Raw genomic sequence first — 144,179 nt, 5'->3', positions numbered from 1 at the left:
TCTTGCATTATATTGTACGTGGAATTATCAACATCCAGATAAATTTCTGGAATGATGTAACTGTGTACTTGATCAGTGGGTACACTATATTTGGGTGAAGGCACATAATGGGATACTCTCCTATCCCCACACTTTTACATACGTATGTGAATATCCCATGAGAAAGTAAATGTGGATAAAATCATCTCACAGCTTAACCTGGGGACTTGCAGGCCCCTCAGTGGTACAGTCCCTGAGGAATTCCATGCAGGCCTGCTAAAATATTGGAATCCTCAGAGCTGGCCTAAGAACCCCACAGCAAAGACTATGACCATGGACCTTTCCTCATTTAGGGGAACCAGAAACATAAAGGAGAGTCTTAGATTTCATTTTATGACATATTTCTGCCCTTTTATGAAGATAGCCTTGGAAATATAAACTGATGTAACCCAACATGCACAATTGTCAGGTTGAAAGGAACTTCTGGGTCTGGCTTCTGCAGCTGGAAGCCGGGGAGAGCCACAGAACACCTTCCCTCTTGTCTACCCCCTCCCTCAACTTTTTAAGTTTGCGTGTATATGGCATAATTTTGCATATCCTCCCCAAAATCATGACCTGGTACATTGTAATGTAATTCATGGTGAACAGGAGTCAGTTGTGTTTGGGGAAATGGGCAACAAAGTTCGACAGGTCTGTCTAAAAATGTTGATGCTTACTCTGTGACTCCACCTTGTTAATATCCTGTGATCTGGTATTTCAAGTCGACTTGGGTACTCTGTAGTAACCCTCTTGTACATTCTCAAAGTGAAAGATACAACTCTGATAGTTAAGCAGCCTTCTAATTTATTGCTTACCTCTCCTGAATATTTAAATTGCCTAGTTATTACATTTCTGTTTTCACAAAATATCCTTTATTAAAAATGCAGAATTTTGCAGGTAATTTGTAGTTCTGGGCTGCTCTGCATAAATGTGTGACCATGATTTAAAGTTAACTCAACAAAGATTTAAACTAGGTGTTTGTTTGGAAAGCGTCCCTCTTCATCCTCCAAGGAGCTGTTAAAATATGGAATTATTGGTCACACGTCCTAATGAAAAAATCCTGCAATTTAATATTCTTTCTATATGATTGTTAAAGCAACAACTAGCTTTTAAAGCAGGGATAACATTCTCTATTAAATTTTATGGGTTTTTATAGTAATTTGTTTGGAATTCTAATATAGAAAAATCCTTTATAACTGATTAGGAATGAAATCTATACACAAGAGTAATAATAATGCTTAGCACTTATATTTCACTCATCTTCCAAAACCTATTGCACACATTAACTAATTAATTCTAAAGACATCCCTGGGAGGTAGGTATTTTAATCTAGATTCCACAGAAAGGGAAGCTGAAGCACAGAGCTTTGACTAGCTTGTGGCTGCAGAAGAGACCTTGATGAGAGCGTTGGTTAAAATGGAGAGGTTTGAGGCTCCTGGTCCCATGCTTAGAACATTAGACTCAAAGGGTCAGAACCTCTTTGATAAAATGGGGGGGGGGGAATCTATTCAATACATGATAAATACAAAAATAAAATGAAACTGCCAGCACAACACAACCAAATCAATTCACTGTCAATGGCAGCCCACAGCATGCCCTGAAGGTCAAAAGCCCCAGGCTCTTCTGCACTGTAGGGGAAATCTGTTCTGAGGGCCTCTCACAGAGAATTTCCTACCACCTTCCCCTCCTCTCTGAAATGAAGAAAGATCCAGCTCAAGTGCCTCCTCTGCTTGCAATGTGGCATGAGAGGAAAGGTGGTCCCTTAGGGGCCCAAGCTCTTCACTGCTATTCAGCACAAAACCAATGCCTTACATTCAATCTAGAAACCAATACACTGTTGGTGCAAATCATAAGGTACAGGTGTCCTGTGTAGCCATCAAGAAGCATCACCTAATAAGTGTGCTGCCACATTCGGCATCAGCTTAGGTTGGCCTAAAGAATGGACACGTGTAGAGCTTATTGCAGCCATCCAGTCTTGATATGACAAGAGCCTGGACAACAGAGGCAAGGTCCAAATCTGTGAGAAATAGTTGCAATCTCCGAAGCTAGGCACAGATGGTAAAAAGTGTTCCTGGACAGTAGTGCTATATGAGCATCCAACAGCAACTGAGCAAAAGATACTGTATACGAGGATAGGAAAATATACTCAGGCACTATATTTGTTGGCAGCATTATAAGGTGGGGGCATGGAGCAGTCAGATCACTGGCTCTCTCTGTCCATAAATTCTGTACATTTTGTTTGTCTCCTGTTCCTATAGTCTGATTATTTTTTTAATAAAACGCCCACATCCTCACTGCACGGTCAGCAGTAAAACCATTATAAAACACAAAAATACTAATGGAATCTTAAAAACCACCCTGTAAATTTGTTACTCTCTAAGGTGCCACAAGTCCTCCTTTTCTTTTTGCGGATACAGACTAACACAGCTGCTACTCTGAAACCCGTAAACTGAATCCCCTTCCCATGACAGACAGAGCATGGCCCTGTGTTTAGGCTTGCAACTAGGGTTATGCATGTGAGTATTCCTGTTGAAGTTAATAGAGCTACTCACAGGCTTACTTAGACATGTGCTTAAATACCCTGCCAAGTCAGGGCCTAGGACAGGGTAAAGGGAAGGTTGTGTGCATGAGGTCTGACAAGGGTCACAAATAAATTAGCAGAAGAAAATGTTTCGGGTGTTGCTGAGAAGCAAGGATGGGTGGATATAATGGATGTTGAGAGACAGCGTGTTTTACTCTGCAGGGGCTACTGCACTAATGGTGTGATCACCTGCTGTCCTCAGGGGTAATGGCGGGTCTCTAAAATGCAGGTGGTTTCAGAGGACAGATACTCACCAGGAGGGAGCTCGAGTAGGGGGTCCGTAATATAGCCAGGCCCTACTGTATTGGGGGCTTTACAAACAAACTGTCCTAACTCATAATCAGTCTGCCCCAGTGAGCAAACATTCTGCTGCCTGAACAGAGAAGAACGGCTCGAAGCCCTACTGAGTAGGAGTTAAAATAACCAAGCCCCATGATCCTAAGAGTGTCTGTTCTTGGTACAAGGTCATTGCAGGATAAACAAAAAGGCAGGTGGAACATATTGTGTCAGTGCGGGGGGAGGCCAAAAAATCCTCTGTATCTTATCCAGCTCATGACTTGCCATAGAAAGGACACAGCTCACAGTGTTAGATTCCTAGCCTGGCTCGTTCACTCCAGCTAAGCCCCTTCAATAAACAGAGACACTACCTCTTATCAATAGCCCACTTTCTATTAACTAAAAAATATGTTGGAGATAAGCTTAGATTAGTCCTCATAGGATTTGTGGAATTGCCTCTCTCTTAGGCTATCTGCAATTAGTGCCTGATGCTGGCAGGTGCTGAGGACTTCCTGTGTACTGCTCAGCGCTTTCAATGCCTGTTAGTGTCAGAGGGTGTTAAAGGCAATCAGTATGCATGTAGGATCAAGCCCTTATTGATCTAGGGTGACCAGACAGCAAATGTGAAAAATCGGGACAGGGGGTAATAGGAGCCTATATAAGAAAAAGACTCAAAAATCAGGAATGTCCCTATAAAATCGGGACATCTGATCACCCTATATTGATCTGGCCACCTTGGTGAGATTTGGAGATACTGCAGTATCCAGGGTCAGCCTCTGGATTTGTCCAACCCCCCCCCCCCGCCAAACAAATCTATAATCCATGATGTTTGCATCTTCACATGATATTTCATTAGTGCACCATGAGGCTATGGGGAATCGATGCAACATTAAAACACTGTTGTACTGCTGGGAATAAATTCAGACTTTTCAATTCTTCTGTAAACTAGGCTTGTGGAACATGGTAGGGCAGATTAAGATAGGGACAATCCTGTCATGGTTATCAAAGGACACATACAACCTTACACTGCTGAAGCCAGTCCTAGCAAACGTAGCATTAGGATTTCATGAAACTAAAAAACAAACAAACAAACAAACAACAATTTTGTCAAAATTTATTTCCCCAAGCTGAGCCTGATTCTTCTGTGCCATGTACCGAATGCCATCATTTACACTTGAGCAGAGTGGATGCCATGTGCTGCCAAGTCAGAATGCTGGAAATGACAACTCAAGGTGCAAGGCAGTGAAGAATCAAGCCATGAGCATTTATGCCTCAGATCATTTTTAAATCACAGAAGCGCACAGGAGTTTAAAAATCTGTGATTAGCCATTAATATGGTACAATACTTAAACTGGTCTCTTTACAGCATCGTCTTTCATAGTTTGGATGGATCCTGTAGAGGCTCTGCATTTTTAATCATGTCTCCTTTATGATTTCTCCCCTCTGGGCAGTTACAAGAAAATTTGAACTATAAGAAATAAACATTAAGATTCAGTGACTGCAAATATCAGGAAAACAGCATGGCCTAAGCTCGGGAAAAGATTTACAGAAAGGGGATAACATAGTTAGAATGCAAAATATGGTATAATTTCAATTCACAGCATAACTGTTGAGTGTTATCAAAGTAAACTGACTGCTCTGTGAAAGGCAACAAAGTTCACTTTGCTGCCAGAGTTTTAATTGAAGAAATGCAGACTCAGAAGAAAAACTTCAGACCAAATGATGGTGCAATCCCCCCCGGAATCCTTATAGGGAATATACTAAAAGGAATTAAACATTTGGACTGGAATCTAAAGAAACTTTACATGTTTCATTTCACTTGTTTCTTTTTGCATCTGAAAAAACACACTTGCCCCTTATTAATGGAAATCAATTAGAAACAGTCTGGGAATCAAATAGAAGGCAAGTGAAATGCAGAGTTGACTAGAGGCTCTGAAGGAAATGTGCTTTGTGTTAACTAGGCTATTAGAGAAAACAAAATATAAAAGCACTGAGAGCTTCAAAGACATGTCATGGCCCCAGTCCAAATTCCCAGCAACACACTGGGCTAGAATAGATTCACTGGGCTGTCTGATTTATTTAACCCTTTCATTTCCTAAAGGAGGTCATGAGAACCAAATATCATGCATACAGTAAATATAAATAAATCATGTTACATTTCTTTGAAAGCAGTAAATTGGGGCTAGATCAAAGTTTTCATTTTTCACTTAAAAGCTACTTAGTATAACTGGGAGCTAAATTGGCTAGAAGATTAAGAAAAGAATGTAAACGAGCAATCTTAGGGACTGGAAAATGAAGAGAAAGTGATAGACAATTGGAGAGAATTGACTGGTATGACTGGGTTTTTAATTTCTCTGCAGAATCCTTTGTTGTTTACCACTCCACAATATTGCCCCAATGTTAGGAGTTTGATGCAGAAGGCAGGAGCACTCACTACTTGATCATTCTGAGTAGCGATCCCTAAAGGAAGAGCTGTGACCCTGCCCCCCACTCCATGGAGAACTGGTCACAAGAGACAGACAGAGCTTCACAAAGCTACTTCTGTGATCTTTTTCTGTAGCATGTGGGAGGAGGTGTCATTGTCCCCCATCCTTTCAGCCGGTTAGGTCCTGGTTTTTTGAGGCCCGATGGCCAACAGGGCCATATTCTCTTCCAATGTAAATTGGTTCTGTTCCATCGATTTCAAATGGCAGAGAGTTTGGCCAGAAGTCTATTTTGTTAGCCTGTCTGTGTTCCCAAAGTCTCCTGATAAGATGGAGTGGGGAACAGGGCAGCTCCTGTTGGGAATGAAAGACATTTCCAACATGGGGCGGGGGAAGGATTGTGAGGGTTGGAAGCAGCAGTACAGCACAGACTGAAAGAAAGAGCGAGGGGTGGAGGCCAAGAAGAGAACCCAAGCCTGTCCTTTGTCATGAGACAATGTTCCCAGGTACAGGGGTGGCAGGTTTGTAGAAATTTTGGTGATGCCCAGAACACCCAGAACCCCACCCCCCAAACTCCTCCCACACACCTGCCTAAGGCTCTGGGAGGGAGTTTGGGTGGGGGAGGGGGTCTGGGGTTCAGGCGATTGGCGTGCACGAGGGGGTGGGGATGCAGGCTCTGAGAGGGAGTTTGGGTGCAGAAGGGTTGAGGGGTCGGGCTCTGGGAGGGAGTTTGGTGCGGGACGGGGTCTGGAATGCAGGCTCTGGGATGGAGTTTGGATACAGGCTCTGGGCTGGGGCAGGAGATTGGGGTACAGGAGGGGTGCAGGCTCTGGAAGGGAATTTGGGTGCAGAAGGAGTGAGGTTTGGGTGGGGATGGGGGAGGGGGTCTGGAGTGCAGGCTCTGGGCAGGGGGCGGGGGTGCAGGAGGGGGCGGGTGTGTAGGCTCTAGGAGGGAGTTTGGGGACAAGTAGGTGCAGAGGAGAGGTGGGAGTGCAAGAGGGAGTTAGGGGGGTGCAGGGTTCAGGAGGGGGTGGGGTGCAGCTTCTCGAAATGGATGCTGGGGGGGTTCGATGCTCACCTGGGGCACCCCCTCCGGCAGTGGCTCCTAGGCGGGGCAGGCCGGGGGGGTCTCCTCATGCTGCTGTCTCCAGGCGCTGCCCCTGAAGCTTCCCATTGGCCGCAGGGGCGTTTGGGGTGGGGGCAGCGTGCAGCGGCACAACCCCCTCACACGGGTTGCAAGGACCTGCCAGCAGCCACGTGGAACGAGCACGCAGGAAGCCGCTCAGCCCTGCTGCACTGCTGGGTGGCGGCAGGAGCCCCCGGGCTGTTTTAAATTGTCTGGGGGGCGGCAGATGGGGCCGGGGGAAGCAGGAAACTTTGCTGGAGCTGGGCCCCTGGGACAGGAATATTCCTGGTACCCGGGCACCACGGGCCCATAGAACTCGCCACCCATGCCCAGGTACTCTCTTTAACAGAGAGCAGCAGGAAAGGAGAATGAGACTTAACAAGTATCTACAAAGTGATCAGTTAGTAAGTAGGAAGCACACTCTGAAGGGAAGTGCTGGGGAAGGGAAGGCTTAGAATGCACAGGGTCTTGAAAAAAGAGGCGAGAGAGTTTAGAGTACGTAAAATTACATTTTAAAATATTCTGAGAGATACAAACGCGTGTGAATAGATGCACAAGGGATGAAATCCTGGTTCCATTGAAGTCAATGGTAAATTGGTGTCAATGGGAGTTTTCCCATTGACTATATTGGGGCCAGGATTTCACCCCCCTCCCCCTGCCATATAGATATAGATATATATGGGGGGGGGTGAAATCCTGTATCTATCTTCAACCACTAATAGACTAATGTATCTATCTTCGACCACTCTTTTGTAGCCATCTGGCCTGACCCTGTCACTATATATATATAGTGACAGGGTCAGGCCAGATGGCTACAAAAGAGTGGTCGAAGATAGATACATTAGTTCCAGGTTAAGCAGGTCCCTTTTCCCTGGATAAAATAACAGATACTATTCCAGAACACTCAGGAACTTTCCAGAACTAATTAAGGCAGGTCGGCTAATTAGGACACCTGTAGCCAATTGGGAAGCTACTAGAATTAATTAAGGCTAATCAGGACACCTGGTTTAAAAAGGCTATCACTCCAGTAAGTGAGGTGTGCTCAAGGAGCTGGGAGTGAGAGGGTGTGCTGCTGGAGGACTGAGGAGTACAAACGCTATCTGGCATCAGGAGGAAGGTCCTGTGGTGAGGATACAGAAGGTGTTGGGAGGAGGCCATGGGGAAGTAGCCCAGGGAGTTGTAGCTGTCACACAGGTGTTACACAAAACACTATAGACAGCTGTGATCCACAGGGCCCTCGGCTGGAACCCGGAGTAGAGGGCCTTCCCGGGTTCCCCCCAACTCCCTACTGGATACAGGAGGAGTTGACTTGGACTGTGGGTCCCACCAGAGGGGAAGGTCCCTGGCCTGTCCCCTGACCCACCAGCAGAGACTGCGAGGATTGTTCTCTTTCCTTTTCCCCATGCTGTCCAGTGATGAGGTTATCTGAGTGAATGGCAGATTTGAGCCACGAAAGTGGCCAAACTGAGGGCTACTGTGAATCTCTGAGGCAAGCAAAATCCGCCAATAAGCGCAGGACCCACCAAGGTAGAGGAGGAACTTTGTCACAATATGCACACTGCTTACGTTTGTGTTCTAGAAATGGTAGTGTCTCTGCATGAGGCACTGGCATACGCTACGTGGGGGATTAAGTGCCTTCCATTACCCATGAGAAAACAAAACCTTGGTATCAATTAGGGCTGTCAAGCGATTAAAAAAATTAATTAATCGTGTGATTAAAAAAATGTATTGTGATTAATCATGTGATTAATCACACTGTTAATAATGGAATACCATTTATTTAAACATTTTTTGATGTTTTCTACATTTTCAAATATATTTATTTCAGTTACAACACAGAATACGAAGTATACAGTGCTCACTTTATATTATTATTTTTATTACAAATATTTGCACTGTAAAAGTGATAAACAAAAGAAATAGCATTTTTCAATTCACCTCATACAAGTACTGAAGTGCAATCTCTTTATCATGAAGGTTGAACTTACAAATGTAGAATTACGTACAAAAAATAACTGCATTCAGAAATAAAACAATATAAAACTTTAGAGCCTGCAAGTTCACTCAATCCTATTTCTTGTTCAGCCAATCGCTGAGACAAACAAGTTTGTTTACATTTAAAGGTGATAATGCTGCCTGCTTCTTGTTCACAATGTCACCTGAAAGTGAGAACAGGTATTCGCATGGCACTGTTGTAGCCGGCGTTGCAAGATATTTAGATGCCAGATGTACTAAAGATTCATGTGTCTCTTGATGCTTCAACCACCATTCCAGAAGACGTGTTCATGCTGATGACTGGTTCTGCTTGATAATCATCCAAAGCAGTGAGGACTGATGCATGTTCATTTTCATCATCTGAGTCAGATGCCACCAGCAGAAGGTTGATTTTCTTTTTTGGTGGTTTGGGATCTGTAGTTTCCACATCAGAATGTTGCTCTCTTAAGGTTTCTGAAAGCATCCTCCACATATCATCACTCTTAGATTTTGGACGGCACTTCAGATTGTTAAACCTTTCCGTGCAGTTATGTAACAAAAAAATCTACATTTGTAAGGTGCGCTTTCACGATACAGAGATTGCACTACAGAACTTGTATGAGGTGAATTGAAAAATACTATTTCTTTTATCACTTTTACAGTGCAAATATTTGTAATCAAAAATAATAATATAAAGTGAGCAGTGCACACTTTGTATTCTGTGTTGTAACTGAAATAAATACATTTGAAAATGTAGAAAAAATCCAAAAATATTTAATAAATTTAAATTGGTATTCTACTGTTTAACAGTGCAGTTAAAAGTGTGATTAATTGTGATTCATTTTTTAATTGTCATTAATTTTTTGAATTAATCGCGTGAGTTAACTGCTATTTATCAACAGCCCTAATATCAATGCCTCTAACTTAACTAACCAACCATCCCCCTAGGTGCATTCATTATGGAAATCTACTTTGGGGCCTGCACATCTGACTTCACACAGGGATCCAGAAACCTAGTACAAGCCCCTACTTTGAGGATTGGGTGGTGGAGCAAGAAGGTGAAATCTTACACGGCTGTTGCTCGTACAGTACCTTGTCTATAGATGAACAGAAGACTTCATTCTCCATTGCTCTCTCTTCGTCCCCTTTCATGAGCATCCAGTCAATATTAGAAAGGTTTAAAAGGAAACAAGCTCTTTGTTATATGTGTGTGTACAGTGCCTAGCACAATGCAGCCCCAACCCCTGACTGGGTTCTCTAGGCATGACCCACAATATAACAAATTCATAACAATAAAAGTATTACAAGCAAAATACAAGTATGTTTTTAGATAAGGATTTTTGTCTCACTCTGGAACTTGCCAAGTTGGAATTGAAGATAAGGGCCTCTTTGTTACTTCTAAGGAACTGAAAAAGAAAAGATTGGGTTTCTTGTTGGAGGAGACTCCAATGAAAGAAGGAAAGGATGTGTATACTCCCATGGGCCTTGGTGTAGCTGTGAGAATTTCTGAGGCAGGACAATGTCATGAAGTATATGTGCTAACAATGATTATGTAAAATCCTGGCTCTGTATTGGCATCTATGCTGTGCACAGAAGGGAGGCATTAATCAGGTGTGTGTGTGTGTGTGTGTGTGTGTGTAAGGGAGGGCAAGTGCAGTAGTAGATGCACAGGCTGGATTGCTGCAGCCCAGGGCCTCAGGCTAAGGGGCGTCCCGCTGGCCCGATGTGGTCCGCTGCTTCTTTTCATCCGGCCCACAGCAAGTCTCAACGCTGCGGGCCAGACACCGGTCCCTAAGCCTTGGCGCCCCCCATGGGGCTGGAGCCATGAGTGCCGGCTTGCCTATGTGCCCCTCTGGCCCCTAGGTGAGGGGTGTTCAGGGAATCTCTGTACGTTGCCCCCCACCCCCAGCGCTGGCTCCACAGCTCCCATTGGCCAGTACTGTGGCCAATGGGAGCTGCGCCTGTGGGCACATGCAGCGTGCACCACTCAGAGCGGCCTGGCCCCTCTGCCTAGGGGCTGGACATGCCGACCACCTTGGGGAGCAAAGCAGCACGGAGCCAGTGCAGGCAGGGATCCTTCCTTATCCCTGTTGCGCCACCGCCCAGGAGCCGCCCGAGGTAAGCACCTCCTGACTGGAGCCTGCACCCCAACCCCCTGTCTCAACACTGAGCCCCCTCCTGCACCCAAACTCCCACCCACAGCCCACACCCCAAACCTCATGCTGCACTCCAACCCCCTGTCCCATCCCCAGCCCCACCCCAGAGCCCACCCCAGAGCCCACCCCTCAGCTGGAGCTGCACCCCAGTCCCCTGCCCCAGCCCTGAGTCAAACCCCCAAGAGCCCCACAAAATCTAATAGCCCCAGGCCCACAGGAGAGTTAATCCAGCCCTGAGTAGATGTTTTTCTTTGAAAAGTTGGGTTTTTTTTGAAAATAAAAAAGTTTGCATTTTTCAGTATTTTCCATTTTTTTAGACAAAACCTGAAACCAAAAAAAAGTTTGGTATTCCAATTTTCCTTCCTTCCCCGCTTCTCCCTCACAGCTCTTTATAGTGACAAAGTGGGGAAAGGAAAAAGAGGAGGAGGAAAAAAATGGGGAAGAACAAAGAGAAAGTAATGGAGGGAAAAATAACTCCCCACCCTCCCTCACCCCAAACAATAGACCTGAACAGTTTTAAAATTGAACATTTTTGATTGAAAAACAATTTCAGGGACTATGCTGAATAAATGAAAACTCCTTCCTTTTCAGAACCTAGGGAACAAAAATTATGATTATTTTTTGCACAATAGCATGACCATTTTCCAATCACCTCTAGTTGTTGTTGTTATTATGTATTATGTTTATTACAGTAGCACCCAGAGGTCTTGATCAGGGTCCTGTTGTGCTGGGCATGTACAAATATATATATATATATATATATATATATATATATATATAAAAGAGGGTCCCTGACCCACAGAGCTTACAGTCTAACTAAGGATAAGATCTGACAAGTGGATGAAGAACAGAAGGAGAGAGGGTGGGGAGAAGGGAATGACCAGGGGGACAGTAATAAGAACACCAGGAACACAGGGCTGCATAGATTAACTGTGTTCATAATTTACAGCCTTCTGTTTTTTTAAATTTACAAATAAGTGAACAGGAGATTTTAATGGATCTGTCAGAGGCCACCTGCTTCGCCATGATCATTAGGCAGTCAACCATGGGTATATCAAGGTCGATTTTGAGATGCAGTTTTGAAGGACAGAGTAGTGGCCTTGAAGATGGATTCTGGCAGTGTGCATACAGAACACTACAGGAGAAGGTACAAAGTCATTATGAGCAGACACGCCAGCATGGAGGCTGCCACAGAAAAGAAAAGCAGGAAGATGGCTGCCACAAAAATAAAAGCAGAGCTATTGTATATCGTCCCCTTTTGCGCCCCCCCCATCTAAAGGTTTTAATTTTTCTAACGAATCAAAGGAAAATAGTAGGCTGCAGATCTAATAACTTAATCATTGTGTTTTACCTTCTGGGGCGCTGTACAAACACAGAACAAAAAGATGGTCCCTGTCCCAGGGAGCTTACTATTTAAGTAATAAAACAAGACACAAAGATGGATTCAGACAGACAGAGGAGTACAAGGGAACAGTGAGACAATATGGGTCAGTATGTATGATGACCATGGTCCACCAGAAATTACTGTTCACTTATCTCTCTTTTAACATGGGGGACACTAGCAGCTGGTCTGCAAGTGTTCAGCGCAATTACTGATTTCTCTCATTGCCAGTGGAAAAAACCCCCAAAACCTTGCTGTTCCACGTTGCAGCTTTGCTTAGTCTAAGATAGTTTAGGTTCCCTTTCATAGAACAGGTATCTTTAATTACTCTGGGGCTAACCTCAAAAGCATATTTTCAGAGAGTATCACAATCTGGCCCAAACCTCTTTTCTATGGCAGTAATGGGCAACTTATGCACCCTTTTGCACACTTTTGAGGCTTTTATGAGTAGGGCGCTACCAAATTCGCGGCCAGGAAAAATGCATTGCAGATCGTGAAATGTGGCCTCCCCCTGTGAAATCTGGTCTTGTGTGCTTTTACCCTATACTGTACAGATTTCATGGGGGAGACCAGCATTTCTCAAATTGGGGGTCCTGGCCCAAAAGGGAGTTGCAGGGGGGTTGCAAGGTTATTTTGGGGGGTCATGGTATTGCCACCCGTACTTCTGTGCTGCCTTCAAAGCTGGGCAGCCAGAGAGCAGCAGCTATTGGCAGGGCACCCAGGTCTACAGGCAGCAGCACAGAAGTAAGGGTGGCAATACCATACTGTGCCATCCTTCCTTCTGCGCCGCTGCTGGCAGTGGCTCTGCCTTCAGAGCTGGGCTTCTGGCCAGCAGCCGCTGCTCTCCAGCTGCCCAGCTCTGAAGGCAGAGCAGAAGTAAGGGTAGCAGTACTGCAACATCCCCTACAATAACCTTGTGACCTCCCCCATTCCTTTTTGGGTCAGGACCCCTACAATTACAACACTGTGAATTTGATAGGGCCCTATTTATGAGTATTACTAATGACATGAAAGGGAGACTGGTGAATGTAGAAATAAGCAAAAGAAGCGCTAGAGATGTAAATTCTTTCTAAGTAATGGTCCAGAATCAGTGTGAAACTTGAGTTTTAGTCCAGTGTGAGTTCATGGGTTCAGTTGCACTCACAGAAATCATGAAACTGCAGGTGCAAAACAGGCAAACATACGCTTCTCCCAGCCTGGTGTGGAGGGGAGGACCTGGGGGAAAGGGTGGGGCTAGAGAGGGAGCCTTCCCTGCACTCATCCTGCAGTGGAGGCTCCTGTCCCGTGGCGCTGGGCCCAGCTTCCCACTGGATGTTGTGTCATGACAGAGGGTGGCCACGCCAAACCTGAGTGATGCCGTGACCCTGTGCACCGGTTACAATGCCCAGAGTGAGGAGCTGGGCCCAGCACCATGGGACAGGAGCCATCATTGTGGGATGAGTGCAGGGTGGGCTCACTCTCCAACTCCTGCTCTCTCCAGCGCCTCCTCTCCACACCAGGCTAGGATTAGGGTTGCCAGGGTGGAGGGTGCTGCTGAAGGTGGTCGCTGCCCCCACAGCAGTTTAGTATAGTGCACCCATTGAATTGGGAGGCTCTGGTTTTATGGCATTTATTTAAGACCTAGATTTCATATGGTCAGTGAAACGCTCTCAGTAGCAATTGCTTATGGTCTTATTGTTGAAGAGCGTCAACAAGCAGCAGATTTATGACCTTTCTATTACCTGCAGCAATAAACTTGCCTTAAGAATACCCATGCTCCCTGACTACAAATCACATTTCAATAAATGTGTGTTATATAGCCACAGGAGCCTGTAATTCTCATTCGCTCTGAATTTTTGCTTGGATGCATTCAGACTACCCCAGCGTATCTATTACCCCCTATTCTAGACAATTAACTCAAACACCAGAACAAAGCCAAGACTTTTTATTATGCTCAGAAGAAAGGTCTGGAACCAAAGAAAAGGAAGGGGGATCAGGGAGCTAGTTACAGCTTTCTGATTCTCTGACCAATTGTAAGAGCCCCAGCATAGATTAGAACAACCCTCAAGATGCTCTAATGTATGGCTTCTAGAAAAGGTCTTCAAAACAAGTCTACTATTCTGGGATTGCTGGAGCACAGCATGGTCTGGCCATGCTCCCCTTCCCAACTTCTTCCAGCTTGTATTGTGACTCTATGCCCACTAGGGCATGCTGGGAAATCCCCAGGAGAGGAGATCTAGCTGCTTTCACTCCATTTGCACCTCCAGAGTGGTGTAAAGGGAGCAAAGTAGCCCAGAGAATCAGGCCTAGTGTGTTTTTAATCCACAGACAGTACTTAGATACGACAACAATAAACCCAGTAGATGAGACAGAACTTAGTTGTGTCCATCATCACCAATGTGTGTAGCCTTAACTTTGGCATTTCCTCACTCTTGAATGCTTATTGTTATCATTATTATTTGTACTGTGGTAATGGCTAGAGGCCTCATTGTGCTAAATGCTGTATAAACATATAACCAAAAGGTTGTCCCTGCCCCAAAAGGCTAACCAACCATGTCATTTGAATGTTCTCTGAGTATAGTTTTTTGTGTGGAATAATATAGAAGGTTAGCCATTAAAATTCCTGTACATTGTCAGTGAATAAAGCCAATGGGCCAAATTTTGCCCTCACTGTTATGAAGCAACCAACTGATGTCAATGAGTCAGTGCTGGTTAAGTAAAGAAGAATTTGGCTCAGTGAGTCCATACCTCTCAATAAATGGGTGCAGTACTTAGGGTGCCAGGCTGGAACTTGGGAGATGAGGGCTTTATCTTGTATATTGCCACAGACTTCTTGTGTGACCTTGGATGAGTCATTTAGTCTCTCTGTGCTTCAGGTCCCCAGTTGTAAAATGGAGAAAATAGCACTTCTCCACCTCACAGTGGTTTTTCTTTGGGGCGGGGGAGGGGGAATATATAGTATTGTGAATGCTCAGATACTACAGTAATGGAAGCCATCTAAGTGTCAGAGTTAGGCACAACACAGTTTCTGGATATTCACATATTCCTAGTAACTGCTCTCCAGGGTATATGCCTGTGTAAGACACTGTGTAGGTCCATGTGACAAGCAAATTAACTGTGTGCGTTCTCGCACATTGGATACATCAGTAAACTGTGGTGGCTGCAGATCTTTCTTCTAGCCAAAAGCAAACATGCAGACAGTGGTTGTCTGTACCTCTGGCAATGTTTATGGACAAAACTCATTCACCTTGCCATCCGGGATATCAAGCACATCTTGGTAGTACTAACCTGAAACTGGTTGGCAGCAGGAGGTGCTCACAGCAGCCACATGTTCCTCTCACTCAAAGTGTGACATGAGTTTCTGAGTGTCTAGGAAAAGATGGGGGACAATTCCAATAATGCAGGCACAGAAAGAAAATCAACACTGATGATAACATTTAGCACAGACTATTTACTGGTTGCCGTCAAATAATCAGTATTTACCTACGGTGGTATCTGAGATAATACAACTTTGCCATATACTAGAAAATAACCATGGTATCTCAGATACCACAATTGTGCATAAATGTTGGCACTGTAAGGGCAATCACAATATGTAGCACTTTTCCTCTTCAAAACACTTTACAAACAATATCTCATTGAGCTCCACAATATCCCTGCAAGGCACATAAGTGTCAATATTTTTATGTAGCCCGTGCCCACATAATGTCAGACTGATCGAATTAGTGATAGCTGGGCCACACAAAGAGTCTGATGAACCTACTCTAGGCACAGCTAATAGAGCTGCATCTTTTAGCTCAAACAGTAGAGATGCTTTGAGGTCCGGGGGTCCCAGGTTCAGTCCCCACTGATGATAACCCAGCCAGAGGCACGGCATTACATTTGTTTTACAGATGAAGCAGAGAACTTAAACAGGTTTCAGAGTAGCAGGCGTGTTAGTCTGTATTCGCAAAAAGAAAAGGAGGACTTGTGGCACCTTAGAGACTAACCAATTTATTTGAGCATAAGCTTTCGTGAGCTACAGCTCACTGCATCGGATGCATTCAGTGGAAAATACAGTGGGGAGATTTATATACACAGAGAACATGAAACAATGGGTGTTACCATACAGACTGTAAGGAGAGTGATCACTTAAGGTGAGCTAGTACCAGCAGGAGAGCGGGGTGGGGGGTGGGGTGGGGAAGGGGACCTACAAGAGACCTATAAGATCTCTATCAAGCATTCTTACAACTACAATACCCACCTGCTGAAGTGAAGAAACAGATTGACAGAGCCAGAAGGGTACCCAGAAGTCACCTACTACAGGACAGGCCCAACAAAGAAAATAACAGAACGCCACTAGCTATCACCTTCAGCCCCCAACTAAGACCTCTCCAACGCATCATCAAGGATCTACAACCTATCCTGAAGGACGACCCATCACTCTCACAGATCTTGGGAGACAGGCCAGTCCTTGCTTACAGACAGCCCCCCAACCGGAAGCAAATACTCACCAGCAACCACACACCACACAACAGAACCACTAACCAAGGAAACTATCCTTGTAACAAAGCCCGTTGCCAACTGTGTCCACATATCTATTCGGGGGACACCATCATAGGGCCTAATCACATCAGCCACACCATCAGAGGCTTGTTCACCTGCACATCTACCAGTGTGATATATGCCATCATGTGCCAGCAATGCCCCTCTGCCATGTACATTGGTCAAAGTGAACAGTCTCTACGTAACAGAATAAATGGACACAAATCAGATGTCAAGAATTATAACATTCATAAACCAGTCGGGAGAACACTTCAATCTCTCTGGTCACTCGATTACAGACATGAAAGTTGTGATATTACAACAAAAAGACTTCAAAAACAGATTCCAACGAGAGACTGCTGAATTGGAATTAATTTGCAAACTGGATACAATTAACTTAGGCTTGAATAGAGACTGGGAGTGGATGGGTCATTACACAAAGTAAAACTATCTCCCCATGTTTATCCCACACCGCCCCCCCCCACTGTTCCTCAGACATTCTTGTCAACTGCTGGAAATGGCCCACCTTGATTATCACTACAAAAGGTTTTCTTTCCGCTCCACCCCCCGCTCTCCTGCTGGTATTAGCTCATCTTAAGTGATCACTCTCCTTACAGTCTGTATGGTAACACCCATTGTTTCATGTTCTCTGTGTATATAAATCTCCCCACTGTATTTTCCACTGAATGCATCCGATGAAGTGAGCTGTAGCTCACGAAAGCTTATGCTCAAATAAATTTGTTAGTCTCTAAGGTGCCACAAGTACTCCTTTTCTTTTTGAGAACTTAAATAACTTGTCAAAGCCATAGTAGATATAATTATCAGAGCTGGGACATAACTTAAGAATGCCTGGCTCCCAGTACTGTGCTCACACAAGTAAACCGTGCCTGATGGCTCCCAGTACTGTGCTCACACAAGTAAACCGTGCCTGACGGGGGAAAAAAAATTGGCCTAGCAATACTGTATAAATTACATGTGCCTGCATGCATCATAATACAAAGGGAACTACAATGAATGGCTAGAAATGTAGGCAGAAAATAAATGGAAAAATACAGCCTTCTACACCCAAGTGGAAATAAACTGACACACATACTGACTGGAGAACAAACCTGAAAAACAGAATGCCAAAAAAGGCTTAGGAATGGTAGTGGGCAATGTGTTACAGCAACAAATATCCTAGATAATCTTGGAGCCATACACAGAGACAATTAATGTCAGACTCCAGGAAAGTGACAGTCCCAGGCAACTGGGAAAAATCCAGTGGCCCAGAAGCCAAGTGAGAGTGTCTGGTTTCCTGCTCATCGGACATGGACAACAGGGTGTGGGGGCAGGCTGTGTCACATCAAACGCAGCAGCATTGACCTGCCACAGAGGAGGGTGGCCCTGCCTGAGTGGACAAAAGGGAACTGAGTTGCCCCAGGATAGGTGGAGCTAGAAGTAGGGGTTGAATGGAAGGACAGAACTGAGCTGTCAGTCAGAGGAGAAGAAATGAGCCCAGTCAATGTCAGCCACACAAATAATACTTTGGGAGAAAAGGTTGGGGCCTGAAAGAGGTGCATTGCTGATCCTCCCTTTGAATGTGTTGTCTGTTAGTTAGTTCTCTGATAAATTCAAAGATCATTATCTTTGCCAGTGAGGCAAGCAGTTGTTTAATTTTCCAGCCAACCCAGAGCAGGCTGCATAGCAAATTTAGTGCCTTGCAAACCTAGCAGAAACCTAGCAGAAGCATCCGCTGGTGCAAGACACATTTTGATCAGATTTTATGAGGGTGAATAAGGTTTGCAAGCTATCAGTTGTATTCAGATAGTTCAAAGGCAGTCATTTTTGCCAGAAAGGCAAATAATAGTTTAACCTTCAAGCCAAGTCAGAGAAGATTTTGTCATAAAATAAACGACAATTTGATTAGTCGCTGGTGATGCAAAACAAATTGATTTGATTTTTGGGGGGAGATGTTAGAGCCCTTTGTAATTTCTGCTGCTTCTGCCAGGGCCAGGCAGTTTAATTTCAACTAAGTCCTTGATTTTCGTACGAAACACAAGCCCATTCTTCACAGACCTCTGGAAATGGGTTCACAAAGAAGCCCTCCCAGTATTCCTTATGCAGAGTTGGTTCTGTTGCAGCAAATAATGCTGCACAGGTTCCTGATGATTATACTACATCTGCTTTCCTCAATTTCTTTTCAAAGAAATGTTCTTTCAAAACATTTTCTTCAATCTCTGATTTCTGTGATTCTTTGCCTTTAAGATAAATGAGACACAGGGCTCCTTGAGGTCCCTGAATTCTGACCCTGTACCTCAGGAAGATTATAGACACAAGCTATAAACCCAGCAGTTTGCATGCCATAATCAGTGACTCTGAAGTGATAGTAAGTGGGAACCCCTCAGTATTGTGGATTCACAGGTGAACTTTATACTCTGCTTTTCTTGGATTCTATACAGGAGCCTTAACCAGCTGTCAATAGAAGTTTTACCACCACGATGGGACAAATCCATCTAACATCTAGCAACAGTGATTAGCAATAGACATTTTATTGTGTGATTATCTTCCCAGAATGAAATCAATAATGAGCCTGATTACACTGCTATCTCTCATGTGATGCCACTGCCCCCTCCTCTGAAGAGAACCGCCAAATACTTATTTTAATTTTATTACCCAAAGGGGTTATGTTTGCACCTTGTTCTTGCGCTCATTATCATCAGTGTCATTAGAAGAGATTCATTTTGTGCCATATCTTGTTCTCATTATAATCTTTGTCACAAGAATATGGTGTAGGATCAGAATTTTTATGCCTCATATATTCTCTGAAAGATGATGACGGTAGTAAACTCTACAGCTTTGACCTTCTCAATGTTTTATAATTTGATTCATTGACCATACCATTCTTTCTCCTCCACCCGCATCCCCTCCTGCCTATTTATAGCCTTAAACAACCAGTGAAGAAAGGCTCGAGTGGCCAACCAATCAAAATACAGACTATTTACAAAGTTGAATGGAGCCTATTTATAAGCCTATCCAAAGTTTATAGCCTTTCATAGTCTATACCGAGCATTACCATTATGCTTCATCCTTCAGACAAAGCTTGCAACGAGAAAATGGAATAGCAACGCACAAATCTCATCTCTTCACAAGAACTATAACAAGGATACAAACTGGCACAATTACCATCTATGCTTATGACAATGATTGAAATGGGCAATAGGACAAAGGTAGCCTCTTCTCTGCATTTTCAGGACTATGAATTACTGATCCTCTTGGACACCGTATATGTGTTTGGGTAACATATGGATAACAGGTGGAGTAGGAGCCTGTTAATTCCTTCAGTGCTGGTCTTCCCTTGCAAGTACCTCTCTTGCTGTTACCCCATTAATTACTCCTGGGGGAATTCTGCTCCAAAAATAAAAAATTCTGCAAATTTTATTTGTCAAAATAAGACCACATAATCACACCAGTTTCAATTATTTTGGTAATTTATTTCAAAATACCTGTCAGTAAGTATGTCTATAACCATACAGACACACACAAAAAGTCACCCGAGGGTAGAGAGTTAAAGAAACTCCTATGACAACCCAGTTCCCATTTATCTACCCCTTCCCCACTCCAGAGCCGAGCCAGGGGACCAGACACCAACAACCCCTCCCCCCAAGCCTACCTGCAGGACAAATTTGCAGATGATACTAAACTGGGAGGAGTGGTAGATACGCTGGAGGGGAGGGATAGGATACAGAAGGACCTAGACAAATTGGAGGATTGGGCCAAAAGAAATCTGATGAGGTTCAATAAGGATAAGTGCAGGGTCCTGCACTTAGGATGGAAGAATCCAATGCACCGCTACAGACTAGGGACCGAATGGCTAGGCAGCAGTTCTGCGGAAAAGGACCTAGGGGTGACAGTGGACGAGAAGCTGGATATGAGTCAACAGTGTGCCCTTGTTGCCAAGAAGGCCAATGGCATTTTGGGATGTATAAGTAGAGGCATAGCGAGCAGATCGAGGGATGTGATCGTTCCCCTCTATTCGACACTGGTGAGGCCTCATCTGGAGTACTGTGTCCAGTTTTGGGCCCCACACTACAAGAAGGATGTGGATAAATTGGAGAGAGTCCAGCGAAGGGCAACAAAAATGATTAGGGGTCTAGAGCACATGACTTATGAAGAGAGGCTGAGGGAGCTGGGATTGTTTAGTCTGCAGAAGAGAAGAATGAGGGGGGATTTGATAGCTGCTTTCAACTACCTGAAAGGGGGTTCCAAAGAGGATGGCTCTAGACTGTTCTCAATGGTAGCAGATGACAGAACGAGGAGTAATGGTCTCAAGTTGCAATGGGGGAGGTTTAGATTGGATATTAGGAAAAACTTTTTCACTAAGAGGGTGGTGAAACACTGGAATGCGTTACCTAGGGAGGTGGTAGAATCTCCTTCCTTAGAGGTTTTTAAGGTCAGGCTTGACAAAGCCCTGGCTGGGATGACTTAACTGGGAATTGGTCCTGCTTCGAGCAGGGGGTTGGACTAGATGACCTTCTGGGGTCCCTTCCAACCCTGATATTCTATGATTCTATGATTCTATGACCCCCCCAGCCAATACACCCAAACCCCCTCCTCACCAGAGCCCAACTGTGCCCCCCCAGTTCAGATATCTGCGCACCCCCCCCGAGCTCAGCTGCAGGTCCCGCCCCCAGCCCAGGCACCCTCCCCCTGAGCCCAGGGATCCAGAGGGAGAAACAGCCTGATGCTCAGTCCCAGGCTTGCACAGAGTTTCCTGAGCGTCGCCCTCTCCTTCCCTCAGAGCATGCTGGGAACTGCAGCTTCCAGGAACCCTCTAGCTCCCTCTCCCTCCCACTCCGCAGTCTCTTCTATGTGCAAGCTGGGCTCTGCTGAGTCCAGTGGCCCCCTAGTGGTGGCGAGCAGCACTGCAGCCTATTTCCATGGGGGAAAGGAAATTCTGCGCACACGTTAATTTCTGCAAAATTCTGCATTGCGCAGTGGCACAGAATTCCCCCAGGACTAAATAATGTTCCAAAGCAATGGAATGTTAGGGTACAACAAGAACTTTAAGCACTGAAGCAAGTGTGTTCTTCCAGCATGTGCCTTGCTCACTGAGCTGCACAAGTGGTACGTACTCCCGTACCTAGGACACTCATCAGCAGTCCATCATTTAAATGAATGGACTACAATTTTGTTATTTTCACAGGCTCACAGATTGGAGGGAGCCCTTTTGATTTATGTCAAAGATTTGGGTGTGATGCACAGAAATTGAATTGGTTTAGCCAGGTCATAAAAACAAGAAACACTTAGGTGGAGAGAACAACAGAGTTTTTCTCCTCACTCCTGTAATGAACATCTACTTTTCAAGAGGCATATCAAGAAATAGGTACCTATTCTTTCTTGCATCAAGATCTGCTTGGCACAGAAGAAAGCAAAAATCAGGGAGTGGTGGAATAGTAGTCATGACTGGACTACAGGTATTGAAGGGTATGTGCTGTTTAGGAAAGACCGAAATAAAGGTAAAGGTGGTGGAGTAGCATTGTATATCAATGATGAGGTAGAATGTAAAGAAATAAGAAGCAATGAAATGGATATGACTGAGTCCGTCTGGGCAAAAATTACATTGGGGAAGAAAACTATTAGAGCCTCCCCTGGGATAGTGCTTGGGGTGTGCTATAGACCGCCGGGATCTAATTTGGATATGGATAGAGCCCTTTTTAATGTTTTTAATAAAGTAAATACTAATGGAAACTGTGTGATCATGGGAGACTTTAACTTCCCAGATACAGACTGGAGGATGAGTGCTAGTAATAATAATAGGGCTCAGATTTTCCTAGATGTGATAGCTGATGGATTCCTTCAGCAAGTAGTTGCTGAACCGGCTAGAGGGGATGCCATTTTAGATTTGGTTTTGCTGAGTAGTGAGGACCTCATAGAAGAAATGGTTGTAGGGGATAGTCTTGGCTCAAGTGATCATGCGCTAATTCAATTCAAACTGAACGGAAGGATTAACAAAAATAAATCTGCAACTAGGGTTTTTGATTTCAAAAAGGCTGACTTTCAAAAATTAAGGGAATTAGTTAGGGAAGTGGATTGGACTGAAGAATTTATAGATCTAAAGGTAGAGGAGGCCTGGGATTATTTTAAATCAAAGCTGCAGAAGCTATCGGAAGCCTTCATCCCAAGAAAGGGGAAAAAATTCATAGGCAGGAGTTGTAGACCAAGCTGGATGAGCAAGCATCTCAGAGAGGTGATTAAGAAAAAGCAGAAAGCATACAGGGAGTGGAAGAAGGGAGGGATCAGCAAGGAAAGCTACCTTATTGAGGTCAGAACATGTAGGGATAAAGTAAGACAGGCTAAAAGTCAAGTAGAGTTGGACCTTGCAAAGGGAATTAAAACCAATAGTAAAAGGTTCTATAGTCATATAAATAAGAAGAAAACAAAGAAAGAAGAAGTGGGACCGCTAAACACTGAGGATGGAGTGGAGGTCAAGGATAATCTAGGCATGGCCCAATATCTAAACAAATACTTTGCCTCAGTCTTTAATAAGACTAAAGAGGATCTTAGGGATAATGGTAGCATGACAAATGGCAATGAGGATATGGAGGTAGACATTACCATATTTGAGGTAGAAGCAAAACTCAAACAGCTTAATGGGACTAAATCGGGGGGCCCAGATAATCTTCATCCAAGAATATTAAAGGAATTGGCACATGAAATTGCAAGCCCATTAGCAAGAATTTTTAATGAATCTGTAAACTCAGGGGTTGTACCGTATGATTGGAGAATTGCTAACATAGTTCCTATTTTTAAAAAAGGGAAAAAAGGTGATCCAGGTAATTATAGGCCTGTTAGTTTGACATCTGTAGTCTGCAAGGTCTTAGAAAAAATTTTGAAGGAGAAGGTAGTTAAGGACATTGAAGTCAATGGTAAATGGGACAAAATACAACATGGTTTTACAAAAGGTAGATCGTGCCAAACTAACCTGATCTCCTTCTTTGAGAAAGTAACAGATTTTTCAGACAAAGGAAACGCAGTGGATCTAATTTACCTAGATTTTAGTAAGGCATTTGATACCGTGCCACATGGGGAATTATTAGTTAAATTGGATAAGATGGGGATCAATAGAAAAATTGAAAGGTGGATAAGGAATTGGTTAAAGGGGAGACTACAATGGGTCCTACTGAAAGGTGAACTGTCAGACTGGAGGGAGGTTACCAGTGGAGTTCCTCAAGGATCGGTTTTGGGACCAATCTTATTTAATCTTTCCATTACTGACCTTGGCACAAAAAGTGGGAGTGTGCTAATAAAGTTTGCGGATGATACAAAGCTGGGAGGTATTGCTAATTTAGAGAAGGACAGGGATATCCTACAGGAGGATCTGGATGACCTTGTAAACTGGAGTAATAGTAATAGGATGAAATTTAATAGTGAGAAGTGTAAGGTCATGTATTTAGGGATTAATAACAAGAATTTTAGTTATAAGCTAGGGACGCATCAATTAGAAGTAACGGAGGAGGAAAAGGACCTTGGAGTATTGGTTGATCATAGGATGACTATGAGCCGCCAATGTGATATGGCTGTGAAAAAAGCTATTGCGGCCTTGGGATGCATCAGGAGAGGTATTTCCAGTAGGGATAAGGAGGTTCTAGTACCGTTATACAAGGCACTGGTGAGACCTCACCTGGAATACTGTGTGCAGTTCTGGTTTCCCATGTTTAAGAAGGATGAATTCAAACTGGAACAGGTACAGAGAAGGGCTACTAGGATGATCCGGGGAATGGAAAACTTGTCTTATGAAAGGAGACTCAGGGAGCTTGGCTTGTTTAGCCTAACTAAAAGAAGGTTGAGGGGAGATATGATTGCTCTCTATAAATATATCAGAGGGATAAATACCGGAGAGGGAGAGGAATTATTTAAGCTCAGTACCAATGTGGACACAAGAACAAATGGATATAAACTGGCCACCAGGAAATTTAGACTAGAAATTAGACGAAGGTTTCTAACCATCAGAGGAGTGAAGTTTTGGAATAGCCTTCCAAGGGAAGCAGTGGGGGCAAAAGATCTATCTGGCTTTAAGATTAAACTCGATAAGTTTATGGAGGAGATGGTATGATGGGATAACATGGTTTTGGTAATTAAATATTCCTGGTAAATAGGCCCAATGGCCTGTGATGGGATATTAGATGGGGTGGGATCCGAGTTACGCAGGAAAGAATTTTCTGTAGTATCTGGCTGGTGAATCTTGCCCATATGCTCAGGGTTTAGCTGATAGCCATATTTGGGGTCGGGAAGGAATTTTCCTCCAGGGCAGATTGGAAGAGGCCCTGGAGGTTTTTCGCCTTCCTCTGTAGCATGGGGCATGGGTCACTTGCTGGAGGATTCTCTGCTCCTTGAAGTCTTTAAACTATGATTTGGGGACTTCAATAGCACAGATATAGGTATGAGGTTTTTTGCAGGAGTGGTGGGTGAAATTCTGTGGCCTGCGTTGTGCAGGTCAGACTAGATGATCATAATGGTCCCTTCTGACCTGAATATCTATGAATCTATGAATTATGGCTCCCTGATTTTCAAGCTACCCTGCCATGATTTATGACAGCTGACTATGATTCCCTAAAAGACCATATACCACCTGAAAGTTAGTGCAGTGGTACTCAACTTCACCTCGTCATTCCCTTCTCGTTGGGTGGGGAGATGATTGGCACAGGAGCCAGCTGAGAATAGCCTCTGCCAGAGGACTTCTTAGCTTGGCAAATGCAGCCAGATTCCAGCTTCTTTGAACCACTCATGTGAATATTATAGGCCAGAGAGAGAGTACAAGATATGGTGAAAGACAAACTTCTTAAACTGTCACCACCATTTACTTATCTAGCTTTGGCCAGGAAGTATAATGAACTTCTATAAAAGCTCAGTACATCTGAAATATGTCAATGAGAGTCCATAAAATGGGTGTGGGGGGTTACAGTAAAACAAGGCTACAATTTAATCTTAATTTTAACCAATTTACATTTAATCAATTTAACCCAAGCTTAAAGAATAATTCCAAGGTAAGCCAAAGGCAAATCACATGGAGATCGGCATGACAGCCCTTACATTGACCCCATAACCTTCACCACGGGGCTGGCCAAGTGGCTATTCTAGAGCCACAAGTGAAACCAACAATTTGGCTTATTTAAAAAATTCCACTCTGGAAAAAAATGTTGATATTTTTATCCCCCACAAACTGGTGCCTGCATGCAGCCAATGGAATCTGAGGAAAGCAGATTAACGGCATTACTGCTGTCTAATGCTCCAGGTATGTGTAAGCGGAATGCACCTGCTGTGTTACGGAATGTCCTGCCATTCCACTGAAGTTCAACGAGATGTGCCTAGAATCACAGCAGCATGGCAGGTGCAGTGGGTGACCAGCACAGAAGGGGTTAAACTAATCTAACCTGCTGTTGTGAATAGAACAAAGACATCATTTTCTCAGGCCCGGGGGGAGGGGTATGTAATTGCTATATAAAATCTGTGATAAAATTATAGCTCAAAAAGCTAAAATACAAAAAATGATCCATTAGATACAATCAACTGCTGGTGATAATTTTTACAGTAAAATATTTATTTTTGTAATGTAAATCTGTACTATGTAAAAATGTATCTGTAAACAAACAGACGATGCAAGGATGGACCATCTTCCCTCCATGGCCAGTTGTTGCAAGAACAGTTTGGAGCATAAGCAATTTTAAAATGACATATAGCAAGCCAAGCATTGCCATAAAGATATGAGTGAATTCACACTTATGGTTATTTACCAGTGATTGTCAGGGGAGATATTTAAAGCCAAATCAACCTAATGAGGCAGGCGGAGCAAAGCTATGGTTTCATCTATATTGGATCATGGTATAGCTGCACTTGTGCAGATACCAGCCACAAACATGATTTATAATGGTGCAGTGTGATTTAAACCAGCACAGTTTACTCCAGTTTGAAACTAAGGAGAGCTACACTGTTGGAAATTGTGTCTAACCCCCATCACCTGCAAGCCTAATTAGTCATACTCTGCTCTTGGGTAGGTGAATTGCTCATTGGCTCCCGGCCAGAGGGGGCAGAGCTAAGGCATAATAAGTAGACTTAAGGAGCTCAGTTGAGGGAGAGACTGGAGTGGTGACAGGTATCTCTGGCCAAGAGAAGCCTGTTAGGGTAACAGGCAGATATGGGGGGGGGGGGGGAGGAACACTACAGGGGCAGTGTAGGCTCTGCAAGGGAATCCCTAGGGTTTTGCAAGTAGAAGGAGAAGATTTCAGTAGCCTAAGGGGTCAGAATAAATAATCAAGTTTATTTTGACTTGTTTACAATACCCCAGAAGTGGTTTGAAGTTTGTGTCTTGGCTAGAGGGCTGAGCCACAGAAGACATGGAGCCAGAGGCAGCCAGCTAGCAGGAAGTGCTGGAGTTGAGGGTCTTGGTGAAATTATGCCAGGCCATGGAGAGGTGCTCCAAGAATGAGTGCACCCCGCACACTTCCCTGAGGATTTCTATTGGTGCAGGTATACCAGCAGCTGAAATTCTAGTGAAGATGAGGCCTATGTCTTTTGTTCTGTTGATCACCGTTGGATATGTTCTCACTTTGCTAGGGCAGGTTTCACATGATTTACCAGTGTAATGGAACTAATAATATAAACTCCCTCCACGCATCTAATACAATGGAGATGTCTGGAAAGTGGTAATAAAATGTGAGGCGTCCTACTGGATAGCAAGTGATATGGTACAACACTGGTGGCAAAAAAAGTCATTACTGTTAGAAATGGTCCTGAACTGAAGCTCCAGATGCAAACATCCCCAAAAGCTGGATCCAGACCAAATATATTGGCTCTAAGGCCTGATCTTGGAGACACTTATGCACATGAGTAACTTCAAAAATGTCTAGATAAAATTTTACTACAACATATCAAAATGCCAGTTTGGGCATCCAAATATCCCCTCCTTCTGTGAAAGGAGCAGCCTGGCATCCTCTTCCTCCTCCCTACAGAGAAGCAGGGAAAGTTGAGAAGGGGAGAATCTTGACATCCAGTGTCTCCCCTGGCTATGGTTGTAAGTGTGAATTTACCTATGTGTAAATTTACTCCTCTTTTTATGGCAATACTTTACTGGTTATATGCTGTTTTAAAACATGTATATTGCACCCCAAACTCCTTCTGTCCTCTGACAGCCAGAGGTGGGAGCTGGATTGGTGAGGCCATCTTGTCCTTCCTGACTGACAAGTGGGAGGAGCCATGAATAACATTCTTCTCCTGTATGAGCTTGAGAAGTGAACAGTGGGGAAGACAATCTCCCCTGTGAGTCTGGGGTGAGGTATTGGGGACTGTACCTTTAAGGGCTGTACTACTGAAGACAGCATGGGGAAGGGACAAGGAGGCAACCCAGAATGGGAAGAGAGTTGTCACATTCCTTCTCTGTGGGCGGGGGGAATAGGAGGTGAGTTGACAGGGCTGGGACTGGCTCAGAGGTAAAGTTAAACTAAATAAATATGAATAGCTCAGTGAGAAGATGGTTTGATAACTGTCTATGAAAGTCTGAAAAGAGAGGCCAAACTGTTCCCACTTATACAGGTGCAAATCTGGAGTTACTCTAACATGAAACACATGAATTTACTCTGGTTTTACACTCGTATAAATGAGACCACAAGCAACCCAGTGTCAAATTTTATAGTGCTTGAGGAACAAAATCATCTCTCATATGTATTCAGAATTCACTGACCACTGCAGACAGATTGAGGTGGAAATACTTTCTCTACAGTACTCACCAAGTCCAAGGCTCTTCCCAATGTGAGGAGGAAGGAGTCTGTTTGTACAAAGGGAACGCTAAATCTGCACGTTTTTTTTTTAATAGCAGCACAGCTGCTTTGCAGCCTAGTGAATTGGACATCATCTCCAGTGAAACATACTTGCAGTCATTGGTGACCTATGAAATGCATTCTGGATATGGTGTTACATGTGTTCTAAGATTTGAGACCGTGGGCAGGATGGAGAGGAATTTACTGCCATCTGCTATAATGGGAAATGCCAAATACTCTCTGTTCACCCTAGTTTGATCGAATTCGAAAGCACCAGCTCTGTTTATTTCACGTTAAATAGTATGGCAGTCTCAGTCTCACTAAACATTGGCATTAGTACTGGAAATCCAATATGCAGTCGTGGCTGGCAGGCTAAACATCTAATTTCCTTTTGGTCTTATGCTTCAGCTTTCTCTTTTGGACTCCACAGAGAATTCAGGTTCTCAGATACAGTCATTCCAAGTGCCTCGTTCCAAATCCAGGTGAAAGCAGAGCGAGAGTAAGGGCTAGTCTACACTAGAAGCGCTACAGCTGATATCTGTAGCACGTCTGGTGAAGACTCTCTAGGCCGACGGGAGAGAGCTCTCCCATCAGCATAATATAACCACCTCCCGAGAGGCGTAGCTATGTTGGTGGGAGCAGCTCTCCTATACTCCTCTGCCAACCAGGTCTGGGCACAGCCTGGTCACTTCCTAGCTCAGGATCTTTAAGGCACACTCCCAGGGGCAGGCCACAAGTCTGTCACCCTTCCTTGGGATGTGGGACTCTGCAGCCCAGCTGCCTTAGCCCTCCTGCGGCCCAAGTTGCTTATTACCAGAGCTGTTTTTAATAATGTTTTCTTCCAGACAATGATTGAGAAGCTAATAAAAGGCACCAGGTACCATGCTGGAAACAGAATTTGCTGTTTTTTTCTGGGATTTCCCTGCCCCTCTTTTTGGAAGGAAGAGTGAGCTGAAAGTCTGTGTATAATTTTGTTCAGATGACTGTGGAAGCTGGAAAGGCTGTTGCTGCTATTGATACCTAGTCAGTCGCTATTAGTTATCTTTTTATATCAGGTTTCAGAGTAGCAGCCGTGTTAGTCTGTATTCGCAAAAAGAAAAGGAGTACTTGTGGCACCTTAGAGACTAACCAATTTATTTGAGCATAAGCTTTCGTTAGCATCCGATGAAATGAGCTGTAGCTCACGAAAGCTTATGCTCAAATAAATTGGTTAGTCTCTAAGGTGCCACAAGTACTCCTTTTCTTTTTATATCACTATATATCATTTGAGTTTTTGGAAACTTTTGCTGTGATGTCAACTTTGGAAAAAAGTATCCCACTTGTACTGTGAGTTAGCATTGTACAGAATTTACAGCCCTATTGGTCTAGAAATGTTCAACTTATTTTTTTCCATTCGTACCCGGGTAACACAATACTAAATATGTAAGGTCTTATTTACAAGGGTTTTATTATAGAAACTAATAAAGCGTTCTCTTAATATTAATAATAGTTAATTCCTCAGTGTTCCACATTGCTGTGGGAACTCCAAGCTTCTTGATTAACTTCTTCAGGGACAATGTGTCAGACAAGCAAGGAATACAAGCTCAGCAAGGGAATTCTTGAATCATGGTCACTTTTACTTTCCAGAAAGCACCAGAGAGTTACAGATCTTTGCAAAATAATGAACAGTTGTCAGACGTCCACCCCCATCAGCTCCAATCTCACCCAATTGTGATAGATTTAATGTTAATATTGATACCAGTGCTAATCCTAATGTTACATCCTGTAAGAAAGTACAATGTATACCACCTTTTGGAAAGACCCTTGAACATGTTAGGAGTGGTACATGAGAACACACTTGGTGCTAGAAACCCATATGGTAATGCTGTTTTACTGAATTAGAGCTCACTTTATGTTAAAAAGCCTGAGGATACTAATGGTTCACAGCAAGTGCCTGTAAACAACCTTAGAACTTTTCACAGCAGAGAAGCCATTACAAACCTGGTCTGCTGTCTGAAAAGGGAAACTGAAGCATGCCACTACTTTGTTTTCATGGCTACATGCCAAGATACTTACACTATGAAGAACATTAATATCTACATTAAGTTGATGTTAGATGGGTTCTAAACATTTGCCAGAGCTTGTGGGGATCACTTAGCTATTTACATTAGCTCCTGGCAAGAAGCATGCAGGGAAACATGCAGGGATTATGCTGCAATAGCAGGTCCAATCCCACTAGTGGTCTGACCAAATATGACGATGGGTTTGTAAAGGAATTCAGTGGCATTGTTACTTCCATAATGGACTTTACAAAGAAAAAATCTGCTTTAATCAGACATGATTTTGACGAACCATTTCTGTTATACACTGATACTCCTAATATTGAGTTAGAAGCCATAATAATACAAGACCAAGAATGGGAAGTTCCTAGGATGCATTCAGCAGTGTCTGGGGCACCTCTTCCTGCATCAATTTTGCGTTGGGGGTGTAATGCTTTATGATTGAAAATGACCATTTGTATCATTGCTGCTACCACTATTATACAATTGCAATAACTCTTATACAAAGTGTAGTATGTAGGGTGTCAATGGAAAAGTTACAGTCTATCAAATATGATTATCCTGGTTACATCCATGTATCATCTTTTGTCTAAAGTGATGAATATTGGCTCTGTACTTGTATCTTATACATGTGTTGTATGCCTGGGTAACACCCACCAGATAAGATTTACATCAAGGCTAGACAGCGAAGTGTTGATGGCCCATTAAGGACACTTCACTGGAGCAGTGGGTCACAGAAGAAACTCCTACTTCCCAGCAGGTCTTCCTGCGGATGCCTCTGACTCCGAAGGGCCAATGGTCACTTCCGTGAGTCAGCAAGTCATGTAAGGACATGTGATATGCTCATGTGACCCTGGACTCCATCTTGACCTACTAACTTTCCACAAACATGGGCTGTGGGCTTTGTTTGGGGAAGTAAATTTCCATGCGCATGGCAGAGGATATAAAAAGGCTACTAAAACATCTCAATTTGTCTTCATTTACTGCTTCATTTCTCTGCACTGGATTTCTAACAAGGAAGCTCTAAACAAGGACTGATGACTCCCAGTCTGTTTGGGTGATTCCAGAAAGACTTTGGAAAGCTGGCAGTTTATTCCACCACTGCTACAAATCTAAGAACTTTGTAATCACTTGTAAGTACATGATTAGTCATTTATAACTCTCATCTTTTCTTTTATTATTAAACCTTTAGTTTTTAGTTACTAAAGGATAGGCATCATGGTAAGAGCTGAATTATATATTGACCTGGCTAAATGGCGGATCCGTTGGGATTAAAAGGACCTTCTATCTGATTAAATTAGTTTTTGGTAACCACTCATCATAAAGTCTAGTGTCTGGGTGTGAGCCAAGGACGGGAATGCCTGAGGAGACTGCATTTTTGACTTCTTGTTAACCAGTGTGAGAAGACAAAAGTTTACTTTTGCTATTGTCTTGGTATAATTTAGTGATAGAATAACCACCAGTTTGGGATGAGTCCAATCTTTTTCTTAGCAGTCTGTCCTGAATTTGGTATTCTCAGCTGTGACTCACTGAGGCATGGTAATACCAGGTCTCCAAGGGTATGTCTACATGGCATTGAAAAACCTAGGTCTGGGGAAACTGAGTCTGCAGACTCAGTGTTTCCAAGCCCATGCTATTGCATCTACACTGCATAGTGAACCCGGGTTTACAGTTTCTGGTCCCAGGTCTCACAACCATGCTGAATTGTCCATACTGCAGTAAGACCTGAGTCAAACCTTCTGATTCATATCTCAGTATATCCCAGGCTTCCTAGCACCCTCCCCAGCTGTACTGCTCTAGGCCTTGATTCATGGTGTATTGTGGAAAAACTTGTCTGTCCATCCCGTGACACTTGACCGGATGTTGTCTCAGCCCATCAACACACCCAGCCAAGCCATAATCACACTCCCAGTAACCAGAAGCCAACAACATGGAAGAAGCACTGTTGGAAGCATTTGTCCAGCTTACCGCTTTTGCTCTGGTTTCAGGAAAGAGGTAAAGTGTCTGTGAGACACTGGTGGGCATTCTGGTGACATTCTTTGACCTAGTCACACAGAGACAGAGGCAACAACTTTATTGTTTAAAAAAAAAAGAAAAAAAAGAATGTAGACTGCCTCCAGCACTCGGTAAAGATGTGCCGGGGTATTCTCCCAATGCCAGCTAGTGATTCAGGGCTTGTCTTCGTGTACAGCAGCACAGGTGTGCTGCTGTACAGCTATAGTGAAGACACTACCACACCAATGGGAATTCTTCTCCCGTCAGCGTAGTTAATCCACCTCCCCCAGAGGCAATAGCTATGTTGGCGGGAGAAGCTTTCCCATTGACGTAGGGCTGTCTACATGGTGGGGTTAGGTTGGTATAACTACATCATTCAGAGTGGGGGAGAGTGTGTGGATTTTTCACACTCTTGAGCAATCTAGTTATACTGATATAGGTCTGTAGTGTACACCTGGCCTAAATGTTATAATGCAATTTAAGCTTTCTATCACATCTCCCCCTTTTAATCTTTCTTCTTCTGCATTTTAACAATTTTAAAACAATTCCCCTCCCCCCCAAACTAACTTGTTACTCATCCCTAAATCACACTGTTCTTTTTTTAACTATATGGCCAGAATGAGTAACATGTTGGTGACTAGGCTGCCTTTTATTTGCTATGGCTGTCTCTGGTGAGTTTGGAACAGGTGAATCTTCTTCTCCTGGGTCTGTATCTGCAGTCTGTGGAGTTGCTCAGCTGATTGATCAGTCTCTGGAGTGAACGGAAGATGTTGATGATTTCTGTTGAACTCTCCACAGTCTGCCTCAATAGTATGATCTGGGCAATGCAATCTTTGTCTTTACAACACCTGGAGTTCTGAAACCCTTTCCTCCACCCAGTTTGACACAGACATGATCACCAAGTGCCAGATCAGGAAATTGTGAGTGATGTCAGTTATAAGCTCTTTTTACTTTTTGATCTGATTTGGCCATTCTCCTCATGGCTGGTCATTCTGGGACAAGATTCTGTTCCAGGGTTGGAACAGAAGTCCTGATTTGCCTTCTCAGAAGGAGCTGAGTTGGGTTATAGCTGGTAGCTACTTACAGTGTTCATCTGTAGCTCAGAACAGCAAAGAATGGATCTTCCTGCTTTAGTATTTTCTTGGCTGTCTCTACAGGCCACTCAGCCTCTCTGTCCACTTGTGGGTAATGCAGACTGCTAACGATGTGTTCAAAATCATATTTAGTTTGGAATGACATAAATTCAGCTGGGGTGAATTGTGGGCTGTTGCCTGTCAGTAGTTGTTTGGGAATACCAAAACTGGCAAAAGTGCTCTAATTTTTTGACAACACTGCAACACGTTGTATCTTTCAAACATATTATTTCAATATATCTAGAATAACCCACAGCGAGGTAATGGTGTCCTCTGAATTCGCATAACTCTGCTGCTAGCCTCTTCCAGGGCCTGCCAGGTAGAGGTGGTATTCTTAGAGGCTCTTTGCATTTGTTGGTCTGGTCGTTCTGCAATGTTCACATGAAGATACTTTTTTCAGAGTAGCAGCTGTGTTAGTCTGTATCCGCAAAAAGAACAGTACTTGTGGCGCCTTAGAGACTAACAGATTTATTAGAGCATAAGCTTTTGTGAGCTACAGCTCACTTCATCAGATGCATAGAATGGACACAGAATGCATCCAGTGAAGTGGGTTGTAGCCCACGAAAGCTTATGCTCTAATAAATTTGTTAGTCTCTAAGGTGCCACCAGTACTCCTGTTCTTTTTATGAAGATACTTTATTATTCATGTCCTTGCTGATCCCAGGCCACTACACTGATTGGCCTGTTCACAGCATTTTGTCCTTGATGTCCTTCACAGATGAGGTCTAGAATTTCTCCATTCAAAGCACTTGAGATGACAGTGCAATCACCTTTAATCACTAGTCCATTGAACTCACTTAACTGTTGGCATACAGCAAAGCAGTCTCTTGCCATGGTCTTAAATACTTGGGCCATCCTGCCTGAATGTAACTAAAAACTTCTAGAAGTTGCTTATCTGCCAAGGCTGCTCTTGGTAGCAGGTATAGTTTCCTACCTGTAAGCTGTAGTCTGTAAGCTTCCACAGCATCTATGTAAGCACTTTTTAAAACACTTTTTTTAAAAAAGGGTGGTGGTGAATGCTTGTGAACAGAGCTGGATTGCCAGTGTCAGGGACTGAAGGGTCTGGGCCAGTTCTGGCCATGAACAGTCAGCAAAGGATTCCCCTAGTGAACGGAAACTCACTGTTGCTGGTGCTGGGGTTGCTGCCGCACCCCCTGTCTTGAAGTGGTTTCCATCGTATACAGGGTTTACAATTTGGTTCAATGGCTCTCAGCACCCCCACTATACAAATTGTTCCTGGGGGAACTGGTGCTGTCCCAGCAGCTGCTTGTCCCTGGCATAAAAGCCACATCAGGGGAGGGAGAAGGTGTGCGGAGGTGAGGAAGGAGCCCCCTAGTTAGCTCTAACTCACAACAGGGCTGGGTTGCCACAGAGTCCAGAAGCCTTACCCAAGCCATACCCTGGAGCTTGGACACTGGATAACAGAGCCCATTTCATTTAAATAAACAAGTGCAGCCCAGGGAGTGCAAGATTCTCCAGCCACTCCACCAACACGCCTTATCCTTAAACAGGAAAGAGCCATGCTACGGGGAAGAAGACAATTCAGCCTCTTCTGTGGCCATACAGTCCTTGACCCCTCTGCTAAGCCCAGCTACAGTGTTGTCAGTTGGTGCCAGTTAAGATATAGTTTTTATGATACAGACACGAGTCCTCTAAGAACTGGACTGAGACCCACCTCTCCCAGCTCATTTCACCTGGGGCGCCAACCAGCCATCACATGGTAATAACTTTTGACTACTCCTGATCAGTTGCCTAGAAGTGTAAGGGTCTGTATCCCATTATAACATCCATGAGCTGTTCATTTCTCTCTCTCCTCCACATCCTGTGCCTGACTGGTATATAGTTCTCTCTGCAGCTTATCTGACCCCATCCCTATGTGAACTGAGCATCTGATAAATGAGGTTCAGAAATTGGTCACTTGCAGGTGAGTCCCTGGGTTAAATTAATCACTAAAAGACTTTTCAAACCCAGTGTTATGCATTGTTCTTTTAAATTCAGAATGGTAAAATAATGCAGGGTAAGAGCATATCTTCCCATGCCATCTGACCAGCTCTCTCCCTTTCTTGAATCTCAGCATTGATTTCCCTCATCTGTATTAAGTACAAATTGTTCACCTTCAAAACTTTTCCCAGCTACATCCGTCCCTACATATCCACCCTCATCTCCTCCTGCTTTTCCCTCCCTTCCTATGCAATGCCCATGCCCCTCTAAAAGTCCCCTGTCTCCTTCGCCTTTTCAGGCTCTGTGCCTTCTTCCCCCATCACCCAACACATTTGGAACCACCTCTTAACTGATGTGCACCAAATCCCTCCCTTGCCTTGAGAATGTTGTCTTAACTTTGATGAACTAAATGGGCCCAAAGAGTCAAAGGTGTCAACATGACCCTGTCATTGTCCCAAATTAAACAGGTGTTAAACAACATTTGGGGTTTGCTATACAGAGACTTCAGCTTCATATCATGGCAAGCACCATAAAAGCACTTTTCAGTAAATCTTTTATTTAAGATTACATTTAACAACATCCCTTGTTCCCTTTCCCTTCAGGTGTGGACAGTTTTTAGAGAACCCCCACCCCCTCTTTTTGGCAGTCTTTTAGATGGTACTAAAGATGGTGGTAACTGTCCTTGGGAGGAAGAGAGAAGTTAGCTGAGATGAGCTGGAGCTATTGTTATTGCTGTTATTGTTAAAGTCCAATGCCATCTCTTAGAAGACAAAACAAAACAAATGCACACAGGAGAGGAGAGAAAAGAACAGGAAATACAGAAAATGCAGCTTCTGTCTCTGATGTTGACACTTGCTTGCAACCTCGCTGCTGGAAGAACACTGGCACAGTACAGAGTTGTGTCAGCCACTCCAAGACCTGGCAAACTTGTAGCAGCATCGGGCTGTTCAGAATATTGCTTTTAGTTGTCTCTCTGGTCACAGGCTTACATCAGTGTTGCAAAACATACTGTCTTGGCTGGTTACGCCAGACTTTTATTAGACAGAAGGGGAAAGAAAGAGAAGAAATAAGGTGGGGAAGGGAAAGGACACACCGGGGTGGAGGTGGAGGGGCAGAGGGAGGAACAGCAGGTACCCAAGGTGGTGGTCAGAATTTAGCTCAAGCTGGTGAAGAAGGCTATGTCATCCTGGTCCCTCTCTCTGGCCCAGTCTGCTCAGGACACAGGGGCAGTTCCACGCACCAGCTTTCAAAGCAGGTGCTTGGGGCGGCAGTCCGTGTCCTGCTGCGGCAATTTGGCGGCAGCTCCACCATTGTTGCGGCGGCGGCAATTCGGCGGCGACTGCTTGGGGCGGCAAAATTGTTAGAGCCGCCCCTGTCAGGACATCTCTCAGGATCAGGACAACGAAGACCCAACAGTGTTACAGTAGATCCTGGGGTCCGAGGAGGTGATGAGTTGGCAGCCATAATGGTGAAGCTTGCACCTTCCTGTTCTCCCATCTTTTAGTTAGCCAGCACCTGCATCTGTCCTCCTCTAATTTTCCTTCCAAATCTTTTCTTTTAAGGAGCCCAAAAGGGAGTGATGGATGGAAGAGCCCATCCCTACTTTATTTTGTCCACCAGTTAGAAATCATTTCCAACACACCAATTTTGATTCACTGATTTCTGGTCCCACACATCTGTTGTTTACCAGGCATGAGTTATATCAGTGGGCCTCTTGGTCTGGACTAATTCACTTTTTCTGTCTCCCTTTGGCACCTTTTCCCATCAACATTTATTGTTATAGGTTATTGTGACATTTGATGAACTTTCACTCATGCAGCTGAGCTCACGATTAGGGTAAATTTGTTGGGGCAATTATTACAACAGAAGTCAAGTCTTGACAAGCAAACTATGCCATGATTTGCTTTGTACTCATTGCATAATTTGGGTTCATAGAATTGGAATGGACCTCAGGAGGTCATCTAGTCCAACCCAACCCCCCCCAAGCAGGACCAATCCCCAATTTTTGCCCCAGATCCCTAAATGGCCTGCTCAGGGATTGAACTCACAACCCTGGGTTTAGCAGGCCAATGCTCAGACCACTGAACTATCCCTCCCCCCTTACACAGTCACACACTGAACCTTGAGTGCAAACCTTTTGGGGGCAGATACTTATTTAATGGGCATGTTTTTACCTCTAGTTCTGCACTGTTTGCATGGACAGTTCAATATAAAAAGTCAATTACATTGCATAGGAGCTCAGAGGCTAGGTATAAAGGGTCTTTTCTGGTATGTCTTAAAGTGATTACAAAGAACACATTAGACATTACCAAGACTGATTCTGTTTGAGGAAAAGAACTATGAACACAAGCACCAGCAGACACACCTATACTCCTTTGTGAAACTAAATTTAGAGATGCAGCAGGTGGCCATTAGCTGTACGACTCTTTTTGACTTTTCAGTAGAGAGGAGGCCTCAACTGGAGCCTCTAGAGTCTTCTCGCTCTTCTTTAACTTGCTCTTTTAAAGATCCCGCTGTCACAATCACTTTCCTTCTGGCTGAGGAGGACTAGATAAGAGACTGATGGCACTTACTTCCTTTAGTCATTTGATCAGAGAGTTTGCTATTCAATAATCTACCATCCCAGGGGATGAATAGCGCATTTGCTGGGAGTGTTTGTTCATATTTTGTTTCTGAAAATTATACTGAATATATTAGGGGTTTACAATAGAAAACATTTTGTAATGTTTACCTATTGTTGCAACTGCTATATATATAATAGTGATAGCATAAATTTAACCACAGGTTCCTGGAAGTCCCCAGCAATCCTTTCACGTACAGCACTGTGTTTAGATCACTTGTGTAGCCAATGATTTTAGTTTAGTATCCATTTATTGTGTGATGTTATGATTAATCAATGTGTTATATCATATATATTCCTTGTATGTTAACTAGAGTTGATTTGTAGGATTATAAGAGTGTAAGATTGATCAGTATTTAGAGGAACTATGTAGTAGACATAAGTAAGACAAGCTGAAATGCAAGAAACTGTGGGCTGAGTCTTGCAAGACTTTAGCTTAGCTATTTTAGGCCTTGGAGGCAAGAAATGACGGAGTAAGTCAATAACTGAGAAATAACCCGAGAGATTATGGGAAAAGACGTTCCAACTGGTAATATTGTGAAAGTATAGCTGGGAGGATTAAATTTAAATTATAAAATGCTGTAATAACAAATATTGTCTCCAACACGTGCCTGAACCGCAAGATAAAGGTGGTACATCAATATTAATGAGAACCTACGCCGCCTATAGAATTTGGGGTCCCTTGTGTTTCTAGAGGACACAGACCAATAAGAAAGAGAGGGTTGACACTTTCATATACATGCACAGAATGTAGGTATAGACAAAATCACAGTATAAGAAAAGTATCAGGGGGTAGCTGTGTTAGTCTGTATCAACAAAAACAACAAGGACTCCGGTGGCACCTTAAAGACTAACAGATTTATTTGGGCATAAGCTTTTGTGGGCTAGAACCCACTTCTTCGGATGCATGGAGTGAAAATTACAGATGCAGGCATTATTATACTGACACAAAGCAGGAAAATGGAGCTTCCTATGGGAAACCCCAGCAGGAACTACTCCCGTATTGATGATCAATCCATGAGAGGGCCAGCAGACTCTAACACCATCTAGGAGGATGTGAGTCTATCTGTAGGTGTAACTGGTACATTGTACTTATCTTTAGGAATTGTATATTCTGTAACTTTGTTTATAACTTTGTTGGTAACTTTAATAAAACTGCTAAAAGATAGATGCTCTTGAAATTGTGTGTTGTTTGTTTATGGTTTCATGTGTTCCTATGGGCTCTAGATCCAGAACAAACAGAGATAACTCTGTTGAACTTGAGACTGTAGCCGCCAGAGCTGAACCCACTGGAGAATAATTAACATTAAATAGAATAAAAGGCTACATATCCGTCTCCCTGTTAGAATGGTATTGCTCCTGTACTCTGTGGCGGAGAATGCCCTCTACAGTCTAGTTTTACATTGACGCACGTTAACAGGTAGTCCATCACTTGGCTTAGAGATCAATATACTGTATGTCCATATCTGTACCACATCATACATCTTGAAGCACTTGGCACGCTAAGCTGAGCCTGAGGCTGGTCTGAACTGTGCAAACGGTTGTGCACAGTTACTGTCAGAGCCCCACTCCGTGGCACACATCTACTCAGACCTTGCTGGAAGAACCCTGAGCACCACCAGTTTTGATGGGCCCAATTCTCCATTGCACTTCATCTTGTGTAGTCATTTATGCCTGTAGAAAGTGGGTATAAAATGTTCCCTCTCTAATCAGGGCTTGTTTTACACCAACTGTCGTGGCATAAATGACTAAACAAGGCCAGCATCAGAATTAGACACTCTGGGCAGCAACCATCCATTTCAGCGTTCCAACACCTAACACAGCGGTGGCCCTGGTCTTTGATTCAGGCCCCTAGTCACTACCATAATACATGTAATAATAATAAACTGCTAAAACCATTCTAACAATTATTGGCAGTCTATTAAACCTGCTATGAAAACTATTCCTGAGTTCTTAGAGCAAGAATCCTTTCCTTACAGCCACTCTGGGAAGATTCAGGAATTCTCTTGAGTCTCATTTTTGGAGCTACTCATTATTTAAACGCATTCTTTTCAGAGCGACTGTTTTAGATCCATAAAACAATAACAGTACATTCTGGGCCCTTGCATGGCTAATTGCTCTCCTCTTTGCCCCAACAGAAATAGGATAGTGCCAGCTGTATGTATGCACAGGGAACAGACCTTTGTTTTTCTGATCAAGTTCTAGAATTACAAGAAGTGCTTTTCTCTCTTGTGCTCAGAAACATTTCCAGTGCATTTTCCCTAAAATTCCTGGGAGTACAGACTAATATTAGGGGCTAGAAAATGTTTTTGTGAGGAAAAATAGGTAAAAAATTCCTTTTTATCAATTCATAGACATTTGTATAAACACACTGAGAGAGACTTCAAGAGAGGAAAGTGTGATGAAAGGTCTCTTCGTCCAACGCTGCATCTACACCATTGTTCTTAGCTGGGAGTAAATGAAGCAAATGACAGTACAACTGCTATTTTCTCTTCTAACTGATGTGAAGTATTTATTTATTTTGTCTGTGGCACAATACACAGAATTTGGCAGGACGAACCAAAGTGCATCCCGCTCAGCATGTCAAACTTCCTTTTATGTGACTGAACAGTCCCGTTTTCTAAGTTTTCTTGTGAACAAGAACTCTGTACATCTGATACTCAGTAGGAAACTGAACTGCTGCTGATGAAAACCAAAGGAGACAACGTCAAGGGACAAATAAGAGTTGAGTGACTTCAAACAGCGTTCTGTGCATATTCATACCAACAAAATAGCAAATTCAGTTTGATTCTTTTTGTGCCTCTTTAGGATTTGCTTTCAGTCAATGTTCTAGCAAATGAGGTTAGGAGAAGGAATGTTCATGTGTTTTTAATGTCTATAAGATTCTTATGGAAGTGAATTTCTGACATGTAAACAAAACTATAAACCAAAAGCTTGAGTCGCTGAAACAATGTCTGGCCCTAGGTGTCCAATCAAAAGTAACCAACACATCTCAAACTTCAAACATTAAATACTTTCCACAAACTAGTCACAACAATCCACAAACCCAAGAATTAGGGAAAATTGCACCAGATTAATTTGAACTCTAATTTTAAACCGATATAGTTAATCGAGAGAAAAAACCCATGTAGACAGTCATTTCAGTTTAGGGGTAGCTTATTTCAGTTTTGTTTAAACCAGTTTATAATCAATTTAAGCTAAACCAAAGTTCTTCAGGGTTTATGCCAATCTCTAACTACTATAGATCAGGATAAAACGTGGGATATGTGGAAGGAGGAGATTATCCCACATCTTCCTACTTTGGAGTTCTTTTCTCTGAAGCATCTGGCACTGACCACTGTCAGCTACAGGATACTGGACTAGATGGACTGGGGTCTGATCAAGCATGGCAGTTCCTATGTTCATAATAAGCTTGGTTTAAATCAAAATAAATGTTCACACAGACTTTTCCGACAGTTTAACTAAATTGCTTTAAAATCACACCACTGAAACCCGTGCTCTTTCTCTTGTACACAAGCCCCTATTTACTGAATACTTTTGAAAAGACAATGAAGTCAAGAAAATTGCAATCAGCTAGTGATCAGCTTGTGAACAGAAATAGGTGCAATCTGTATAATAAATATTTCTTTATTCCCAAAGAAATATTCACTCAATTCTAAAGATGAATAGCCCTGTTCGCTCTCTTTAGCGCACTCCCATATTGAATAGACAGATGCTTCATGTCACACTGTTACATAGATTTGATTATAATGGGAGTTAACTTTGAAAAGACATGGCATACAAAGAGTTACTATGAATAAATGGATTTATTTTATTTTTTTTAGTCATCCACTGGGAGGTTAATTTAACAGTGCACTAACTCAGAATGGTACTTGCCGGAGCTGGCAGTGTCCAACAGAACTAAAATGGTATGTATTCATTTTATTTCTGTATGTACGACATTAAAACCATACAAGCCTCTGAGTATCCTTACATTAATTTAACTTGTGATAATCACTCAGCAGCAGCAAATACAATTTAACTCCACCAGCCGACAATAATCAAACAGAGGTAACAATTTGCTTCAGCCAGCACTGCAGACACTAAAAATTAAACTCCAAAAACTCTTCTCACCCACAAACTATAGCCAGGAACATGTCCTCATCCTTCCCCTCAAATCCTATCAAACAAAAGGCTTGTGTAGCATGCCCAGAAAGTCATGAAAATTCAGGCTATTACAACAAGGGGTACCCAATCTGAACCCCTCTGCTGACTGCAGCCATGGCAGTATGGCCTGGGGAGAGAGGTGATCAGTCAGATAGGCCGGTCCCAGGCCAAAATGGCCACTGCCCCTTCATTAGCCAAAGATGGACAACATATGAGTATGGTGCAGTGATTCTAACTGGAAAGTTAGTACATGTATTTAGCTATCTTCTGCCCTAAGATATGCACATGCAATTCCCATTGACTTCAATGAGAGCTGCATGCTCAAAAATTACTTGCACATAAAGCACCCCAGTAGGTAAAGTACTTTGTGATTATCAGATGACAATGAAATGTATTTATTAATATTAATATATCTTACATTTATATAGCACCTTTCATCTAAAAAAATCCCAAAGTGTCACCTATGAAGTAAAACACAACAACGTAGCACACAACCAGGAAGTAAGGGAGAATACTAGATCCATTTGAAACTCTAGGGGGAATTTAAGCAGCCTATAGTTAACTAAACTGGAATTTGACTAGGAGTCACATGCCTACTCAGAATGCCTGAGATTTTTAATGAACACCGTTTGTCAGAACCTTGGTTGTACATATTGTCCCAAAATACGATTGTTTACCTTGAATCAGTTGGCAACCCTTTTCCCCAGCCATTAACATAGGGACAAATCCTCAAGTCATTACCCAGTATTTACTCTATCCTTATTCAGACAAACTACCACTGAAGTCACTGAATAATAAAAATTGAAATCAACAGAAATTTGCCTAAGTAGAGAACTCAGTGAAAAGTGAGTATGGAGATCAGGATTTGGCCTATGGATATTATGCACTTTTATTAGGGGTATTTGAAAATTGTCTGTTAAAACTGTTTTTGGATAGAAAATTGGGATTTTGACTAAATGACACTTTTCACAAGAAGTGTCTGCTTCCTGAAGAAAACTTTGATTTTTTTGTTGAAGAGCCAAATGCCTAAAAACTGAAATATTTTTGATTTTTTTTTTCAGTTAAAATACACAAATTGCCATTTGGTTATGCCAGGCCCATGCCTTGTGGGATTTGTAGTTCAGTTCCTGCTTGTTCCTATTCTCTAGGGGCTGGGCTCCCCAGCCAGACTTCATTTCCCATGATGCACAGTGGCAGTGGGATCATGATGAACCATTTCTCACCAAGAGGGGAGACTGTGGTGCATCATGGGAACTGTAGTCTGACAAGGAAACCTGACCTATAGAGAAGAATGGGATCATAAGGCACCTGAATGACAAGTCCCTTGAAATACCACAGTGGCATTTAGGAATCGACATACTTTGAATTTTGGTCAAAATATTTCAGGTTTTGATTTCTTGCTGAAAATTCAAAATTTTCTGTAGAGAAGATAAACGAACATTTTCTGACCAGATCTAACTTTTATACAACTGCGAATACAGGGCCAACTCTCTATGTCCTTATTCAGATTTTACTAAACAAAAGTCTCATTTTCAGCAGTGCCAACTTTCGCTATTTTATCAAAATTCTCATGATAAATGGTATTCGTTTGTTTTTTCTTAAAGCCCCATCTCCTGGTGTTAGGTGAACAGCTGAGATTCTCAGTTTTTATGTATGAAAACAGAAGTATGCCACCCTGTTGGCTGTTGAGAAAAGTAAGAAAACATAACTGGAATGTATCCTAAAGGCTCAAAAACCAGAAGGCAAATAAAAGAACCCAAAATATATTCTTTTATTAAAATTCCCTAATTTTTGGGAGCCTGACTCATTTTTTTTTAACGTTTTGGGGTGACAATACGGCACTTTCTTCAGTGGGAGTTTTGATCAAGTATCAAACTTCAGGATTGACCTAAGGTCTAATAAACCATTTTATCACCTGACAACAGCAAGAAGTTACCTGTATGAATAATAAGTCATATCTGGAGCTGTTGAACAATGTAGTCAAATACTGTGGTGACTACTTTACTAATGGGTATAAAACTTCCTGTCTAAAGAAGGAGACAGTTCCCAGATTATTAGCTGATTTATGACACCTCTTTCTAATTAGTAACTAGATATAGTCTACAATGCCTTAGTACTCCAATAGGCTGCATGTTGCATAAAAACGTCCCTTTAAATGATGGATTTGTCCCTCTCCTGTCTATTTGTGGTGTTATTACAAGTAAAAATAAAACTCTCTTGGCAGATATTTTTGTTTCACAACAAAGAGTTGATAGCCTTGTGAATTACAGTATGTTTTTTATGGGCACACATTACTTATTCAAATCTACACTGCAGCATGACTTCTGGGGTAGGCATGGTCAAAAAAAGGCAGATGAATTCTTGTGATGCCTTTGCTTTGCGGGTACCCGTTATGCAATTAAATCATAGGATCAAAGCTTTAGAGAAACGAGAGCGCACATGTACTAATAAACTCACCGGCAAGGCTGCCAGAGTTAAACTATACAATCAGCACCTCAGATGCTATCAGGGATCTAAAGGAGCACGCATTAAATACGACATTTGAAAGTAATACAGTTTATTATAGCCTATAGTCCTAGCTTTGGAGGGAGCTTGATAGCTAATAAAATGATCAAAGTAGTTTGATATGTCTCATTTTGGCTCACCTAGGTGAGCTATATTACAGCCAGCAGAGTGGTTTCTTTTTGTGACTTCCTGAGGGAGTAGACCCCCATGTGGAAATGGCTTGTGCGACTCGCACAGCACCACAGCATCTTTTTATTATTCTGAGTTAATAACTAAATAAGAAATCAAACATCTGAAGCCTGGAGAATAAATCCAACCGCCTGTTGGTTTTATTTTTCCAAATCAGTTTGAAAATTTGTCAAGCAAACAATGAGTGTGAAGACTTGAAAATAAAAACCTTACAGCGGATTAATTGCTTGTATGTATTTCAGTGCACTATGAAATTGAGCTATTCACTACCAGGGGAATGTGTGCCATTCTATATTGTCACAGCTCAGGTGAGATGAAGTGGAAAGGAATGGAATGTTTACATCAATAGGAAATGAGTTAGGTAAGTATTATATTCAGAGTATTCCCATGACGCATCAGAATTGTATTGTCTTTGCCAGCTACACAGAGTAGAAATAAAGCCAATCTATTTTATCAATGTTTTCTACAAGAGAGTTTATGGAATTATTAATTAAATTGGACTGAGACACAGATGTTCAAAAACAGTAGTTGAAATTCTTCAAATCTCTCTGAAAAACCAAACCCGTAACTACGATCACACAGAGACTGAAATCCTGCATGCCCCATCAATGTTTTAATAATTTATTTTTATGGCAACTTCCATCCCAAGGATCCTAGATTTTGATCCTAGTTTTGCAAATTAAACTAAATATGGGAGATCCTATTACCAACCACAGAAATAATCAGCTTAAGGCAATGAAGTAGAGCAGCTGTGTTGGCCCAGAATCTCTGAGTGGATTTTTTTGCCCTGGAAAAGCCTTGTCTGAGATTGTAGGAGGTATTCCAAATGCTAACTCGATATTTCTGATTATTTTAATGTACTCTGTATAATGGTGTGGGAGATCATTCATTATGATTACTGATTATTTGTACAGTATCAGTAATGTGCTTGGAAGTAGATGCCTGACTAGGACCTTAGAATAATCTATGGGATGCCCACCAGGAGTACATTAATGTTTGATCTATTGATCCACAGGTCCAATCCCAGGCTGGGAGAGGGTCCTTGGACCCACAAAGTTTGGATCCAAGGATCCAATAGAGAGCACCATGACCAGAATGCTGTGGTCCACTACAGAAACAGGGAAATGTGAGAGTGTGTTGGGTAGGAAGGATAGGGAGACAGGCCCATGATTGCACAGCTGTTCCTTGGCCCTACCCCTGTCTCCTAGCTTCTTCCCCCAGCTTACTCTGTCCATGCCTGCTCCCAGCCAACCAAAAGCAGCTCCGCTGTGAGGCTGTATGTTGAAGTCTGCCAACATGCAGAAGAGTAGAGCTGGCTGGGAAATGGTACCTATTTTCTATTCCACATTTTTGAACTAACAATTTTTTCCCCAAGAAAGTTTTGGCAAATTATAGTTTAATTCAGATCTTCCATTTGCCTTCACCGCCCTCAGTGTTATCATCATTAACCCTGAACTTTCCTTCTCTTCACCCCTCTCCTGTCTATAAACCAGCTGGTCACAACTTCTGCCACATTGTCAGTGTTCTGCACACTGCCTTGACTCCACCTCTGCTGAAAATCCTCATTATGACTTTACCTCCTCTCCCTTTGACCACTGCAGTGCATTTCCCGAAGGCCTCCCCAATCTCCAGCTCTTCAGACTCCTGAAAGTGCAGCATGATGTTGCCAGTAACCATATAGGGCCTAATACAGCTTCCATTGAAATCAGTAGAATAACTCCCATTGACTTCAGTGGTACAAGATCAAGGCCCTATCTAGCATTCAACCACATCATCCCATCCTTAAATCACCCCACCTGCCCAAGAAGGGTTTCAGTTTGGATTTCTTGTCCTGTTGAGTGAAAAAGAATTTGTAAAAACACACACACAGATGGCTGAGTGGGCCCCCACCTGTTCCCCATACATACTGCACTCCACTTCCACACAAGCCAAATGGGAGCACATGCTTTTCTTCCCTGCTGGCCACAGAGAGGGAGGGGATGATTTAGCCCCATCGGCCTACTTAGACTCCCCATTGTCGTGTCTTCATCACTTTCTTCTTGAACTGCGTGCAGGGGTAAACAGCTGCCATGCATACCACATTCCATACCAGAGATGCCTGCATGGAGGTGGTATGTGAAGTTATAGCTACAAGATATACTCCTTGTTTTCCTTAGTGGCATGTGTGCGCAGGGGGTGGAGGTAGGGTGAAGTGGGGGGCTTGAGATCCTCTAATGAAAGTAAAAAGTATGTAAGAAGAAAGTAGTATTATAAACTAGTATACCTTAATAGTATATTCTACATTCTATACTAATGTTGAACAAAACAAAGTCTAGAAGTCAATACAAGGAGAAGCTTCATTCTTGTACATAGGTTTCAGAGTGGTAGCCGTTTTAGTCTGTATCAGCAAAACCAACGAGGAGTCCTTGTGGCACCTTAGAGACTAACAAATTTATTTGGGCATAAGCTTTCGTGGGCTAGAACCCACTTTTGGACTACTTCCAAATTTTGGACATAGTCTCAAAGGGATCCAATGTGCACAACACTTTTAGGTCTGTTATTGAGTGACCAGATTGAAGTGTTTTCCTACTGGTTTTTGAATGTTATGATTCCTGATGTCAGATTTGTGTCCATTGATGCTTTTGCGTAGAGACTGTCCGGTTTGGCCAATGTACATGGCAGAGGGGCATTGCGGGCACATGGTGGCAGATATCCCGTTGGTAGATGTGCATAGTTTCTCATTTTTATTGATGGTATATTGTCCTTCTTCCAAGGCAATTCTAGGATTGTAAAGTTATAGGGAGCTAAACATGTGTCTAGAATCACCAGAGAGGGCTTAAGCAATTCAGTCTTGTTATATTTAGTTAAGAACTGTTATGGTCTTGTAAGCAAAAACCGAGCAAGAAAAACAAAGTCCTCTTCATTTGCTTTCGAGCAAGGAGAACGTGTGAATCAAAACTAAAAAACATAGCTGGGACACTCGTGAATACTGCAGCCGGCCAGAGCATCTTCAGCTCAACATATCACCCCGGAAGCCTTGTTGAGTGCTATAGGCATGGCAGGCCCTGCTGCTTGGAGCCTGGAATCTCAACAGCTATTTAGGTGCCTTATTCCAGTTGAAATCAATATGACTTAGGCATCTACATATCTTTGAGGGTCTGGGCCACGGTGTCTCAAATTGGGCACACACAAAATGAGGGACACAAAATTAGAAGCTATAGAAAATTTTGGACATCGTCTCAAAGGGATCCAATGTGCACAACACTTTCACCCTGAAGAGTCACAACCAATTCTTCAGCATTCTGTACGCTAATGTGCCAAATTAAAGAAAATGCCAAATTCTGCCCTAAGTAACACTGGTGTGAATATGGAGTAACTCCACAAAAGAAAATGGAATTATTCTGGATTCACACCATGATGACAGGATCATAATCCATATGCACAAAGATGACAAATTATGGTTGCACAGACAACCTGAATTCTGGCATTTCGCAGTTCTTGAGTGTTTGACTTTGCAACATTAACAGTCTTTTGATGTAGTTTTTGGGATGTAATTTCCTAATGAACCTCCCTCTGAAATAACAGAGTGTTACGGGCTCCCCACAGGGTGCCACCTGGAACTGGGCCCTCTGACTCACCAGCCTGGGCTCCCTCTCGCACTGTGCTGCTGTGACCAGCTGCAGACATGCTCTCTGTCTTACACTTCCACCAGCATTCACACAGGTAGGGACACACCCAGCTGCAGTGACATGCAGGCTCTCTGACTAGCCACTGCATGAACCAACAGTAGAAAGGCTACAGTCAGAATAACCACCAGCTTCCCAAACTAGGACCCCAGGGCTGTACCGTCCTGCCCTGGTCCAAACCCCAACCAGTATGAACTTATTATTCAGTTTGCCTCCCCCTCAATGTGGAGAGGAATATGCAACAGCCCCTGCCCCCTGAGCTAAGATTTCCAGACACTTCACGCAAAAAACAAGTTTATTAACTACAAAATATAGATTGTAAGTGATTATAAGTGATAGCAAACAGATCAAAGCAGATTACCTAGTAAATAAACAAAAACGCAAACTAAGATACTATAAAGATACTAGAAAGATAGGATATGAATTAGCAAATTCTCACGCTGGCTGATGAGACAAGCAGGCTGCAGATTCTTTAGGGGCAAGCTGCATTTCCTTTACACCTTGGAATCCCCAGGTCTTTCATAGACAGGCTAGAAGTCCCTTTAGCCTGGGTCCAGTACTTCCCCCAGTTCAGTCTTTGTTCCTCAAATGTTCCAGGAATCTTCTTGAGTGGGGCGTTAAGAACAACTGATGATGTCACTCCCTGCCTTATATAGTTTTAGCATATGGCGGGAACCCTTTGTCCCAAACTCAGTTTGTGGAAAAACACTGACATCCCAAGATGGAGTCCAGAATCATGTGGCCTGGTCACATGTCCTTGGAGAGTCATAGCTGCCATTACTTACAGGCTATCTGGAGGGTTCTCAGGAAGGCTCACCAAGTGGGAGATAACTAGTTTCTCTTATGGCCTGGATATGAGTCAACAGTATGCCCATGTTGCCAAGAAGACTAACGGCATTTTGGGCTGTATAAGTAAGAGCAGTGCCAGCAGATCGAGGGATGTGATCATTCCCCTCTATTTGGCATTGGTGAGGCCTCATCTGGAGTACTGTGTCCAGTTTTGGGCCCCGCACTACAAGAAGGATGTGGAAAAATTGGAAAGAGTCTAGCAGAGGGCAACAAAAATGATTAGGGGGCTGGATCACATGACTTATGAGGAGAGGCTGAGGGAACTGGGATTATTTAGTCTGCAGAATTGAACAATGAGGGGGCATTTGATAGCTGAATTCAATTATCTGAAAGGGGTTCCAAAGAGGATGGATCTAGACTGTTCTCAGTGATAGCAGATGACAGAACAAGGAGCAATGGTCTCAAGTTGCGCCCGTAGAAGCATATCCTGACTTTTGTCCAGAAAATCCTCAGATTCTCGTATGCAACGCAGGGTCGTTATCTGTTGCTCCAGACCTTCAATCTTCTCTTCCAATATGGAGACCAGCTTGCACTTTGTACAGACAAAGTCGCTTCTGTCCTGTGGAAGAAAGACAAACATTGCGCGTCCAGTGCAGGTCACAACAGCTGAACCACCCCCTTCCATATCACTTTCCTACTATGAGCTTCCTCAGAGAAGCTGACAAGATGTAAGCCTCCCTGGGCTCACTCCAGGCGAACTCCCAGGCAAACTCCTGCTATGTGCTGCTCTGCTGTCCACCGCTGCTCAGCTGGTTCGCCGCCGCCGCTCAGCTGGTTCGCGAAGCTCTGGCTATTTTTAAACAGCCAGGCCTCCCTGAAACAAACAAACAGACAGCCCCAAGGCCCGCCCCCTGCAGGCTACCAGCCAATCAGGCACTCGCTCAGGCTTTGGGCACGCAAAAATGGAGGCACCAAAGACTAAGGGCAATTTTGAAATTTTTGGCCATCAGCCTTGGGGTGTCCCTCTAGGAGGGGAAGGTATTCTTGACTGAAGTAACACACAAGAGTTGGTTCACAAAGTGTGATGTTATCTGATTAAAATATGACCATGTCGATCATTGTTGCAATCACTGTTATATAATTGCAACAAATCTTGTACAAATTATGTCAAGTAAGGTGTCTATGGAAAGGTTATGATTGCTGAATATAATTTTGCTATTTGTATGCATGTATCATTTTTGTATTTGAAGTTATGCGTATTGACTCTATGCCTGGATTTCAAATGTTTGCTCCTGGGTAGCACCCACAAGGTATTTAACCAGCACATTATGAAGGAACTATCCAAGTTGAATGGCCCATTAAAGAACGCTTAACTCACAGTGGAAGACATCCATCAACACTTAATGGACTTTCCTGCTGTGACTAAGTGAAATCATGCATGGACATGTGACTTACCCATGTGACTCCAAACACCATCTTGTTAACTGTAATTTTCTACTAGCTATGCTGAGGGCTTTGTTTGAAACAATGGTTTTCCCTCCACATGGCAGAAGCTATGAAAGGCCCTGGAAACATCTCCATTTGGCCTCTTTCCTGCTCAAACCTCTGAACTATGAACTTGTACTAATGGGAGCATTTTAACCAAGGGACTGAGGATCTTCCAATGATTTAGAAGCAACCAAGACTTGACAAGCCAGCAGTTTATTCCATCACTGCTACAAGCCTGGTCCAAGAACTTCGCATTCCTTGTATGCATTTGATTCTTTAACCAGTTTTAACTCTCACCTTTCTTTCTTTTTCTTTTCCTTTTTCTTCTTTTTAGATATTAAAGGATTGGCAGCAGCATGATTATTGGGTAAGAGCTGAGTTGTATATTGATCTGGGTGTGTGGCTGTTCCTTTTTGGATCAGAAGAACCTTTTATTTGACAAAATTGGTTTTAAAGAACCACTAATCTTTAAGTCTAGTGTTTTTGGTGGTAATACGAGGACTGGAATACCTAAGGAAACTGCTTTTCTGACTTCTTGTTAGCCAGTCTGATGAAACAGAAGTTTACTTTTGTTGCTGGTTTGGTATTTCTTACGGGAGAATAACCACCAGTTTTGGGGGGTGTCTGCCCTATTTCTCAGCAATTTGTCCTGAATTTGATATTCTCAGTTGTGACCCACAGAGGCATGGTGACACAAAGTAATCAAGGTTGAACCAATTAGTAACAGTTACGACAGTTTAGTTAAGGTCAACATCCTTGTGGGAAGAATAGTAGGGGAAACACACACACACACACACAGAGAGAGAGAGCCCAGAAACACTAAAACTTAGAGAGGAGGGTTTAAAAAAAATGAGGAAGCTCTCTTGCCATCTCTTGGGAAAGATTAGTTGTATGGAGATAGTGTGCCACAGAGTCTGCCAGCGGTCTCCATCAGTTTGCATACACTTTCTTTGAGTGAGCTTCACAATAAGAACACTTGGTTTTTGTAGAGGAAAAGTTACAGACATCGGTACAGAATTAGTCACGCCAATAACCCGAGGCAACAATCTACTACAAGTTTAGAGAGTCATTTTTAGAAAACAGATTCATTGAAACATGGGTCAGTCAAAGGTTATTTAAGAAAAAAACATGTGTAAGGAAACAGTAAGAAAGAATATCAGTTACTGGTGTCTTAGCGCTCAATAATGTTTGGTGGAAACGTTAGCTAGAGCCCAACTTGGAGATGATTGGTGCCTGCTAGGCAAATTTCTTTGGTCTGCCAGGCTACATCAGTTCTCAGAATTTTATCCAGCATACAGTGATACTGTCTCCCAAGGGTCCTTTGTTGTAAAGCTTCCATTGACAATAAGGCTGGTGCTGTATGACTGCTAATTCTATTGAAGACCATTATAAACTCCAGAATCATACTAAAGTTCATTGAAATCTCCACTGGCTACATAAGTTATCTTCATTTATCAACCATCAACAATAAAAACCACTATCTTTCAATTGTCTACTCTTTGGATATCCCCCAGTTTACGGCCCTTGTCATTTCACTCGTTCCCTAATCACAATGTTTATTTCTCTAAAGAATGATGCTTGCAATAGCTAAGAATCATCTGGGTAGTGTTTGGATTAACTTAAAACTATAGTGAACGTGCCAGGGTTTGACTCTGCAGACTTTGCATACAGTACAACTGGCTTGTCTCTTTTCTCCCCGCACAGAACTGCAGGATGCAACATTCATTTACATGAAGCTTTCCTACAAACCTAGCAGGATAGCTGAGATCTTTATATAATATGAGGCGTAAACAAGGAAAGCTATAGAAAACTGTCAGTGGGAAGTTCATGAATCAGATTTCTGTCACTTCACAAGATTCAAACCTGACTGCTTTCTGAGGACATTAAACACGACCTTTCATGTTCCAGGAGGGATCTTTTTGACTCTGGCATTACCTTTGAAGTAAACATGACAGAAATTTTCACTCCTCTTGTCAGTCAGAAGGGACCATCTGGTACTACATTAGACCAGTCTTCTATTAAATTCACCAGCATGCTAATTAAAGGATGACAAGAGGATGGTTAAACTGCCAGATGCTATGAAGATATATCACTGTCTTTTTATGTGGTTAGGCAAACGTTTAATTAAACCTGCAGCTGCTGTGTCTGCTCTACCTACTAAGATATCTAAATCTCATTTACCTGTGAAAAGACTGTAGCTATAGGTGTCTTTCAAGAGGTAAGCAACTTAAAAAGGAGCTTGCTGAAACATACAATACATATGTACATGATTTAATTATACACATCAATAATTTCATCAAATCCACTACAAGCTATTTCACTTCTCTCCCTTGGATAGTGGTACCTGATACCTGATTTAATCTTTCATCATACATGCCAGCTTTAACAGCCTAGTTGCTCTACAGTTTAATGTTTATTGGGCTATTCCCAACATAACCTTATTGGAACACCAAGATATGGCTTGTGATATAAAGGAAGTCAGACTAGATGATCTGATTGTCCCTTCTAGCCTTAAAATCTATAGATATTTGTAACCAGTGGGCTGGGATTCTGCCATCTTTGCTCTGGGACTAGTCCTACTGAAAAAGTAGGAGTACTCCCGAAGTAAGATACTGCTCAGCATAAGGGTGTGTGATGGGGTGTCCAACCCACACAAGACTTGAAGGGGTTAAAGTGGCCAGGTGGGCCAATTAATTTCGCAGGCTGCACCTGGAGGAGCAACTAGAGAGCAGGGATTGATTAAATGAGGCTCAGCTGGACAGGAACAGGAGGGGCCTGTGTAAAGCCCAGGAGCAGCAAGTAGAATGGGGTTGCTGGGAAGTAGTCTGAAGTCACTCCTAGGAGAAGGGAGGTGTGTTTGGGCCTAGAGGCAGGTAGCCTAGTTACTCCCTAGGAGGTGGGAGTTTAGGCAGGCAAACCCAGATGGGGGGGAGAGTCAGAAAGGTAGGAAAGGCAGCCAAGTATGGGGTAGGGCAAGCTTTGCTGCTGATGAGAGGGCTTCTGAGTTGGAACGAAGAGTTGAGGGCAGGCTTGGAATCTCCTACCAGCCACTGGGGAAGTGGTGAAGAGCAGAGAGCAGGCTGCCTGGGATAGTTTGCTTTGGAAGACTTTGATACCCTGGAAAGGGAGGATTACAGGGATCTGGTGAAAGGGCCAAGTCATGAACAGGAAGCTGGAGCAAGAGGGGCCACAGGGTGATAGAAGAAGATGGGTGGAGAAACTGCTAGAGGGGGGCACAGCACCTGGAGGGAGCTAATGCCCACAATTGTCAAGAGGAGGTGCAGCGGTGAGTGGACCCCATGACAGGGTGGCAGAATTGGGCCAGTAGTGCTCACTATTTATATTCAGCTGCTTCTTTTAAGAAACACTAGGGGCTAGATTCTGATAACCTTTCCTGCACTCCCAGGTCTGCCACAGAATCTGTGTGACCTTGGCTGAGTCACTTAGGGTAGAATTTTCAAAAGTGCTTAAAGCCCAGATTCCTAAAGGTTCTAAGGTGTTGATCTGCTCAGCACTGCAACGCCTAAGTCCTATGGTTAAAGATGACTTGGGGTCCTAACGCCCATCAACTTTCAATGAGATTAGGCTGCTAATGGCCAGGTTTACAAAAGTATTTAGGCATCTACCCTGTTTAGCTGCTTTTGAAAATCCCACGAGGCTCCTATCTTCATCCTAAATACTTCTAAAAATCTGTCCCTATGTGCCTAACTCACTTTTGAAAATGGGACTTAGGGCCATTTGAAAATTGTATCCTTATCTCTGTGTTTCAGTTCCCCATCTGTAAAATGAGGGTAATAATAATCCCTTGCTCTGTCTTGTCTACTTAGACTAAAAAGCTCTTCAGGGGAGGGATTGTATTACTTGGTTTGTACAGCACCTAATAAAATGGACCCGATCTCAAATAGGACTGGTAGACATTACTATAATACAAATAAATAATGACCAATGTTCTCTCCAGTTAACACATTAAAAATTATTAATGTATGCATCATGTTCTATAGGCAGTGTGCCAATCACATGACAAGTCCACTACTGTAGAAAACAACATGGACAGGCACCAGATAGACAAATACAGACTCATGTGTGGTCTTTGCAGCTGCAAAGCTTCAGGGATAAAATGGGTTTTGAAAAATGACTCCAAGGAAGAGAGGAGGGATTCTTGGCACATCAGGAGTTGGAGGCTGGGGAGTGCATGGAAGATGACACATAGCTAAAAGTGAGTTTTACCTGCAGAGGGCTTGTGGGATTGGCCCCTGCAGAGGAGTGAAAGGAAAAGGAGCTGTGTGAGGAACAGGAAGAGATGTAGCCAGGCATGAAAGGAGCAGGTAAGGTGCAGTAAAGCAATCTTGAAGGGATGAATGACACGGGCACTGATTCTGCAAGCTGCTGGAGGTCTGAGCCTCTCTATTCATGCTGAAGAAAAGGAGAAGGCAGTGAATGGATGGAGTACAGAGCTGTTGTAGAGGAAGAAATAAAATATTTTCATCACTTCCTATTTCAAATCATATACAGCCATTTATTTTAGTTTTGTAAAAGCCTATCCTGGTTATAACTTTATTCTTCATTCATGAACCCAGTCAGCTCTTTACCATCTGCTTCCAGGTAGGAGGCTGTTCTTTCCTTCCATCCCACTTGTTACCAAAGATTAGACTTTTGCAATATCCTGTACATGGGGCTACACCTTAAACCCATTGGGAGACGGAAGCTGGTGAAGAGCATAATAGCTCACCTAAGCAGAGCATCACCTGGGGAGCACATGACACCAGTGCTCTGGGATCTGCTCCGGCAGCCCACTGGTCTCTGAGTGGAGTTTAAGGTGTTAGTTGTGACCTATAAAGGCCTAAATGGCCTGCTACTGGCCTACCTACCTGTGCCATGCTGCCACAGCTACGGTTAGCAGATCCAAGTGGATCCCCCTTGTCATGAAAGAGGGGGGACAGCTGGCAGAGGCCCCAGGACTCTGGAACTAGCTCCCCACCTTGATGCAAAATAGCCTGAATTTGGTGACTTTCTGCAAAAGACATCTTTTGAGAGGGTTTTTGGAGGACGCTGAGGGATGCTTCCTAGATGATGAAAAGGGCAAGTGGACCTGATGATTTTAATGTTGCTAAGATTTAATTTAATTGTATTTATTGTTTAATTAATTATGCCAGGACCTCCTAGAGCATCTTTGTTTGAATCTAAATAAATAATGGCTCATTGTATTAATTAACACTAGATTTCAGCTGACAAACTTCAGGCACAACACCCATTTCTAATGGAGGCTTGCAGTGCCAGAATCAGCTGTCATTTTACAAGAATGCCAGCTACATAATTATCTTAGACCACAAAGATTCTGTGATGTCACAACATGTTCTTCTGTGGATTTGCAGTCTGGCATTTAGTATTAATCTCTTTACACAAGCAAAAAAATCAAAACAGTACACGCTGAATTTCATAATAAACTGGGGCTAGTTGAATACCAGTGGTAAAATTATCATCTACATTCAGTAGCCCTATTGGTGTGCATGGCACTGTACAGATAAATGAAAAGACAAAGTCCTTGGCCTGAGGAGTTTGTGCTACATTCTGTTATTTTTATTGACAGCTGTCTGTCCAGCCAGCCAGCCTCTTCTATAGAATCATAGAACTGGAAGGGATCTCGAGAGGTCATCTAGTCCAATCCCCTGCACTCATGGCAGGACTAAGTATTACCTAGACCATCCCTGACAGGTGTTTGTCTAACCTGCTCTTAAAAATCCCCAATGATGGAGATTCCACAACCTCCTTGGGCAATTTATTCCATATGATTAAGGGTGGCAGAATCTGGCCCTAAATAAGACAGATAAACAACGATAACCACGTAAGGGCCAAGGGGAAGGGAGTTGACAGGAGTAAAAGGGGAAAGAGAAAATGGCTCCAAGGGAAAACGTTATTGGGAGGGAATTCAGATAATCCGTTTGCTTATTTTGTATGGTCTGCTTTCTTGTAAATAAACTTGCTTTTCAAAAGTAAATGTTTAAAGTAAAAATAACATCTTTTTTGTGTTTTAAGCCATAAGGGGGAGGGAGAAGATGGTGCCAGAATGGAGATTAATGATGGCAGGTTGATAAATAAATGTCATTGCTATTACATGTCAACTAACGTCACTGATCACTGTCATGCGAAGTGAGGCATCCCTGGCACCTCCTCCTCTTCTTGCTGGGCAATTTCCCAGCTGTTCTGCTGAAGAGCAGAGGAAGGGGCAGCCTTCATCCAAAAGAAAGGGGTTTTTTATTATGTAGTGTGCAAATCCCATTAAAGAGCGAACAACACTAATGATTGTATTGCAATGGCAATTCAGAGTTTCCTGGTAGTATTTCCTAACTAATAGTGAGATTGTGATTTTAGACAGAGCCCCGAACAAGAGGTGGGGCATAAACTGTGCTCCCCAGGAGTAGCCTTAAAAGGCATCTTAACTCAGAGATATAAAATTCCTGGCCTGCTTCTTCCTTGCTCTGGAGTACACCAGCAGCAAATTGTGACACCTCATGGGTTGCTCAGCTGCAGTGCCTGGGGAAGGAGGGGTGTGTGTGGAGCTGAAGCATTGCCTGCTCCCTGCCAGTCAGCTCAGGGTTGGGGGGCAGGTAAACACAGGCAGCACCTTCTTACTCCTACACACCTGGACTAATCTCTAGGAGGTTTAGTTCCTCTCACTCAGTACAATTTGGACTGTTGAACAGCTGTGTCCCCTTAATTCTCCGTCTGGGGTGCCTTTTTACACTGCTTTGCTGGCCAGTTCATACACAGCCACCAGCATGTAAAATCACTTCCAGCTCAATACATGAATGCCATGGCTAGCCACTCATGAATTACATACAGGGCAACACCAGCAAATCCCTAGTCCTAGCCTTGTTCCTCAGAAATGTGTGTCTTTTACTCCTCAGTACCCCTCTGAACTGTACAGGCTCATGGAAAGTCCATCATTTCATCAAGGGAAAATGATAATGTACCAGCCTTGTTATCCCAAATGGAGCTTCCCACGCACTTTAATACAAACACACATTGGTATAGATAACACAATAAGATAAGTTTATTAACTACAGAAAGAGATTTTAAGTGATTACAAGTGGTGATGCACAAAAGGTGGGCTTGGTTACAAAAGAAAAGAGTAAAATGCAAGCTAATGGCTAACTTAACAAACTAACAGAATTCAAAGCGAAGGTTCTCCTCACCATATGCTACAGTAAATTTCACAGGCTGGGTCCCCTTTCAGCCTGGGACCAATCCCTCTTAATTAAGTGTCCTCCAGGTCTTCACTGTTGTCATGAGCAGAGAGGTGAGATGGTGGCCACTGCCTCTCATTCTTATATCACTCTCCCTTCTTTGAGGATTACCAACAGCTAGGGTGCAGGTGACACACAGTCTCTTGTAGACCTGAGGTTTGAACCATCCCTGTGATGAAATGTAAATTTCTTGTTTAGCTCTTTCCCCTGCTGGAGAATGGCCATATAAGCAGCTGATAGCCCTTTAACACCTGGCTGGGGCCAGTGTGTCTTTGTTTCTGAAAAACTGGTTTGTGGGTGTTACCCAGAATTACAACATATTCAGTAAAAATCATAGTGTCTTATAATTTCACCTATAGTGTTGTTACACATATTTCAATGGGATAATAATATTCAGCAGATTATGACTTTTCAGATGATCCCTCACAAGGCATACTTTGTACAAAAGTTATCATAGTCTTGTAAAAGTGGTGACTGCCACACTCCCTGCATGGGCACGTAGTCTAAATTACAAGTCAGCCTGAGTCTTGGACTCATCTGGCTGCCCTATCACACATTCCTGCAGCCCAGCTAGATTCTCATGCCTCCTGCTCAGCTGTGTGAAGGCACCAGGCATTTGCCCGTGGTTGTGCCTTGCAGCCACATGGTTCCTTGTGAATAGACCGCAAGTTGGCACCTCCCCTTCCCCTCTCGCTGCTTCCCCTGCTGGATCCCAGCAGCCAACTATCACCCCCTCACTGGTCCCCAGGCACCCCAGCATAATCCTGGCTAGTCCAGCAGCCACCTATGCCCAAAAAAACCCTTGCCGCCTCAGGCATCAAGCAAGCACACCCCCAGACACTTCAACAATTACAGGCACCCCACCACTCTTAGTTACCATAGTACCACCCATCCAGCACCTCAAGCTACCTGGCTACCACAGGTGTCCTATCCCCCAGCCCCAACCACTCCCAGCTTTCCTTCCTGACTACCTTCACCCGAGTTCCAACTATCTCCCAGTCACCAGCCTTCCACTCTGTCACCCTCCCACCTATCAAGTTTGGATACTTCCACCTGGTCCTATCCCACCACTGTTTGGGGAAGGGTGTACAGACCATAATCTGGAGGATGTGCTTATATGGAAATTATTACACAAATTAGCCTATTAAAATATTAGCTAAAAATGAAGTCTGGAAGGTGCACAAAACTCAGCAGCTCTTTGTACTCCACTTGTGTCCTGTCTGAATCTCTCTCTGTAGCTGTAAAGCATCAATCAATCTGGGTACTTTGAGGAGACATGTTGGCAGCAGCAGGCTAGCACTGACTTACTAGCACCAACTGTCTATTTTTCTTTTAATGCCTCCTTTCTGAAAAGTGAATGAAGTCTGCAAATTATCCTCCAAACAGAAATTTCAGCGCTGAGTTTAGACATGAAGTTTGCATATTAGGGGATGTCAGTTCCCTGAGGTGCTTCTAAGACATCACGCTGACCTCTACTATTCACTTTGCTTGCCTCCAACCTCAGGAGTATTCCCCCCTCTTCCCCCCCCCCCCAAAATTACATTCTCTGAGGCAGGAGGAAGTGGTGAAACATTCCATGAGGCCATTATTTTTGTATCCCAGCATAAAAGCAAACGGACAAATTTTCATACGGCTTCTACATTTGTTACACTAATAAAAATGATACCAACAGGATCTTGTAAGAGGGACAAGGCAAATTGCCACATTTATTGTAAATACAACAAAATATTCCTATATGCAATTTCTATATAGATCCATTCACACACACAGACATTCACACACAGATTCTACAAAAAGGTTGTTATAGTTACCAGCCTAGATGTTGCTCGTGCCAAGTCACTGGCCAGGTGGCCTGGACACGAGAGTGGAGCCAAGTCGTTGTCAGATGCGCATCCGATGCTGCCGGAGGGTGGTCGTAAAATCAGACTCAAAGAACACAGTCCCTGGACCCAATTTTTATAGGTCTCTGGTTCAATACAAGTCTATGGAAGTTGCTTCATCATGCTGAATTTACAATTGAGATAATCAGCAATCAGCTCAATCAGCAGGTGGTACATCCATGACGGCTCCATGATGGCTAGGTGTTATCTTCTTGTTCTTCCTTGATGCATTTTGGGTGGATTCCAGTTCGCCCTCCGGGGGTCATCCAGTTATCTTCACTTTGCATATTCTTTGGCCCATCGATACCAAGGTTGAAATTCTTAGGATTAGGCTGGCACCATTTACTAACCAATTATTTCCCTGCTTCAGGCTCTCAATTCCATGCACGCATCAGTCATTCTTTTACTTAACAACGCAATCTATGGCTCTTGATTCATTTAACAAGTTTTATTCCACTATCTATTTTTCCCTCTTCGGATACCAAGATTTACATAGGCATGACAAGGGACCCCCACGGGGGAAGAGCATCAGGATGTTGTTTCAAAGAACAGCATTGTTTTCTCAAAGTTCTTATTACTTTCCAGCACAGACTCTTTGTCCTGTACAGGCCTGAAATAATTAGCACTTTGGCCTTGCATTTGTTACAGAGTGAAATTCAACAGCATGGAACTGACGTTCATACCTTTTTACAATACCTATAAACTCTTTTGTCTATCTTTATTTCTACTACTACATAATTATAATTCTATCATACTTATATAACTTTGAGGGCGACCCAACACATTCACACCTGCAAGATTTTGGGTGCACAGCGTTGTTTGCGCCAAATCTCAGAGCTGTGAATGCAAGCAGCTCTTTTGCATGCAGATCAGGTAATTAGATATCTAGCTGCCCGATTTCCTTGAAAAAATGCCATTTGCAGCTGTACTACCTCATTTTTGTGGGAGCAAACATTTGTGTGCCACAAGCTGTAATCTCAAAAACTAGTGTGCGCAAAATTGCAGGCCCAAATTTGAGGCCAGGGTGAAACCTTTTTGAAAATTTGGCCATAAATTACTAGTATCAGCTGCTAACAGGGTCAGGCAGCTTGGTACTGCATCAGAGCATGCACTTTTCAACACAGCTTCTATAGGTGTGAGTTTCGGAGTTTCCAGGAAGGGAAAGGCACATAATTCACCCAAGTTGGCAGCCAGTGTCTAGTTGGCAGCCGGTGTCAAGTGGAGTGCCCCAGGGGTCGGTCCTGGGGCCGCTTTTGTTCAATATCTTCATAAATGATCTGGAGGATGGTGTGGATTGCACTCTCAGCAAATTTGCGGATGATACTAAACTGGGAGGAGTGGTAGATACGCTGGAGGGCAGGGATAGGATACAGAGGGACCTAAACAAATTGGAGGATTGGGCCAAAAGAAACCTGATGAGGTTCAATAAGGATAAGTGCAGGGTCCTGCACTTAGGACGGAAGAACCCAATGCACCGCTACAGACTAGGGACCGAATGGTTAGGCAGCAGTTCTGCGGAAAAGGACCTAGGGGTGACAGTGGACAAGAAGCTGGATATGAGTCAGCAGTGTGCCCTTGTTGCCAAGAAGGCCAATGGCATTTTGGGATGTATAAGTAGGGGCATAGCCAGCAGATCGAAGGACGTGATCGTTCCCCTCTATTCGACATTGGTGAGGCCTCATCTGGAGTACTGTGTCCAGTTTTGGGCCCCACACTACAAGAAGGATGTGGATAAATTGGAGAGAGTCCAGCGAAGGGCAACAAAAATGATTAGGGGTCTGGAACACATGACTTATGAGGAGAGGCTGAGGGAACTGGGAATGTTTAGTCTACGAAAGAGAAGAATGAGGGGGGATTTGATAGCTGCTTTCAACTACCTGAGAGGTGGTTCCAGAGAGGATGGTTCTAGACTATTCTCAGTGGTAAAGAGGACAGGACAAGGAGTAATGGTCTCAAGTTGCAGTGGGGGAGGTTTAGGTTGGATATTAGGAAAAACTTTTTCACTAGGAGGGTGGTGAAACACTGGAATGCGTTACCTAGTGAGGTGGTGGAATCTCCTTCCTTGGAAGTTTTTAAGGTCAGGCTTGACAAAGCCCTGGCTGGGATGATTTGATTGGGGATTGGTCCTGCTTTGAGCAGGGGGTTGGACTAGATGACCTCCTGAGGTCCCTTCCAACCCTGATATTCTATGATTCTAAGTTTTGAGTTTGAGAAACATCTTAGAAGACAGTTTTTAACTGTAATTTGAGACCTATTAATTTTACATGAATTATAATATTAATTGGATCCATAAACAGACAATGATAACAGATTAGGGGCCCAATCCCATTGAAGCCAATCGTAGTTTCAACACAGTTGGGAATTTTTTGACAACTTTTTTGTGGTTGAAAAATGCTGATCTGCTGAAACCAAAACTGTCTCGGAAACAGGGTCCGTTTTGATGAATTTCCCAACCTGAAATTTTTTCTGAGAAATTTCAAATCATTGAAGTGTCTGCTTTCGAAGTATTTAAAATAAAAAATTTCCACTTTCCAGTTCAAAACAATTTTGCTTCAAAATGTAAATTAATTAACCCAAATAAAGGTTAAAAAAAGAAAGGTCAAAATAAAAATGAAAGTTTTGAAATTATCCAGATGAAACATTTTGATTGACCCAAACAAAAACAAATTGGTTTTTTGGTTCACAAATATTTTTCAGATTTCAACTCCCCTCACCCCCATTTCAGAGAGGGGAAAAATGCTGAACTCTTGAAAATATTCACAGGATGGAAAAATGATGTCTTGACCAGTTCCAGTTTCAGCCTTAATAAACTATTGATAGTTGCATCATACTGCCTGCAGTTTCTGTGCTCTCTGTCATAGGACAAGCATATATTAGTGACAAGGGACCAGATGGTGCACTGCCTTTGTATACTAGAGAGATCCAAGTTCAAATTGCATTTTAGGTCACAAATAAAAAGGGGTTACCCTCATCTCCATGGGAGAATATAAAGAGCTGAAAACCATATAACCATCCTTGCAACAAAGCCTGTTACCAACTGTGTCCACATATCTATTCAGGGGACACCATCATAGGGCCTAATCACATCAGCCACACTATCAGAGGTTCGTTCACCTGCACATCTACCAATGTGATATACGCCATCATGTGCCAGCAATGCCCCTCTGCCACGTACATTGGCCAAACCGGACAGTCTCTACGTAAAAAAATAAATGGACACAAATCAGACGTCAAGAATTATAACATTCAAAAACTAGTCAGAGAACACTTCAGTCTCCCTGGTCACTCCATTACAGACCTAAAAGTCGCAATATTACAACAAAAAAACTTCAGAAACAGACTCCAACAAGAGACTGCTGAATTGGAATTAATTTGCAAACTGGACACCATTAAATTAGGCTTGAATAAAGACTGGGAGTGGATGGGTCATTACACAAAGTAAAACTATTTCTCCATGCTTATTCTCCCCCCCCTCAACTGTTACTCACACCTTCTTGTCAACTGTTGGAAATGGGCCATCCTGATTATCACTACAAAAGGGTTTTTTTTCCTGCTGATAATAGCTCACCTTAATTGATCACTCTCATTATAGTGTGTATGGCAACGCCCATTTTTTCATGTTCTCTGTGTGTATATATATCCCTACTGTATTTTCCACTGCATGCATCTGATGAAGTGGGTTTTAGCCCACGAAAGCTTATGCTCAAAGAAATTTGTTAGTCTCTAAGGTGCCACAAGTACTCCTCGTTCTTTTTGCTGATACAGACTAACACAGCTACCACTCTGAAACCAAACTATACCATGTCTGACTGAAACCAGTCTTAGTATCCATCACTTTCAGGAGCTCTACCATTTATTTACAAGCTTATTAAAAAAGTAACTGATAGATCAATCAGGTGGCTGCACTCATAAGATTTTAGATAAGCCATCTAGGCCCAAAGATCTCCTCTTCTGTACTGCAACATGGTCATCCCACAAACGAGCTGAAATTGAGTTCAGATTTGCAATGTAATGGACCAAACTGTTTTAACCTTGGGCTTTTGCAGAGCTGTTGCATGGGAGAACATTTACAACTGGGAACATCATTAATACATTGTTCAGTCCCATTTACACTACAAGACCAAGATTAACTGTACCAAAGTTCTCAGGTTCTCCGAACAGTGCGAATTACAGTGTAGAGAGGTCCAAACTTGAACTCTGCTGCACCATGACCTGTTATCCTATAGTTAACGTCCCATGAACACTTTCCTGGGAATGAATTTGTCTTCTTAATGCTGCCAACAGGCATATGCTAATTTTAAAGATTAAACAATGTGTCTCTAAATGAAAAGAGACATGCCACCCATTATTGTTCGTTTACAGCAAAACTGATCCAGGGACATTTCTGGATCTACCGAATAAAAGAGGAATACAGTATATACAATAGCTGTTACAGTACTCCATCCATTTCACTGAAACAAAATGGAACAAAAAACAATTATTATGGTAAATCATAGAATCATAGGACTGGAAGGTCACCTAGTCCAGTCCCCTGCACTCAAGGCAGGACTAAGTATTATCTAAACCATTCCTGACAGGTGTTTGTCTAACCTGCTTCTAAAAATCTCCAGTGATGGAGATTCCACAACCTCCCTGGGCAATTTATTCCAGTGCTTAACCACCCTGACATTTAAGAAGTTTTTCCTAATGTCCAACCTAAACCGTCCTTGCTGCAATTTAAGCCCATTGCTTCTTGTTCTATCCTCAGAGGTTAAAGTGAACATTTTTTCTCTCTCCTACTTGTAACAACCTTTTATGTACTTGAAAACTGTTATCATGTCCCCTCTCAGTCTTCTCTTCTCCAGACTAAAACAAACCCAATTTTTTCAATCTTCCCTCATAGGTCATGTTTTCTAGAACTTTAATTTTTATTGTTTCTCTTCTCTGGACTTTCTCCAATTTGTCCACATCTTTCCTGAAATGTGGTGCCCAGAACTGCACACAATACTCCTGCTGAGGCCTAATTAGCATGGAGTAGAGCGGAAGAATTACTTCTTGTGTCTTGCTTACAACGCTCCTGTTCATTCTGGGATGTATTATGTTTGCTTTTTTTGCAACAGTGTTACACTATTGACTCATATTTAGCTTGTGATCCACTATGACCCCCAGATCTCTTTCTGCAGTACTCCTTCCGAGGCAGCCATTTCCCTTTTGTATGTGTGTAATTGATTGTTCCTTCCTAAGTGGAGTACTTTGCATTTGTCCTTATTGAATGTCATCCTATTTACTTCAGACCATTGCTCCAGTTTTTCCAGATCATTTTGAATTTTAATCCTATCCTCCAAAGCACTTGCAACCCCGCCCAGCATGGTATCATCTGCAAACTTTATAAGTGTAATCTCTATGCTATTATCTAAATCATTGATGAAGATATTGAACAGAACCAGACCCAGAACTGACCCCTGCAGGACCCTATGCGTTATGCCCTTCCAGCTTGACTGTGAACTACTGATAACTATTCTCCAGAAAGGGTTTTCTAACCAGTTATGCACCCATGTTACAGTAGCTCCATCTAGATTGTATTTCCCTAGTTTGTTTATGAGAGAGTCATGTGAGACAGTATCAAAAGCTTTACTAAAGTCAAGCTATACCCCTATCTACAAGGCTTGTTTCCCTGTCAAAGAAAGATATCAGGTTGCTTTGACATGATTTGTTCTTGACAACTCCATGCTGACTGTTATTTACCACCTTATTATCTTCTAGGTGTTTGCACATTGATTGCTTAATTATTTGCTCCATTATCTTTCAGGTTACAGAAATTAAGCTGACTGGTCTGTAATTCCCCAAATTGTCCTCATTCCCCTTTTTATAGTTTGGCACTATATTTGCCCTTTTCCAGTCCTCTGGAATCTTTGTGTGATGATAATATGGCAATATGCAAGTCTGTACATCAGCAAGTCCTTTTACTTTTCTGTTAACAATATAAAAAGGATTAGGGGAATGGCTCACCTTCTGTTTGGAGAATCTGCTTTAATGTTGGAAGGAAACTTGAATGATAGTTATCTATAGATAACATATAAAGTTAGTGCTAACTGTTATATGCAGTTCACCTCTGCATCTTGCAAACTGCAGACATTCTGCAGCAGCAGAAACAACTCACTTCAAGTGTTAATAACTCCTTAGTGCAGGAATTATATCTACCACTGTGTTTGTTAAAACAGCTAGCACAGCAGGGCCTGATTGTGATTGGGTCTCTGGGCAATGCAGTCATCTTAATTACACTAATCAAATGAAATTTACTGGCATAGTATGAAATACTAGCTCCATTGTAGTTCATGGGAATTTTGCCATCGACTTCAGTGCAGCTGGGATTTCACCAGTAATAATTTAGTCCTTCACTGAAAATATTTCTCCTTTCACCAGAGCAAACTTGGAATCAAAGTACGTTTGAAGGTCTCATTTCCAATCTGTCTGAGGCCACTCAAGTGTAAGAAACCATGTGAGTCTTAACTAAGGCAATGCAGAAGATTCCACTTAAACCTAAAACCAGAGTAGTTTCTGGGTTCTAGTGGAACCACAGACATTAGGCCAAGTTCAAAAAGTTCAGCAGAGTTTGGCAACATAAACAGCGCTGGCCCAGTACTCCCTGCAACCAGTCTATCTGCCACCCCTCCTCCTACACACCAGATTCCTGCTTGTTAGCACTGTTGTCATCGGGGGGGAGGGATCCAGTAGCCTGACCCTCCATCCTCTGCCTCCTGCGGTTGGATGGCCATTTCCCCCTTTTGCCTCCTGGTTGTGTTAGATGGCCACTCCTCTAGGGGGTAGGAGGAGTGAGGCATCAGAAACAGCCATTTCCCCCTTCAGGTCTCTTCAGAGGAGCAGGAAGCTGAATCCCATTGGGTTCAGAACCAGGAGAAACCACCCAGATCTAATGAAGATTGTCCATGTCTCCTCTGAATAAATCAGGTCTGGTCCTCCACAAATAAAACATCTCTCCACCGATTTCTCATTATATCTATTCCTCCAAACGAATCAGATAACTCTGTTCCTGCCAAAAAAAACAGTCACCCCCCCCCGCAACCAATTTTGCTTCCCTTTCCCAAATAAATCAGTCAATTCTTCCTCTCCATCTTTCCCCCATCTTTGCACAGTTCCTCAGTTGCTACTTCAGTCTTCCAGCTCCTCCTCTTCCTTCACCTGGACCACTCTGCGCCTCTTCCCCTTTAAAGGAATGGTGGTTCAGGGAACACCGCATGCCTCACTTCAAAAACAGTTTCAAAAATAACTAGTGGTGCCTGGGCCATTTTGCCATCTCTCCCCCTTTCCTCCTTATAAAGAACCAGGAGCGAGGCAACACTGCTCCCCGCTAAAAAATTCCCCCCAAGCCTGTGGCTCATCGGGCTGATGTGGTTAAGGTGCACCAGTTTCACAGCTACTGGTACACAAGGGAGCGATGTGGCCACCTTCAAGTCTGATGCCTTTGACTGCTCTAACCTGACAGATCAGATACCCATTTTGCAGCAGGGTGAACTGAAGGTGGCCTTCCAGTGTGAGACGAAGCAAGACACAAAGCCACAACCTTCAGCATCATAGTCAAGCACCTTACACTACTCAGGTACTGCACACGAAGAGTGATCCAGGCAAAATTTCTACTAGTATAATTGTGCCTTCTTGTGGGGGCCCTTCTTATCCTAAGTTTCACAGTATGTGTGACCATGCTCTTCATCAGGGTATGCCAGTGAGGGAAAGGGGTTCATGATGCTTTGGTTTTGTAGAACCCATATATGCTATGTTTTTGGGACACAGTCCATCCATTTTTAGCAATATATTTGCCATTTTCTTACTTTGTTCTTCCACAAAGTTCGCTGGGTCCCATGTGTGACTGGGTGTCTGGGATGGACCACATTGATAATGCCACACACAGGGCAGATTGTAAGAATCAGGGCAGACAATCCCCCCAAATTGGTGGTTTATTCTATAATTAGATTCACCAAGCCAGTATCAAAAGAGCTTCTGCAAATACTACACTGGTTAATCAGAAGCCAAACACAGTCCCCTTTAGACAGTCCAGCTGTTGACTCCCATCCAGACAAAAAGGTCTAATATAGTGAGAGGTTACTGAAAACCCAGTTCACCATATGTGGGGTTCTACTAATCCCAAAGGATCAGACACTTACCTCCAGGTCAATATGTATCTCAGATCTTACCCAAATATCACGCGGTCAGCCAATCCTTAGTAAACTAACTAAAGATTTATTAATAAAAGAAGAGAGTTATAAATAGTTAATAGATCATATACATACAAATGATTGCAAAGACCATATATCAGGTTTGTACCGGTGAGGGAACAGATGGCTGGCTTGTAAAAGTCTCTCTGGTAACTTCAAAAAGATTGGAAGGTTCTCAGTCCATAGTTCAAGATACTCCTTTAAGTTGTAAATCCACAGTCCAGAGAATTAGGAGCAGGAAAAAAACAAAATGGAGATATCTCAGGGGTCTTTCATACCCTCTGCCATGTGCACGGAAATTTACTGTCCCAAACAAAGCCCACAGCCCGTGTATAGAAAGTTACTGGCCTAACATGGAGGCTAGAGTCACATAAGCATAGAAAGCTACTGGTAAAAGATGGAGTCTTAGATCACATGTCCTCATCACATGTCTTTATATGCTTTGCTGAATCACAGGGGTGGCCATTGGTGCCCTACTGTCTGAGGCAGCTGCAGGAAGGCCTACTGGGCAGGATGAGTTTCTTCAGTGGCCCTTTGTGAGAGCTGAATGTCCTTAATGGCCATCAGCACATTGCTGTCTAGCTCTGATGTAAATCTATCTGGGAGGTGTCACCCAATACAACACATGTTTAAGATACAAGTACATAGCCAATATTCATAACATCAGAAACAAAGGTGATCCATAACATTGGATACAAAGATGATACATGCATAAACAGGATAATCAAACTTAGCAAATCATAACTTTTCCATTGATACCTTACATGATATACTTTGTACAAGACTTATGGAAATTGTGTAATAGTGGTAACAACCGTGATATAAATATACACAGCATCACACCATATATTTCAATGGAGTTAAAAAAATCCCCACTTTATCCTCCCTAGATCCTAGCTCTTCTCTTCTACAACTTTTCCAGGATTAGTGCATATGAAATCCTGAACCTCCAGCAGAAACAGCAAGGCTTGGGCATGCTATCCCCACCCCATGAAGAGAGACTCTGCAGGGTCTGGTGTGCGTAACAGCTGGGCTTATTTGGCCCAAGTCACAACTTCATCTTATTCATACAAAAAACATTGTAATCACACGCTTTAATGAAATTCAAACTTCACTACAGTCTACTCAGAGGGACCCGTGATTTGAACAACAGAGGTGTTGCAGGCAGCTTCAATTTGCATAGATGCTAGGTGATAATGCTTGTAGAGTGCATAATTGCACTATGTCTGGCTCTGGCAAGTGCCATCTGTTTTTCATTTTCTTTAGCAGTATAATCATCACCTCCACCCTCCCTGCCTCCCAAATTTAAAATGTGATTGCCTTCGCACCTTCAATGCGATCCCAGTTAGGCTGTGTGTCTACTGATTTATTCTACCACAACGCAATGAACCAACTACTAGATCATTCTCTTCTAAATTAGAAGGAATTTGATTTGCAACTTTTGACAAAGTAACATCACTCATAAAACTGAATGTATAGGGGGAAATCAAATGCTACGGAGACAAACCAGAACCCAGTTCTGCTCACCTGAGCTCAGAGAACAGCTCAGAAGAAACGTTTTTAAACATGCAAAAGTTCATGAGGATGAAAGCAACTTAAGCGTTATCTTAATACAAACTAATAACAATATAGTAATAGTGAAGCAGCAGCAGCAGCATGGGAATGGGGAAAATTCTTATCGTAGCTGGGCGAAGGGAATTATTTGCTTAATGTTTTCTGTTTCAATTAACATTCCTGCCAGTAAACTCATTTGCAAAATACATGTGGAAAGTGAACACAAAACACTGGACACTATCACAGTGAATTCATTTTAAAATCAGAATATTTGTGGAAGGCTTTCCCCCCGCCCCCGGTATTCATTTCACTGTCCTTATTAAGCATCTTTCATATATAAGTTTCTAGAAAACTGCCAGATATACTCCAACATGCTCTGCATATATGGGGGCAGAAAGAACTGGGAAGACAAAGTTATGATTTTGTATAAAATCAACTAATTTCAAACCAACATATGTGGTGGGTCAAAAGATTCAGCATATTACAAAAGCAATTAAATTGGGTAACTGAGTGTACTTTAAACACCATGAATGTATTTGCTGAAATATGGTACAAAGTAATCATAGATTCCTGAGTCCTTGAACAAAGATTCTTTCTGTTTAAAGATGTAGATTGCAAACGATACAAAATATAGTTGCAATTTGGTTTGAGAACAATTACAAAGAAAGCCCAAATAAAAAGGAGAAACTTTACCTCAAGCCCTCTTTGTACTTCTCAGCTACACTGTTGTGATACAATTACTTTCAGGGAGAAACAGGACTTGACCACCAAAGCTACTGTGTGCTACAAACTGAATGAGATGATTAACAGGACATTGTCAGATCACATATACTCTTACACACACACAAAACCATGGTAAAAGAACAGTGATAAGGTTGAAAAGTTGAGCATTCAAAGATTAGGAAATGCCAGAATGAAGATTGCTGTGCAACTAGCAGGATGTACAGAAAATGTGCTTCCGTTTTACAAATGTGTGGGTGAGGAGAGCGAGGGTGGCAGTTGCAAAGAGAGAATCCAACTGAAGAGTACTGGGATGGAGTACATTTTGGAGGTGGTGTTACAAACATGATTCAACATGGGGTGAAATAGTGAAGCCATTGAGGGAGGGCCACGCTCGCCTGTTCAGTCCTGGGAGGATGGTCAGGCTAGGAGGGCAGAAGGCTCAATCACTGGATAGCCATGACCAACAGAGCCGCACAATGGAATGTGGAAATCAGACAACAGGTTCCCCACGAGTCCTCATTCCTCTGTTTTCCTTTCCTAGGGACCCTGGAGGCTACTACTCCCCTGGGTTAGCAGTACCTCCAATGGCCCTGCCTACATGAAGGAGAGACATGGGAGGACCAGGACTAGGGGGGCTCATTCTACAACCTAACACAACCGATGCCTGTATGGAACTGGAACCAGTGGCTTCCGAGGGTCTGCATTGTTCCCAGCATTTTTTTTTTTTTTTAGCTTGGGGAAGTTGCCAGGGGGAAGGTCTTCAACCCAGGCTGTTTCATTTGGCAGTGTGGGTATATGTGAGATACTTAACGAACTTCAGCTCCAGAGGCAAGTGATGGGGCTGGCAGCCACTGTGCTTCAGTACGGTTGCTGCAGAACGGGGATGCCCATTGCTCTGCAGCTGCAAAACTCAACCAGGTTGTGGAGCCCAACTGGGGTCTCCAGCTGTGGGGAATCAAGGCCAGGTTTTAATTTTCCTTTCACTGCATAAAAAGAGAGAACAGAGCACTTACCCCGGGCACCGGAAAGCCTCCCACTTACTTAAAACACACATCATGGAACTCAACCAAATCCAGCAGCCAAACTGTACTGACCCCATAACAACAATGAACCAAGACGATCTAACTTGGCCTGTGATTTTTAAGTAGACAATTTTAATTTTATCCTTCTGTGTGTTTGATTATCTATATTAAAGGCTAATACATTCTTAGCTAGGCTTAAAGCAGCAGCAGCAGTGTTTTTGAACACTCAACCATTCAGAATTTAGCCCATTTTAATTATTACGCTTCATGAAATATATCCTGTTTTGCCTTTTCCGATCTTTCTTACAGAGGAAACGAGATCTAGAAACAGAAAACTGATCAAACGCCAAGTCAGTCTGTGTATTTGTACTTAGTTACATATCACCAATTGCCACATTTGATTTGGAATCTAATCTGTGCTTCAGATTTGAAACTGCTAACATAGGAAGAGCACCCATCTAAAGCTCTGAATGCATGCATTGTTGGTCACATTTAATTTGACTCAGCTTATATGAAGCATGACCTAGAGAAAGGGTATGTTTCCAGTCTGTCTTATGGACTCATGCCTCCATTACATTGCACTGTAGGTCTAATTATATTTTGAATGCTTTTTACTTGAGTGCATATATACACACACAAGGAGAAAAAAAAAAAAGAAAAATCCATTCCACAAGGCCCACAAGTGAATTCTTAAAAAATAAACCACTTTAAATGTTTCTCAGGGTTCCCCATCTCTTGATTTTTTCCAGTGTTTCCCATCTTCTCTGTGCCTATATTTTAGACAGTAAACTCTTTCGACCAAGCATTTTTGTGTATGTGTTACACAGTGCCAAGCACGTTTGAAGCTCAACAAATAATTAATAAGGAAATAATAATAATCTGGAGTCTTTTGACCTTTTGGTCAGGCTGCAAGTTTTGCTCTTTTGATAAAGCTTTTCCACCATGTAAGTACTACCCCTTCCCTATCTCAAGCAGCACATCCCATAACCAAAAGAAGAGAGATGAAAACTCCATAAAGTCGGCTAAAACCTTAATATAGCAAGTAATGATGTCTGTTAGACTGGTGTAATGGGAGTTCTTGGGTACTCACACTGTTCTGTCTTTAGAATGTAAACCTTTCAGGGAAAACACTGTTTGTTTTCTATGATTGTACAGCACCCAGTACAGTGGGTAACCTCAATCTCTACTAGGACCTTAGGGCAATACCATAGTATAATATTTACTACTACTCCACTCTCTCCAGAACTAATTGGAATCCACACTATTCTAATGCAACAACAAAATAATCAAAAAACCAAGGATTTATGATGTATCTAAAATCCAACAATTTATTTATCCCATTACTGATTCCTCTCTTCTGAACACTTTCTCCCTTTCTTAGAATAAATGTAGTACTCATCAGGGCCTGTGTGTTCTATCCTGGTCTGAAAGGATTATTTCTAGGATAGTTCAGTATCCAAGATTGTTCTGCAGGTGTCCTCTCTAGTGAGAATGTCACCAAGGCTGCCAGTTGTGGTGGTTTTTGTGATATGAATGTCTATCTCTTAGGAACTAGGCTGAAACTTCTTTCACAAAAGCCATTACACTGCTGTGAGGTGGAAATGACTACCTATCTGAATTACAACCAAAGACTGAGAGGTGAAAGGCTTTGAAATCTACTATTCATCCCATGATCTACTCAATCACCCCATTAGCTGTGTCTGAAAATTGGTATGGAAATGTACAAAAAATTCTCTCTCTCATGTCAGAATTTCATAGCCACACTATTCAGATCACTCACTTTGTTCTCCCCATTTTATAATGAGGAAATGATTTGACCCAACAGAAAGTATCAAGTTTATTTTTATTCACGCTGGTCCTGCTTTGAGCAGGGGATTGGACTAGATGACCTCCTGAGGTGTCTGCCAACCCTAATCTTCTATGATTCTATCTGCTGGGCCATGTAGCTACATAAGAATAGAGTATATTATGTGGTGTGTTTCAAATTAATTAAAATGTGGCTTCTTAAAAATGTTCTCCAACTGTTTACATTCCTCCAGCTTCTTACCTGTTTTTTTGATGACCCAAAGCTACTTTAATCTGATAGCATCATCTGTCACAAGCCCCACTGAGGGTACGTCTACACTGCAATAAAAGACCTGTGGCACAGCCATGCCTGGCCCGGCTTAGATAACTCTGGCTGCGGGGCTAAAAATTGCAGTGTAGATGTTTGGGCTCAGTCTGGAGCCTGCGGGCTACAAGACCCTGTGAAGGGGGTGGGTCTCAAAGCCTGGGCTCCAGCCCAAGCCTGAACATCTACACTGCAATTTTTAGCCCTGTGAGCCTCAGTCAATTGACCTGGACTCTGAGACTCAGTGCTGCAGGTTTTTTATTACAGTGTAGATGTATCCTGAGAAAGCGACAGCCCTGCAGTGTTGTATGCCAGCCCTTAGGTGCAGCATAATCCCTGCTCTCACAGCAATTCCCTGTGTCTAAATTTTGACAGGGTATCAAATAATACTGGGGATTAGACACTGCAGACCTTACAGCAGAATTGTCATTGCAAAATATGTAGAGTAGAACCACACCTCTAACCTATCCCTTTAAAAATACTTATTAAAGAAATATTCCTTTTACGAGAATTATATGTTGGTGAATTATTACATGCCTAGAACCCCAACCAGGGGTATTCTATTTGCTACCCAAGATCCATAAACCTGGAAATCCTGGTTGCCCCATCATCTCAGGCATTGGCACCCTAACAGCAGGATTGTCTGGCTATGTGGACTCTCTCCTCAGGCCCTATGCTACTAGCACTCCTTGCTATCTTCGAGACACCACTGACTTTCTGAGGAAACTACAATACATCAGTGATCTTCCAGAAACCATCCTGGCCACTGTGGATGTAGAAGGCCTCTACACCAACATTCCGCACAAAGATGGACTACAAACTATCAGGAACAGTATCCCTGATAATGTCATGGCAAACCTAGTGGCTGACCTTTGTGACTTTGTCCTCACCCACAACTATTTCACATTTGGGGACAATGTATACCTTCAAGTCAGTGGCACTGCTATGGGTACCCGCATGGCCCCACAGTATGCCAACATTTTTATGGCTGACTTAGAACAACGCTTCCTTAGCTCTCGTCCCCTAACGCCCCTACTCTACTTGTGCTACATTGATGACATCTTCATCATCTGGACCCATGGAAAAGAAGTCTTTGAGGAATTCCACCATGATTTCAACAATTTCCATCCCACCATCAACCTCAGCCTAGACCAATCCACACAAGTGGTCCATTTCCTGGACACTATTGTGCAAATGAGCGATGGTCACATAAACACCACCCTATACCGGAAACCTACTGACCGCTATAGTTACCTACATGCCTCCAGCTTCCATCCAGGACACACCACACGATCCATTGTCTACAGCCAAGCTCTAAGATACAACCACATTTGCTCCAATCCCTCAGACAGAGACAAACACCTACAAGATCTCTGTCAAGCATTCTTAAAACTATAATACCCACCTGCTGAAGTGAAAAAACAGATTGACAGAGCCAGAAGAGTACCCAGAAGTCACCTACTACAGGACAGGCCCAACAAAGAAAATAACACAATGCCACTACCCGTCACCTTCGGCCCCCAACTAAAACCTCTCCAGAGCATCCTCGAAGATTTACAACCTATCCTGAAAAATGATCCCTCACTCTCAGAGATCTTGGGAGACAGACCAGTCCTCACTTACAGACAGCCCCCCAACCTGAAGCAAATGCTCTCCAGCAACCACACACCACACAACAAAAACACTAACCCAGGAATCTATCCTTGCAACAAAGCCAGATGCCAACTCTGTCCACATATTTTTTCAAGTGACACCATCATAGGACCGAATCACATTAGCCATGCCATCAGGGGCTCATTCACCTGCACATCTACCAATGTGATATATGCCATCATGTGCCACCAATGTCCCCCTGCCATGTACATTGGCCAAACCAGACAGTCTCTATGCAAAAGAATAAATGGAGACAAATCTGACATCAGGAATCATAACATTCAAAAACCGGTAGGAGAACACTTCAACCTCTCTGGTCACTCAGTAAAAGACTTAAGGGTGGCAATTTTGCAACAGAAAACCTTCAAAAACACACTCCAATGAAAAACTGCTGAGCTTGAATTAATATGCAAACTAGATACCATTAACTTGGGTTTGAATAGAGACTGGGAGTGGCTGGCTCATTACACATATTGAATCTATTTCCCTATGCTAAGTATCCTCACACCTTCTTGTCAACTGTCTAAATGGGCCATCTTGATTATCACTACAAAAGTTTTTTTTCTCCTGCTGATAACAGATCATCTTAATTAATTAGCCTCTTACAGTTTCAACTTCCACCTTCTCTGTACTATATGTTCCATTCTATGTATCTGATGAAGTGGGCTGTAGCCCATGAAAGCTTATGCTCTAATACATTTGTTAGTCTCTAAGGTGCCACAAGTACTCCTGTTCTTTATTCCTATTGTGTGTCTCTCTCATTTTATTACAAAAAAGATGTACATGGTTACCATCTATACTTGCTTATAAGCCAAGCACACTAACATGAATATTGAAATTGATCTATGTGTCAGCTGATCATAGACACAAGTATATATGTATCTAGTAGCACACATATGGCTACTATGGATACACCCCAGCCACGTGAATATAAGTCAGTGGGGCCAGTAGCAGCAGTCGCTACCTAGGGATCCTGAATATGTTCGAAGGAAGCACTTTCCTTTTAAATCCTAGATTTTTTCAAATGCTTCTAACTATCCACTGAACTTAGCCTGTGGCTGGAGTTCCTCATGTTTGTCTCAGCCTAACTGTTGTGAAAAATATGGCATGATTCTGCTCAGCAATTTTTGGATTGCCCACATGCAGAAAGAAGTGTTTTTTACAGCTTAACCCTAGAGGAACTGGACAGTTGCCAGATCACTGTCAGCTGGAGACCAGAGGACCAAATGACAGGAAGAGGTGGACCACCGGAGAAGCAGAGCACCTGTTGGCAGGGGATGCCACGTGGGGAGAGAGCCGCCATGCCCAGCCACGAGGAGGTGCTCTAATGGTGAGTTCACCCTTTCACAGAGGCTATTACCGGAATACTGTGTCCTGTTCTAGAATCCACACTTCAAAAAAGGATGCTCAAAAACTGAAAAGGGTTAAAAAAGGAGCTACAAAAATGATTCACTGTCTGGAAAACCTGCCTTATTCTCAGTGTATTTGGTTTATCCAAGAAAAGATTAAGAAGTGACTTGATCATAGTCTGCAAATACAGGGAGAAGAAATTCCTGATAGATAGCTCAATCTAGCAGAAAAAGGCAAAACTGTGGCTGGAATCTGAAACGAGACAAACTTAGTCAGAAATAAAAGTGAATTTTTTTAACAGTGAGGGTACTTAATTATTGGAACAGTTTATCTAGTGAGTGAGGTTACTTGAAGGTCTTAAACAAAGATTGGATGTATTTCTAAAAAACTGAGCAATAGCTCACACAGAACTTATGGGCTTGATCAGAAACTGCTGGGTGAGCTTCTGTGGGGTGTAATATGCAGGAGGTCAGACTAGAAAGTCATAATGGTTCCTTCTGGCCCTAGAATCTATAAATCTATGACTTAGAATCTAGGATTTATAGCTTTAGTTCAGAGGCACAAAACAACAGCAAAAATAACTGGTACAATTTGGCCTGAAACTGTATTTTTCAGTTTTTCTTGATGAAATGAAAAATCAAAAACATTCATTCTGGCCAAAACATTTCGAGAGTCAGTTCAAATTAAACATTTAATTTTGAAAATGTCAGTCTGAAACAAAGTGTCAAAATGGTTCATTTAGACACTTCCAAAAATTGTTTTCAGGGTGGGGATTTTTTTTTTTTTGCACTTAAACTATTTGCCGAATTTAACCTGAATTTGTGAATAGTTCTGGTGCCCTGAATAATGCATTTTTCATCAAATTTACTATTTGCTGGAAAAAAAACTGCCTAGCTCTTCTATGACTGTTTATTATTTATACCTAGTTGCATGGGTGTTACTTAGTGTTCAGCATTGTGACAAACTGCTGTATGTGTGAATTAATAATTACAATTATCACCATTTCACGTTTCCTATAAGCAGTAGCACATTACAAGTTGTTTTATGCTGAACACTGCAAGTCTCAGGTTCTTTCAACCACTTATCATAAACAACCCAGATATGCAAACTCTTTATGCAGTGTGTTATTGCGGATAGAATCATAGAGTATCAGGGTTGGAAGGGACCTCAGGAGGTCATCTAGCCCATCCCCCTGCTCAAAGCAGGACCAATCCCCAAATATGATAACATGATGCTGCTGAGGTAAGGCCTGATTCTGACAAGCTTACTCCAGAAGTAACCCCATTGATCACAATGGGAATTCTCATGGAGTGAGTTATTACTCAACGACAGATTACAGGTGGTAGAATGAGGGCTGATGAATCAGAATCAGCAAGCTTAGTTCTGACTTCACTTAAAGCTTGCCTTTACGGGAAAATTTGCTAGCATTATTCCAGCATTATTATACTGCTACAGTTATACCAGTAACTCATGTGGACACAGTTTTTGGAACAACAGTGATCTTTTTTGGTTTTACATATGTCACTTCTAAAGCAACAAACTCCACTGAAATCTCTGGTATAAGAAGAGAAGAATCAGTTCAGATATATGGACATGAGATTACTGAAAGGATTTCGTTCAACTAGAAAACGTAACGGAAACAAATAAAAATGACCATAAAAACTGTAACAATACATAATCAGTTGTAACTGAATTATCTGGTTTGAAAAGGGAAAATAAAGAACAATTGATTACTATTGACTTTCAGATGTGATTTGTTGTTTGTGCTTGCTTTGTACATTGAAGATGCCAGCCATCAATAACAGAGTTTTGGTGCCCCCTTGTGTTTCATATAAGCAATTTCAGTAACTGCCAAAACGTACCTGTTTGCAGTGTTGCTGTAGCGATGTTGGTCCCAGGATATTAGAGGGACAAGGTGTTGAAGTAATAACAGACATATTTCCCTGATGGACTGTATTTTCTAAGGGACAACCTATCCTAAATTCTCAATCACTGATGATTCACTCAATCTACATTCATTCCTATATTTGCTTTCTACAACCATTTCTCTGTATAACTTTTCATGAGTGATATACCCAAATACCTGGATGCTAATATCTAAAAAGTATTGTTAAATTTATTCACCTAAATTTGGGTTATTTCAGATTCTGTACTATATGTATCTTATGACTTTTAAAACAAACTTTGTATTTGCAGATAATCTAAGCACTATATCCAGCTGTACAGAGTCTTTCCTTAACCTCTGTATTATATAATTCTAACATTAGCTTTAATAACATTTTAAAATCTTTTCTTCGAGCTCTGTGTAAGCCTGAAAGCGTGACTCTTTCACCAACAGAAGTTGGTCCAATAAAATATATTACCTCACCCACCTTGACTCTCTAACCCATATTTGCACATTTGTTTCAGATGTAAACTTCTACGGGTTTACCTGTTTGCTCAGGTTACTTAATTCCTTGATAATGTATCAGAGAGGATAACAATCACTTTTTCACATGTGTCACAGAAGCTCCATCCACTCTGCTGCAAGGGGATTTTCCACAGTATTAATCACTGATAACGTCTGATTTGAACATGATTTAGACAAACCAATGAACAGTTTAGTAGCTATTTTTCAGACTGAAATAGTTCAACTTGTTTTATTTCTAAATCAACTTTAACAAAACAAAAAACAAAAAAATCTTCAGAGTCATCCCTGGCTCAGGGATTGTTAACAGGATAAATGGGTACAATTGTTATACAACGTTATTAACCAATGTCATGTTGCAGTGTCCTAACATATTTAAATGCTGTTAACTTGTTGTCACCAGAAACTGGGAGTATACTTGCTTTGCAGCAGCCTAGACAGTAACATGTTTCAAAGTGTCTTACAAGGCTTTCTAGCATTGGTGTCTCTTAGTAGTTGGCACAATGTGGTTACTGATTTTGTATACAGAAGGTAGCTCTATTATAATACAAATAATAAATAATAATTCTCACCACATTCATATAGTCATCCAAGAGTTTGCTCTTCCCATGGGGTCATTACCATGGCCCGTCTACACTGTGTAACTACTGGCTGCACAGCAGATTTCCCACAGGATGAAAACATGTGCATGAAAGTGCCTGTACTTTCCATTAATGTTTGAGGAAGGTGCATACACTAAGGAAAATTGATGTCAGCTGGCCAAAGCCTGAAGTTTCAAAAAAACAAAAACAAACAAACAAAAAAAAAACCATGAAAACTTTTCTGCATTTTTCTACCAGCAATGAAATTAACTTTTTTTGTATAGCCTGGTTATACTGAACAATGGAAAATGTCACCAAGCAAATCCTTTGTCTTTGACAAAATGTGGTCAATTTTTCTTAAGGCATGGAGGAAGAAATGCACCCGTACCACCCTGCTGTTTTCTGCAAGTGCACGATATAGTTTCCCATTCTCCTTAACAAAAAAAAAAAAAAATCTGAACAGCCTTGCCTTCACCCAAAATGGCTTGCATGGCTGAAAAGATATGAATGGTATTTAAAGATACTGGTAACAAATTGCTGGCACACAATTCAGAAAGTAAATTACATAAATAAACCTCATTTTGAGGAAGAACTACTGCCTCTGGCACTACAGAAATTGTTTGTTTGAAAGATTGGTACTACTGATACACACAAGAAAAGTAAGATAGGTTACATTAACTCAGAACAAACAGCCACCCATCCATCCTCCTCATAGTGTAGGAAGTCCAGCTTCACAAAACCATTATTAAAATTCACCTGCTTGCTCACACTTATATTGAAAATAATCAATTAAAAATACCCTTCTGATGTATTACTCACCCAACCAGAAACAAACACAGTGTTCCTCACCTTGATAGAGTTTTAAGGCAGGTTGTTGTAGTCAAATTCAGTCACTAGATTTTCAGGCCAGGAAGGACCATTAGATCTACTGTGACCTCCTGTATAAACATAGGTCTTGGATTTCACCCAGTTAATCCTGTATTGAACCCAATAACTTGTGTTCCAGAAATCATCCAATCTTGATTTGAAGACATCAAGAGATAGAGAATCCACAATTTCCCTTGGTAGTTTGTTTCAATGATTCATCCCCTCACTATTAAAAATGTGTGCCTTATTTCTAATTTATATTTGTCTGGCTTTAACTTCCAGCCATTAGTTCTTGTTATGCTCTTTTCTTCTAGATTAGAGCCCTGTAGTATCTGGTATTTTCTCCCCATGAAGGTTCTTTATACATTGTAATCAAGTCACCTCTTGATCTTCTTTTTGACAAGCTGAACAATTTGAACTCTGAAATCAATGAGGGATTTAAAATCTTAATTTACTGTCTGGATTTTTTTAAAGAATTAGTCTAATCCTCTATAAAAGACTCTGGGTAGCTAGAAATGATTATATTGTTGTTTTCATATCAAGGCTTATGTAACTCAATCATCACATATTAGTAATTACTCTGAGGGAACCATATGATAAACTGTAATAATTAAGATTTATGCATCCATTTTCAATTTACTATCGATGTCACACAGAGAGAGAGAGTAACAAGTGTGGTGAGGTAGGAAGAGAAAAGGGACACAGAATTTTAGCTTCCAAGTAAGTAATTTTACTAAGCGGTGTGCAAATCAGGAAAAATGTGTTTAAAAATTTTTTTTTTTTTTTTTTTTTTTAACACAAAACATTGTCATTTAGATGAACAGTTCAAGTTTGCCAGTCTGATTTTTCCCATTTTCCCCCAGATCAAAAAATCCCATGCAGCCAAAGTCATCGCACCAGACTACAGAAATGAGGAGCACTTTCAAACTAAGTCATAAGGTCCTCCATTGTGAAAACCTAACTTACTTTTTGCCAGATTATGCTAAAATGTAATTTTGCTCAATTATTTGTAATAAATCAATTTCAAGCACTTATCAGTCACCTCTTGAACTAGGTCACAAGTATAGCAGTGAAAAGGAGTTTGATAGCATCCTACTAATCACCAGGTGACATTGTTCATACCACAAGCACCTATAAACTGAACAAACACACTTTGGCCCAGATTCTCAAAGGCACTTAGGCACCTAGCTCCCACTGATTCCAAGGATGAGGGGGGCAGCAAAAGTCAGCCAAAAATGGTTTTAAAAAATTGATGTCTGAGTGACAAGTCTCAAAGACACAGAGGTCTCTAAGGCACATGCAAAACTTCATTATCTACATCACTTGGAAGGCTTCTTGAGCTGCCAATCTGAAGGTATCTGCCAGTACAGTGTCTTTTTCAGTATCACAACCATCTATTCAAAGTCCTCTTTGTTCAGGATTGCCGGGTTTCAAAGCAGCAATAACGTCCAGACATGGCAACCAAATCTGACTCTTCCTTGATGATTCACGTAGACTCTTGCTGTAACATGTTACATAAGGATCTAGACACCGTAGCAAGAAAGGTCTTCAAGGCTAAACTGAGCATACCTCAATTTCAGTGAACCTGGTATTGAACTAAGCAATAACACATTAAACTGCTGGGACATCTATGATGGTGAATACTTCCTGGGGAAGAACTATAAAGACAATGACTCTGGAACAGTCACAAAGAAGTTTGCAAGTTCTGTGCTAAAGAGAAATCAGCTGCTGATGTATTAGCAGAAGTCCCTCAAAAAGAAGTGGAAAGTCACAGCTTAATATTGAAATAATGTCCTTGAAAATCTGAAGACAGAATAAAAGATCACACTGGTCTCAAAAAACAATAATCCAAAGGCCAAATATTGCTGTAGATGATGTGTCTGAGTTTCAACAAGATTAAGAGGGCGAAAGCATGTTATCAGGCCTAAGGCTGATTAAAAGTCTCCTAGTAAATCCCGAGTATGTGCCTCACGGAGCTCAGATGTGCTAAACTTCAACACACTCTACTTTGAGGCCTTGCTTACACATAAAACTTGTACCCATTTAACTAAATCAATTTAGAAACTCAGTTAAAAATCTGTGTCACCTCATTGTGAAGACACGCTTAATTTCATTTAAAGTGCTTTATATGGAGTTAGCTTAAATCAGTAAAGAACTGATGCCTCTGATGTCAACAGTGGTATCAATGATTACGTAAGGTAGATGCCAGAGATGCTAAAGCCTCAGCACTGGCTATAAGTATCAAAGGTCTCACTGAAGCCAAGGAGACTATGATATGCTGCATCTTTTTGTTCTGAGTTGGACAATGTTAGCATAGCGAGCCAAGGAAACCTGAAGCAATGTTAAGCTAGAGTCCAGGGCCTCAAGTGGACAAAGCTTCTAGAAAATTAAATATGTAGACATTTCTCTCTGCCAGCTAGGACCTTAGGAGGTAACAGAGTGCACTGGCTAGGCAAAGAAGTCACAAGATTCACCCTGGACACTGAAGGTAGAGTGTGTATATTGATTAACAATGGAAATTATGCCTAGACAAGCAGAATAATTACAAACCTAATGTCTTATGATTTATCAAGAGACAAGGGGAAAAATTACCCTGAAGTTAAAAGCAGGGTAAAACATGGTAAAATGGAACTAATATGCATTCTCCAAATCCCAACAACTAACAAAAATGAAACAAAACACACAAAACATGCCAGTAAAAACAAATGATGACAGATCAAGAGAAAATAGCTCCCTGAGTTTGACACAGAAAATAAAAGTGAGAGCAGGTCACAAAGCAGTTTTTTTATGCATTCTAGTGGTGCAACATGCTGTGCTTATGAGTGGAAGCACAGTCTGCAATGAACGTAAGGAAATCCAGCATGGGTCTTGTAATCCAGAAGAAATGGCTTGTGCTGAATGAACCAAAGAAAACCACTAGTTTAAGGGTACATATTTTTGTACTTGTTGTGCACCAATTTCTGCAACATAAATTGCTCCAGTCTTCACATTTACATCCACAAGGTGTGGTTTAACCTCATCAGCTAGCTGGATTGTGTTTACCACATGGCACTCTCCAATGGATCCTACTGGTGGTGCTGCCAAGACAGTCACTCTGTTAATACTCAGCTGAGCTACAATTAGATATTCCTCGTTGGTAGTTAATCTAAAAATAAAGAAAATAATTAGAATTAACATATTCTTAGAACAATTCATGTTAACACTGCTATACTATGTGCTTTAAAAAATTATTATCCATATCTAGGTGAGCAAACAGTGTTCATGTGCAGAGTAGGCAATCAGTTTTCTAACTTTCTGATTTGGACTTCAAATCTGAGGTTTAGGATACCCTCATGTATAGCCCATGTGTCAGTCACTTAACATCCAGCTGCTGAAGCTCTCAAATCAAATGAAAACAATTCTAACATTCTCAATCTTACAGTGCTGTAGAGTATACAGAGTAAGCATACAGGACTTGCTCTACATGCTGCTGCTGCTCCTTGGAGCCACAGATTTTGGTGTAACAGCAAATGAATAGGAATTTACACAATGGAAGTTAGGGCCTGTGCCTGTAGCCTTTACACATCTGAGTAAGGGGGGCAATATCAAGCTCCTAATTGTGTTCCCCAATGTCTATGAAACTCACAACTTTAAATTAAAATGAAAGTCCCAATCCACCAGTCGGATCCACATAGGCAGATCTTATGAAGTCAAGGATTCACCTTTACAGATCCTATTGCAGGATCAGGAGTCAGGACATAATTCCATAGCAATTCCACTCGCTAATTCCAGAGTCTGATGTCAAGCATTTGCTATCAACTTAAAGTAATGTGGAATCCTACTGGAGAAAAAGTAGCATTCTGTTTCCTTTGAAATGTTTTTGTGGAAATACATAGTTACAGTACCTGACAGAAGAGGGACCATCTTCTACGAAACAACTACTCCAGGACCCCAGCCATTCCCCTGTGACTTTACTGAAAACCTGGATTCGTTTGTTTCCTCGGTCAGCAACCCACACCTATTGTACACAGTAAATAAATACAGCTATACAGTATATATACTGCTATAAATAGCTACACCAAAAGCATCAGTTCCTTACACATAATGGGCCAAATATAGTGAAGAAAAGAGGGTACATCGGGAATGAATTTGGCTCTGCTTTTATTTTACAAAGTTGACTAACCAGGTATTAATTCTCAGACTCCCTCTCCAAAAAAAAATCAAAAATCCTTACAATGAAGTTAAACTATATATCGAAAATCACAGGTAAGATACACAAACTACTTTACTCTGCCGCAGTAGAGATGCTAGTGTCTTATGCTCCCCTCTTTTGTGGTTGCAAGACAGAAATGTTCACCACAGAACACAGGTTTTTCAGTGCTCATATACATACACTTATCTGATGCTAAGTATCATGTCACCAAACTAATAATTGCTCTTTTTTTTCAGCTACATGATCTAATTTCATGAGCAGGGTCTAGGAGTTTTGCATATGTAAATACATATCTGTGCAATGACACTTTGAAAACTGGCTGGCACAGGGAATTCTGGGGATTGGTTATCTTCAGTATGCCCCTTGTCTAATCAGAAATGTGTGGAGTAGGCTTTTTTCTGTGGATTGTGAATGGGTTGTAATAACACTGTACATTACATTAAGGCATCCCATTATTGCGATCACCGACAGGATGAAACTGTTTTGTTATAGAAAATCATGTCCATCAAACATTTTAGCTTTCTCAGATTATTGCTGCAGGGGCAGAGGTAAGTGACAGTTTGGGTACCTTACCTGTGAATTTCCATACTTTGAATTTTAAAAATAGAAGTTTACATTTTTAAAGTTATTTATTTGAGAAATTAAAGCATTTCTGTAAGACTGTGTGCGATCCAGGGACTCACTGACTGGTGCCAACTGGCAGAGGGGGCAAGCATGTTTTTACAGGGATTCCCTAACATATACTAAAAATTATGTTCTTATGGTCTTGGAGTTAAGGCAGGTCACCAGGAGTGACATACCTCAAAGATATTCCTTTCACACAGGAGGTAACTGATACCTATTTCCCTGTCTGGCCATTGGTGTATTGTATGCCACACACTGTATGCCTATTTGCATACTGAGCCAAGTACAAATTGAGAGATTGAGAAATATACAGGAGAGGAAATGTACAGGAAGAAACAAAGAGCAGGGGTGTGTCCTGTTTATGAATAAAGACACAGAATTGGTCTGGTATATCTTGGAGTGCTAAGAGACATACTGAATCCTTCATCTCGGAGGCAAACTGACAGCATGCATGTCTTATGAAAGAAGGGTCACAGCCGCCCTAGCTGTAAAGTGCTGCAAGGAGTTTGGGCGAGCAGTATCCTATCCCACTAGACAAGAGGGTTTCTTGTCAATTAAATCTAGGCTCCAGAATGCATATTATGATTTTATTTTACATATAATCATTTGTTTCCAATATTTCCACTTGCTATTACTTGAATCTCTATGTTTTGTTAAATATATTTATACCTGATTTCACTATAAACAAATTTAAGTGCTACGAGTTAAGCAGAGTGGTGATCTGAAGTTAAACTGTTAAGGTGAGTTGTAGTTTCTTTGGAAGCAGTGGTTTGGTGAATACTGCGAGTGTCCTGTGGACAAAAGTCTGGACACTCCAGGGAGACGCTTGGAGAGCTCAAAAGTTCCAGTGTGCCTATTGTTAACCTGTAGAGGGACAGCAGAGCCTGCGGGGTCTAGAGGGGATTACTTGTGTTGCCTATGGCTAGTAAGGTTGGAGAGCTGACCCACAGCAATCCAAGACAAAGCTTTCTCACACTAAGGGCAGGTGGTAGTGAGGTGCCACATAACCCTGTGTTTACCTGGGAAGTGTCACAATGTGTACTCAGCCTCTGAGGCACTGTGATGAGTTATAACTTAGATAGCACCTTAACTGAGTTATATGTCAGGGAATTTCCTTAGTTTTTAAAATTGTCCTAAGAGTCTCTGAAGGAGCTTTGGAGCGACAACACCAAAGGTCCTCAGAGTCAATGCTCCCACCTTGCAGATCCCATAAAATGCACAGGAACAGGGTAGGGTGGCAGCATATTAGGGGAACTTCCTTCTTCCTGCCCCCTTGCAGTGCAAATCCTTTAAAGGTCTGTAGGAGTAGCAGCCTCCTCCTGGGGACTGTAGGACGTCCGTGTATATATGTATGTGAAGAGATTATGTCAAATTGTCAAGACTCCCTCCCAGCCACGTCAAGAAAAAGTTTTCAATGTGAAAAAGTTACACATGACTGCTCCCATGATTAAAATTGTACACAGTAGGCCAGATCTCAATAATCAAAGATGAAAGAATGGCACTTTTTAGGTTGTCTTTTTTTTTTGGCAAAGGACATTAAGTACCAAAAACACATGTAGACATATACGGGAGAAGGCATAAAAGTTGTCTCTAAAACATTGAAAAACAGTTTTAATTCTTTACCCGTCCAACAGAATCCACTGTGACACTGTGAGGAATCTTGAACTGACCAACACCTGTACCATTTTCCCCACGCAGCCATATTTCCTTGAAATCTAATAGTAGAAATCATGATAAATAATGAAAAAGTAGTTTTCACTTTTATTATGTAGTATGAATGAGTGAAATATGTTTGGCCTTATTTCCTTTTAAATGATTCTTAGCAACAGAAATACAAGTCATTTTTATAAGACAGGACTTTAAAGGGATTTAAAACACAATCTTCCTCTTCTTGAAGTCCAGGGGATAGTCCCAATGACTTCAATGGGAGCAGGATTAGACTCTTATTCCTAATTTCAAACTTTACTATTCATAAGGAGACAATTCTATTTACATTTGTGTCTCACTAATTTTTCCATGCAGGATATATTTGTTTTTCATTATTAATCCATTTGGTGTCTGTGTATGTTAAAAAGAAAGCTGCAATATCAAGCAGAGACAGAAAAGGGAAAAATCTCTCTCCTGGTCATGCTAGAGAGGCAAAGAAATTTTTCACCCAAAATAAACTATAATAAAATATATTGCTTAGATTTATCTATCTACTGCTCACAATAATACAAAATGGAAGAGTATAACTGGCAATATACAAAGGTCTAATTTTGCCAAAAAATAAAGTTCATGGTCATGACCATGTGTTGGTTTCTTTAAAGATTTGTTTCTTCAAAATAAAGAGACATTTTCGAGATGCACGAATAACAGAAGTATGACTTACATGAGAAACTACAGGGTTAAAGCTCATTGTAGACCTCTGACACAGATCCTAGCAAGCACCCCCTCCTGGCCACCAATTGGACTGCTCTGAGGGGGAATCTAAGCCTCTGCTCCTCTGGGTCCCGGGGGGAGGGGAGGAGGGTGTTAAGCTTCTGAAGCCCCAGTAGGCTGCAGCACTGTTTCCTCCGTTAGCCTCTCTGGCACATTTCCTGGGCACTGACTCTCAGTCTACTATCCTTCTTGGAAATGGAGCTCCTCAGCCCACCTGCCCAGGACCAGTGCTGCCCTCCGAGATACACCAGTTACTCAAACACATCCCTCTCCCAGAACTCCACCCCAAAGTGTGAAGCTTCTGGTGCATAGTTTAACTCTTTCAAGGACATGCAGCATTTGTGAAGCAGTCGATACACACTCAGACACTTTGCACACTTAACACATTAATGCTCCTGTACACTTAATCATGTAAAGCAAGCACAGGATAGTATAGATCATTCAAAACAATAAAAGTTACAATGCATGCCCTTTACAATCTCATCCTTCCCTTGGGAGTCCTTATGGACCATGATATCTAGGCGGGCAGGGTGTCCCCTGCCTCATGCAGGCTGCTACCTGCTGGGTGATCTCTCCCTCTTACCCAGCTTTTGTGACCTTGCTGTCTCCTGTTCCATGCTTCCTCTTTCGCTCAGCCCTATATTCCTATGGGTTCCCCTGTTTAAACACTGTGGCCAGCACTGTTTTGTTCCTGTGTCCACTGCTCCTGCCTTTCTCCCGTCGCTTCAGAGGAGTCAGTTAGCCTGATTTTCTAAGGATGCAGCTCATCCAGTGTTCCCAGCTCACCCAGTGTTCCCAGATGTTTGCACCTGAATAGAGTCATTGTGTCCTAAGCACCTCCTACTGTGTCTATCTGGTATGTACCTGCTACAGGCCCCGTCAGCAATGGTGAATCCAATACATATAGACACTCATGATATAGCAGTTTTTCAATATATACCTTCACAGTATCAATCAGAATTCATAAATTGTACTGGTACAGCCCCAATTCATCACAGTCCCAATTCTGCAAACATTTACACATGCTTAATTTCAAGCACATGAATATTCACACTGAAGTCACTGGTTTCAGAGTAGCAGCCGTGTTGGTCTGTTTCCGCAAAAAGAACAGGAGTACTTGTGGCACGTCAGAGACTAACAAATTTATTACAGCATAAGCTTTGGTGGGCTACAGCTAACTTCATCGGATGCATAGAATGGAACATATAGTAAGAAGACAGACAGACAGACATACACACACATACACACACACAGACAGTGGAAGTTGCCATACAAACTGTAAGAGGCTAATTAATTAAGATGAGCTACTATCAGCAGGAGAAAAAAAATTTTGTAGTGATAATCAAGATGGCCCATTTAGACAAGAAGGTGTGAGGATACTTAACATGGGGAAATAGATTCAATATGTGCAATATTTAATCTATTTCCCCATGTTAAGTATCCTCACACCTTCTTGTCTAAATGGGCCATCTTGATTATCACTACAAAATTTTTTTTCTCCTGCTGATAGTAGCTCATCTTAATTAATTAGCCTCTTACAGTTTGTATGGCAACTTCCACCTTCTCTATATGTATATATATATCTTCTTACTATATGTTCCATTCTATGCATCCGATGAAGTGGGCTGTAGCCCACGAAATCTTATGCTCTAATAAATTTGTTAGTCTCTAAGGTGCCACAAGTACTCCTGTTCTTTTTACTGAAGTCACTGGGACTACTCACAAGCTAGGGCCTTAATCTTTACAAAAACAATGAGAAAACAGGCAAGGGTTAAAATAGCAGTGACAGGTATTAAAAACATGACAATCCAGGAGTTAGCTGATTAGCTGGGTGTTTTTGCTAAAATGATCAGCAGTGAAATAGGCTCTGATTCAAAGCTCATCAAAATCAATGGGGAGTCTGTCAATTAACTCTAATGGGCATAAGATCAGGCCCACAGTTAGCAATGTTGATGTTTAAAACTATTATTAGGCCTCTAAATTTTCAGATGTCAACTCTTGTGTACGTTCTCTTTTCACCTACCTGTGGACAGTTTGAATAATCTGTTGTTCATCCCTCCATCTCCATCCACAATGTAGATCTCCCCTGTTTGTTCCACAAATATTTCTGCTGGCTGATCAAACTGCAGCGGATTTAAACCTGAGCCAGCTTTACCTTGAGTGCCCAGGACCTGAATAAGTTTACCAGAAGGACTGTACTGTTTAACTGTGTGCCCATACTCCCCTGTATTAAGGAAAGGCATAGAAATTTCTCAGCAAAACCATGGCTCTTTGACATCAACACAGTAACAAAAGATAAAAATCCACTGTCACTTTAAGAATGAAACTGAACTAAGAAAACTCTGTAGTAAGAGAATGATTTCAGATTAGTGAGGCATCAAATGGACATGTGCACAGTACTGGAGCTGTCAGGATGGGATAGAGGACACAAATTATGCATTGAAATGCATGCTTTTCTGGCCCTGTTTCTCGATTAAGATCTGGAAATGTTGGCCAAGATTATCAGCTCTGGCAAATGAGCACATGGCACAACTCATGAGCCTTCAAACTGCTCTACCTTGTACTGGGGAACTGGATCAGTGCACAATTAGGACTCGGGGAGCATGAATCTGGCTTAATGTTCTTTTGGTACCTTATTCAAACAATTAAAATTACTGTTCAAAGGGATACCTGCAAAAAACCTATTTTCTCTGTGGCACAATATTTTTAACATGTTCCCATTATACATACCAGTTCCAACATCTGTGATCCATATTGAAGTATCTGTAGGGGTGCTGTCTGCAAAGATACCATGAGGCATTTCAAGTGTGGAATTCCATGCATGCAGGAAATATCCTTCATCTGAAAACACTAGTACCTTTGGTACATTAGCCCCTCTCTGAAGGTGTACAAAAATAGTCAATTGAAAAAAGGATCTTATCAAGCAAATAATCTCACTTTTGACAATTCTGTTTAAATGTTCGTAATTTTCATGTCAAAAACCTTTACAGACATTAATTAATAATTCTCACAACAACCTGTGTGATGTGGGCAAGCACTGCTAACCCCATTTTACAGCTGGGGAAAAACACAGAAAGGTTAAGTTTGCAACAGTGTTCATTAATCTTGGGACACTTAAGGCCTGATTTTCAGAGGCGCTGAGCCACTGCTGCTCTCATTGTCTTCATTTTGAATTGTGATTGCACGCAATCTCTGAAAAAAACATCATGCCCTAGGTCTCCCAAGATGGGCACACATTTTTAATTGTACTTAATTGTCCAGGATTTCAGGTGCCATGGCTGTGTTTTATAAATAAAAATCTCACCACTTTTGTTTGCATTGCTGAAGACAGAGAGTCTCAACCAGAATCTAGATACCAACATGTAGGCATGACTAGTACAGTCAGTAAAATTCTATTATAACAGTTGCTTGGGATGGCTGATTTTCTGTCTATCCATCCTAGGTAGTGATGTGGCCACTGTGACAGATATGGTAATTTCCTGCAATATCCTTGAAAGTCTTGTGTGTCTATTATTGTGGGCCAGGACTATATGTAACTTCTGTATGAGAGAGATGTGACAAATACTGCAACCCCATGTGTATCTTCGGGGTCCACTGTTTAAATGAATGTTTTATTGTGTTCCACTCCAGGGGGAAAGGCCACCACAGTTCTTACATGAACTAAAAACAGTGGAAAATCAGCCAAGTTGTAATCCCCCAAGGAGGTACCACCTCGTGCGGATGCTTGCATATACTAGCTCAGACTACTTTCAGAGTAGCAGCCGTGTTAGTCTGTATCCGCAAAAAGAAAAGGAGGACTTATGGCACCTTAGAGACTAACAAATTTATTTGAGCATAAGCTTTTGTGAGCTACAGCTCACTTCATTGGATGCATCTGGAAATCCAGCTGTTTGCAGACCAGGAGCACCAGCACCAGCATGAAAAGTGCCAGTGTCAGAACAAACACGTGGAGAAGTAGTAGTATTGTCAAGATGGAGAGACTGTGCCAGCAAGACCAGGTTCAATAACATCAGCTCAAAAAAGAGAAACTGCACCATAGTCTGGTAACTTACCATAGTCTGGTAAGTGGAGCCAGGCACTAGGTACCTGTCCTGGTGAGTGGCATCAACTCCAAATTTCTTCCTGGCTTTAGGGAATGACATGGATGTATTTCTAAATGCTTCTGAAATGGGGTTTGAAGGACTGGCTCCTACCAGAGCCCTGGTTGGAGTTGGAAGGTAATCTCTGATAAGCTTATTAGTTTGTATGTAGGTGCTTTTGTTGTTTTAATATGTTTTCTCTGTAGCACTTTCACCTTAAGATTAAATGTGCTTGCTTATAAAGGGCTCTGTGGTAACTTTCAACTGCTGGCAATTATGTTGTGCATAACTGCCTTGAGAGAAAGCTTGCCCTGTTTAGGCAGTCTGGCTTTCTGGGAATATCACAGTGTAGCCAGGGTACTGTGCAACCTGGAAAGCCCCTTGGTCAGGAGGCAGAGATTAGGTTTCTCCCCAAGAGAGTTAACAGCTGAGGAGCTGGGAGCCTGGAAGGGGTGCCCTTGATGGAACATGGACGTGAATGCAGGCGCAGTTACCCTGAACTGTGACATCCCCGAACACTGGAGTATCTGAGCACCTCACAGTTTCTGATTTATTAATCTTCACAACACTCCTGTGAGTATTATTATCCCCATTTTACAGATAGGGAAGAGAGGCAGAGAGAGACTAAGTATCTAGGGATGTAAATACCATTAAAAAAGTGAACTGTTTAAACAATTTAAAAATATGTTGTTTAAACAGCTAACCGTTTAAGTGGCTGGGGCCCATCTGGCCGGCGTGGCTGGGCCCGCTCCGTCCGGGTGGCCCTGCTCTGTCTGGGTGCTTCAGCTGGGCCTGCTCCGGGTGGGCGGTGCTGCTCGGGCCACTCCAGGTGGCGCAGCTGGGCCCACTGGGCTGGCCGGTGCGGAGCTGCTGGGGACAGCCGGATTAACAGTTAAGGTGCTTAACTGGTAAGACTATGCTTACAGGTTAATCTTTTACATCCCTGTAAGTATCTTGCCCAAATTCACACAGGATGTTTGTGGCAGTGCAGGAATTGAACCCAGGTCTCCCACAGCCCACTGGGCCATCCTTCTTTTGAGGTTTACTTAGTTGAGGTAGGGATGTGAAGAACAGCAGCAGAAGTGACATCTACAGTTGCCTCCATTCTCCTAGCAGGCTTCCACATTGTAGGCTAACTGATTTGTATCTTTCCTTGTGACACTTGCCATTTCAAAACTATTTTTTTAAAATTTGAAGCCTGTAAAAAACATAAAAGCAACAAGCCCAATATGCACAGGAAGAACCTTCATATCCAGAACTACTTTAAAGAAATGTATACTATTAATAACCTAGTCAAATTTACATCTAGAATTTAATACAATAAACGGTTATAATTATCTTAATATAAATGCAAATGGGAATTCCAGAGGAGAAAAACAATATAATGCTAATAAGGACAAAATTCCAGTGCTATTACTTACTTGTGCAACATAGACCAGATCATGGAGAGGGTCAACAGCAACACAAAATGTTTGCCCAGTGAAATATTCTGGACGTTTAGGCCAGCCTACATCCAGCTTGTAAAGCTGTTGCTCTATCCTCCAAGGGGAGTAAAAAGCAATTGCTCTTAATACCTTAAAAAAGTAAAAGTAAATAACCATTAATAGTTAAATTCCATGAGATTCCACTTTCTATAACTCTTCAGCTTTTTATTAGTTATTATTAGGGTGAGATTTTCAAAGACACAAATGGTGGTTGGGTGTCCAATTTCGACTGAAAGTCAATGGAAGTTCGCCAGCTAGCTGCTATTTGGGCCTTTGTAAATCTTCTTTGTTAGAGCCAAATGAATCAGCACACTTGAAACATTAAATCAAGTGTACATCCACCAATTACTCAATAACAAATATTATTCTGACATGGGATTGTCTCTAAATGGAGTGCAAGGATGCTGTAGAAGAGATTGTCTCTAAATAGAGTGCAGGGATGCTGTAGAATTACTGACGCAAAATTACACAATTGTTTCCCAGGTGTGTAGTTCTTGGCACTCAAAATGTGCTGAGCTCTTTTAAAAAACTTTTTAAAACTGCTAAGCTCTTGTAACAATTCTGGATGGTGTGTCCACAATAGCCTTCCAGTAGCTGTATCTGATGTGCTGGCTAAACCATGTTGATCAGAATCATGTTCAAGACAATTCACCCCAAGCACCCTGAGCAGTGATATAGTTTTGAATTGGGTAATATGGAAACAAGTCATACCACCTGTGTTTAAAGAGGTTGTGTGAACTGGGTGGTGGCTAGATTTAATTTCCCAAAGCAGTTTCCATTATCAAGGGACCTTTACTGCGTAACACCTGTGTGTGTTAACAGGTAGTTGACAGCTCCATCACAAAGCATCCAATGGATATCAAGACTCCTGCTGCCACAACCACAGAGTTCATCATGACTCTATCCTGCTACAGCCAGGACTGGAATCCTAGTTCTTCAGCTCCCTACAGCTCTCTACAACTTAAACTAAAGAAGATCTCTAGTGGCTTATTCTAATTGTAGGCTCCTTATGCACTTGATGGTCTTTGCTGAAGGGCAACATCATGCTCACTCTCTTCTACATGTAAAACCAGAACGTTACCATAGACCGAAGGATTCACCACACACAGAGGTGGGTCACTGGAGATGAAGGGGGTGACAGTAGACAGGATGAGCACACATGCGTTTCAAAGACCACATCCAACCAGGTCTAACACATTTTGCCACCCTGCCAGAAGCCTCCCATAGAGACCTTCAGCCTTTCCTTACGCACAAGGAGAGCCAAAACTCTTAAAGAAACACTTGATTAGCAGCCCTGCAAGCAACTCAGCCTCCTGGCCACAATATGCAGCTGGCTACTGATCCTGGCAGAACTGGGAAGGCATCTATGCTTTACCTCACCTCCTCTCTCCAAAGGTAAAATGCTGGATTATGCAGGGCAAATGAGCAAAGGGGGGGGGGGGGCGGAAACTTAGTTTAAGGAGGGGACAGAAGAGGGAAAACAAACTACAGAGAGAATGAGTGTGGCAAAGAGAAAGAGGAAAGAGAGGAATAGGTTGAAAGACAGGGAGAGAAGGAATGAGCAGGGAAGTGAAAAAAGAGGATAAAAGCCAAAATCCTGTGACCACAGACAGACCAAGAGGGCAAGAAGCATAAAGACAAGAAAAAGAGCAAGAAATATGCAAGGCCCTGGACGCTCCATGATTCCATGACAACGGGATTTGTTACAGAATTTACCTCGCCACAGAACTGTGTGCCAAAAATCTGACTTTTTTTATATATATATATATATATATACACATAAAATGTATGTTCTAGCCCTTACAGTCATGGATAAAAACTCAAATGTGAGCCAAGCATAAACTGTCTGCATCATCTACCAGCATCTGGAGAGAGCCTGAAACAATAGCTCTGATGGGGTGACTTGTCCCATTCATTTCAATCAGGACCCTCTGGACTCTACCAAATTAAGCAGCCATAGAATTGCATTCTCCTAATAAAAGTTAGACTTGCAGACACATGGTAGAAAATATAGTAGAGGGAACAAAGAGAGAGAAAATGTTTTCTAACTCCTCATCCTTTACTGTAATATAGCTGGTACTCTTTTTCTTAATCAAGGGAAGAGAGTCAGGGAGAGACACAAGGCTGAAGTTTGGTTTGTTATTCTCAGTTCCTTATTTGTGGTACCAGCTCCACATTCATGGTACCCAGTTCCTTATTCAAAGGCCAAAATTATTTACAAAATATATTAATGTAAGATAAAAAATTTTTGAAATGTCATCAGATTAATGTGACTGAATGTGATCATTTGAATTACTAATTCCTTAATTATTTATTAAGTGAATAATCAGAGAGCTGGGTTTTGACTGCAAGCATGTGACAAAATAAGTCTTGATCACCCCAAGTGACATGTCCCTGTGACATGTTCTGTTCTGAACCACATGACTGTTGTGAAGGAGCTGAGACAAGTCACTCCCCAAGCCCAAGTTTTGTTCCTGTGCAATATACTGCCACGTCACACCCCTACCACACTTCCATATCATACACAGAGTTTGAATAAGCAGGTGGGTTTTGACAGACTGTATGCGAATAAATGAGTCTTGGGACATCCAAAGTGACACATCCCTGTGACCATCAGACTGTTCTTAAGGAGCTGGGAATCCAACTCACTGACCCGAAGCTTTGTTGTTGCATAGTATGCTGCAAAATGTCATACCTCCACTCCACTTCCATTTTATAAATGGTGATTGAATAAGGAAATTGGGATTTGACTAAATGTACATGACAAAATGTCATTTAAGGTGACCCGAGACACACCTCCCTGTGACTATCAGGCTGTTCTGAAGAAGCTTGGCCATGCCACTCACCGATCTGAAGATTTGGTCATGCGTAATGTGCTGCCACATGCCACACCCCCAACCCACTTCCATTTTGTATATGAAAATTGAATAGGGAATCGGATTTTGATTGGCTGTACAAGACAACATGTGTCTCGGGTTATCCCAAGTGACATGGCCCTGTGATCATCAGAGTGTTCTGAAGAAGCTGGGACATCCTACTCGCCAACCTGATGCTTTGTTGTTACACAATGTGCTGCCACATGTTACTCCCATTCCACACTGCTTGAATGAGGAGCAGGGATTTGACTGCCTGTATATGACAAAATGTGTCTCAGTGTTGGATCATATTAAAGAAGTTCTGTATTAAAATCACAAATGAGTTTGATTCCCCACAGTTTAAATTCCAGGGTATTACTAATTAAGAGGTCTCTTGGTTTTTGGTACTGTTTCTCTCCCTCTATGTGTGAAACCTGCAAGCTGCTAATTGCGTTAGTACATTCTAAGACAGAGTCTGTTCTCAAAGCAATTCACACAGAGAGAGACTCAAAGCAATACTCTGTAACAACAGAAACAGCACCCAGAGACTCCCCGCCCTTTTGTTGTATTAACAATTGTGATTAAAATAGAGATAGAGGATGTATGTGGATGGATGCTTGGTGTGGATAATAACTGAATGATCAGGGAGGTGCCAGCCTAAGAATCCAGTGTCCATCGGCTGAAGAAGGAGTCAAGTGGAAATTACCAGAGGACCCCTGGAGGGCAGACTGGAATCCACCCAACAGCCTCAAGAATGGGAGAACCAAAGAACAAGATAACATCTAGCAGCACGGAGCCGTCAGAAACGTGCTAACAGCATGATGAAGCAATTCCCATAGACTGGCATAGGAAGAAATTCCTATAAAAATGGACTCTAGAAAGTGAGAACTTTGGGGTCTGCTTCTGCAAAGCAACTTCCAGGAGCGTCAGATGAGCATCTGACAAGGCCCTGCTCCCTCCTCATGTCCAGGCCACCTGGCCAGTGGCTTGGCATGAGCAACTCTAAGGCTGGTAACTATAATAACAACCTTGCAGAACCTGTGTGTGTTTTTGTATGAATGAATGTGTGAATAAATATGAGATTGAATGGAATGTTATAGCTATAACTAACTGCTTACTATGATTCTTTCTGTATTCACAATAAATGTGGTATTTTGCCTTTTCCTCTTTAATAAGATCCTGCTGGTTTTTATTTTATTGGTGTAACATCAGGTCGCTTCAGGTGACATGGCCCAGCGACTGTCAGGATGTTCTGAAGGGGCTGGAATATGCCCCTTGCCGACCACAAGGTTTGTTCTTGGGCTATATGCTTCCCCACCCATTCCATACTGTGAGAGGGCTTAAATAAGATCTAGGTTTTGACAGACTATACGTGAGATAATTCAATTTGGGTCACCCCAAGTGACATATCCCCACAACTGTCAGACTGTTCTGAAGTAGCTGAGACATGCCAGGGGTTAGACTAGATGACCCTTGTGGTCCCTTTTAACCCAGTGGTTCTAGGATTCTATGCCAGTTGGCAACCCAAGGATTTGTTCTTCAGGAATATACTGCCACTTGTCATACCCCAACCCCAGTTCTGTATTGTACATAGTGATTAAGGAGCTGGCTTTTGACTGGCTGTATGGGACAAAATACATATTGAGTTCCCCCAAGTGACAAGTCCCTGCAACCGTTATTTCATTATGAAGAGATGAGGATTTGCCCCTTCCAGAGGTGAACCTTTATTTCTGGTCTGACAGATATATTGGCCCAATTTTTGTGTGTGTTTTTTCTGTGCTAGTTAACATACAATATGCAATATTGCATGTAAAAATCAACAGAACCAGTATTCAATGAATTTGCTGCAAATCAGTCTGTAATGTTTTCATAAAAATTATATGATAGTTACAAATGAAGAAGTCCACTGGAACTTTGATTTGTTTTTAGATGAAAAAAGTATCAAATTTTTTAAAATTCTGTTACACACATAAAAACAGCTGTGCCAATTACAGTTGTGTGTTTTGCTCATTACACAAGAAAAAATAAAGAAAAGACACTTCAAGGGCACAGTTGCCTTCCAATAATCATGTTTATGAGCTACATGCAAACATAAAAGGCCTATCAATGCATTCTGCTGTTCTGAATGGTTTCTGATGGCTTCTAAAATACAGACCACAGTGAACACTCGAGTGTTCACATTCTACTTAAAGGAATATGTAATGTAGTTGTAGCTGTGTTAGTTGAACCAGTTTGTGTCGTGTGGCTGTGAGACTCAGACAATAGAAATGTACACTGGTACACTTTAATGGAATCTGAAGAATCTATCTGTAGGTAGAATATCTCTACCTCCTTTCCTTTTTAATTCCAAAATTCCATCATAGAAATGCCAGCCCTCAGTTTGACCAAATTTGTAGAAACAAACAAAATGGTCCCCAGTGTTGTGTGTCATTCCAACAACTTTGTACATATAATGACACCACCTTCATTTTGATAAACTTTACTGCTTATACAAATAATATTGATGACTTCTATTGAACTAATCAATATCTGAAACACTTGTAAATATTAATACGATATTCAAGTTACATAAAAAGGTACTACAGAGAGGGCAGTTGGCGTATTTTTCTGTAGTAGGGGAACTGCATTTTTGTCTGAATATTCAATGAATGGTATTTGAAAAAGACAAGTAACTACTCTGAAGCGCATCCACCAAAATGCATCTCTTGTCTTTCAACTTACTTGCTAACATGCACAGAAATCTATGCTGGAAATACCCCAGGGTAAAATTTTTGAATCTTTCTGTGATCAGACTTAACAAAAATGAATAAGATGCATGGTTCACCATTAATGAAATGATGTCTACTCAATTGACGTAATCCATTGCATTTGTTCATGTTTACTCTGAAATTGTAAAATAAGTACAGATGTTGCTATTTATTATAATATTTTAATTAATTGAGCAATGGTTGCTGCTGTTAGTGCTGATTATTGGTGACACCTATATTTAAGCATTCCTAAGGATCTGTATGGTCAGACCCTGTTTTGCACAGAAGGGAAGTTTCTTCATAAACTTCTGCATAGAACTGCTGCATAATCTGGTGCTGTCTGCTGCTTTATGGTCTGTAATGCTGACACAACCACCTATTGCACCAAACATCCACATGGAGGGGAAACTTTGATAAAGGTGTGTGTGCAGAACGGCCAATAACAGGGTTTCATAGATTCCCAAGTATACCTAGACCATCCCTGCCAGGTGTTTATCTGTTCTTAAAAACATCCAATGATGGGGATTCTGCAGCCTCCTCTGGAAGCCTAATCCAGTGTTTATCTATCTTGACAGTTAGAAAGTTTTTCCTAATGCCTAACCTAAATCTCCCTTGTAGCAGATTAAGCCAATGACTTCTTGTCCTAACCTAAGTGGACATGCCGAACAACTGATCACTGTCCTCTTAATAACAACCTTTAACATATTTCAAAACTGTTGTCATGACCCTTCAATCTTCTTTTCTCAAGACTAAACTTGCCCATCTCTCCTTTTAGGTCATGTTTTCTAAACCTTTTATCATTTTTGCTTTTCTCCTCTGGACTGATCAGCTTGGGCAGCCAGGCGCACTGACTACTGCTGGAGCAGTCTTCCCACCTCAGCCCCCCAGCAGCAGGAGTTGGGTGTGGCGGGGCTCAGGGCTGGGGTGCGGGGTGGTGTTTACCTGTAGGGGGGCTCCCCTCCCTCAGCTCCTAGCTCCATGAGCTGCCTCTAACAGCAGGCACCGCCCCTGCAGCTCCCATTGGCCGCGGTTCCCAGCCAATAGGAGCTGTAGAACCAGGGCTTGGGGCGGAATGGAGGCAGCACATGGAGCTCAGGAGCCGGGTAGGGATCCTGCCCCAGCCCCACAAGCCCCCCCAGTACCTGCAATGCCCTCCACCGCCCCCCCAAGTACCTGCAGCACCCCCTCAAGTTTTTGTCAGGGGTATATAATACAAGTCATGGACAGCTCACAGGCCGTGAATATTTGTTTAGTGCCCGTGACTAAAATGTATTTTACTAAAAATACCCGTGACTAAAATGTAGCCTGACTCATATTCAATCTGTGATCCACTAAAAGCCCCAGATCATTTTCAGCAGTACTACCACCTAGCCAGTTATTCCTCAGTTTGTAGTTATCCATTTGATTTTTCCTTCCTATGTATAGTACTTTGTGTGACATATATAGCAATTTCCTGCAATATCCCTAGGAAGCCTTCCTGAATTAAGGTTAAGTATATTTCAAGTCCGTTGCATTAAATGCAATGGTTATGTATTATTGTGGACGAGGATTGTCTTAACTTCTCTAGTGAAGAAATAAGATGTAAACCCCAGGAAGTGTTAATAACTTCAGAGAAGTATACTGAACAACGGGCCAGACAAGAACGGACAATTAGGGTGGTGTCAAGTGATTTTCCTGAGGATCGCTATGGGGAGGGGAATGCAAATTTCCCACCTCTGGTTTTGCAAAAAACCAGACTTTAGAAGCTACGCTCTTCATAGGGGCTCACTGTCTACTACTTACCTGTTCCCAGAATCTAATCAAGGAAAGAGTGACCTTTCCTAGCAATTCTGGTTCTGAGCTGCGGTTGTTATGAACTTGTAACCACAGAAAAACCCTTTTGTGGAGTTTGAAGGACTGTCTCCTACCAGAGCCCTTGGTGGAGTTGAGGGTGATCTATAGTACGCTTATTAGTATGCATGTAGGTTCTTTTGTTGTTTTAATATGTTTTCTCTATGATACTTTCACCTTAAGAATAAATGTGCTTGCTGAAAAGGGCTATATGGTAACTTTGAAATGAAGGCAATTACACTGTTCATATCCTTCAAAGAGAAAATGAAGTGTAGATGCTGGCCTCATTAGGCAGTTTGGCTTGCTGGAAATCTCACAGTGTAGCTAGGGAACTGTGCACCTCTGGTTAGGAGGGAAAGAAACATGGGTCTCTGCTCAAGCTAAGTGACATCTGAGGAACCGGGAGCCTAGAGTGGGTTCCCTCATGGGACCATGGAGGATGAATACAAATGCAGTTGCCATGAACTGTGACACTTTGAACTTGTCTTTATTGAATTTCATATTGCTGATTTCCAACCAATTCTTGACTTTGTCAAGGTCATTTTGAATTCTATTCTTTCCTCCAAGACTTTGCAACCCCTCCCACTTTGGTGTCATCTGCAAATTGTATAAGCATACTCTTCACTCCATTAGCTATGTCATTACTGAAACTATTGACTAGTACCAGATCCAGGCCAGACCCCAGCAGGACCCCACTAGATACATCCCCCCACTTTGACAGGAAACTCTAACTACACCCATCTCTTATGCCTCTATCCTACTTCCACATTGTAAACGATGCTTGAACAGGGAACTGGATTTTGACTGGCTGTATGTGATAAAATAAGTCTTTGGTGACATGTCCCCACAACTATTAAGCTGTTCTGATGTAGCTGACCCATAGACCTATCTTTCTTGAAACTCCGCAAAAATTGCAGCCCATTTCACAAGAGATTGTGTGGGGGTAGGGGGAAATGGGCCACAATTTTTTGCAACATAAAAGTTTCAAGTAAGGCAGTTCCATGTCTCAGCTACATTAGAACAGCTTAATGGTTGTGAGGACATGTCACTTAGGGTGACCAAAGACTTATTTTATCACTTATAGCCAGTCAAAATCCAGTTCCCTATTCAAGCACCATTTACAATATGGAAATGGGGTGGGGGCATAACAAGTGGCAGCATGCTACCCAAGAACAAAGCTTCAGGTTAGTGAGTGGCAGCACGGCCAATTCCTTCCAAACAGTCAGGCAATGTGTCATTTTGGGTGACCTGAGAAACAGTTTGTCATGCACAGCCAGTCAAACCCACTTCCTTATTCCATCACCATTTACAGCTGGGATCTCAAACTCGAATCACCACAAGGGCCACATGAGGACTAGTACATTGGCCCGAGGGCCGCAATACTGACATCCCCTGCCCCCACTCCACCCCTTCCATGAGGACCCACCCCTTCCCCACCCCCATTCCAATTCCTTCCCCAAAGCCCCCAACCCAACTCTTCCCCCTCCCTGCCCCTATTCCAACCCCTTCCCCAAATCCCTGCCCCTGCCCCACCTCTTCTCCCCTCTCTCCTGGAAAGCGCTAAGCGCCGCCAAACAGCTGTTTGGTGGCGGGAAGCGCCTGGAGGTAGGCAGAGGAGAGGGGACGAGGCACGCTGGGAGGGGAGGGGGGGCAGCAGGGGAGGGGAGCTCGGTGGCTGCAGGAAATAACTCGGGTGGGGGGGGGCACAGGAAGCTTGGCGGGCCGCAGCAAATAACTCTGCGGGCTGCCGTGTGTTTGAGACCCCTGATTTACACTATGGAAGGGGGATGGGGTGCTATGCGACAGCACACTGCACAGGAACAAAGCTTTGGGGTCAGTGAGTGGGGTGCCCCAGCTCCTTCAGAATAGGCTGACTGTTGCAGGGACATGCCTGCTAGGGAACCTGAGGCTTATTCTGTCACATACAGCCAGTCAACACCCAGCTTCTTACCTGAATAACTAGTACAGTAATTAGTACTTTACATTTTTATCATGTTCATTAGATGACATTTCTAAAAACTGACTCTTACCCTGATACATTTTTAAATAATGTTGCCCTTTGACTAAGTTAACTAGGCACCAGAAATAAGGATCTGGGAGCAGAGAACCAAGTTCAGCTCTTTGGGAGAGGGTTTGGCTTGGGAAGAGACAGAGAGGAAGGAGCCGGCTCCCCCTTCCTCCAGCAGTCATCTCCCCCCGCCCGAGCGAGGTACCTGGACACCTGGATCCGGGCGTGGGGCCGGGGACAGGCCCAGGGTGGGGATGAAGGACACGGCGGGGCGCTACGGAGCCAGCAGGCACGGGGTGTGGGGGCCCAAGCTCACCCCACCCACTTGTAGGCGAATCCCCCCACGCTCTCCGCGGCGCCTAGCGGAGCCCCGGCCCGCGCCCCCTGCCCAGACCCACCTGGGATCCCGAGAGCGCGCAATAGAAAACCAGCAGCGCTGCTATCGCGCTGCCCATGGCAACCGCCAGGCCGGGCCTGCCGCGCAGCTTCATACAGCCCGGACGGCGTCACCGCCGGGGCTCGCCCTCGCCCGCCCCCGAGCCGACTCACGTCAGGCAGAAACCCCACCCCCTCAGCGTGCGCGAGCCGGGCATGCCATGGCAGGCTCCAGGCAGGGCCACGGTACCTGCCCAGAACACCGCAGCTTTGTCACGTGACAACAGGCGGCGCCTAGGCTTGTGTCAGTCACGTGACTTCAGACGCGGAGACGGTGCGGTCAGGCCTCCCTCGCAATTTTTTATACCCTGTTGCTCGCCTTTGGGGTTGTCTACTTGAGTGCCTGAGCGCAGGACAACAATGTCCGGTATGCAGGAATTTTTAAACAACCGATAGCAGTCCTTTCGGCAGCATGCTAGGAGCACAGTAGCTGGGGTTCTGATCGCTGCAAGAGAGAGACGAGAGACCATTCCGCTCGGATTCAGGCATTCTGCTCAGTCAACTTCCGTTGGGGTTTCTGCCGCATGAAGGGTCGTCAGAGAGATACAATGGACGCTGGTTGATGATGTCATCCGGGTGCGATTCATGGGTATTGTGGACCCCAGTGGCGAGGAGGAACCTCGTCGCTGATGGTTATTGCTTGGGCAGGGCGCTCTATAGCTCACTGGCGGCGGCCCCGGGCTGAGGGTTGGCCGTGCCAGGTTCGGAGCCGGGGCCGTTTCCCCGGCGGCCTCCCCCGCCCATCGCGGCAGTGCCGTGGCTTTTGTTGCTGCTGGTAACAAAGAGCCGGGAGCTTTGCGGGCGATGGGCAGCGGCGGAGCCCGGGGACTGCCGGGCCTGAGGGCCGCGCGCTGACGGGAGCGGCAAGAGGCTGAGGCAGTTGCACAGCCCTATCGCCCCGTGTCCCCGGCGGCACCTGAGCCAGGCGCTGCCCCGCGTCCCACCCCCCTTTCTACGGCCCCCTGCTCCCCCTGTTTCTTCTTCGTCCCCTTTCTCTCCCCGTCCTCACAAAACCATGTAACACTTTCCCCCCTTCAGTGTGCCAGTTCCGAGGCAGGGAGCGTTAATCCCCGTCTCCTGCTGAACAGTGCATTGGACCAAGCATTTATATTGTGACTGAAATCCGCACCACTGTCCAAAAGTATCGCATCCCCTGCCCTGACCCTTTTTCTTACTGAGCGTGTCAAAAGATTTTTTTCAGCTCTGTAAAGTGTCTCTTTCCCGTGCTTTTCTTCTACAATAAAAAAGACACTTCTGCAGTAAAGAGTCTGGCCTGGATGTATTTTTTCTTTAAATAAAAATCTGCATTGGATGAACAAGTAAAGATGGATAAGAAATCATTTGAGACCGTGCTTGATGAAATTAGAAAGGTAAGTTATCTTTTTACATTTTTGGTTTAATTGTGTAAATGCAAAACTCCTTGCTGGAGCACAGTTAGTTAACTACTGTTTGCCTTAACTGTTGTTACTTCTGGAAGGCAGTAAAAGTCAAATTGTTGCCCACTCTTCAAAGAGCAGAATGATACGGTGATAAGACTTACTAATTTTTGCTGAATGTAAATTTAGTCAAGATTCATCTTGTGTGGCATGTTTGTTTCCATCTGCATTCCTCATGACAGAGAGATTACATCTCATGAGATTGTGTTGAAACTTGAATAGTTCATAAAAAGTTAAAAATATAAATGTATAATAGATTTTTTAAAAAGTGGGTTTCAACCTTTCTTCATTTGCAGACCTGTAAAAATTTTCAAATGAGGTGGAAATCTTAGTCTGCAGACCTCCAGGGGTCTGTGGACCACATGTTGAAAACCACTGTTCTAAGTTTCAGAGTAGCAGCCGTGTTAGTCTGTATCCGCAAAAAGAAAAGGAGTACTTGTGGCACCTTAGAGACTGACAGATTTATTTGAGTATAAGCTTTCGTGAGCTACAGCTCACTTCATTGGATGTATGTTGACAACTTTTCATGGACCTCTTAGATATAGTCAGCGGACCCCCAAGCTCAGTGGACCACAGGTTAAAAATCACTGTTCTAAATTATTTTGTTCTGGACTTGTAAGTAGCATATATTACATTGTATAGTTAAGGCATGAGAGTGAAAGACAGCAGACCTGCTTTATATTTCTTGCTGTTCTAGAGTTCCTGTGCAGTCTCTGTCTAGTTACTTAGGCCTTGTCTTCACTACGGGGGGAGATCGATCTAAGTTACAAAACTTCAGCTACGTTATTCATGTAGCTGAAGTTGATGTACTTAGATCTACTTACCGTGGGGTCCACACTACGCTATGTCGACAGAAGATGCTCTCACGACGGAAGATGCTCTCACATCGACTCCCCTTGCCCTTCTCGTTCAGGTGGAATACAGGAGTTGGCGGGAGAGCGATCTGCAGTCAATTTAGTGGGTCTTCACTAGACCTGCTAAATCGACCGCCGATGCATTGATTGCCATGTGTGGATTCCCCGGTAAGTGTAGACAAGTCCCTCAGTCTCTTGAAGCCTCAGGTTTCCTCAGTCTTTACATGGAACGAGGCATGCTATGGGGCTTAGTTCGTTCATGTCTGTAAAATACTGTGAGATTCTTAGATGAAAGGTGTTAGGGAAGTTCAACATATTATAAAGGTTTCAATATTAATGCTATATTTTGCATTTTATACTTTTTTTAAAAAGTATGCATAATCCCTTCCTGACTTTTGATCATGTATGAACAAGTTTTCGAACACTTTTCATTTGCTCAGAAAACTGGCAGGCATTTTAATATTAAACTGGATCATGCGCTATCAAAACATTTATGTTTGATACTGGCTAACTTTAAATTGTTTAAATGGACTAGCCAGTTCTAAAGCTTGTATTCTCATCACAGATGTGATGAAGATTTAAGGAACACCAAAATGACCCATTTATCTTAGGTATATTTTAAATTTGCATCATTTTCTTCCTTGACCAGATTTAGGGAATGTTTATAAAGTTGTATTATGCTAAAAATTTATTGGATAGAAGATAGTTGGAAAGTTAAATACTGCTGCTATTTCATGTGGAATTCGACTAACACTGACATGTATTTGTCTTTATATGTAATACATCTTATTTTGATCTGTTTCCCACACTTTCTCTTTAACATACATTTTTACATCATAGGTGTTCCGTTTAGAATTGAGTTGTTTGTAAAGTGGCAGCAACATCCATGTTTAAATAAAATTTTTGATTTCAAGTAAAATTAATTCACTATCTTAAAGAACACCCCTAAAAGTTAATCACGCATTGAATTAATTTGTTATCCCATTAGTCAAAGGCCCTGCCTAAACTGGCATTTTTAAAAATTTTTTTTGTTAATCTTGAAACCATAATTTTTTTTAGAGGATATAATGCTTTGAAAATAAAATTTTACTGAGTGCTAGTGACATTAAATACTTATTATGGATAGAGGATAAATCTTCCCCAGCAAATACTTTTGATCAATGGTAAAAGAAGAAATTCATAAAAAGTGCAATTTTAAAAATAACTTACTAGTTGGTTAAATTAAATTTGGGTCTCTAATCTTCAAAAGTAGGTTAAACGTTCTCTTGTCTGACAAACCGCTAGCCTGAAATGTTCTACTGGAATGTTCTGCAGAGCTAATGACAGTGATGATGAGTGAATTGCTTAACTTGTTTGCCTCCATTTCCCAGTCTGTAAAATGGGATTAACGCTTCCCAACATTAGATATGTTTGTGAGTTTTAACTCATTATTGTAAGTGATTTCAGATCCTAGTATTGAAGGCACTGTAAAAATAGTTAAGTGGTATATATGTATATGAGAGAGAAACTAAGTATTCAGGGTGAACTTGAAATCTAGTCAACTTTAAAAATGTATTGAAAGTAGTTTCAGATACTGTCTCTCCCTGAATTCCCATGTCAGTTTTTGCAATTTTATTTTATTATTTTTAAAATATGTTCTCTCTGCTTTTCATTATGTAAAAGGTTCATGCCAACTCATAGAATCATAGAATAACAGAGTTGGAAGGGACCTCTGGAGGCCATCTAGTCCAACCCCCTGCCCAGAGCAGGACCAATCCCAACTAAATCATCCCAGCCAGGGCTTTGTCAAGCCTGACCTTAAAAACTTCTAAGGAAGGGGATTCCACCACCTCCCTACGTAATGCATTCCAGTGTTTCACCACCCTCCTAGTGAAAAAGTTTTTCCTAATATCCAACCTAAACCTCCCCCACTGCAACTTGAGACCATTACTCCTTGTCCTGTCCTCTTCTACCACTGAGAATAGTCTAGAACCATCCTCTTTTTGGATCCACCTTTCAGGTAGTTAAAAGCAGCTATCAAATCCCCCCTCATTCTTCTCTTCCGTAGACTAAACAATCCCAGTTCCCTCAGCCTCTCCTCATAACTCATGTGTTCCAGTCCCCTAATCATTTTTGTTGCCCTTCACTGGACTCTCTCCAATTTATCCACATCCTTCTTGTAGTGTGGGGCCCAAAACTGGACACAGTACTCCAGATGAGGCCTCACCAATGTCGAATAGAGGGGAACAATCACGTCCCTCGATCTGCTGGCAGTGCCCCTACTTATACACCCCAAAATGCCATTGGCCTTCTTGGCAACAAGGGCACACTGTTGACTCATATCCAGCTTCTCGTCCACTGTCACCCCTAGGTCCTTCTCTGCAGAACTGCTGCCTAGCCATTCAGTCCCTAGTCTGTAGTGGTGCACTGGATTCTTCTGTCCTAAGTGCAGGACTCTGCGCTTGTCCTTGTTGAACCTCATCAGATTTCTTTTGGCCCAATCCTCCAATTTGTCTAGGTCCCTCTGTATCCTATCCCTACCCTCCAGTGTACCTACCACTCCTCCCAGTTTAGTGTCATCCGCAAACTTGCTGAGGGTGCAATCCACACCATCCTCCAGATCATTAATGAAGATATTGAACAAAACCGGCCCCAGGACCGACCCTTGGGGCACTCCGCTAGATACCAGCTGCCAACTAGACATGGAGCCATTGATCACTACCCGTTGAGCCCGACAATCTAGCCAACTTTCTACCCACCTTGTAGTGCATCCATCCAGCCCATACTTCTTCAACTTGCTGACAAGAATACTGTGGGAGACCGTGTCAAAAGCTTTGCTAAAGTCGAGGAATAACACGTCCACTGCTTTCCCTTCATCCACAGAGCCAGTTATCTCATCATAGAAGGCAATTAGATTAGTCAGGCATGACTTTCCCTTGGTGAATCCATGCTGACTGTTCCTGATCACTTTCCTCTCCTCTAAGTGCTTCAGAATTGATTCCTTGAGGACCTGCTCCATGATTTTTCCAGGGACTGAGGTGAGGCTGACCGGCCTGTAGTTCCCAGGATCCTCCTCCTTCCCTTTTTTAAAGATGGGCACTACATTAGCCTTTTTCCAGTCGTCCGGGACTTCCCCCGATCGCCATGAGTTTTCAAAGATAATGGCCAATGGCTCTGCAATCACATCCGCCAGTTCCTTTAGCACGCTCGGATGGAACGCATCCGGCCCCATGGACTTGTGCATGTCCAGCTTTTCTAAATAGTCCCGAACCACTTCTTCCTTCACGGAGGGCTGGCCACCTCCTCCCCATGCTGTGCTGCCCAGTGCAGTAGTCTGGGAGCTGACCTTGTTCGTGAAGACAGAGGCAAAAAAAGCACTGAGTACATTAGCTTTTTCCGCATCCTCTGTCACTAGGTTGCCTCCCTCATTCAGTAAGGGGCCCACACTTTCCTTGGCTTTCTTCTTATTGCCAACATACCTGAAGAAACCCTTCTTGTTACTCTTAACATCCCTCGCTAGCTGCAACTCCAGGTGTGATTTAGCCTTCCTGATTCCATTACTACATGCCCGAGCAATATTTATATACTCATCCCTGGTCATTTGTCCAATCTTCCACTTCTTGTAAGCCTCTTTTTTGTGCTTAAGATCAGCAAGGATTTCACTGTGAAGCCAAGCTGGTCGCCTGCCATATTTACTATTCTTTCTACACATCGGGATGGAACTAAAGGAAACCTCAGCTTCCTGTAGTGTTTTAGTTGTCTTCTACTACTTGTAACAATAGTGTAAAATTTTCTGTCAGAATTAATTTCATAGCCTCCCATTAAATAAAGTTCAGATTTCTGAGTTATATTTTAGAGATACCAACTGCTTTTTGGTCTAACTTAAAATACCTTAAATGCAAGTTTTATCATGCTATTGTTACTCAGACTGTTAACAACTTCGCTCTAACCATGTGAATGAAGGAAAGGTTACCCCTTTTTCTTGTAAGTACTGTACCTACAATCCAAGTCCCTTTCTAGTAAATTATTGATGAGTAGGCCCATTGACTGACTAAAACCACTTGTGTAAAAATTTTAAGACCAGGTCTGTACCACAATGACAAATAATTCTTGTATCCTTTTATTATGAAACTGGAAATAAATAATTTAAAATGTGATCTGTAATTGAACAGCAAGCTATTTTGGCATGAATATCACTTCATTCTTTCCCTGAATATATCCTTTCAATTTCTTTTATTTTCAAGGGGAGTTACCAATGTGCAGCATTGACTGCTAGTCTAAAGCTGAAACAATATCACTGATATTTTTTTCTTTTCCCCAAAGAGTTGTGGCTTTAGAATGCCAGCTTCCAAGTGCTGGGGTGTAATTAAGGAAACAATCTAATGCTTGAGCTGTATCTTGAGTATCTTATTTCTAACTGGAAAAGAACTTGAGCAGCTGTGCTATGTGTCTGAGGTTCTGTCTACACTACAGCAGCTGCAGTGGTGCAGCTGCGCCGTTGCAGCATTTCTGGTGAAGACACTCTAAGCTGGTCATCTTAATAACTCCTGCCTCCGTGAAAGGTAGTAGCTATGTAGGCAGAAGAAGTTCTCCTGCCGACATAGCGCTGTCCACACCAGTGCTAAGGTCGGTATAACTTATATCGGGCAGGGATGTGGATTATTCACACTACTGAGTGATGTAAATTATACCGAAGTAATTTGTAGTATAGACATACCTGAGCATCTACCTGCAATCTCTGAAAACACAAACTAATGTATTGTTCCTTATAAAACTGTTCAGTCCTTTTAAAGAAGCGATCTTAGTCATTGGCTCACATGACACATGACATTATCTTTATGCTGATGACTTGTAGATATAGCTTTGCCACTAACTCCTTCTCTCCAATCATATATCTCTCCTTGGATGTCTTGTTATCTCCAATTGAATATGCCCAAAACAGAAGTTCTTCATCACTGTCAGCAATATGCCCGCCATTTCTCAGGCCTATAATCTTGTAACTGTTTGACTTCTTTTGCTCCCTTGCATATTAAGGCCATATCCGAATCCTCCTGCTGCTGCCTTCTCAGAACCTTCAAATTCCATTCTATTCGTTTCCATCCCTGCAGCCAAACCTTTTGGTTCAGAATCTCATCACTGCTCTCTGGAACCCACTTATTTGATCAGATAACTCTTTCCTTTGAATCCCTCCACTGGTCCCCCATCTGCTGTTGCATTAAAATTAAGCTTCTTGTCACCTCCTTTGTAAATCTCTACGTAACTTTGCTTCTTTGTCAAGTTTCATGTTGCCAATCTCCACTCTCCTAGTGCTCTCAGCCTTGTTGACCCATTTGTCTTATTACACAACCATTTCCCTGCCTTCTTCCGTACAGCCCGCTATGCATATGACCATCCACAAGGCCTCTAAACTCCTCATTTAAGTCCCCTTGAAAGAACCACTTCTGCGGAGCTACTTACAGTGACTCCTGACCTTTCCCCTGACCTCTCTTTCCTTGCCAGTCTGTTTCTGTCCTGAGACAGAACTCCTTCAAGCACAGACCTTTTTTGACTGGTTGTACAGCTCCTAGGACATAGTGGGTTCTACTGTAAATAAAAACAAAGTACTGGGAGCAAGTTCAGAACTGTGTATTTTGAATAAAATTCTGAAACAAGGTTTTTCAGAAGTGTATAGATGTGTAATATCTTAAAATTTTATGAGATCTTCCTGGATATTTGGACACAGTAAATAAGAATCTCCCAGAATCTTTTAAAAACAAACAAACAAAAAAGAGATACTGGTATCATTCTAAGGTCTGCAGCCCATTTCACTTCCTCTAAACAAACCACATGTTATGATGATGTCTTGATTTCTGGAAATAACTTTTTAAATGGAAGCAGAGGAATAGGAACTTAGGAGTTCAGTAAGAATGCCGTTATTTATCCCCGACTTTATGGGTAGAGATGAATTTTGTTTATAAATAGCTTGATCATACTAGAGTGGAATGGTACAGAGAGAGCACTTATGTAGTAGTCCCTAGAGGCCTGAGCTGGAGGGGGTGGGGCCTTGACTTCTAGAGGGGATAAAACCAGAGTGATTATTTTTGTTATGGTTAAGTTAGGTTTAACAACTTGATTGTTGAGTTTCACAACAGAATAGTTATGTTTGCTAGGTAGGAATGCACTGAAATAATATTGCCTCTAGTTTGAAGATCTTGCCATGGGCCATAAGCTTAGACATCTAACAGATATCATGGTATCAAAAAAACATCTGATATAGAAATAATGGGTCAGTCTAGTGCAGTTTCTTTGTGCGGGCCCTAAAGATAGCATAACTTGCCCCAGGATTGTCTACCTAAGGTTGCGACACCCTCATGCAATGATGATCACTGAATATGTTTTTAGTTTTGGACCTTTGGAGTAGTTAGAGCACCCTTTGCTCATACGTGACCCCAACACCTGGCCTAATTATTATAACTGCTCTTATGTAGTGATTTTTCACCTGCGAATCTCAAAGTATTTTATAAAGAAGGTAAGTATCATCCCCCTTTTATAGATGGCCAAAGAGAGGCACAGAAGGATGAAGTGATTTGTCCAAGGTCTTACAGCAGATCAGTGGCAGAAGGTGGAATAGAACCAATCTCCTAAGTACCAGTCCAGTTCCCTAACCACTGTGCCACTCTGCTTCCATATGTTTTGTACAAGTGTGTGTTAAACATGTGTGACAGGAGAATCACATCATTTTCTAGAGCTAACTTTCATGACCATAATTTTAGTTATCATCACCTTTATATTTCTAGCAGCCTGTTCCCAAGAAATGCCCAGAATGAGTGTGTCTAGATTTTTCATAAAAGTAACTAAAGCAAGATATACAACTAAGTGCCTTAAATAGGAATATATATAAGCTGCAGTTTGAAGTAATTAACTGCCATCTCTTGGTTTCAAGAGCCATTAGAGAGATAATATTAAAGCCAGTGTATCTAAAGCTTGAAAGGAGGAGCATTATGGTATTCTTCCAGTCTGAACCTAAACAGAGATATGGTAAACTTTTACTTTGTTAGTTTCTTTTTATTAAGAAGTTCATCTTATTTTATTTATTTATTTTAAATCTCCCTCCGCTTGAAAATATTCACATAATTTTTCAAGGAATATTCTGTGGTATAGAAATATTTCAGTATAATTGATGCAAACTTTTGTGAGATTAGATATGTTTTTCTCTTGAATACATTTGTCTTGAAGCTGGTATGTTTTAATTGTTCTTTTGTCGACTAAATGCCTTTCTTTGTCTTTTAGGCTGTGTTGACTGAATACAAATTAAAAGCTATAGAATATGTGCATGGATACTTCTCTAGTGAACAGGTAATAATATTCGACATACGGCTATATATTTATAGAAAATTTAAAATTCAGGATTCACTCTATACATTCATGTACAAAGACAATTCCTCCTACTATGCAAAGCCAGGTCAGATTTCACTAGTTGTCTTTCTACTAATTTAGGAGATTTGTGACAAATTCTTTGTTACACCAGTTTTAATCTGGAGTAACATAATAATGGGGTCCAGATTTTTACCAATTAATAGAGATCAGATTTTTGCTCTTAGCGTGTGAGAGGGAAATATCTACAGTTAATTATCATGGAATTTGGAACCTTGATGATGATGGGATATTTTGAACCTGTCTTTACTTATAAGCTTAGAATATAAAGACTGTTACTTTGGTGCTAGGTAAAATAATGTTATGGGTTTGTGTGTGTGTGTATATATATATGTGTGTGTGTGTATAAATTTGGATGTTATTGTTTTAAACTAAATGATTATAATCTTCTCTAAGGCTTCTTTTTTAAAAGTGTATAATACTCTAGCATGTGTGATATTTGATCAGGTATTTGTGTATATGAAAACAAGACTATAAAATGAGTTTATTTTAAATAATTACCTAAAAATCTACCTTGCTACCTGATGGGATTTTAAGGAGTTAGATAAAACAAAAAACACACTGGATAAGAACCGCCATACTGGGTCAGACCAAAGGTCCATCTAGCCAGGTATCCTATCTTCAGACACTGGCCAATGCCAGGTGCCCCAGAGGGAATGAACAGAACAGGTAATCATCAAATGATCCATTCCCCGTCATCCATTCCTAGCTTCTGGCAAACAGAGGCTAGGGACACCATCCCTGCCCATCCTGGCTAATGACTGATACTGTTGTGTAATAATTCCTGATCAAATATCACTGATCTGTGCACACAGTGCTTAGCAAAATCCCACCACACTCAATGACTAGAGTGGCCCCAAAGATATTTAACATTGTCAGCAAAACATATGTGTATATATAAGAGGTGAACTGTAGGTTTTTCTGTTTCAGATTGTTGAATTACTGAGATACTTTTCTTGGGCTGAACCACAACTAAAGGCAATGAAGGCTTTACAACATGTATGTTTTCATGGAGCAATCCTTTGAAGTGTCTCTGCCTGTCTCCTCCGCCCTTAATTTCCATAACCACATCTATATTCCCATCGCATGGGCATAGTTGATAATCTGTGTGCTTTCTTCTTCGCCTCTTTCTCTTCTGATGGCATCATGCTGTGTAGCTTCTCTTACTCTCTGCTTCTATCGGGAGTATCTTGATTTTACTCTTTCTGTACCATGTATCCCAGGGAATAATCTAGTTCTTGGTAATTATGACTAATTAATGTAAACGTTTTGCAGTAGCATACAGTTTGCCAGAATTGGGGTTCTGTTATGTATTCAGCATTTAGCACTTAAGAATACTGTTCCCCAGAGAGTGTAAGATGATTAATTGTTTATTGAAATTCTTGATAATGAAGATTTTAAAGTTACATACTGTACTAAAAATAAGTATACTGTCTTATTTTTTATTTTCCCTTCTTGTGTTGTCAGAAAATGGTAGCTGTTCCAGCATCAAAAGTGGTTAATATCCTTAACTGCTTCACCTTTAGTAAAGACAAGCTTGTTGCTCTAGAACTCTTAGCTTCGTAAGTATCTCTTTTATGTGTTGTGTTTACTTATTGAGACCTTACTGTTTTTACTCATGTCTGAATATGTTGACAAAGCAAAGTTTCAGAGGAACCACTTTGGACAATTAAGGCAAAACACGTACTTGCTTTAAAATGATTTGGTGTTCATGAATGGAAAAAGTAATAGCTGTAGCTTGTAATAATGGAGATAGGTGTTGCCAAAACTTCCTAAGTTCATCTCTCTTGAACTGCCGTGCCCCTGCTACCCAAATGAAAACTGACAATTGTGCCAAACTTAATGATATATTCAAAAGCCTTTTAGGCTATGTCTACCCAGCATCTCACTAGCAGCAGCATGTAGGGCGCTGTGTAGCTACAGGCTTCAGTGAAAGGCTCTGGCAGGGGGGCAGCAGCAGGGAAATGCCCCAGCAGCTCCCCCTGCCAAAGCCTTTTCCCACTGCCTCCCCGCTGCCTGAGTGTTTCCTGCTACGGCAAAGACTCTGGCAGCAGGATACTACGCTGCTAAAAACAGCAGTGTAGAGTGGGGAGGCACTTCTTGGGCGTGTACTTACTGTGGTTGCTGGGAGACGGCAGGCCTAAGCCCACTCAAAGCCAAAGGCTTGCTCCCTCAACCAAAGGAAAGGGGTCGTTGAACCCAGGCCACAATTAAATACTAAGGACAACAAATGGGGGTTAAGAAAGAGACAGGAGTGAAACTTAAAGGTTCAAAATTAAGGATCCAGAGGAGGACCCCAAGCAGAGAATCCCCCAACAATTCCCTATGCTCCTCAAAGGTGTCTGAGGAGTCAGTGGACACCACCCAGAGGAACTCTGCCTGGGGACATGATTGGACAAGGAACCAGAAATAGGTCCCACAGTAGCAGAGCACCTGCCATCCAGTTTCCTCCTCCTGGTGTGATGGTTGACCATCTTGGCCAGTACCAAGAGGAGGTTGATGAGGAGGTCTCGTGACTTTTTGTGGCGCTGCGGCTAGGATGTGCTAGGATAAACAAGTGAGAGGGAAAGTGAAGTAAGAGGTTCTGGAGGAGCTGGAAGAGGGACTACAGCCTGATGTACTCTACGTTAAATGTGTGCCAGAGTCTTCCTCTCACCGCAAAAAGAACAGGTGTTGGGAGTTCGTAAATAATGCCAAATACATGCCTGTACTTATGGCTCCATGGAGGAGCCATCAACTAATATCCTCAGCAAGCCGTGATACCGGAGTGGGGTACAGGCTGGTCCACCGAGGTTCCTCACCCTCCTCAGGTGTCAGCAGGTCCTGGAACTTGGTGATGGGGCAGGACATAAGGGCGAGGAAGTGGATGGTATGAAGTATGTGTACAGATGTTTTCTGGGTGCCGTTCGGAGACAGACCAGCTGGATGGTATTCAGCCTATTCAGGTGGCTTGTTGGGATGGGCAGGGGCCTGATGACCTAGAGGGCCAGGGTGAAAGGTGGGTGGAGAGCACACTGCTGCAGGACCTGCTCAAGAAAAGAGAAGCAGGAGACTTTGGCTGTATAGAGAGCCATGTAGGGTACAGACCCTATGGATTCAGGTGTGTCTTTACATTTGGGGACTCTTATACTGTGGTTCATAGTGTTAAAGCCTATTTGAGCACTTCTTAATATGTAAATTCTTGATATGAGCAGCTGTTAAAACAGGGAACATTAACACCATAAAAAATTTTACTAAGTTCATGTTATGGCTGTTGTACAAACTAACAAAACAGAAAAAAGTTAAACTTGATCCACTTTTATTTTACACCATTGTGCTTATGTGTGGCCGATAGCTTTGATCAGTACCCTGATGATCCCATTTACACCACATTTTCCTCTATCAAGAAATCTATTTTAATGGAAAGTAACTATCATCGTAGTTGTTCGTTGCTATTAGCTCTCCCTGCTGCTAGTCTGGAACGTCTGTGACAACAGTGTGGCTGGTGCTACCAGGGCCGTTAGGCAAAACGGTGACACCCAGTATTGGAGTGCCTGCTGCACTTTGAAATGTTAGTTGTTTGCTATATTTCTTTATTTAAATTTTGTGACATTTGGAGTGTTTCACCACCACTCCACAGCATGGAGGCAACTGCCAAGAGCTGCTTCTTCTTTGATCCTGGAGGAATCTGTCACCAGGCCACCAGATGGTGGAGAGCAGGAGCCTGTGCCAAGCCTGGTAGCTGCAGCCCTGCTGCTGTGACATGAATTGTTCGTCAGTTGGAGTGAGAGCTGCTAATGTGAACTATGACAATAAACTTAGGGTTTACTCATCCTTTCAACATGGCTGTTTTGGCCACTCCGAAATTCCAGTTTGTATTTTCCTGTGTATCGTATTAATTTACAAATAATTGAGAGACCCTATTCAAGACATAAGCACTGGTGGCATATGTAAGGTTGAGTTCATTTCTTGACCTGTAAGAGGGAGAAATCAGGCACTACATAGGTTTAATAATAGTTTGTGCACAGACTAATTATATTTTCTTGAGTATATTACTGAGAATTGTTTGAACAAATAATGCACTATTCAAAAATTATTAGCATATAATATTCCCGGAATGTCACTCTGTGTATCACTGTGAAGCCTAAAATGTCTGGGTAGTCAATGTAAAGTCGTGGAAGCAGCTACAAGAGAGGTGGGCAAACCACGGCCCGCGGGCCCCATCCGGCCCACGGGACCCTCCTGCCCAGCCCCTGAGTTCCTGGCCTGGGAGGCTAGTCCCCAGCCCCTCCCCCGCAGTCTCAGCGCACTGTGCCACCGGTGCAATGCTCTGGGCGGCCAGGCAGCACAGTTGCAGAGCTGTGGCCTGACCTGGTGCACTGGGTGGCGAGGCTGTAGTGCCGCCAGCCACTTGTGCTCCAGGTAGCACAGTAAGGGGGCAGGGAGCGGGGGGGTTGGATAGAGGGCAGGGGAGTTCGGGGTGGTGGTCAGGGGGCGGGGGTGTCGATAGGGGGCAGGGCGGTCAGAGGGCAGGGAACAGGAGGGGTTGGATGGGGCAGGGGTCCCGGAGGGCAGTCAGGAAGGAGGGGGGTGGTTGGATGGGGCGGCGGGGGGCAGTCAGGGGCAAGGGTTCCGAGGGCGGTCAGGGGACAGGGAGAAGGGGTGGTTGCATGGGGCAGGGGTCCCTGGGGGCAAGTCAGGAATGAGAGGGGGGAGTTGGATGGGGCGATAGGGGGCAGTCAGGGGTAGAGGGTCTGGGGGTGGTGAGAGGGCAGGCAGTAGGGGGTGGCGGATGGGGTAGGAGTCCCGGGGGGGCTGTCAGGGGACAGGGGCATTGGATGGGGCAGGAGTCCCGGGGGAGCCGTCAGGGGTGAGAAGCGGATAGGAGGGAGGGGCTGGGCCACGCCTGGCTGTTTTGGGGGAGACAGCCTCCCCTAACCGCCCCTCCATACAATTTTGGAAACCCGATGTGGCCCTCAGGCCAAAAAGTTTACCCTCCCCTGAGCTATAAGCATGGTCGAGAGCTCTTTTTGTTCAGAATATCACCAGGTTGATCCATCACTGGGTTTTGTGATCTGTTACCATCCAATTTTTACTTCTCAGCCATTTTTGCTTTTTTACACACACGTCCCCCTGTGCCTGTGCAATTGCATGGGCTTTCAGCTGCTAGGTCCTGATCATGTGTGTGTGATAGGTATAAGAAATGACAGTAACTGTTCAACCGTTTCCTTTGTAGCAACATTGTTGATGCTCAGAATTACCGCCTTATTGAGGACCTGTTCAGGATTAACATGTCAGAGAAGAAAAGGTGCAGGAGAATTCTTGAGCAGGTATTAGAGGATGTTCACTGATATTGTGTTATTTCCCTCCATATGGTCACTGCAGGATCAGGGCCCATATAATTAATAGCTAATGCAAACTATTGGTTGACAATCTGAAGGAAGTGAGTCTGTGAAGGAGGAGAGCAAATCATTGGTGGTTGTTGGAGAAGAGGAAGACTTTTTCACACATAAGGGTTGTGTAGGAAAAAAGTCATGGTAATGTGGGAGATGACTAGGGTCACAGTCCTACTTCCTTTAAAGTCATTCTGAGTACTGCCATTGACTTCAGTAGGAGTAGAATTGGGCCCAAAGGAGCCATCAAAACAAGGTGGGACTGGATAGAGCATATGGCATACAGTGAATTGGGGAGGAGTAGATGGAAAGAAGAACTAATATACAGGGTAAGCAAAGCTATGGAGAGCTTTGAATTTGGATGTCCATGTAGGTATGTTCATTATTAATGAAGGCTGCATATTACAATTCATATCCTTTTAAAAGTGCTGAATTTCAGACACTACATAATGCAATACTATCTGAATTTGTAGCATTTTAATTCTACTTTCTTTGGTTATGATGCAGGCTTCCAAAGGAGGCTGTAAAGCCCCTCATGCTATGATATCTTCCTGTGGCATGATTCCTGGAAACCCTTATCCCAAGGGGAAACCAAGCCGGATAAATGGAATTTTCCCAGTATGTGAAGTCTACTTAAGTTCTTCAAAGTGCTTTTGATTTAGGATGTACTGTAGTATACCTGAACTGCTGTTCATTCAAATGAAAGGAGGACATCTTGGTCTGAGTGGAATTAAAAACAATAACTTTTTGTCATAATTTGCCTAGTAACCATTCATAGTGAATAATTAAAAAGAACTCAGATTTCTTTTATACAAGAAATAGACAGAAAATTTTTTATCTTGTACCACAAACATGCTATACAGAATCATGGAAACTAAAGGTGTAAAAGGCTTATTAGTAGAGTGATTAACTTTTTGACATAATATGGGATTGATCTCTGCAATAGGTTTACTAGTCTTGGTTCAGTTTTAAATGTCCTATGCTAAATGCAGTCTGTGAACTCCTTGTAGCTTATCTTTCTGGTGGCAAGGACCCCAGAACTGAATGCAGAATTCAAGGTGTAGCAAAAACTGTGACGATTTAATATGCTTCTATGTACAAAAGTCCAGTGTTATAATGCAGCCTAACTGGAACTTTCTTAATTATGATGCAACAAATCCAGAACACAGTTCTGTATTTTGGAATGTGTGACTGAGACTATCAAAATAGCTGTGAATTTGAATATTATTCAGAATAAGAGTAAGGTGAAAACCTTTATCTCCGCTTTCTCCTATTTATTTCTAAATAAATGCTTAATAACTGATGTTTTTTAATGTCTTAGGGAACACCTATCAAAAAGGAGACTGAAGAATGTACTAATGAAGGGAAGGGAATTGCAGCCCGTATACTTGGACCATCCAAACCAGTACGTCTAAAAAAAAAAAAAAAATCATGAGTCTTATGAAATGCTGTCACATCACTAGAAAATAGCGAGACTTGAAGGGGGTATGAAGAAGCCCCATCTCTACTTTCTTGTCATTAAGCATTGATGGCTTTACTTAAGCTTCTTAACTGTAATAAGAATGCTATGCAGTGTCCCAGTATTTCTATATTTTTATTCACTATAAAGAGAGAAATTCTGCAGGGGCTTCCATTCGATACAATATGCATGCATTCTAGGACAAAATATCAGCTGGGCTAGTAAGAGGAACCAAGCCGGTTCCCTTTGTTCATCATGACCTGGTCTAGAAGTTTTAACAGCCATTCTGGCTTTGTTTCATGATCTGTGAGGCTTTTCCACATCAAAATCTAATACACAACTCCTGAAATAAGGTGCTTACTGAGGAAATTTATTCTATGGCAACACAACTAAATTTCTGATTAAAAATAAAACTTTTTTTTTTTTTAAAACAAATGGACAGCAAAGTACTGAATCTGACGTTTTCAATGTGAGTTGAGAAGTGTTGCAGAAATGTATGACTAGTACTTCTGTTTCCAGGTGTTTCCCAATCTAGTGGCTGTATTTTTTTTTTTATTTATTTTAAGGACTGGATAATTTTATGGCCATAGATTACATTTGTGGTTATGCAAATTAAGAGAAGGGAAACAGAATCCAATGCTTCAGGGCATGAAAGCTTCATGGATCAGGAAAGACTTTCCTTTTTTTCCCTATCCTATTGCTATATTACACAATTATGTTATTACAACACAGTATTTCACCTTCTTTAGAAGCATTCAAGTATTGGCAGCTTTAGAGACAGGGTAGCAAACATAATGAATCAGCAACGTGATTTGATACAGCAAATTCTCTTTCCCAGGATAAATAACAATGATTTGTACAGTATCTAAGCATCTAAATACTAAAATTTTTGGCAGAGAAACATATTACTTAATGCTTTTTCACTTTTTTTTAATGTAGGCTCCAGCAACATACAACCCACACAAACCTGTTCCGTACCCCATCCCACCATGCCGGCCACATGCAACTATTGCACCAAGTAAGGCTTCTTTGTGCTTTAGCTTGATCCTATTATTTGATCTATTTGATTTTTTTTTTTTTTAAAAAGGTTCTAGTGTGGTGGTACGTTTCTGGCCATAGTTACCTTTTTAGTTGGCTGTGCTCCCTGTGTGTATTCTGGGTCCTAGCTCTAACTTCTCCTGTTATCACTATAGAGGCAATACCATGAGTGTGTGGGCTTCTTTTCCAGATTCTGCATCATTCAAAGAACTGTCAGCGCCTTTCTGATTGTAGAATCTCTTATTACTGGAGGTGACATGCATTCCAGAAAAGATGAGGATGATAACTATAGAGTTCTTAGAACTCAATTGAATATAAATATTTGACTTCTGTATCATAAAAGCCAATACAGAGTTTGTTGTTGGGAAGCTGGATGTGTTCTTTGAATCTGGCCATGAAAAAGATATGCTATCCCTTTTAGGGTATGTCTGCAAAGCCAGTGGCAGCCTACAGCAGGGAGCCTTCAAGCTCATGTCAACAGACTTGGGCTCATGCTACCCCACTAAATATAGCTGTGTAGACTGCTTTGAAGTTGCCGTTTGAGCTGGAACTTGGGCTGTGAAGCCCACTTCCCTCTCTAGGCTTCGGAGCATGAGCTCCAGCCTGAGCCATGACATCTACAAGCTATTTGTAGCATGGTAGCACGAGCCCTGTGAGCCTGAGTCTGTCACCCTGAGCTCAGAGGCTCGCTGCCCCAGGCTGTGTAGATGTATCCTTAAAGGCAAAGACCACATCGTCAACATAAGTGAGTTTATTTCAGTTGCTTTAAGCTCCTTTCATCAAATGCTACAGTGCATTAAGAAACTGCATTGTAACTAGTTAGTAAATAAAGTGAACTGAGCCTTGCTTCACTTGACTGTTTTTGAGTCATGAGCAAAACTTACATGTAAGGTGTTTCGGTATATATCGGTGGGGAGTGTTTGTCCCCTCAGTGAATGTAAACTGCTCCTTAGATCTTTGCCATAAACCGTCATGCAAGGAATTTTAATACCTGTAGCATGACGGAACCTCTAAAACTTGAATGAAAAGTGTGCATATCGGAAGTTACTTGATGTTCATAAGCTCCTTTCCATGTTTTGAGTGATTTTGATAGTGCTGTCTGTATCCTATATATGTGAATTTGCATATATGCTTTTAACACCCTTTGTCAGGGTGTAGGTACATCTTTTCATACAAGCTCTGATGTCCCTCTTCACTGCAGTAACTCAGTATTAAAACAGTACAACAGTGTGTGCCAGTTACTATACATTATAGGAAGATAAGGATGCTATTTTTATGATAGGAAACATTTACTATACCTAATCTATCAAGATCACCTGCTTTAGTACCTTATCATTTAAAGAGATGTTGAAGGACGACAGTTCCAAAGTATGACATTTACCATGAAAGGACTCTTTCTCTTGTAAATCTCCTTGCCAGCGTTGATGGATTTTTTTATCATCAACCCTCCAAAAACAAGGGTTGTAACAGCCTTAGGGTGGGAGTTGTTAGGATGGGAACAACAACAAAAAATACTGTGACCCACATATGCATTTCGTATCATAGGTTCATAGATATTAAGGTCAGAAGGGAACCATTATGATCATATAGTCTGACCTGCGCAATGCAGGCCACCGAATCTCACCCACCCACTCCTGCAATAAACCTCTCACCTATGTCTGAGCTATTGAAGTCCTCAAATCCTAGTTTAAAGACTTCAAGGTGCAGAGAATCCTCCAGCAAGTGACCCATGCCCCGTGCTGCACAGGAAGGCAAAAAAACCCCAGGGCCTCTTCCAGTCTGCCCTGGAGGAAAATTCCTTCCCGACCCCAAATATGGCGATCAGCTGAACCCTGAGCGTGTGGGCAAGATTCACCAGCCAGATACCCAGGAAAGAATTCTCTGTAGTAACTCAGATCCCACCCCATCTAACATTCCATCACAGGCCATTGGGCCTATTTACCATGAATAGTTAAAGATCAGTTAATTGCCAAAATCATGTTATCCCATCATACCTTCTCCTTCATAAACATATCAAGTTTAATCTTGAAGCCAGATAGGTCTTTTGTCCCCACTGCTTCCCATGGAAGGCTGTTCCAGAACTTCACTCCTCTGATGGTTAGAAACCTTCGTCTAATTTTAAGTCTAAACTTCCCGATGGCCAGTTTATATCCATTTGTTCTTGTGTCCACACTGGTACTGAGCTTAAATAATTCCTCTCCCTCTCTGGTATTTATCCCTCTGATATATTTATAGAGAGCAGTCCTGTCTCCCCTCAACCTTCTTTTGGTTAGGCTAAACAAGCCAAGCTCCTTGAGTCTCCTTTCATAAGACAGGTTTTCTATTCCTCGGATCATCATAGTAGCCCTTCTCTGTACCTGTTCCAGTTTGAATTCATCCTTCTTAAACATGGGAGACCAGAACTGCACACAGTATTCCAGGTGAGGTCTCACCAGTGCCTTGTATAATGGTACTAATACCTCCTTATCTCTACTGGAAATACCTCACCTGATGCATCCCAAGACCGCATTAGCTTTTTTCACGGCCATATCACATTGGCGGCTCATAGTCATCCTGTGGTCAACCAATACTCCAAAGTCCTTCTCCTCCTCCATTACTTCTAATTGATGCGTTCCCAGCTTATAACTAAAATTCTTGTTATTAATCCCTAAATGCATGACCTTACACTTCTCACTATTAAATTTCATCCTTTTACTCCAGTTGACGAGGTCATCCGGATCCTACTGTATGATATCCCGGTCCTTCTCTAAATTGGCAATACTTCCCAGCTTTGTATCATCCGCAAACTTTATTAGGACACTCCCACTTTTTGTGCCAAGGTCAGTAATAAAAAGATTAAATAAGATTGGTCCCAAAACCGATCCCTGAGGAACTCCACTGGTAAACCTCTCTCCAGCCTGACAGTTCACCTTTCAGTATGACCCGCTGTAGTCTCCCCTTTAACCAATTCCTTATCCACCTGTCAATTTTCATATTGATCCCCATCTTTTCCAATTTAACTAATAATTCCCAATGTGGCACCGTATCAAACGCCTTACTGAAATCTCGGTAAATTAGATCCACTGCATTTCCTTTGTCTAAACAATCTGTTACTTTCTCAAAGAAGGAGATCAGGTTGGTTTGGCACGATCTACCTTTTGTAAAACCATGTTGTATTTTGTCCCATTTATCATTGACCTCAATGTCCTTAACTACTTTCTCTTTCAAAATTTTTTCCAAGACCTTGCATGCTACAGATGTCAAACTAACAGGCCTGTAGTTACCCGGATCACTTTTTTTTCCCTTTCTTAAAGATAGGAACTATGTTAGCAATTCTCCAGTCATACAGTACAACCCCTGAGTTTACAGATTCATTAAAAATTCTTGCTAATGGGCTTGCAATTTCATGTGCCAATTCCTTTAATATTCTTGGATGAAGATTATCTGGGCTCCCTGATTTAGTCCCATTAAGCTATTTGAGTTTTGCTTCTACCTCAGATATGGTAATATCTACCTCCATATCCTCATTCCCATTTGTCATGCTACCATTATCACTTCCTTTCTCCCATCTCTTTTCCCAAGACAGCATGGAATTGAAAGGGGCAAGAATTTTGCTCTCCCAGATTGCTTCAGAGAGCGAGAAATCCATTTATCTCAGTCTCCCGTTGACACAGTTTTTATGAGCCATCAGAGAGCTGCCCTAACTAAAACTTACATTGGAATACATACCTCTCATCCTATGCAGCCTGGAGGGTTAAGTGGCTTTGCTTTAACTAATAAGGGAACATTTTAGAGCCTTGAAAGTATCCTTGTATGATACAGACTAGTCCACTCTTAAACCATTTGTTTGTATTTATTGACTTTTGTTTGACGCATATGTGTGGTCTTTGCGTTTTTTTAGGTGCTTACAACAACGCCGGTCTAGTTCCAATGGCCAGTGTCCTAGCACCAAGCTTACCAGCTCCTCCACCATATACTCCTAATCAAGTGGGATCAGGTAAAGCATGTGTGTCTGTATAAATGCTGGCATAAACAAATTTTTTTAAATGTGAGAATGGATAACTTATTTCTGAAGTTGTTCTGCCCTTAAATAACTCTTGTTCTCTACATAGAAAACGAAGACCTTTCCAATCAGGCAAAACCTTCCCAAAATCAAGGTAAAGTGCAGCAGCTCTTCAGGGAAAATCTGCTGTATTTTGATGTAATTTAATGCATTCCTTTCAGAAAGTTATAAATTATTTTTAAACCTCAAGATTTTTAACTTAATCTGAATGAACATTCATACTTTGTATTTTTAATTGTATGCATATTTGTCCAGATAATATAGCAAACAACAAAGACAAAGTACTCTTAGAAATGTAGTGCACTGAAATTCATTATTAGCCACTGTTTTTCAGTTGCTGAAAAAATTGCTTTTTGCCTAATTTGGGGCCTGATCAAGTAGCATTTTTGTGTATGTAAGTCACAATGGGAGATTTGAGTGCACAACCGCCACATTTTGCTGATAGCACAATATGTGCACAGCTTGTAACTTGTTTAAATCCAGTATGTGGGGAAGGTTTCATTGCTGATACTTGTGCCATTCCTATTATGTGGCAGAAGCTAAAAACAAAATAACCTGAACTTTTTTCAAGCTGAATTTGTCTTCTGTTATGCACATAAGCAAGTAACCAAAACAAAGTAAAATGGCCATGTTAAAGGAGCTAACATTAAAAATTCTGGGAGAATGTTTTCTGTCTGTTTTGTCTCCATCCCCTGTACCCAGGTGTAGTTGCTCAGGAATTTTGCTACTTAAAGATACGCTTTGTTATACGCTTGTGATAGATACACAGGTAAATCAATACAATTAAAAAGACAACATCCTCATCGAAAAGCAGAGTACCAATAACAGTCCTTGGCTATCTTGAATCTAGATTTCTCTAATACCAACTTTGATGGGTCAGAGCCAAGAACTGTGGTCATTAGTTAATTCTAGGGCTGTCGATTAATCGCAGTTAACTCATGCGATTAACTCAGACAAATCAATTGCGAGTAAAAAAATTAATCACGATTAACTGCACTGTTAAACAATAGAATACCAATTGAAATTTATTAATTATTGTGGATGTTTTTTACATTTTCATATAGATTGTATTCTGTGTTGTAATTGAAATTAAAGTGTATATTATTCTTTATTATAAATATTTGCACTGTAAAAATGATAAACAAAAGAAATAGTACTTTTCTGTTCACCTCATACAAGTACTGTAGAGCAATCTCATTGTTGTGAAAGTGCAATTTACATATGTAAATTTTTTTGGGGGGGGGTTACATAACTGCACTCAGAAACAAAACAATGTAAAACTTCAGAGCCTACAAGTCCGCTCAGTCCTACTTCTTGTTCAGCCAATCGCTAAGACAAACAAGTTTGTTTACATTTACAGGAGATAACGCTGACCTCTTCTTATTTACAATGCCACCGGAAAGCGAGAACAGGCATTTGCATGGCACTTGTGTAGCCAGCATTGCAAGGTATTTACTTGCCAGATATGTTAAATGTTCGTATGCCCCTTCATGCTTCGGAGGACATGCTTCCATGCTGATGACACTCATTAAAAAAATAATGCATTAATTAAATTTGTGACCAAACACCTTGGGGGAGAATTATATGTCCCCTGCTCTGTTTTACTCGCATTCTGCCATAAATTTCATGTTATAGCAGTTTCGGATGATGACCAGCACATGATGTTCATTTTAAGAACACTTTCACTGCAGATCTCACAAAATGCAAAGAAGGTACCAACATGAGATTTCTAAAGATAGATACAGCACTCGACCCAAGGTTTAAGAATCTGAAGTACCTTCCAAAATCTGAGAGGGATGAGGTGTGGCGCATGCTTTCAGAAGTCTTAAAAGAGCAACACTCCAGTGTGGAAACTACAGAACCCAAACCACCAAAAAAGAAAATCTACCTTCTGCTGGTGGCATCTGACTCAGATAATGAAAATGAACATGTGTCGGTCCGCACTGCTTCTGATTGTAAGTCAGCAGAACCGATCATTAGCATGGACACGTCCCCGAGAATGGTGGTTCACATGTCCCCTGGAATGCATGAAGGGACATATGAATCTTTAGTGCATCTGGCACGTAAATATCTTGTGATGCCAGCTACAACAGTGCTGGGAGAACATGTGTTCTCACTTTCAGCTGACATTGTAAACAAGAAGCGGGCAGGTTATCTCCTGCAAATGTAAAACAAACTTTGTTGTCTGAGTGATTGGCTGAACAAGAAGTAGGACTGAGTGGACTTGCAGGCTCTAAACTTTTACATTGTTTTATTTTTGAATGCAGTTTTTTTGAACATAATTCTACATTTGTAAGTTCAACTTTCATGATAAAGAGATTGCACTACAGTACTTGTATTAGGTGAATTGAAAAATACTGTTTCTTTTGTTTTTTACAGTGCAATTACATGTAATAAACATAAAGTGAGCACTGTACACTTTGTATTCTGTGTTGTAATTGAAATTAATATATTTGAAAATGTAGAAAACATCCAAAATATTTAAATAAATGGTATTCTATTATTGTTTAACAGTGTGATAAATTACGATTAATTTTTTTGATCGCTTGACAGCCCTAGTTAATTCTTCAATTTGGAGTTCAGGAGGAGGTTGTAGAAAGAGAGTCCAGGACGTGGAGCACAGATCCTGGTTTTTTGTAGAAGAGGACAGAAGTGAAACTTTTTGCATTTTGTTTGCAAATATCTAAGATGTTTAAGTTTGAAAATATTAAGAGTTTTTGCGTATATCAGTTTAAACAGTATCCTAAGATCTTAAGGCTGAGTTTTCACTGGTGGAGAACTTAAGGTTATAAAGGGGGCAGAGGTAAATTTAGGGTATAACATGGAGTTAAAGAAGCAGTAAGTTTTGCCTCCTAGATCAGTGTTCTGTTCATGGTTAAACAGAAAATGTTAATTTTTAAACAAAATATAAAAGTGATTACAACATGCCTTATTTCTCACCCACAATGGAGCAAAGGAATTAAATTAAAAGTAATGGGAACAAAGAACACAATAGCATTTATAGGGAGAGCAAGGTGTTATAAAAATGCTATGGAAGTGACTAGAATTAAAGGGCTCAATCTTTATGTAGTATTTACATAGCACTCCAAATTAGTTAAAACACAGTTTAGCACAAATTTTGGGGGTGTTGAGGTCAAACAGTTCTTACTCATGGAAATGCCCACATTGAAGGGGAAGGGGCTATTCACATTTAGTAAGAGTTTCAAGACCCATAATAAGCTCTGAGACACCAACTTTCAGACCTAGACTTAGTGTCCTCTCTCTCATTTAATCTGGTAGTGTGCCTTCCTGCTTTCCTCTGGAGAGCATCCCTCTTTGTTTACTTTGTAGGGTTGATACAAGCTGAACTTTGTGGTTTTAGCTGTAGTGCATTGGTACTTGAAGATGGGATATTTGATCCTCGGTTGGAACAAACTATTTTTAAAGACTTCGTTTTTATGGGCAGGTTTCAGTGTTAGCTAGTACACCTGTAGCACACATGACTCTCATAGTGCGCTTCCTCTACTGTCCAGATTGTGATATACAGAATCAAAAACAGTGAAAGAATTAAACCTACCTACCAATAAAATAAAATAACCAAAAACTTCTTCTAAAATTATGTACTCTGCAGTTGTGGACTGGATTCCAACAAACTTCTGTAAAATCCTGGCATTCTACCTGTTCTAGAATTAGTGTAGACCCTCATATAGAGCTCATGTGGAGAGCAGAAATGGTACCAGTGCTGAATGCTCATCCTATTATGGGTGCTGCTAGATGTTAGGGGCAGAAATTTGCTGTTTACCTGTCTTACATAGAGAGATCTCTGGGAACACATTTGAAGATTTAAACTCTCTTGCACTAGCTCATGAAGAAGTTGTAAATGCCATAGAGTGGGTTAGACATAATTGCTAGTGCGTGTAATAGATAATTATTGAAGGGAGACACATAGATACATGTAGTCTACTTTCTGCATACTGCACGGCATATATCACTTATATGTAGATACCTCTATATTTTATCTTCATAGCCTTCCATGTAGATTGTGTATATACAAACATGTATGTTACTGCTTGTGTATCATATTTTTTAATTATATAAGATGCATTTGTGTTGAATTGAAACATTTCTGTCGGTTTCAAGTATTCTTACCAGTTTTGTTTCTTTGCAGCTTTTTCTGCACAAGCGAATCAGCTCTTTACTCCTCATGGTTCTAATCCTTCAACACCTGCTGCTACTCCAGTTCCTACCCCATCCCCTGTCAAGGCGATAATAAGCCATCCATTAGCACCTGCCACTGCAGTCATCTCTGGGATGAGCATGTCTACCCCTGTGCTTCCTGTTTTCCCAGGGCAGGTCTCCTCTTCCATCCATACATCTCAGCCATCAACCCCGACCCCATCTGTCATCAAATCCCTTTCATTGCCTGGTGTTCCTGTCACATCTGTTCATAGTGCAACCTCCATCCCTATTCCTGCAGTTTTCTCCGGACTGGCTTCTATCCCTGCTGCTACGCCAGCTCCACAAGGTTCTTCCACACCATGTGCCACACCTGCCTCTAATGAAGCTTTTGCATCTGCTTCTGCACCATTTGCTGGCCTCCCTTTTTCTGCAACCTCTTCAATTGCTTCAGTTAATAATCCTACTCCATTGTCATCAGTTTTTGCTGGCCTCCCTTTGTCCTTGACCCCCACTCCTCAAGGGATATCTAGTCCCATTCCCTCTGCAATTGCTAGCTCTCCTGCCACTAGCATCTCTGGCCCACTTAGCTTGCCTAATCCAATTCTGTCTGTGTTAAAGGGATTTCTGACATCAAATGATACCTCATTAATCAATGCTTTACCTTCTGCTGTGACGAGTGAGCTTGCCTCTTTATCTGCTCTTGCTAATCAAAGCTCTGAGCCTCCTGCCTCCTCTGTAAACAAATGTTATACTCCATCTGTCACACCTACACCACAACGTTCTTCCACGCCAAGCCTGGCCATTTTCCCGGGTCTTCCATCTCCCTCTGTAGCCAATCCTAGTCCCACTCCCCCAACATTGCCAACGCAGTCACCGTTAACCACTTCACAGTCTATTATACCAGTCAGCTGTGGCGCCTCCGTTGCGCTTTTGCATGGTGCAAGCCCTACTAATCCTGAGCAGCAGATTTCATCAGCCCCAGTTGCCACAGGTATTCCAGTTCTGGTCAAAACTGAACCCATGAGCCCTACTCTCTCAGCCTTCAAAGGCCCTTCTCATTCGGCTGGCCCATCTCATGGCACGCTAGGATTGTCAGCGCTTGGGCGTGCATATACCTCTGCAACTTCAGTGCCAGTCAGTTTACCTAGTTCCCTTAATCCAGCATTATCAGGTCTCTCCTCTTTGAGTGCTCCCTTAAACAGCTCCACTTCTCTTGCCTCTATTTCCCTTGCCCCACATGCTTCCTCTGCTCCAGTTGCCCCAGTGTTTAATGGACTTCCTCCCTTCACGTCTCTGACCAGTAACTTTGCTTTTACTGGTAACCCAGCACTTACACCACCGGTCACTGTCCCAGGGTCTTTGTTAGCCACTCCATCTACAACTGCTTCATCTGTGTCTGCTTCTCATGTGAATTCTACAGCCGCTGTTCTCTCAGGACTCACTGCTTCAGCAACAGTCTCTGCTTCACCCTTTCCGCTTAACTTGTCCAGTGCCGTCCCCTCCCTATTTTCTGTCACCCAGGGGCCTCTGGGATCATCAAACCCATCCTTCCCTGGTTTCCCTGTCTCTAACACACCCACTGTCACTCCAGCTCTCCCTTCTTTCCCTGGCCTCCAGGCATCTTCTGCAGTAGCAGCAGTTGCACCGCTGCCGGCAGCTGCCACAGCCCCATCTCCGGCTCCGGTCCTGCCAGGGTTTGCCTCGGCCTTTAGCTCAAACTTCAACTCTGCACTTGTTGCACAGGCTGGGTATGTTTCTGTTTCTGAAGGAGGTCAAAACCATTTCTTTCTCAGCAAAACATTGATTTACTTTAGACATAGATGGTATTTCCAGGCATAGTTATAAAGTACTTTTAATATTTTAAATGGTTACTTCAGCAGTAGATTTCCATCTGTCTTTAGAATTTAAATGAGGAGGCCAGTCTATATTTTGCAACTAGTGTACAGGATTCCAGTTTCTATAAGGTCCAATCCTGCAAGGTGATGAGTGTCTTCAGCTCTATGTTGAGAGTACTTGGCACCTCCTACAACATGCTAGGATTTTGCAAGAATGGGTCTAAAATATGTATCAATTTACATACTCGGGTAATAGCAGACAATATCCTAGCTTTTCTGTGTCAAGAAAAATATCCAACACTACATTTTCACCTACAGAATATTCATGCACAAGCAGGTAACTGCACACAAGATACTGGCTTGCATGCTCAAGTTGCATGTGTGTACCAGTGTCCTGGCTTATACATGCAAACATTGTGTGGATGCAGCTTAGGTGTGCTGTTTGGGAAACTTAGTTAATTGAAGTTTAGAAACCCTGGTGCTGTTAGCGAGATAAGAAATCTATGATAAAATATTGTTGAAAGTGTTCCTAATAACTGCCATGTCTTGGTTATTTCAGCCTGACTTCTGGGCTGCAAACCCCAGGAAATACAGTTTTCCCTGGACTCTTATCTCTTCCTGGTATACCTGGATTTTCCCAAAGTGCCGCACAGTCTTCCCTGCAGGAATTGCAGCATAGTGCAGCAGCGCAATCAGCGCTACTACAGGTAAGCTGCATATTTCTTGATATTGCACTGCCTTAAGGCCCCACTGAGCATTAATTGTTCAATATCAAATCTTTGCTTTTAGAAAGCATAGCTTACGTTAAAGAATTGGCTACAAGACTGATACAGTACGCTCTGATACTCCAACATTCGCTTGTCTGAAGATAGCTGTTGCTCTTGGTGGACTGGACTCTCATCAGTGGCGCTTCAGCTGACTTTCTCTAAAGGCTATAGATGTGTTAAAACCTTTCTTATGGGTGGCATTGTAAAAGTGGGGAGGAGGAAAGAAGGGGACAGATCTGACGTGTAAAATTTGTAGTATCTTGATCTAGTGCACTGACCACATGGTCGGGAGACCTGGGTTCTATTCCTAACGCTAATTTTGTGATTTTAGGCAAATCACTTAATCTGTGCTTCATTGGCTTTTACAGACGGAGAAACCATTTTCTTTGTAAAGTCTTTAAGATCTACAGATGGAAATAATAAGGGAACAAAGAATTACCTACAGGATTTTAAAATTATACCCATATATATTGTACGAATGGAAGACATTGTTCTTGTTTGCATGCTTTGATCACTGAAATTATAATTTAAATATAGATCTTAGTAAAAAATACAATAAGGTTGTGAAGGAAGGCTTAATGTTAGAAAATTAGTGAAACTCGTCTTAAAACCTCAGTCTTAAATGAAGCCATCTGGAAAACCACCCCTCTTTACCGTCTCTGTGAATCAGACTGCTTTCCTAGCATTCTGTAGTGGCTGTAGAGTAGATATACAACAAAGAGGACCTGGGGAAATTATAGACCAGTCAGCTTAACTTGGATACATAGAAAGATACTGGAACAAATTATTAAACAATCATTTTTTAAGCACCTAGAGGATAATAGGTTGTAAGGAATAGTCAGCATGAATTTGTCAAGAACATATTATTCCAAACCAACCTAATTTCCTTCTTTGACAGGGTTATTGGCCTAGTGGATGGGGGAAGCGGTACACATGGTATCTTAATTTTACTAAAGCTTTTCATACAGTCTCACATGACATTCTTATAACCAAACTAGGGAAATGCAGTCTAGATGAAATTACTGTAAGGGGGGTGCAAAACTGGGTAAAAGACTGTACTCAGAGAAGTAGTTCTCAATGGTTTGCTGTCAAATTTGGAAGAAATATCTGGGGGGCAGGCCCACAGGGGTCTGTCCTGGGTCTGGCACTATTCAATATTTTCATTAATGACTTGGATAATGGAGTGGAGAGTGTGCTTATAAAATTTGCAGTAGAGGTAGCAAGGACTTTGGAAGACAACATTAGAATTCAAAATAATCTTGACAAATTGACTTGAAATCAACAAGATGATAAAGACAAGTGCAAAGTACTACACTTAGGAAGAAAAAAGTCAAATGCACAACTACAAAATGGGAAATAACTGGCCAGGCAGTAGTGCTGCAGAAAAGCATCTGGGGATTACAGTGGATCCCAAACTGAATACGAATCAACAATGTGATTCAGTTGCAAAAAGGGCTAATATCATTCTAGGGTTTATTAGCAGGAATATCTTATGTCAGACACAGGAGGCAACTGTCCCACTGTATTTGGCACTGATGAGGCCTTAGCTGGACTATTTTGTCCAGTTCTGGGTATCACACTACAGGAAAGATAGGGACAAACTGAAGAGAGTCTAGGAGAGAGCAAGAAAAGTGGTAAAAGGACCTGACCTCTGAGGAAAGGCTAAAAAAGAAAAATCTCTGTATATTAAGTCTTGAGAAAAGAAGACTGAGAGGGGGACCTGAAAAGTCTTCAAATTATGTTAAGAGTTGTTATAAAGAGGATGGGGTTCAATTGTTCTCCATGTCCTCTGAAGGTAGAACAGCAATGGCTTAATCTGCAGCAAGGAAGATTTAGATTAGGAAAAACTTTCTAATGATATGCTTTGTTAAGGTCTGGAATAGGCTTCCAAGGGAGGTTGTAGAATCCCCATCATTGGAGGTTTTTAAGAACAGTTTATCCAAACACCTGTCAGGTTTATTTGGACCTGCCTCAGTGCTGGGGGCTGAACTAGATGACCTCTTGAAGTCCTTTTCTGCTCTTCATTTCTATGATTCTCTGTTTCAGGGGGAAATTGCTATGTAATTAAAGAACCGCCTACACTTAGATATACTTCCTGCCCCTGTCTCCCTCCTCCGCAGCACGCCCAACACGCTATTCTGAAACTTCTCTTGTTAAGAGTTCTGTAGCATGAACAGGAATAGTTCTCCGCATGGCTTTTTTTTTTTTTTTTTAAGTTCCTTCCTAACCTGCCTGCTTTCTCTTTCTTGAAGGCACATTCAGCTTCAGCTCTAGAGAACTATCCAGCTCAGCCTGATGGTTTTGCTAGCTATCCCTCTGCACCAGGAACACCGTTTTCACTGCAGACAAGTCTACCCCAGAGTGGATGGCAATAAATATCATCTTTTTCTTGACAAGCAAGACATATTTGAAGACTGCAGTGGTGGCTTGACAGAGCCTGGTCCTGTTGCCATTAAGTCGATGGCAAAATACACATTGACTTCAATGGGGACATGATCTGGCCCAGAAATTGGGACAGAGAAGGAAGACAAGAGAGTGAAGAGATTCTGGGAAACTGTTCTTGTGTTGGATTACAAACAAATCCATGATTACTTGCTTTGAAACAATTTAGGACATGATCCTGTGATGTAATGAACATCCTCAACTTCCTCTGTAGCTAGGGAGTTGGATGTTTGTTTCCTCATAGGACCAGGCCCTTTAAACACAGACTTCCTGTGTAAATAGAACGATTTGCAGCGAAACGGTATGGGGAAAATGGTATTCTAAATAGTCTGTGGTATTTTTCACCCATCATTCTTCTCAAATGTGTATGGTATATGTGGTAATGTAGAAAGAACATCTAGATTGAAATTAGACACTTAAAGCTGTAGACAATCCTTAGTGTAGATGCACATCTCTGGTTACCATCAGTAAGAGTTGTGTGCGCAGATCGAGGTCCGTGTATGGCTCTTGGGATTTATTCTCTCCTTCATATGCATGAGTAACTCTTTATTAGCATCAGTAGTATGTCAAGAGGAGACTAGATCAGGTTCTTAAAATGCCATATGAAATATTGTTGTGGACCTGCTGATGAACTGAATACTCCTCTATCTGAGTCAGAACAGAAGAAAGCCAGACAATGATGCTGTACTCCATTCTGGGATAGGAACTAGTTACTTTTAATTGAGTAAACTTTAGATAGCGAGGAACACTTCTTTGCAGAAATGCAAACAAGCCTTTCATTTTGCCTCCAGGATATGCTCTTTAACATCCCCCTATGTTAATGGAAGTAATTGTATTGCACATAGACTACCTATCCATCACTGTTTGCCGTAGGCTTTTGTGAATGTTTACAGTCATGGACCAAATATTGCTGTCACACTCATGTAACCAAAACTTGGTTATATTCCATGGACTAGCAAGTGTGTGAGTGAGTGCAGAATTTGGGCTATGGATTTTTAGCATTTTTCCTTGGAAAACTTACATGATTTTAAAGGTAAATAACTGAATTAACTGCATTGGCTAGGAATGGTATAACACAGCATATGGAAAGATCTTGCTTTGTAAGTAAAATGCAGTGTGTGCACTCATAATAATTGTAGTACCTGTGGCAGTGTGTAACACATCATTGAATATCATCTGTTTAAGAAAAACTCTTGATCAAGTTCTAAAAGACAGTAGAGATGATGATATGCAATCATGTGATTTTAAAATAAACTGTAGAAGATACACTGTAGAACAGTTCTGCACCTAGAGTTTTACTTTTTTAAAGAGGGATTCTGCTGGAAGACGTTGCTAATGTATTTTCTTTCATTGTGTGAACAAACTTTTTTAAAACCTTAATGGGAATTCCTGTATTAGTTTTTAACACAATTTTTTAAAATAAGTTTACACTCATGGCACAAAGGCTTTAGTGACTGTTTGCCTAGTAGTTTATAAAACACTTGAATAAACAATTTTTTACAAAAAAATTTCCTAAAGTTTTATCTTAGATTAATGGAAGTGAGAGATTCTATGGTATAATCTAGTTACTTAAAAACCAACAGTGCGATACTATAACAAATATCCTGCTGAATATGTCTGAATCAGACCAGTATTTAAATACATTATTTGATTCTATAATACTTTAAACTGCATGTAACTGTCAACAGCGAGAAGAGTGACACAGCTGTTTTCAAATGTCTGAGATATAACTTATCGGTGAATGAAAATCTTCCAAAGCAAGACCGAACAGTTGCTGCATACATGCTTTGATACTGAAGCTGGGAGAGGAGATGTCTCTTCACTGTTTTCTTCAACTTGGGCCCAATCCTACAGTGTGCTGAGCAGCCTCATTTTCCTTTGAAGTCATCTTGTGGGTTCAGCTGTCTTTTTCCAAAGCTACTGCACAACTATTACTGTCTAGCACTTTGTTAGTTTTCAGGAGGCGGAAGATAAGGTAACAGATAAGGTTTCTCGTTTCAATTTAATATCGTGGAAAGTAAGCATTGTGTGCCAGTGAAGATCGATACTGTCAGACATAGAGCCTGCACCATTTTGGGGCCAGGATATGTAGTCCATGTCCAAAAACATAAAGGCAATTGGTCAAATTTGGATCTAGTGTAAGTGGGTGCAACTCCATTGAAGACTGCAGTTGCTGTACCTGTTTCCATCAAATCCGAACTTGGCCCTGGTATATTATGTCGTTGAGTTTGCCCATCAAATCTCTATTATTGTGCTTTACAACAAATATTAGGCAGCAGATATGGTACTTGTACACAATACATAGAAAATTTGGCTGTGGTTTAGCTACCCACTTCACTCCCCATGTAGGGAGACTGTTTCTGACCCAGCTGTATTAAAATGTGGACCACCCCAGTTAGATCTCTGTTTTCCAAAGATACAGCAGATATTTCAACTCTTGAGATGAATTCTATAAAGCACTAGAGTGCCTTGGGTCAGGCATCCAAGTGCAAGTCAAATGTTACCTTTTAAGCAAAGTTAGCAGTTCACAGAAGAGCCAATGTCAATTTGCTTCCCATACTCTTTCCCACATCAATTACTGATTTGTGAATATTTTACCATAGAGTAATGGAATCATAGATAAGGAACTTCAGTAACCTTGATTTTTGTTACTGCAAGCAACAGTGCGGTGTATTTAGTTCCATGTTTTCAGTTTTTATTTGTTAAACACACACATTCCCAGAATTTTTTTATTTTATTTTCCAAACATTAAAACCGGGATGAAATCGAGTTTAAAAACAAAATTAGAAACATTGCGGGGGAAAAAGAATTCCCAAAAAACTTTCATAATCTACACATTTTACTACAGTATAATTGAAACTTTTTTTTTTTTACCAAGGTATTTTTTGTCTGAGAGCTAGTAGTTTTTCCTGAAATCGTGGCTTGCATATGCTCACATTTTTTTTTCGAAGTGTCCTCATTCACATTGAGTCTCTTGCTGTCTTGGAGGTAGTCCAACTTTGAAAATATGCACTCTGTGTCAGTAGATCGAGAGGATACACTCAAAGCTTGCTGTGCCACTTTGCTGAAGTGGGAAGTGTCTTGATGACTGTTCCAAAAAACTAGCATATCCAGTTTCACGTTGTCAGGGTTAGGCATGTTCATGTAAGTAGTAAATTCCCCTTTCAGATTTTAAATTTCATCTTTAGTGGCAAATGGTTGAAACTCTGGCATAACAGTCCAAGGCTGCTGCAAAATTCACCCTAAGGAAGCGGTGCAACATCTGGATGACATGGCGGGGAAGGTGCCCAATTTCCCCCATCATAGTTCTGCTCTCTCAGCACTTCCTCACTTTCACTAGCTCTGCCCATGATGCACAGTAAAGGTTAAGACCATGTGAGCCAACATGTGGGTTTTAGCGCATTTAGAATAGTCTTCTATTAAACGGCAAGTGACTCTCATAACTGCTGCTCCACTCCGATACCCACACAAGCAAAGTGATGTGCATAGTTTAGGTACTTCATGCTTTTGGGGGGTTCCCACCTTTAAAAATATGTAATGATTTCAGATGCTTTCTCCCAAAGAAACTGGGCGGGAAACTGTAAAACAAACTCACTCTCTGACTGCCCAAAGGGAAATACAGTGACACTTTCAGGGAAAAGAAAAAAACATCAGCTGCTTTGTCATCTTCCAAGGGACATATTTCTGATCCCCATCAGGATTTCTCAATACACAGCAGGGAGCAATTATTATTACTGTTATGTTTTAATAGGTTTCAGGGCCAGCTCTACCGTTTTTGCTGCCCCAAGCAGGACATCTGAAGACAGAAGCTGCTGCTGAATTGCCGCTGTGGCAGCCAGAAGAGGAAAGCTGCCACCGAATTGCTGCGCCGCCGTGGAAAGGCACTCCTGGCACCCTTTCACGGTGCCGCCCCAAGCACCTGCTTGGAACGCTGGTGCTTGGAGCCGGCCCTGGGCTTTACATTACCTTCAAACGTAAAAGACTGCAGATATTGTTTCTAATGAACAGCATTATTTTCAGTAAAATCAGAAAAAAAACCCAACATTTTCTGGGACACTTACTTGTTCGGTGTCTGCTTCAGGAACGTGCAACACGTGAAGCATGAACCTACTTTTACACCTGTCAAGGTCCCTTCCCCACTCTGAACTCTAGGGCACAGACATGGGGAGCTGCATGAAAGACCCCCTAAGCTTATTCTGACCAGCTTAGGTTAAAAACTTCCCTAAGGTACAAACTTTGCCTTGTCCTTGAACCCTGTGCTGCCACCACCAAGCGTGTTAAACAAAGAACAGGGAAAGAGCCCACTTGGAGACGTCTTCCCCCCAAAAATATCCCCCCAAGCCCTACACCCCCTTTCCTGGGGAAGGCTTGATAAGAATCCTCACCAATTGGTACAGGTGAACACAGACCCAAACCCTTGGATCTAAGAACAATGAAAAATCAATCAGGTTCTTAAAAGAAGAATTTTAATTAAAGAAAAGGTAAAAGAATCACCTCTGTAAAATCAGGGTTGTAAATACCTTACAGGGTAATCAGATTCAAAACATAGAGAATCCCTCTAGGCAAAACCTTAAGTTACAAAAAGACATAAAAACAGGATTATACATTCCATCCAGCACAGTTTATTTTACCAGCCATTAAACAAAAGGAAACCTAACGCATTTCTAGCTAGATTACTTAGTAACTTAACAGAAGTTCTGAGGCTGCATTCCTGATCTGTTCCTGGCAAAAGCATCACACACACAGACGAACCCTTTGTCCCCCCCCCCGCTAGATTTGAAAGTATCTTGTCTCCTCATTGGTCATTTTGGTCAGGTGCCAGCTAGGTTATCTTAGCTTCTTAACCCTTTACAGGTGAAAGGGTTTTTCCTCGGGCCAGGAGGGATTTTATAGCACTGTATACAGAAAGGTGGTTACGCTTCCCTTTATATTTATGACAACACCCTCCCCAAAAGTATGCTCTGCATGGCTTCTGCTGGCTTTGGGGGGAGGCAGATTTGGTCCAGCTGTGCATGTGTCTGGATGACTTCTCATTTGAAAGGCCACCAGGTGGCAGCAAAGAGATGGGACTGAGGAGCAGTCAAATTGCCCAACTTTTGCCTCAGGAAAGTAATTTATTGCCCAGCAAGTCACCTGATGCCTTTCAAAAGTAGCCCAGTTGGTCACAAATTCCTGAGGCTGGCAACACTAAGCTGGAGCTAAAGAGTCCAGCAGCTCAGGGTGGCATCCCTCCCCACTTCACCTGTGAGGCTGGGGGGAGGGGAGGGTTAGAACCCCAGGGGGAGCAGAAGTGAAGATGGGGAAAACTGGAGGGCAGAGCTGTGCCTAGAGGGGGTGTGGGGGGCCTGGGAAACCCACCCTCCCCCCATTCCATCCCTTCCCCCAAATCCCCGCCCCGTCTCTTGCTGGCCTCTGCCTTCTTGCCTGAGCGACACCAGGAGTCAGTGGAGCAGGCTGGCTGGGGCTTGGTCACTCACTGCTGCCGGCATCAGGCCCCCCGCTAGCCCTCCCGGGCCGCTCTGGACCCTATGTCCCGAGGCGTAGAGCCTCCCAAAGCATGGGGCCCCGTGGCGGTTGCCCTGGGCCATCTTATGGACGGGATGGCTCTGCTGGAGGGACAGGATTAATTGCAGGATAGGGAACAGGCATGTGGGGTGAGAACCCCTGGTGCAGGGGCCAAAAGCACATTACACAATACATTTGGGAGTGTAGGCAACAGTAATTGGCCCACACAGGATGTGTATGCAGTGTAGTTGTAACCTTGCTGGTGCCAGGATATTAGGAAGACAAGGTGGGTGAAGTAATATCTTTTATCAGAAGTTGGTCCAATAAAAGCCATTACCTTGTCACACACAGGATGGGCAGGGGACGTTAAAAACTCAAACGCCAGACCAAACACCACAACATCGTCTTTTTTATTTTAAATCTCCTAATTTTTTTTGAGTCGCTCTCCTGATTTTTTGGGTTCTGACTGATAATTTTTGAGCTCTTGAGTTTGGCTATAGTGTCAGATCTCTTTCTAAAATTTGTCTTTTACTTTCAACTGGAGATATTATTGTTTGCTGGAAAACAACAACCAGAAAAATGCAGCAAATGATATTGTGATAGTTTGGGGGAACTCTGTGTAAACGTATACATTCCAGTTTGATTTTATGAACTCTCTCTCTAGATGACTGTATTTTTCAGTGTGGAGCAGACCTGCAATGTCATGGTAGGAACAGACCATCACTGTGAATTGGAAACAAGGCCTTCCAGGGGCCCATCAACTCTGAATATCTTTCACCTGTGAGAACAAGGAGCTTGCTAAAAAAAGAGGGTGGGGGTGGGCCGACAAGGTTAAATCAAATTGGTTCTCCCAGTTTGTTTCCAGGGCTGTGATGATCTTGGGAGTATGTCAATGTGCAATTTATGAATTCTGTTTGTGATTACGATGTCTGTATGGTTAAGAACTGATGATTATCTTTATTGTGGTCATGCCTCATTTCTCTTGTGATAAGGAGCCTGGGCGAGGCACCTGTGTGTTCGTCTCTGACTAACCCATCCACATCTGACCAGATTTTCCCTGAACAGAACCATAGGCATGCTGCATCCTAGGTGCAGTAGTGCAAGTAGGGTGGTACTCTCCAGTATGCAGCACCCACAAGAAATTTTTAGGGGGTACTAGGTACCAGAAAGACTTGGGGCTAGCCCCCCCTCCCCCACTCCAGGGGTGGGGGTGGGGCTGCGCTCTGCTCCTTAAAGGTGCAGAACACGGCTAGGGAGGGCATTCATTCTTTCTATGGTTTTAACAGCACAATGCATATGCTAACAAATTTAAACAAAGGCTTTGTTAAACTTTGTTAGCGTCTGTATTGTGCTGTTAAATTGGTCAGGAGTCCTCAAGAGGGGTGGGGTGTGTGGGGGGGAAACGGAAGGTGTTTAAACAGTGTTTTTGATTCTGTTTCTCTCCACTGGGCTGAATTATCCATGACATTCATACTGCATCATACTGCATCACATGAAGTCCAGATCATTAGAGGAATGCCTCTGCTTGCACTGACCAGAGGATGTTTGGATTCTGATGTCAGCCCAGTTCTGCAGCCTGACAGGTATCAGGTGTTGTCCCCAGTGTACATAGAAGTCTTCTTTCCACCAAACTAGTCTAACATGTATTTTGCTAACGGGAGCAGCAAAACAAAGAAAACAAATGCCTCATTTTCCAGCTTTGTGGGTGAGAGAACTACAAGTGAAGATTATAATCCAGACACTGACAACCTTAAACCAGCTGCCTCAGGAATCTGCCAAGAACTTTGCTGAAAATATGTTCCTCATCTTAGAATCATAGAATACCAGGGTTGGAAGGGACCTCAGGAGGTCATCTAGTCCAACCACCTGCTCAAAGCAGGACCAATCCCCAATTTTTGCCCCAGATCCCTAAATGGCCCCCTCAAGGATTGAACTCACAACCCTGGGTTTAACAGGCCAATGCTCAAACCACAGAGCTATCCCTTAGCAATGGAGCTAAGACTTATCGCACATCTGACCACCTTTATTCGAAAGACGCTCCCTCTGATCTGACAGCTCAGGCATTGTCAGTTTCATCTAGAACAATTTACAAACTTGGAACCGAATCCTGTAAACCCTTAATCATTTGATCAAGCCCATTGAAAACAATGGGACTATTTGTATGTCTATGGACCACTTTTGTGGTAAGAGTTCCAGGAGTCTGTTCTGTTCCTATAAAGGAAGTTGAATCTCCAATTGAAATGTAATGTTTGGGTACAATACCATAATGCAGTTTAGGATACAGTTCTACTTAAAATTTGTCTTTTAATAAGTCATACATCTGCTGAAATGGCTCCTCACCCAACTCTCATATTCCATATAAACAGACTGAAATACTACATATTTGGGGGGAAAGTGAGTAGTTAAGCATGTTGATGTTTGTATATACAAACACCCATTTCATAACTGTACTGGAAAATATAGCTGAACTTAATTTTCTATAGAATTTGAAAAAAGTTTAGCAGCCCCAGTTTTCTGTGTTAATCAGTGTGAACCTGAAAAAAATGTATGCCTTCTAAGAGAAAAGAATCAGTCCACACTTACTGAAAAAAAAAAATCCTTCCATCTGGTGTTCAGAAGAGTGCTACAAGACACATACATAACCTCATGAGCAGAGAGCGGAGAGGATACCCTCCCACATTATGACCAGCAAAATAATAATAATAAATAAAATCTCAAAGAGGCAGAGGTTCACAAATTTGAAAACCTAAAAACCTGTGTTATGCTTCAAACCACCTCAGCAGATACCAGGTTTATGAACATTAAATAGTTAACAGCAAAAAAACACTGAAAGCCATTAACCTGAATGTGTGCCAACTAATATGCCCTCACTGAGTAAAGGTGCAGTCACACCTGAACAGTGAAAAATTAACTTTGCCCTTTTAAGCTAAACGGAGTCATGTCACTGGCTCCATCTCTGTTGTTACATAACAGATAACAAAACTCCAGCTGGTACTTATGATTATGCTATTTCTATGCATGTATATTCATCTTGGTATCTGAATTTATGAATATTAGCTAGGTTTACTATGTGTTTGCTCCTGCAGTAATGCCCACAAGGTATTTAGCCAGCACATGAAGGGACAAGTCAAGTTGAATGGCCCATTAAGGAACACTTAGCTCGCAATGGACCCTGGAAAACCTCTGTCTACACTTAATGGACCTTTTGTGAATGTTCTAACTAGAATATGTGTGGGAGTGATGGACACGTGACTTGCCCATGTGACTCCAAACACCATCTTTCACAGTAAGAACAGATTTCCCTTTACTTGGCACTTGGCAGAAGCTAAAAGGCCCTGGCCTGGAAACATATCCATTTTGCCTCTTTCCTGCTCTGCCCTCTTTCCTGCTCCAGCCTCTGGACTATGAACATATACAAATGGGCGCATTCTAACCAAGGGACTGAGGACTTTAAGGTAATCTGGAGCCTTCATATTTCCTTGATCCTTTGCAGATGGACTTATGAGTTGTATAGGGTACAGAGATTGTTCTAGCCTTGTAGATTGCTGATTTCTCCCTTGCAATGGTCAAAGATCAGATGTCTGCTGACTTTCTCACATGAGTCAGCAGCCTTTGATACCTGTGGTATAAGAAACATAACCCATGCTTGAGTGGTTTTATTCTCTCCTCTCCAAATGTCAAAGCCTGTTCCCATTGAACTCAATAGCAAAACTCCTTTTGATCTCAATGGGAACAGGATTTGGCCCCAAGGGATCAGAGAATGTGATTTTGATCAATTGCTTATCTGTCCAGAGAGAGTTCTCATGCATGTTCTGCCAGGCTGATTTTGATTACCCCTCATGTCATGCGGAGGAAAATGAAACAGTTGGGGCTGTAGTTCGATCAAGATGTACATGGCACACACAGTTCTGTGCCTCTTTTCCGTCAAACCCAGATGGCGCAGCATCTTAGTGCCTGGTGGAGAACAATACTTAGATAAAGACAAGTTGGCAGCAGCTTAGTTTGGACATAATAAAGGCACTGATAGTGTGTTAAGGGACAGTGGGGTGATTGTCCTTCCTATCCTTCTTTCATTGAAGAAGTTTTCAATTTGGGGTGCTGCTGGATCCTCAATGACACCTGGAAGTACAGGTGGCACTGGGGCCCTCCCTTTTTTAGGAGTCACGTGCCCTCCTTTTTGTCCCTCCCACGAGTGCAGTACCAGCAAGAAATAATTTCGACTTGCACCACTGCCTAGGTGAAAGTAGTTTTCTCCAGCTTGTCTGCAGAGAGCTAGAGTTTTAAGGAGTGGAAAATCCCCAGAAGAGAATAGCGACAGCAATGCCAGAACAGGGGTTTAAAAACACGAAGGCAGCTTACGTCAACCTAACTCTACACTACAACATTGAACATCTCGCTCATGTAAGTCGCCCACTACACCAATCTACTAACTCCACCTCCGTGAGAGGCGTAGCGCTTAGCTCGATGTAGTTAGGGTGATGCAATGTCTGTGTAGACACTGCTTTACTTACATTGCCTGTTAGCTGTCAGCCCCACACCAGGCTCACTGCTGCAGCTCCCCCTGCCCTGGGGCAGACAGCTCGGGGCTCACAGTGAAACTCACACTGTCTGCCCCGGGACGGGTGGACTCCAGCTATGAGCACCACAGGGCGTGGGAACTTCAGCTGTGAGCCCCATGCAGGGCTGACAGCTTGGTCTGTCGGCCCCAGAAGAGGAGGGGTGCTCCAATTGTCAGTGCCCCACAATGCCCCACACTATTAAGTTGGTGGAAGCACTCCTGATGAGGCCATGCACCACCAACAGGGCACGTAGTGTGGACATAAACCACTGCAGTAATTACTGCGGTGGCTGTATGTCAACCTAAAT

At 42.2% G+C, this 144,179-nt stretch overlaps 2 protein-coding genes across 3 annotated transcripts; one reads left to right on the top strand and one right to left on the bottom strand.

Moving 5' to 3' along the window:
- Window positions 1-76,730: 76,730 nt before the first annotated feature.
- NHLRC3 (NHL repeat containing 3) lies at window positions 76,731-103,115 on the bottom strand. The gene is made up of 7 exons (XM_074960020.1): window positions 102,977-103,115; window positions 93,076-93,228; window positions 90,306-90,453; window positions 89,599-89,799; window positions 86,778-86,869; window positions 84,223-84,335; window positions 76,731-83,483 (listed from the first exon to the last, which is right to left on the bottom strand). The coding sequence occupies exons 1-7, from the start codon at window positions 103,067-103,069 to the stop codon at window positions 83,255-83,257; spliced, it is 1,029 nt and encodes a 342-aa protein (XP_074816121.1). The 5' UTR covers window positions 103,070-103,115; the 3' UTR covers window positions 76,731-83,254.
- Window positions 103,116-103,613: 498 nt separating this feature from the next.
- On the top strand, window positions 103,614-135,244 carry PROSER1 (proline and serine rich 1). 2 transcript variants are annotated; one of them, XM_074960009.1, is made up of 13 exons: window positions 103,614-104,383; window positions 112,552-112,617; window positions 113,626-113,694; window positions 114,163-114,257; window positions 117,911-118,004; window positions 118,575-118,685; window positions 119,389-119,472; window positions 120,466-120,544; window positions 124,445-124,540; window positions 124,656-124,700; window positions 128,754-130,512; window positions 131,159-131,306; window positions 133,619-135,244. In XM_074960009.1, the coding sequence occupies exons 1-13, from the start codon at window positions 104,339-104,341 to the stop codon at window positions 133,739-133,741; spliced, it is 2,814 nt and encodes a 937-aa protein (XP_074816110.1). In that variant the 5' UTR covers window positions 103,614-104,338; the 3' UTR covers window positions 133,742-135,244. The 2 variants fall into 2 exon arrangements, with proteins under 2 accessions (XP_074816110.1, XP_074816113.1); XM_074960012.1 differs by lacking the exon at window positions 124,656-124,700.
- The last annotated feature ends 8,935 nt before the right edge of the window (window positions 135,245-144,179 follow it).

The sequence above is a fragment of the Natator depressus genome, chromosome 1 (assembly GCF_965152275.1).
Source record: "Natator depressus isolate rNatDep1 chromosome 1, rNatDep2.hap1, whole genome shotgun sequence".
NCBI lineage: Eukaryota > Metazoa > Chordata > Testudines > Cheloniidae > Natator > Natator depressus.
The sequence above is the reverse complement of the archived record's forward strand: the minus strand, read 5'-3'. Positions and strand labels throughout refer to the sequence as shown.

Coding starts and splice junctions, on each gene's coding strand:
- NHLRC3 (XM_074960020.1), bottom strand. CDS start 103,069: ATGAAGCTGCGCGGCAGGCCCGGCCTGGCGGTTGCCATGGGCAGCGCG. Junction 90,454..93,075: donor ATCTGGTCTATGTTGCACAA/GTAAGTAATAGC, acceptor GTACACCTTCAG/AGAGGGGCTAATGTACCAAA. Junction 84,336..86,777: donor CAGTGGATTCTGTTGGACGG/GTAAAGAATTAA, acceptor TGTGTACAATAG/GTGTGGGTTGCTGACCGAGG.
- PROSER1 (XM_074960009.1), top strand. CDS start 104,339: ATGGATAAGAAATCATTTGAGACCGTGCTTGATGAAATTAGAAAG. Junction 118,005..118,574: donor GCAGGAGAATTCTTGAGCAG/GTATTAGAGGAT, acceptor GTTATGATGCAG/GCTTCCAAAGGAGGCTGTAA. Junction 119,473..120,465: donor TACTTGGACCATCCAAACCA/GTACGTCTAAAA, acceptor TTTTTAATGTAG/GCTCCAGCAACATACAACCC.